Source organism: Prionailurus bengalensis, chromosome B3, assembly GCF_016509475.1.
Source record: "Prionailurus bengalensis isolate Pbe53 chromosome B3, Fcat_Pben_1.1_paternal_pri, whole genome shotgun sequence".
Classification (NCBI taxonomy): Eukaryota; Metazoa; Chordata; class Mammalia; order Carnivora; family Felidae; genus Prionailurus; species Prionailurus bengalensis.
In genome coordinates, this window is record NC_057355.1 from 104417724 (window position 1) to 104561902 (window position 144179).

At 41.4% G+C, this 144179-nt stretch overlaps 1 protein-coding gene across 6 annotated transcripts; it reads left to right on the plus strand.

Annotated features, from left to right (window-relative positions):
- The first annotated feature begins 45087 nt into the window (after positions 1–45087).
- Positions 45088–117778, plus strand: TMEM260 (transmembrane protein 260). Of its 6 annotated transcripts, none has more exons than XM_043556234.1 (16): positions 45088–45379; positions 51178–51209; positions 51933–52084; positions 70096–70273; positions 71812–71925; positions 81396–81575; positions 83227–83267; positions 86988–87071; positions 88262–88376; positions 89359–89528; positions 92394–92565; positions 95547–95695; positions 102985–103161; positions 105359–105412; positions 106937–107027; positions 107372–109383. In XM_043556234.1, the coding sequence occupies exons 1-16, from the start codon at positions 45220–45222 to the stop codon at positions 107657–107659; spliced, it is 2157 nt and encodes a 718-aa protein (XP_043412169.1). In that variant the 5' UTR covers positions 45088–45219; the 3' UTR covers positions 107660–109383. The 6 variants fall into 6 exon arrangements, with proteins under 6 accessions (XP_043412169.1, XP_043412170.1, XP_043412173.1 ...); XM_043556235.1 differs by having other exon boundaries at positions 107375–109383; XM_043556237.1 differs by lacking the exon at positions 107372–109383 and adding an exon at positions 117599–117778 and having other exon boundaries at positions 45089–45379.
- The last annotated feature ends 26401 nt before the right edge of the window (positions 117779–144179 follow it).

Below are 144179 nucleotides of genomic sequence, written 5' to 3' on the forward strand. Positions count from 1 at the left end.
CACGTGTTTAATGATATAAATCTGTACTATAGTCCAGGCTGAAAGGAGCTACATAATTGAGTCAGTCAACACAGGAAGATGAGACTTTGTGGTGACTTATTATACATCCTTACCAATATAATTTTAAGTATACTCCATCCAAGAAAATCCTATATTTTAGAAAAGCTTTGAGCTTCCCTATCTTCCCTTCCCCCTTCCAATTAAAAAAAAAAAAAATCTGTGCTAAGGTATACCCATTTCCTTGGTATTAAAAAATAATAAAAAGAAAAAACAGCCATAGGTTTCTAGGTATCTTTTCCAATTTGAAACCATTTTTCCCTCTAACTTAACTCTAAATGAAATGCATGTTGTTAGAATCCCATGTCAGCAGAATGATGTCTGTGGTTGAAGATTTGGGGAAGATGATGAACAAGTGTGAATGAGCCTGAATGATTTTTCTAGTTGGTATTTTTAATTATTAATTTAAGGAGTACCTAATGTCCAATGCTGTGAATCTGCTCATTTTTTAACCTGGACATCGTGGCACACAGCAATTGTCACATTTAGTCCCTGCTTTAAGAACCCAGATTCTGTTCAGGTAACAGGCACAGATTCTTTGATTTCAAGAAAGGTAGACTCTTCCCCCCAGATCTCTGGTAATCCCATTATCCTTTGTGGTGATTAGTGATCCAGTTCTGGACGATGAGATATAAGCAGAAGAGTAAAGCTTTTGAACCCCAGTGTCAAACACAGTAGGTGGCACTCAATAACTATTTGTTGCACTAATGAGGTATATTCCATCTGTAAGATCTTAATGGGCATTTAACAAAAATATTCTGTATACCTATACTTCATTTTTTTAATAGTTGGGTTTTTTTTTTAAGTTTATTTATTTTTGAGAGAGAAAGTGCAAGCAAGGGAGTGAGTGAGAGAGAGAGAGAGAGAGACAGAGAATCCAAAGTGGGCTCATGCTATCAGTGCAGAGATCATGACCCAAGTGGAAGCCGGACACTTAACCACCTGAGCCCCGCATGCACCCCTATATACTCATACCTTTAATCAGTTTTACAGACTTTTTCCTAAAATGTACATATATGTGCTCAGGTGGCCATATCATTCCCTTCCTGGATTCCTTTATCTTCTCATTTAAAATTTCCACCATTTTCCACTTTATTAAAGTCTTTTGCCAACATTCGAGAGAGGTGCTGTCCCATAGAAATATGATGCAAACCACATACATAGTTTTAAATTCACTGGTAGCCACATTTAAAAAGTAAAAAGAGGGGTGCCTGGGTGGCTCAATTGGTTAAGCATCCAACTTCTGCTCGGATCATCATCTTGAGGTTCCTGGGTTCAAGCCCGCATCAGGCTCTGTGCTGACAGCTCAGAGCCTGGAGCCTGCTTCGGATTCTGTGTCTCCCTCTCTCTGTTCCTCTGCCACTCACACTCTGTCTCTGTCTCTCTCTCTCAAAAATAAATAAAGATTAAAAAATTTTTAATAAAAAATATATATAGATGACTTACTAATTTGTGAGTAAAAATCTTCAGAGGGTATATGTCTTATCCTTTGAAGGATATTTTAACACCACAGACCTAATATTTTAGATATCAGGACAGATATCAGGACATAATATCAGGACAGAAAAGGATTTCTGAAGGAATTTTTTTAGGAGGCAAGGCTCTCAGGGTAAATTTTCTAAATATACACGGAGCTGTTGTGAACGGAGAAATACACAAGGGTTTCATTAATAGGCAGTCCCTTATGTACAGTTTGCATTAGTCATTGTCCAGTGACAGAGCGTAGTCTAGGCGGACTTGAGATCAGAATTCCAGCTCCAGGTTTGGCCACCACCTAGATCTGTGATCTTGGTTGTCTCCTTGCTTCCTAGTTTTCAGTATTTGAAGGGAGCTGTTTAGTTCAACTAATTTCCTTGTGGGTATAATGGCAAAGACATGGGCGGGGCCTCCCTAGAGGGCTCAGTTCCGGGGCCACACCCCCCCAGTGCGGACGACCCAAGGCGACCGCACCTGAAAGGACGCCTCACTCTTGGCACCTTTCACAAGCTCCGTGGGATGTATTGTTCAAGGTGGAAATTTCAAAGTTGTATCAACATAATGTTGAGAAAAGGACAGAAGGATGAGTGTCCCTTTCCCTCTCCCCAGCTCTGAGCACAAGATCCAGGAGAAGCTGCCCCCTACCCAGTAGAGTCTAAAGGACCACCCTCCAAAGCTCATGTTTTCCTCAGAGTGTAATGGAAAGGCTACTACAGTCTCTGTGACTATTTGCCTCAGAAGCAGGGCTTTCAGAAATGATTCTCAAATGTTGCTAGATCCTAGCAGAGCTGCCATTACACATGTATTTTGATTCACGTGGCCCTTGAGGAGGCTACTTTAGATTCCATCTGGTCCTTTCCCAAAAATTCAATTTAATTCAGATCTGTCCAGTCCAATATAATCTGTCTCTGGGTGTGCCTTAATTCAGGTCTGGTCCCAACTCTCCCACTCAGCTCTAGACCTGTGATCTTGGACAAACCCCATTCCCTGTACTCCATCCTAGCACTTCCCAGTAATGCTCCAGCCCAATTCTTAAGCTACTCTTCCCATGTTTTTATAGTTGGAGAAGTGAGTTAACTCCTCTATTAAAAAAAAAAAAAAACATTCCACAGATAAATAGAGAATACTCTCCCTGTCCATGGCGTGTGTGTGTGTTTGTGTGTTTCCCAAAACTTCTCTCAAACTTGAGGTTTGTAATCCTGAAACACCTTTTTGGTTCTTCTCTGGAGACTCCTGAGTGTTCTTTTTTTTAACCAGTATATTTTGTACCACACCTACCAGTCCCCAAGCAGGCACTAATCCCCCACAGTGATTAGCCCTAACCAATATTTAAGCGATTAATTTTTTTCTAGTTGTTTGTTTTTCCCATGACACTAATTCATGGGTAGGTTATAACAATAGCCACAACAAATATTTAAATTGCTAGAAACCTTATTTTGGGAAGAAAAAAACCCTCTAGAGTGTCATTTGTTTGTATCATTATTTTTGTTTTAAAATTCTGCCAGGATTTTCACCCCACACCTTTCTTCATTCTAAGTATTTTAGGAATAACTAACAGTGAACTTGTCTGTGTAAAACTGCCCTGAGCTATTCTTTAAGTTAATTATCACTTCTTTTGGTTCTGTGAATGGCTGTTCAATGACACTGTCAGCAAGTGGAATGAACCAAATTACTTTAATTATGGAGTAATTGCACAGAGTGATGGTAATTAAATCTTGATCAGTTTAAGTGAGTGAATTAATTGCTTTAACTTGGAATGCACACCACAGCAAGAGGAGTTGTTTTGTAGTTTAATTAACACCATCCACTAAAGTCTTATCGTATCTAAAATGTAGACAATTAATGAGTTTGATATTATTCTCACCTTCACAAGAACTAGGACAGAATACACACTGAGAAAGGTAGTATACTATGGGAATGAAAGAAAACTTAATATTCTTGTCACTTGTATAGATATATTGGTTGCAATCTCTGCTTTGCCTTCTGGAGAAATGTGCTAATAGAAATATTTCCATATAATTAGCTTCTGGCCCCATTTCATTTCAATATTCCCTGATCTGTGCAATAGTATACATTTGCAAATTTGTTAATGTTTTAAATTTCTGCAGCCCGAATTTCATTGTGAATCTAGCCATCATTTACTTCTTTTTAATTTGTTTGGAGGAGTCTTGGCCTCGTGAAGGTGTGCTTGGGGTCTTCATACAATTTGATCATTGATCAAGCATTACTTAGCAGTTTTGCATTTCCATGCTTGTTCTATTATCCATCCCCCAGTGCTGGGAGATGTTTCTGTGTTTAGAGGAACTTTCCTGCCAAGATCTAAATCAGCGATGCTCAGCCTGGACTGTGAGTTAGACCTACAGAACTTTAAAAAATTACCAATGCCCAGGACCCCTCCAGAATCTAGAGTAGGTGGGACCTCAGCACAAATATGTTTGAAAAGCTCTTTAGGTGATGCTAAAGTGCATCACAGGTTGAGAGCTGCTTCAGAAAGTCTATGCATACCATCCCATTAACCCTGAGAGAAAGATGGTATTATCATAAATTTCCATATAGAGACCCCCTGGCTTGTTCGAGTGGTCCAGGATTGACACCTGGATCCAATCCTCAGACCCTCTGCTGCCATGTCTTAAGAGACCATTCTTCATAAATCTTTTACAACCATACTCTAGAATAAATCAAATTGAGAAGTCCTAGTTTGCAAACTACAGAAGCAAAGAAGTAAAGGAAATGAACGTGATTTATTTAGCAGTCTTGGACATTGTCTTATTAAGCTCCATATAAGGAAAAGAGATATTGTTCTATGCCTCAGGACTGTTAATTTGTGCACAGTTGGCTTCAGGGTCATTTCTTAAGTGTCAATGGGTAGTAATGATTAAATAGAGTTTGTCAAGGGAATGACATCTGCCTGTTAGGCCCTGACTCGAGTCATAAGTAAACTTCTCAAGGTTATCCATTGCCAAAACCAGAACTTGAATCTGGTCTTCTCTCGGAGTCCACAAATGTGGACATAGGATCTGGCTCAGAGTTAACACAACACAGTGGGAACTTGGCCCAGGAGAATGTGTGGGTTTTTGGAAGTGTTCACACATGAGTTGACATGTGATTTTGATTCTAAAAGTAAGGTAGTTCTCTCTGTGGCAAAAGAGAAAAGGTCCCAAAAGCCAAGGAACAGCAAGTGCTAAAGGACAGGTGTTGGAAACCACATGTGGTCTTGCTGTGACTACACGACATACCGTGGAGGAGAGCAATATGTTAAAGCCAATGGCCCCAAACCATCAATAACCTCTCCCAGGCCTAAAAGGTGAATTCATTTAGCTTGTGGTAGCAAGAAAGAATCATCAGCAGGAGGTCTGAGGGGCAACCTGGTAATAGAGAGTCAGGAGGGAGGGGCTCATTACAGGATTCAGGCTCTTTCTGGGTGGTTCCAAGGAGGGTATGAGAAAGTGGGGGCCTGTTCTGTATTGAGAGCCATATGAAGAGCAGGGGTGATTCCATAATTGGGTGTTTAATCATTTTATCCAGGAGATGGAAGGATCGAAGTGGGGCTAGCATCAACTTTCATGTCAGCTGGGAAAGGGCGATAGTTAATTATTGTGTGGAGAGTCTCCTTGTCCCCATTTGTCTCAGACACAGTCGCAGAGCAAAGCTGTCTCATCATTGTTCTGTGAGCGCAGGTTGTGTTCAGTTGGGAACATCACAGGCTAGTTGCCAGGGATGCTTTCTACTTTCCATTGTAGAATGGATTGCCATTTAAGGAGCTAGGACTTAAATGTTGAAGAGTTTTACAAAGTGGAATGACATAGCACAATTTCTGTACGAGGGAGACCCCTCAGGTAGCTATGTGGAAGATGGCTTTGAACGTGGCAAGACTGGAAACAGATGGCCCAATAACAGCAGAGGCAAGAAAATGCCCCAGAAATGGGAATAGAGACGAAGGAATAGCTAAGAGATGCCACAGGGGCAGAACAGGAAAACTTGTTCTAAATAACAACTCAGTGACAGTGACGATCCCAAGCTACTTGGATAAATCAAGCATATCTCATTGTTTCATTGGGGAAAGCTCCTTTGAAATTTTAAAGGGATTCCTTTTCTTTGAAAACTAAAACCCACTGGTTACTACTTCCTGCTGGGCAAATATAATTTCTTAGGCACCTGAAACTTGTCACAGCTCTGGTAATGTTTCCACAGTAGCCTTTTCTTACTCGGGATGCTAAGTTTGCAATATAGTCATCCTGGTACAAGTCAGAGCAAATATACCAAACAAAGAGACTGCTGGTCCCAGGGTTTCTTGGGAGATGGACTCTGTCTGTGGTCTAAGGCTGTGAGTCCTGAATCAGCAGCCAGGAGCCTGAGCAGCAAATAGGAAGGACAGGTGGTGAAACAGGGTCAGGTCACCTGGCTCAGACAGTCTCCCCATGTCTTCATCCCATTCTACCCCAATGGGCAAAAAAGAGTAAAGGGGCTATTCTGGAAAAGCACAAAATCAGTAGAATGCAGTAGAAGCCTGGAAACTAGGACAAAAAGAAAAAAAGAGAAAATTCTCTTTGGCATGAGGCAGAAGGTTGTCAATAACTGAACATAAAGGAGAGGAGACCATCTTATTTTTTAGAAACCGGGTGCTAATTATATTGTTGTCCCGCTTTTTTTTTAATCCATAAAATTGTCATTTACTGATGCAAAAATAGATGCCTAAAGAAGACTCACATGATAGAGGGGAAAATGAACCAAACAACAAAACCCTGTCACAATAAATCATAGAGCATTACAACTATTAATGACCATAAGGAAAGAGGGAGAGAGGATATGAAGAGACCCAAAAGTCTTCCCTTTTAGTCTTTTTCTTTGTTTTTGGGGGGGAGATTGCTACAAATCACTTAATTTTAATCTTTGAGAGCACATTTATATGAATAGCTTTTAGCAGAGTGCTTCTTAACATTTACTTCTACGCCATTTAACATAAACGTTTTCAAGAGCAGACTTGGTCTGAGAGCAACATTTCACAAAACTCAAATGTCTTATTTACCCAGTACTTGTAGAAGCCTATTCTGTGGATTAATCTTTTCTAAAACCATTTTTTTAAGCCACATGAAACCCTCAGAAAGTGAGGATTCTATTAGTTCATGACCTTATGTTTTAGTGGAGAAAAAATGGCTTTGCAACACATAAAATGTATTAATGTAGGGATAGAAATCTTTATCCTTCCACTTACATCAGGTCCAGTCAACAGGATGGATTAGGCCCTAAATAATCTGACATTAGTATTAAAACAAATATTTAAAAACATATGTATCCATTACCAGAACATTAGGTATGGGGCTCTATTTCTTGGTTTTAAGATATATCTTGACCCCAAAAATATTTGGTAGAAATCGTGACTATATGTGATGTTGGGTAGGGAAGGCAGATTACAACTTACATCACTTCTTCGATTAGTAACAGAGGAAAGATTGATGGCCATTTAAGAACTGATTAGTGAGACAGCAGATTAAAAAGAAGGTACACTTGTGACATATTTTGCTTCTCTGCCTTTGGCTGTGTCCAACTGCAGTGCTGAAGGACATGTCTGCCACGTGCAAACAGCGCATCAGTGTTCAGATCCCACAACTGAACTGTGCTGTAATTAGCACAAAAAGCATGTCGACGTCTCCAAAAACCATAAGCAGTTCAATTATCAACAAATTGGAAGTGGCATTACATACAGCTACATACATGGTTAATTTAAATTATTTTCTGAAGATATAATTTTACATATTTCAAAATGTTATGTCATTCCTATCCAATTGCCTAGGATTTTCTGACACCCAGTTATCACTCATGTCTTCAACCCATTTCATTTTGAGCTCCCGCCATTGGTTTCCATTCTGACAAAACCCATGGCATACCTACTATGCATGCATAGTACTTCGTTCCTGCTCTCATGGAACTTACAACCTACATGAAGAATATTAAAGGGTAAATGGTGGCATCTTAAAATAACACAAAATCGACAATCTAAGCCACAACATATTGCTTAAAGTGTCAAATAAGTAGAACAGGTCATATAAATGCTCTCTGCTTGTGGTAAGCAGGAAATCATTGTTAGGTTGGAGTAGTCGTTTGAAGCTTTATGAAGAAATGGGTATTAAGCTGGCTCACGAAAGATGGATAGGGGCCGTGGTGTGCTGGTAAAACAAAACAAAAACAGAAAACAAAAAAACAAACAGTTCTGGGGCTGGGAGAGCTTGATCTGTAGTTTTTGCAATTCCCAAAAATATCCCCACTGTGACTAATTTAAAGCTACCAAACTAACATCATAGATTATGAAATGGGAGAGAGATGCTCACAATTGGCTCTTGTGAGCCAGTACGCGCTGACTCCAACACCACTGAATGGCAGATTTACAAGTGGTAAAGATTCATTCAGTTCAACAAGCGCTTTGAAAAAAAGAAAGGATGGTGTGGTTTTAGTATTTTGCCTGATCTCTCCCCACCTCCCATTCCAAATTCAAGCTCAGCCCTAATTATAAGTCAATTAGCTTTGGAAACTACATTAAGAACGCCTGGGACGTTTCCTGGGACGCCTGGGTGGCTCAGACAATTAAGCCTCTGACTCTTGACTTTGGCTCAGGTCAGGATCTCACAGTCGGTGGGATCAAGCTCCCCAATCAGACTCTGCCCTGATAGTGCAGAGCCTGCTTGGGATTCTCTATCTCCCTCTCTCTCTGCCCCTCCCACTCTCTGTCTCTCCCTCTCCCTTTCAAAATAAATAAATAAACTTAAAAAAAAAAAAAAGAAAGAAAGAAACTTTCCTATTAAAGGTGACAATAGCGATCTAACATCAGCAGTGCCTTTGAGGTACTGTCCCCAGGGGCAATGATAGTCTCCCCCTGACCTATTTACAACACCTTCTTTCTCAGCGTCTCTTAAGAACAGGACACACATTTCCAAGATGATGCGCTCAGATTAGAAGCGCAGGCTGCGTTCCCAGAACAGATCAAAGTTACATACAAGCACAGGATGGCTGGATTCAAAACTTGGTAGAACTTGGCTGATTTGCTCTCGCTCAGCTATACGTTTGAAGTGTTCAGTGGGGATCCCAAGTCCTGATCTCATCGCTCAAGAAATGTTAAAATGCCTCTGGTGAATCTGACTTTAATTCACCATGACTGCTAAAACAGAAGCTTTGGAAACTAACGCAGTAAGCAAATCTCCTGTGTGAGATCAGAGCTCGTAGGGGGATGTTCTGCAGCAACTTCTTTGGATATGTGTGTGTATCCAAAAAAATTAACATGACTTAAGTATTTCTAGCAATTTTCCAAGGGCAGATGTAAGACTGAGTGGGGAGAAAAGGTAATTTACCCACTCACTCATTCAACTATAAAAAGATGAAAATAGACCTCATTCTCTTTGCTTCAATCCTTGCCTCCTTTCTCTTTCTTTTTCCCTTTTATTTTCTCTCCCCAATCCCGCTCCCCCACATTTTTTTTTTTACCTCACCTCCCACGAACCTTGATTAACAGACAACCTCAAAGCTTACAGATATGGTGTTTGGAAGAACTGTTCTGACATTTCCTGGGATGAGATTGATCCAGTGATCTCTAGCAAGAGTCACGAAAACCCAGAGCAACCTCCAACTATTTGCTGCAAGGCAAATATTGCAGCAGTTAGAGACAAAGAAAATTGCAACCTGGGTCAGACCAGAAGGTTGTGTACCCCTCCCTTCCCAAACTGCATCATCTTCGAGAGTTAATGTGTCTTCAGATCCAGATTTGCATCAGCTGAATAAAGCCTTTAACCTCTATTAGAAATACTTGAACTATTTCTTTTTCTCTGACACAACAAATATTTATTGAGCATTTCCTCTGGCTCAGCACTAATCCTGTTGCTTTGGGAGTGTGAGTGAACAGTACAAAGAAAAGATCCCTGCCTTCATGGGGTCAACATTCCAACTCTCCACCAAACCACGAGCTGACTGATTGTGGATATGGAACAACAGGTTTACATAGGGAAGTCATAAACATAAAGGCTGAAGGCAGACGTCTAGGACTTTAGACCCACTGCCCATTCCCCAAATAATATTTATGTCCATAATCTCCTCTCTCATGTTCCATTTTCATTCTAAATTGGATAATGAGGGGCTCCTGGGTGGCTCACTCGGTGAAGCATCCAACTCTTGGTTTCAGCTCAGGTCATGATTTCACAGTTGTGAGATTGAACCCCACATTGGGATCCACACTGAGCATGGAGCCTGTTTGAGATTCTCTTTCTCTTTCTCTTTCTCTTTCTCTCTCTCTCTCTCTCTCTCCCCCTCTCCCCACCTCCCTCCCTCCCTGTCCTCTGCCACTTATGTGTGTGCACACTCTGTCTCAAAAATAAATTAGTAAATTTTTTTTTAATTTTGAAAAATAAATTGGATAATGACCCAGCTTTTATCAAAACACTGCACTTTCCAGAAAGGACCCCCAAAGTACCAGACTCGTAGGGATGATATGAAGTGGGAGATTTAAAATACAAGTCTTAATTTATTTGACAGAAGAAATGGAAGGTCAAATGCTTAAGACAAAAGACTACTGATTTCTCTGAGAAACATACAGCACCTGGCTCAATGTTGTGCAAGAATTTCTAAGGCAGGGGCGCCTGGGTGGCGCAGTCGGTTAAGCGGCCGACTTCAGCCAGGTCACAATCTCGTGGTCCGTGGGTTCGAGCCCCGCGTCGGGCTCTGGGCTGATGGCTCAGAGCCTGGAGCCTGTTTCCGATTCTGTGTCTCTCTCTCTCTCTGCCCCTCCCCCGTTCATGCTCTGTCTCTCTCTGTCCCAAAAATAAATAAACGTTGAAAAAAAAAATTAAAAAAAAAAAAAGAAAAAAAAAAAAGAATTTCTAAGGCAATAAAGGACTACTACCAGAATAGTCGTTTAGTGTCCAGAACTCCTCATGCACCATGATAATAAAAAGTGGAGTCACTTTTAGATTTTATTGTTTTTAGACTCTCTGCAGACAATGCACCTTCATTTTGCCTGTACCATGGGCCGACCATCCTGATCAGCCCCCTCTTGGTACACCACTGTTCTTTCTTCAAACATTTTCTTAGATTCATCTCATCTATAGAGTCATTTTGACTAGCCTATGTCAAGCTGACTCCTAGTATCTGTTTCCTCTATGATCTTCTATAGCCATTATAATCTGTTTCTCTTAATTAGCCCTTATTTAAATGCAACCAGGAGTGTGTGAATTACTCCTTCCTGCAGATCCTGTATCTTCTCAAACTTAACATCATGAGAGCAGGACTGGGTCTGGTGTCCACCACCCACTGAATGATAGGTGCACAGCAACTGTTCATCATTTAGGAGCAAACAGGATGTGGATGGCTCTGTGCAAACAAGTATCCCCTGAAAGGCCTGCTTCCTCTCATGGTAGGTAAGCACATCAGTGTCCCATCTTGGGCCCAAACTGGGTTTCCTGCAGAAACTCAGCTATGTCTAATGACCCAGTGCAGCTGGCCCACTGTGGAAAGAGATACGAAGCCAGAGAGTGACCTAGGAGCAACATTCCAGGAACAAAGGCCAGAACGCTGCTGAGTACAAGGTAAGAACTTATGTCGAAGTCAGGAAAAGAAAAGGAAGAAAGGCAAATCTTAGTGAGACCTCGAGGCCCAAGCAATACAGCCTGGAACCTGCGGAACAGAATGTGTCTCCCATAAGGGTAGGACTCTGCCCAACTTTGCCGCAAATCCCCGTGCCGTCTCAGACAATGGTAGGACCACCGTGAGGGAGCAATATGATGGGGAAAAAATAGTAGCATCAGAAAAAAGCAGTGGTGCCTAGGAAAGGCAATAGTACCTGACAAGGGTCCACCTACTAATTACAAAAATCCTAACATTTATTGAAAACACACCTTGCTCCAAACAGTAGGCTAAGGTAACTTATGCATATTGTTTATTTACTATTCACTATCCTTTGAGGTAGTTTGATTTCATGGCTATGATGTGACAGAACCAGGATGGTAGTTGACTGGTTTTGTTCAAGAACAAACATGGGAGGCACCCCCCCCACCCCGCCCAGGACCCATAAGACATGCTTGGGGGTGAGGTCTCCAGGGGCTGAATATTGGGGTGAGTTTTTCTGGTGGCTATTTTATTCATGTGACCCCATTTGATGTCACTGTTGGTGAAACCCCAGAGAACGTGAGTGACAATAATAAAATAATCATACTGGCTTAAGGAGAAGGTAGATAACCACAAATTACAAATAAACAAAGTAGTCCAGGCTCAAATATCCAGAGGGGTGGGATGGGATAGAGGGAGGGCACCGTGCTGCGATATTGTCCCCAGGGCAGATCACTAACTAGGAAGAAACTGATTAGCACAGAGGGCTGGCAGATTGTTGTCCTGGCAGGAGCCTGAAGGGTGTGCACAGGAGAGAGGTGGGAAGTCTGTTGCCCTCCCCCTTCCTTCCCCACCACCCCTGGAGGAGGCTAATTAGCTGGTGCCAGTTACTAGGCCAAAAGAAATGACTGCTCCTTACACTTAGACCAGTGGTTCCCAACCCATGCTGAATGCCGGACCCACCTGGGGGCTTTAAAAATAGCCCCACTCACTGGCTCAGAGATTATCATTCACTGGGTTGGGCTGTGGCCTGGAGGGGCAGATCAGGATTTTTTTTTTTTTAAGTTCCCCCAGATGATTTTAATGTGCAGCTGTCTTGGTTGAAAATCCCTGGGTTAGGCCAAGCCCAGATGAAGGAGAGTTGATTGCACCCAATATTTATTGAGCAACTACTATTCTCAGGCACTGTGCTGGGTGTTTTATGTGGATCCTTTCTAATCCTTAAAATTAACTTGCAGGTAGACATGCTCCTCTCTTTTTGAGGAGTAAACTAAACCTCATGGCTAAATCAAGGTCACAGAGGATCCATCCTATCTGCCGGCCCCCAAACCCAATCCTTTCCTGCTATATGTCCTGGAAGGACAGTACCATCATTTCAACCTCTGAAAAGAGAGGTGGAAAGAGACCAGAGATTATCTTCTCAAACAGTCTTCATGAGAGATTATAAAGACATGAAGGGAGACCCCGCCAATGTCACGTAATTGCCTTGGAACCTGCAGTTACCTCTGAAAAATGTTTGCCTCTCTTACTGTTTGTTAGTAGTTCATGTCTCTTATTCTGATAATGGTGCCATGCTAGGTTCTAAGGGATATACCAGGGAGAGAGAGAACGCAATGCCTGTCTTTAGGAAATCTTTTGTTGAGTTGAGTAGTAAATATTAAATGAAGCCGCTTTGGGATCATAGTATGAGGTTGGGGGAGGTTATTTGAAAGGCAGAGAATTGCTCTAACCCCTTTTTATTTAAAAGGTGGTCTTCTGGGCGCCTGGGTGGCTCAGTGGATTAAGCATCCGACTTCGATTCAGGTCATGATCTGACGGTCATGGGTTGGAGCCCTGCATTAGGCCCTGTGCTGACAACTCAGAACCTGGAACCTGCTTTGGATTAAGGTGTCACTCAGTATAAGGGCTTGTGAGTCAAATGTTAGAACCTGCTGTCTCCCTCTCTCTCTGCCCCTCCCTCGCTCACGCTCTGCCTCTCTCTCTCAAAAATAAACATTAAAAATATATATAAAAAAAATAAATAAGTAAATAAAAGGTGGTTCTTGGGGTACCTGGGTGGCTTAGTTGGTTAAGCATCCAACTCTTGATTTTGGCTCAGGGCATGTTCCAGCAGTTTGTAAGCTCGAGCCCTGCATCAGGCTCTGCACTGACAGCACAGAGCCTGCTTGGGATTCTCTCTGCCCTTCCAGAGTGTGCATGCACATGAGCGTGTCCTCACCCTCTCTCAAAATAAATAAATAAACATGAAAAAAATAATTCTTAAGGTGATCCTGAGACCATCTGCACCAACATCCTGTGGGAGCATTCCAGAAATGCAGAATCTCAGTCCCCCCTCCCCCGGACTTAGTGGTTCAGAATCTGGGAAGTGATATATTGATATATTAAAGTTCGGAGGCAGTGGTCATGAGCAATCTTGGCTACTTATGCCCCATAAGTTGTTGCTTTAGGAACATCTGTTTTATTCTCTTTTTCCTCAGAATTTCCCCCATCGGCACACACTTTTTTTTTTTTTTTAAGAGCATAGTTGCAATTCTCCCTGCCCTTCTTAAAGGACATGAAACCAGGACGAAAAGAGAACCAGGATGTCGTTCACAACTAAGTCTTTTGTCAGGTTTCCCGCCAGGTGCCCTGGCACAGCTGTTGATATTTAGTTACGTTCTGCACCAGCAATTCTAGCATTTGGGAAGTGAAATTCATTTTTCTCTCTCTGGCTTATGAAAGCCTGGGGCAAAGGAGGTGAAGAAAGGGGGAGCTCGGAGGAAATCAGTATTGGAAGTATCAGGTGTGGCAGCGAGGTCAGACCGTTTCGGTTTAGGTCCCGGCGTTTTATTTAGGCCTTGGCAATCTATCCCTTTAAACGGAGAAGAGAGAATTTCTTTAATAAGGCCACAGACAAAGGTTTGTAGTTCGAAGGGGCTCAACATTTGACTCACAAGCCCTTATATTGAGTTACACCTTAAACGGGGGTTGTGTTATGCCCTATGTTTGGAATAATTACTCTCAGAAATGTTCAGGGGAGTCCTCTCAAGCATGATCTTCAGACACTTGTAATATTATTTGTCCCATTTAATAAGAAAACCATAGCCCCATGTAACCTTGCATGAATGTATGATTTTCATTCAAGTGAGTCTCTTTCTTAGGTCCTAGATCTCCTCTTTTACAAACCTGTTCTGCTTTTTGTTTTAGGCATGAAGAATAAAGACCTGCCTTTACTCCTGAACAGATTCAAAAACAAAATCCACTCAAGGAGAGGAATGAATTTGCAGATATTGGGAAACTCTGGAGTTTAAGGATTGTGGGTGACTTTGAAACAAATTGTATCATTCCTGAAAAGTTGCAGATTTACGCTACATAATGTTTGCATTTGGGAAAATTAATTATGATCCTAAGTCATGGGTCAGAAATATAATTAAAATGATTAGTGTCATAGGATAAAAATAAAAAGCAAGGCCTGTGACAGCTTCCCGCATCCCCCCACCCCCCCCCCCCCAGCTCCCCAGAAAGGCTCTTAAAGGAACATTTAAAACACAAGTCTTTGTTCCCTCAATCTATGGTGCTCAGGTCAGGTGGACCCTGCGGCGTGGCTGAAATATTTCAAACAGTCACTCACAAATGTGTCATTTGACCTGCTGTTCTTCCAAAGAGGTATGAAAAATGTGTTTCTTGCTGAGATAACTTGAAATCAAATAAACATAATCTCTTTAATTCTTTCTAAATAGTTCCATATTTTAAGTCTAAACACAATAGAACACAAAGCTTCTAGCTTTAAAAAAAAAAAGTTTTATTTTTTTACGTGTGTGTTGTTGGGTGTTTTTTTTCTTCCAGTTTGTGTTAGTTAGATTTTAAGAGTATAATTTACATTTCAAACCAAGTGGATATATTTCCTTCAGTTTGGAGACACATACACAAAAGATGGTAACATTTTTACTTGGTTAAATGTGTACGTGTGCTTTCATAGGAGTGCCATCTTTAAGCAAAGACAAGCATTCTTATTTATGTTAACCATCACTTGATAAACCAGAGGGATGTCTAAACCAAGGCTTGCAAAAAATTGAATGATGTTTCCCTATGTAAAATTGGTTCTGGTCCATTGTTTTTATTTAGATGCAATAATGGCACTCACTCAAGTTTGTAATAACACTGTCATGGCTGAAGGGAGTTTGTTTTAGGTATTATATCTATCATCTGCTTCCTCTCCCTTCTTTAAACAGAATCTCCAAGGAGAAAGTCTGGATGTGGTGTGGATTTAAGAAGAAACGAAAAATCAAAAGCTTTCCTAAAACCTTATCGGCCGGGTAGGATGTTATTTTAGATTGTTTGAAGATTTTTAATGATTCTTGTTTGTTTGCCCTTGACATTGAACATCGAGTAAAACAGAACTTGACTTATTCTTAGTGGAGAATTATAAGGCTCAGAGTCCTTGTATGATGTTATATTAATTTCCTTTGCTGTTTTGAGGCAAGGCTAGCTAACCTTTTGCCCAGACAAGGAATATTTATTTATCTGGTGCTCCCTGGCCACGGAGAAATTGAGCCATTCGGAAGCGTCCACTTTCCTTCACCACCACTAGAGTGTGCTCTACTGCTATAAGATTCAGAATGTTTTCTTCAGAAGGTTGGCAAGGTAAATGGATGAAATGCCTAGAAAAATTCTTTCCATCTAAATTGCGTAAGTGTCCCTTTAAGTGTCTTGGTAAGACTGGATTATGTTCATGGATTTGATTAAGGTGGAACTGAAGAATTTACCTTCAATATTAACACATGCCAGTATTTGGCAAGAGTTCTTTTGTTTGTTTGTTTGTACTTCAATTAGCTCTAAGCACTGAGTTCCAGTGGGGTGGTAAGAAATATTATTTCCTCCTCCGTCCACAAACTATATTTCCAGGCAATAACTCTTTCACCTTATTTATAAAATAGTGTGGCTGTGGCCCCAGCGCCTGGAGGCACAGTGGGGTGACCTGGGCTGAATGAACTCCTGGGTGTTGAATGCCCTTGGTCTCAAGTCCCTGGCAGAAGCCTCTGGCCTCGGGGCCGGCTCGGTGAGGGTCTGCATTGGAGGCTGCTCGTGCTGGAGGACAGCACGTGCTTCTTGTGCTTCTCGGTGTGGATCTAGCACCTTCTAGCAGCATCTCCTCATCCTTCAGCTCTCTGCTGGAACAGAGCTCTGTCTTTTGCTTTACTTCTCCCCGGGAAAGAGCAGATCATGGAGACTCTCTCTAGACGCTGTGGTCCCACAGTCCCCTTGTGCTTCCAGTGACGCACAGTCCTTTTGCCCTTGGGCATCTAAATAACTGCCGACCCGATGTAATTTCCTTCTCCAGGCACCTGTCACTGTTGCTCCAGATAAGTCTGACAGGTTTTTGTCACTGGGACCACTTGTCTCCCTGAGATGTCTAAGACTCCCTGCTCAGGGTTCAGTGACCACAGTCTCTGCGGCTCACATTTTCCTTCTGACCAGAAGGCAGCCCAAGACCACTTTCACCAAAGTATGCCACTGGGTCTGCCTGGACACATGGAGGCTCAGCTCAGGTCCAGCTCTGGGGGCCACTCTGAAGCAGATTGGCCTGAGACGGACCAATCTGAGGTGGCCCAGGGTGCCAGGCTTCCTGTGCCCCGGTTGGGCCCGGAGGGCCCCCCCGGCACCTGTGTGGGACTCCGTGCTCCCCTCTCCACATGAACCTTAGTTAGCTATGGAATAGAGAGCATCCCAACCCCCTTTTCAACTTGGCAGTGATGGTGAATCTCTTCAGTTGATGGTTTCTCTTGTACAATAGGGACACAAGCAGGTAGTTTGGGAGATTTCAGGGATACCTCCCATCCCTGTGCATAATAATCCCCACCTAGCCCCTTTCAAAGCCACTCCAAATAAAAGCGGAACCTAAATAAAAGTAGTGTTGTGGGCGCTGTGGTGGAGTTGGTTGAGTGTCTACTTCTTGATCTCAACTAAGATCTTGATCTTATGGTCTGAGTTCAAGCCCTGCGTTGGGCTTCATGCTGGGTGTGGAGCTAAATAAACAAATAAATAAATAAATAAATAAAGTGCACTTGCTATGTGAGCACAACTTTAAGCCTAGTCATATCATGAGAGGCCTCTCCAGCTTCCAACAGAGTCCTATCCACATGGACATCCATAAGCCATCTTTCCTCTGATGTGGGTCTGGGCAATCAGTCCTAGAGACTCCCCTCCCACAATCCCTGGGCAGCCAGCCCCTACTGGATCTAGGCCTCCTGGAAGAAATGAGCACCATCCGTCTTGTTGCTGATCCCAAGATTCTACCAGGACCAGGAACCCCCCCCCCCCAAATGCCACTTTTGGACACCCCACAGGCTCCTAAGAACATTCATGGAGATAGTTTGTGTGATAACAAAGCCTCCAAGCTGATCCTGACTCTTCTCTTGAAGTTCCTTCAGCCTCTGTGCTTGGATGACTTACAGACAGTCTTTGGTCAGAAAAAAACGACAGAAACCCAGGAATCTACTTCTCCCTTGAGCAGCAGCATGATCCTGTGTATGGAAATAACACAGGCCCCCAATTCTTCATCTTGTCAGTTGTAATTGTGTGATCAAGGGAGTTTCCCCAACTTTCTAGGTCTCAGTCTCCGTTTTGTTTGTTTGTTTGTTTGTTTGTTTAAATAAAGGAGAGGTGTTATGGGAAGCAGGCTCAGCATGGTATACCACTACTCCAAAAGTGACAATCAGTGTTACTAACTCAGGCAGAGATGTGGGCAAGCTGGATGCCTAACTGATCTGCTCATGGTTTACTCAATCACATTTGTCAAAACTACCTTTAAAAAGGAAGTCGTGGGCACGTGGGTGGCTCCATCGATTAAGCATCCAACTTCGGTTCAGGTCACGATCTCACAGTTTGTGAGTTCAAGTCCTGTATCGGGACTTGCTGATACAGCTCTGCAGACAGCTCAGAGCCTGGAGCCTGCTTCAGATTCTGTGTCTCCCTCTCCCTCTGCCCCTCCCCTGCTTGTGCTCTGTCTCTGTCTCTCAAAAATAAATAAATGTTAAAAAAAAAAAAAGGAAGTCATTGTGTTATTCCTTCTTGGGTTTCTCTTACTTGCTGACCAAGCTGTAATTTCAAAGCAACAGAGGTCTGACAGACTTGAAAAGAGAAAGAGAATATTGAGAGTTGCACAAAAATAAGTATTTTCCTACCACGATATTGACTTGCACCACTGAACATGCCATAATATGTCGGCTTTTAAAAATCATTGCAATTCTTTGACTGACATTTATTAAACGTACGACGGGAGAAGTTGGAGATATAAAAATGAAAAACAAAACAAAACAGTGGTTCCAATTTCTGAGCCTCTCCCATTCCACCTGGGCATAGAACCACACACCCAGGAATTGTAAAGAGAGATTGTTAAATAGAATTTATTCTTCATAACTATAGTTACAGCTTATGATGACAAAAACTATTGGACAATCTCATACCAAAACAAATGCACTTATGTTTGGGAGTATTTCCCCTGAAAGCATTTTACTCTTTAAGCATAGTGGCAGGAATGTAAAAGGTCGTGGGAGAACACTGGACTAGAGGGCCAGGTTCCAGCTCTGCCATCAGCCAGCTGTGTGGCTCAGGTGAGACACTTAACCTTCCTGGTGTCTGCCTCTCTATCAGGAAATGGAAGAGTTATGACTTTGTAACTTTAGGTCTGTGAGCCCCACATCACGCTAATCAACAGCATCATCTGCGAAGCTTTGAAAACGTGCAGATATCCAGACTCTACCTAGAACTGCTAACTAGAATCTCCAGGGGTGGGCCCAGGAATCCACATTTTTTAAAAGTTCTGCCACATGTTGCTGAGGATCAACTGGTTTAAGGAATGCCTGGTAGAAAACTGGCCACATCTGGTCTTTCTTTAACCCGCCTCTTTTCTCACCCTACTTAAAAAGATGTCTCTCAAATTTATTCCATTGCCTTCCCACTCCCTGTTCAGGGATTTCATGACCCCACTCCTTTGCATCCGTGGCCTTAAACATACACCCCTGCTCCTCCTGTTTGCTCAGGTTCCTCCTCCACTGGGAACCCACGCCGTTCTTACTGTTTGGGTTCCTGTCCCTGCAGCTTCCCCATGGGTGGAGTCTCCTCTCAGGATGAGCCCGGCCCTTCTCACCCCACCGCCACCCCTCACACATCCACACACCTAAGCTCTGGGGCCAACCCTAGCCCAGGACCAAGGCATTTCAAAAACTAACTCAAGGATTCAGTGTCAAATCAAGGAGTCCAAACAAGATAGCTGTCCATCATGGGGGGCCTTGGGATGAAATGTGGGGGTATGAACTCTTGGTCTACCATTTGCTGGTTGTGTGGCTTGGGCAAGTTACCTAACCTCTCCATAACTCCCTTAATTCATCTGTAAAATGGGAATAAAAATGGTTTCTAGCTCACAAGTTGCTGGGAGTGTAAAATGAGATCATGTGTTAACAGCTGACATTTTTGAGTGCTTATTATGCCGCAGGCAGAGTTTTTATTCATTCATTTATTTTTTAATTTAAATCCAAGTTAGTTAACGTATAGTGTAATGATGATTTCAGGAATAGAATTTAGTGATGCATCACTTACATATGACACCCAGTGCTCATCCCAACAAGTGTCCTCCTTAATGCCCATCCCCCATTTAGCCCATCCCCCCCCAACACCCCACCCGCACCCTCAGTTTGTTCTCTGTATTTAAGAGTCTCTTATGGTTTGTCTCCCTCTCTGTTTTTATCTTATGTTTGCTTCCTTTCCCATATGTTCATCTGTTCTGTTTCTTAAAGCCACAATGAGATATCGCTTCACACCTGTCAGAATGGCTAAAATTAAAGCCACAGCTGAGTGAAATCACGTGATATTTGTCTTTCTCTGAGTGATTTTTTTAATGTAGCATCATACACTCTAGTTCCATCCACGTTGTTGCAAATGGGAAGATTTCATTCTTTTTGATAGCTAAGTAATATTCCATTGTATATAGATGACACATCTTCCTCATCCATTCATTTGTGGATGGACATTTGGACTCCTTCTATAATTTGGCTATTGTTGATAGTGCTGCTGTAAACATTGGGGTGCATGGGCCCCTTCGAATCAGCATTTTTGTATCCTTTGGATAAATACCTATTAGTGCAATTGCTGGGTCGCAGGGTAGTTCTATTTTTAATTTTTTGAGGAAGCTCCATACTGTTTTCCAGAGCGGCTACATCAGTTTGCGTTCCCACCAGCAGTGCAAAAGAGATCCTCTCTCTCCGCATCCTTGCCAACATCTGTTGCTGCCTGAGTTGTTAATTTTAGGCATTCTTACAGGTGTAAGATGATATCTCATTGTGGTTTTGATTTGTATTTCCCCGCAACAGGCAGTGTTCTAAGAATTGTACATACATTAATACATTTCTCTGGTGGAGGACAGTCTCAACCCAGGCAGTTAAGCTCAAAATCCACAGTTTCAGTGACTACTCTATAATTTACCCAATGTACTTGCTGAAGCATCCAGCATACGCTAAGAATTGAATACATATTTCAAGAAAATCCAGAATCTGGGCCCTTGCTTTGCAGGTGGTGACTATTCCTTTATCTTGTGGTCCAATTTCCGCCAACTTCTGCATTATTCTCTATCCGAGACTCCATCTTACTGCCTTGTCTACTTACCCAGTTCCCCTAGAACTCAGCCACCTCCTAAGAGCTTCCTCTTATTAGGCCTTCCTTCCTGACCCCTTTGTCTTTAACCCCACATGATCTCTCTGCTCTTCTGCTGTTACCATGAGAAGGACAAGACTGTGCTAGCCTGATGGAAGATGGGAGACACGAAGAAGAGACATGTCAGACTAGTCCTCCCAGCCAAGGCCATCCTAGACCAGCTAACATCCAATGGATCCTCAGACCTGTGAGGAAACTCAGCCAAGATCAGCAGTTACCACACTGACTTCCCCATGGACAAACATAAACCCTTTTTGTTGTCTATTGCTGAGGTTTTATAGTGTTTTCTTACATAGCACTATTTATTGAAGCAATAGATGACTGCTATATAAAATTTTTTTAACGTTTATATATTTTTAAGAGACAGAGCATGAGTGGGGGAGGACCAGAGAGAGAGAGAGGGAGACCCAGAATCTGAAGCAGGCTCCGAGCTGTCAGCACAGAGCCCGATGCGGGGCTTGAACTCATGAACCGTAAGATCATGACCTGAGCCGAAGTCGGACACTTAACCAACTGAGTCACCCAGGAGCCCCTAGATGACTGGCACATAATGTGAAGTGATATCACATGGATGCAATAAGATAAGCCAGAATGTGGGGAATTGTACAAGATAAATAATCCAGTTTCTTCTCTTGTCCTTTGGAATTCCCCACATTCCAAAGGGAGAGATGTTACAGATTCAAGGAGACTTAAGAAACGTATGAGCCAAAGGCAATATCTGGATCTTCTATGAACCTCATTCAAACAAAGCCAGTATTAAAACAAAAACAAACAACAAAAAAAAACACATTTATGAGACAACCAGGGACATTTAACACTAATAGGACAGTTGATATTAAGAAATTATTGTTAAACTCCAGGTTTTACAATGGTAATATAGTTAGGCTTTAAAAAAAAAAAAAGAAACCATATCTCTGAGAAACACATAATGAAACATTTATGGATGACATGATATAATGTCTGGAATTTTCTTTAAAATAACCCAGTGAGGCAAAAAATAAGGGAGGGTTATTGATGAAACACGATTAGCCACGTATTGGTACGTGTTGAAGCTGGGTGATGGGTACTAGAGATTCAGTATACTATTCTCCATAGTTCTGTGTATGTTTGAAATTTTCCATAATAAAAATTAAGAAGAAGAGGAGGAGCCAAGATGGCGGAACAGCATGGAAATTTTTTGTGTGTCTCGTGTCCACGAAATACAGCCAGACCCACACTAAACCATCCTGCACACCTAGAAAACTGATCTGAGGATTAACGCAACAACCTACACAACCTGAACCACAGAACTCAGCAGGTACACGGCACGGAGAAGTGAACTGGGGGAGAGAGAAGCCACGGAGGGCAGGAAACCGCTTTTGCATGGGGAGACAGGACAGAGACAGGGGGAGAATATGGGAAAAGCACCTCCCCCCCTTTTGGGTGCTTTGCAGCTGGAGAGAAAATGGAAAAGTGGAAACAGCCGCAGGGACTGAACTAAAAAGGGAGAAAGGAGAGAGTTTAAATTCCATTAACATTATAAACAAGGGGAGCGCAGAGTCTGAAACTCTGCAGCTCAATACCTGGCGGCGCTCTGGTGAGAAAGGTGAATCCCCAGGAGCAGAGTGGGGTCCGGGGTTCTTCAGGCCACACGGGGAGAGGCGGTTTCCCTGCTTCCCAGCAGGGGACACCTGGTGGGGGCTGTGTGGGTGCCCCAAAGGCAAGGCCCCAGTGGACCCTGGAGAACAACCACATTCGCTGGGGCTGGAACAAGGTCGTTGGGGTTGAAGTCTGATGCCAGATGTGTGTTGTGATTTTCCATAATCCCTGAAACGCTGCTGCTACACTATCTCGTGAACTTTTTCTGGGGCGGGATGGCACCTGGTGGCAAGTCTCTGGTCGTCGGCAGCAGCATGGTCCCGCAAACGTTCCTGGGTGCGGCAGGCACCCGTCCATTGCTCGGTGAGACCCTCCTGCAGAGGGGTGGAACGGGTCAAAGCCGCAGTCCCTCAGAAGTAAGGGGTCGGGAAAAACAGCCGCATCTGAGACAAAACTCTGGAGGGAGGTGCTGCCTGGGGCTTGGTTACAGACTTTGTAAAGGCGGGGAGTGGACGAAAGCCGAAAACAAAAGACAGGTGCGCAACTGCTGATCAGGGTTCAGGACAGAGTTCGATACTAGAGGCTGGGTAACTGGTTGACGCCATTTCCACCTCTCCCGCGCATGCGCATACGCACCTACAAGCGCCACAACACCCCCCCCCCCCAATAAGCTAAGTAGCACCATCTAGTGGAGAACAGAGCCATTACACTAAACCCTGCCCAACTGGACCAACCTCGCTCTTCAGAACGCAAGTCTCTCCACCTGCTTAGTTTATGGACTATAAACTGCTTCATAGTTTGACTTCTAAGAGAAAACGAAGTAATTTCGGTCGTATTTCAGTCTGTTCGTGGGTCCATCTATCCAATTTTCTTTTTTTTTATTTTTTCTCTTTTTCATTTCTTTTCTTTTCCTTGAATACAGAAAGAGAAAAAATTCATTTTTATTTTTAATTTTTATTCAAAATATTTTTCTTTAATTTTTTTTGCTATATTTTTTACTTTTGTGTAAATTTTTTCAAATTTTATTTTACTTCCGTCATTTCATTTTAGTCTACTCCAGTGTATTCATTTTTTCAAATTTTTAAACGATTTCCTTTTTATTTCCTTTCCCCTTGTTTTCTCTAATCTGTCAAGCCCCTTTCAACACCCAGACCAAAACACACCTAGGATCTAGCATCATTTATTCGATTTGTGTGTGTGTGTGTGTGTGTGTGTGTTTAATTTTTTAATTTTAGTTTTTTAATTTTAATTTTTTTACCTCATTAATTCCTTTTTTCCCTTCAAAATGATGAAACAAAGCAATTCACCCCAAAAGAAAGAGCAGGAAGAAACGGAAGCCAGGGACTTAACCAATACAGATAGAAGCAAGATGTCTAAACCAGAATTTAGAATCACAATAATGAGAATACTAGCTGGAGTCAAAAATAGATTAGACTCCCTTTCTGTGGAGATAAGAGAACTAAAAGCTAGTCAGGATAAAATAAAAAATGCTATAACTGAGCTGCAATCTTGAATAAATGCCACAGCAGCAAGGATGGATGAGGCAGAACAGAGAAACAGCGATATAGAGGACAAACTTATGGAGAATAATGAAGCAGAAAAAAAGAGGGAGATTAAGGCAAAAGAGCATGATTTAAGAATTAGAGAAATCAGTGACTCATTAAAAAGCAACAACATCGAAATCATAGGGGTCCCAGAAGAGGAAGAGAGAGAAATAGAAGGGTTATGTGAGCAAATCATAGCGGAAAACTTTCCTAACCTGGGGAAAGATACAGACATCAAAATCCGGGAAGCACATAGGACTCCCATTAGATTCAACCATCAACAAGGCATATTATAGTCAAATTCACAAAATACTCAGGCAAGGAGAGAATCATGAAAGCAGCAAGGGAAAAAAAAAAATCCTTACCCTACAAGGGAAGACAGATCAGGTTTGCAGCCGACCTATCCACAGAAACTTGGCAGGCCAGAAAGGAGTGGCAGGATATATTCAACGTGCTGAACCAGAAAAATATGCAGCCAAGAATTCTTTATCCAGCAAGGCTGTCATTCAAAGTAGAAGGAGAGATAAAAAGTTTCCCAGATAAACAAAAATTAAAGGAGTTTGTGACCACTAAACCAGCCCTGCAAGAAATTTTAAGGGGGACTCTCTGAGGGGAGAAAAGATGAAAAAATAAATAAATAAAGACCAAAAGCAATAAAGATTAGAAAGGACCAGAGGACACCATCAGAAACTCCAACTCTGCAAGTATCATAATGGCAATAAATTCATATCTTTCAGTATTCACTCTAAATGTCAATGGACTCAATGCTGCAATCAAAAGACATAGGGTAACAGAATGGATAAGAAAACAAGATCCATCTATATGCTTTTTACCAGAGACTCAGTTTAGACCTAAAGACACCATCAGATTGAAAATAAGGGGATGGAGAACCATCTATCATGCTAATGGTCAACAAAAGAAAGCCAGAATAGCCATACTTATATCAGACAATCTAGAGTTTAAAATAAAGACTGTATCAAGAGATGCAGAAGGGCATTATATCTAAATTAAGGGGTCTATCCACCAAGAAGACCTAACAATTGTAAACATTTATGTGCCAAATGTGGTAGCACCCAAATATATAAATCAATTAATCACAAACACAAAGAAACTCATTGATATTAATACCATAATAGTAGGGGACTTAAACACCCCACTCACAGCAATGGACAGATCATCTAATCAAAAAATCAACAAGGAAAAAATGGGTTTGAATAACACACTGAACCAGATGGACTTAACAGATATATTCAGAACATTTCATCCTAAAGCAGCAGAATATACATTCTTCAGTGTACATGGAATGTTCTCCAGAATAGGCCACTGGGACACAAATCAGCCCTCAGCAAGTACAAAAAGATCAAGATCACACCGTGCATATTTTCAGACCACAACGCTATGAAACTCGAAATTAACCACAAGAAAAAATTTGGAAAGGTAACAAAGACTTGGAGACTAAAGAACATCCTACTAATGAATGAATAGGCCAACCAAGAAGTTAAAGGGGAAATTAAAAAGCTCATGGAAGCCAATGAAAATGATAACACCACAACCCAAAACCGTAGCAAAAGTGGTCATAAGAGGAAAGTATATAGCAATCCAGGCCTTCCTAAAGAAGGAAGATCTCAGATCCACAACCTAACGTTATGCCTTAAAGAGCTGAAAAAAGACAAGCAAATAAAACTCAAAACCAGCAGAAGACAGGAAATAAAAAAGATTAGAGCAGAAATTAATGCTATCAAAACCAAAAAAACCAGTAGAACAGATCAATGAAACCAGAAGCTCGTTCTTTGAAAGAATTAACAAAATTGATAAATCACTAGCCAGTTTGATCAAAAAGAAAAAGGAAAAGACCCATATAAATAAAATCAAGAATGAAAGAGGAGAGATCACAACCAACACAGTAGAAATAAAAACAATAATAAGAGAATATTATGAGCAATTATATGCCACTAAAATGGGCAATCTGGAATAAATGGACAAATTCCTAGAAATATATACACTACCAAAACTGAAACATGAAGAAAAAGAAAATTTGGACAGACCCATAACCAGTAAAGAAATCGAACTAGTAATCAAAATCTCCCAAAAAACAAGAGTCCAGGGCCAGATGGCTTTCCAAGGGAATTCTACCAATCATTTAAGGAAGAGTTAACACCTATTCTCTTGAAGCTGTTCCAAAAAATAGAAGTGGAAGAAAAACTTCCAAACTCTTTCTAGGAAGCCAGCATTACCTTGATTCCAAAACCAGACAGAGACCCCACTAAAAAGGAGAACTATTGACCAATTTCCCTGATGAACATGGATGCAAAAATCCTCAACAAGATGATAGCCAACCGGATACAACAATACATTAAAAAAATTATTCACCACGACCAAGTGGGATTTATACCTGGGATGCAGGGCTGGTTCAATATCCGCAAAACAATCGATGTGATTCATCACATCAATAAAAGAAAAGACAAGAACCATATGATCCTCTCAATAGATGCAGAGAACGCATTTGACAAAATACAGCATCCTTTCTTGATAAAAATCCTCAAGAAAGTAGGGATAGAAGGATCATGCCTCAAGGTCATAAAAGCCATATATGAAAGACCCAATGCTAATATCATCCTCAATGGGGAAAACTAAGAGCTTTCCCCCTAAGGTCAGGACAAGACAGGGATGTCCACTCTCAACACTCTTATTCAACATAGCATTGGAAGTCTTAGCCTCTGCAATCACAACACAAAGAAATAAAAGGCATCCAAATTGGCCAGGAGGAGGTGAAACGTACACTCTTAGCGGATGACATGATACTCTATATGGAAAATCTAAAAGATTCCACCAAAAAACTGCTAGAATTGATTCATGAATTCAGCAAAGTTGCATGATATAAAATCAATGCTCAGAAATCAGTTGCATTCCTATACACCAACAATGAAGCAATGGAAAGAGAAATCAAGGAATCGATCCCATATACAATTGCACCAAAAACCATAAAAGACCTAGGAATAAATCTAACCAAAGAGGTGAAAAATCTATACACTGAAAACTATAGAAAGCTTATGAAAGAAATTGAAGAAGACACACACAAAAAAATGGAAAAACATTCCATGCTCCTGGATAGGAAGAACAAATATTGCTAAAATGTCAATACCAACCAAAGCAATCTACATATTCAATGAAATCCCTATCAAAATAACACCAGCATTCTTCACAGAGCTAGAACAATCCTAAAATTTGTATGGAACCAGAAAAGACCCCGAATAGCCAAAGAAATCTTGAAAAAGAAAACCAAAGCAGGAGGTATCACAATCCTGGACTTCAGGCTATACTACAAAGCTGTAATCCTCAAGACAGTATGATACTGGCACAAAAACAGACACTCAGATCAATGGAACAGAATAGAGAACCCAGAAATGGACCCACAAACGTATGGCCAACTAATCTTTGACAAAGCAGGAAAGAATATCCAATGGAAGAAAGACAGTCTCTTCAGCAAGTGGTGCTGGGAAAACAGGACAGCAACATGCAGAAGAATGAACCTGGACCACTTTCTTACACCATACACAAAAATAAACTCAAAATGGGTGAAAGACCTCAATATAAGACAGGAAGCCATCAAAATCCTCGAGGAGAGGGCCGCCTGGGTGGCTAGGTTGGTTAAGCATCCGACTTTGGCTCAGGTCACGATCTCGCACTCCGTGAGTTCGAGCCCCGCATCGGGCTCTGTACTGACTGCTCAGAGCGTGGAGCCTATTTCAGATTCTGTGTCTCCCTCTCTCTCTGACCCTCCCCCGTTCATGTTCTGTCTCTCTCTGTCTCAAAAATAAATAAACGTTAAAAAAAAATTCTTTAAAAAAAATTCCTCAAGGAGAAAGCAGGCAAAAACCTCTTTGATTTTGGCCGCAGCAACTTCTTACTCAACACATCTCCAGAGGCAAGGGAAACAAAAGCAAAAATGAACTATTGGGACCTCATCAAAATAAAAAGCTTCTGCACAGCGAAGGAAACAATCAGCAAAACTAAAAGGCAAACCGACAGAATGGGAGAAGATATTTGCAAATGATGTATCAGATAAAGGGTTAGTATCCAAAATCTATAAAGAACTTATCAAACTCAACACCCAAAAAACAAATAATCCAGTGAAGAAATGGGCAGAAGACACTTCTTCTCCAAAGAAGGCGTCCTGATAGCCAACCGACACATGAAAAAATGCATCACATCACTCATCATCAGAGAAATACAAATCAAAACCACAATGAGATACCACCTCACACCTGTCAGAATGACTAACATTGACAACTCAGGCAACAACAGATGTTGGCGAGGATGCGGAGAAAGAGGATCTCTTTTGCGTTGTTGATGGGAACGCAAGCTGGTGCAGCCACTCTGGAAAACAGTATGGAGGTTCCTCAAAAAATTAAAAATAGAACAACCCTACAACCCAGCAATTGCACTACTAGGTATTTATCCAAGGGATACAGGTGTGCTATTTTGAAGGGACATATGTACCCCAATGTTTATAGCAGCACTATCAATAATAGCCAAAGTATGGAAAGAGCCCAAATGTCCATAGGTGGATGAATGGATAAAGAAGATGTGGTATATATATACAATGGAGTATTACTCGGCAATCAAAAAGAATGAAATCTTGCCATTTGTAACTACGTGGATGGAACTAGAGGGTATTATGCTAAGTGAAATTAGTCAGTCAGAGAAAGACAAATATCATATGACTTCACTCATATGAGTACTTTAAGACACAGAACAGATGAACGTAAGGGGAGGGAAGCAAAAATAATATAAAAACAAGGTGGGGCGCCTGGGTGGCTCAGTCGGTTAAGCGTCTGACTTCGGCTCAGGTCATGATCTCACGGTCTGTGAGTTCGAGCCCCGCGTCGGGCTCTGTGCTGACTGCTCAGAGCCTGGAGCCTGTTTCAGATTCTGTGTCTCCCTCTCTCTCTGCCCCTCCCCTGTTCACGCTCTGTCTCTCTCTGTCTCAAAAATAAATAAACGTTAAAAAAAATTAAAAAAAATATATATATATAAACAAGGAGAGGGACAAAACATAAGAGACTCTTAAATATGGAGAACAAACAGAGGGTTACTGGAGGGGTTGTGGGAGGGGAGATGGTCTAAACGGGTAAGGGCCATTAAGGAATCTACTCCTGAAATCATTGTTGCACTATATGCTAATAATTTGGATGTAAATTAGAAAAATAAAATAAAAATAAAAACTAAAAAAAATAATAAGAAAAGGAAAGGAGGAAGAGAGAGAGAAAGGAAGAGAATAGAATGAACAAACTGCTATAGACAAATGATGAGTCACAAAATAAGATCAGAACCGAATACTTGACATCAGTGCCACTTATGGTAGAACTCCAAGCTAAGCTATTAAGATAAGACCTAATTTGAAGCTGTGGATCTTTCCATGTTAAAGGGGAAGTAACTATAAGACAGTCTTAGAATATACATGAGGAAAAACTCACAATAGAAAAATGCATGCAAACTATAATCTCAAGACCAATGAGGGTCTAAATGGCATGAAATAAAGTCAACAAATCGAAGAAATGGGAAAATGCACACCTGGGGAAATAAATACAATAGAGCAAGTCTCAGGGCATTAAGAAGAAACTAGCAAGCATAAAACAAAAACTGGAAGTTATGAGAAAAACTTGTAATTATGAAAAACATATAGGGGTGCCTGGGTGGCTCAGGAGGTTGAGCACCTGACTTGGGCTCAGGTCATGATCTCGCAGTTCATGAGTTCGAGCCCCACGTCGGGCTCAGTGCTGACAGCTCAGAGCTGGAGACTGCTTTGGATTCTGCATCTTCCTCTCTCGCTGCTCCTCCCCAACTCACATTCTGTCTCTGTCTCTCTCTCAAAAATAAATAAAACGTTAAAAAAAGAAAAATTTATAATTATGAAAACTTATAATTATGAAATTATGAATAGGACAATAAAGGATAAGAATTAATTAGAAATCATGAAGTGAAAAATATAGCTGATTATATATACTGTTAAAAAAATTCATTAGATGAGCTTGCTAGTAGCCTATTTATGACTGAAAAGATATTTAGTAAATTGGAAGAAAGAATTAAGTAAATCTCTCAAAATGTATCTCAGAGAAATTAGAAATGGAAAATGTGAAAGAGATGTAGAAACAAAGGGAAATTCAACTTGCATTCCAGGAGGAAAGATAACATGATAAAGAAACAATATTTGAAAATATAATAGCTAATAATTTTCCAAAACCAAAAGCACAAATGAGTACCAAGCAGAATAAAAAAGTTCTGTGTAGAAAGTTCTATGCCCAGATACATCACAGAAAATGCAAAAATAATGAAGGTGAGGAAAAAAAAATCCCAAGGCAAAGTAGGTGAAAGAATGACAGATTGGTAGTGGATTTCTTAGCAGTAGATGGCAGAGGGGGGGAAATACAGTAATGAAAGAACTGAGGGGAAAATGATGAATCTCAAATTCTATACCCAGCTAAACATGATTTAGAATCATGGTGAAACAAGTGACAAATATAGATACACAGAGATTCAGAAGCTACTAAAAGATTACATTAAAAAAAAAAAGAAAAGAAAAGATGAACCCAGAAGGAAATGGCATGATGAAAGAAGAAATAATGGGGAAAAAAATGAAAAACATGTTGGCAAATCTAAATATTGCCTGAGAAAGCACTTTATTTAAATATAAATACTATCACGTATTTACATTTTTCTCATCTCCACTATCGTTAGTCCATAGGACTGATGTCGGCTCTCACCTAGATTACCAGTTTGGTTACTGCTAACCAATTTCCCTGCCTCTACTCTTACTTACCTTTCTTCTCCACTACACAACCAGAGTGAAATCCCTACAACATAAATCATACAACCTTTTGACAATTTCCGAATATTTTTTTAGGAAAGAGGTGTTAGAATTACATGTATGAGCAGATAAAATACGACACTAGCTTGAGTTTTGTTTTTGCTGCTCTAGATACTTTTTCTTTCTCCATTCCAAAAAGGAAGTCAGATCTTTGAGCTCATGTGGCTCTGCATTGGGGAACTAAAAGGAAAGGTTACCAGGAAGAAGACAACTCCAGACCCAGATTTACCTGTGACAGTTGGGCTCATGGATGTTATCCTATCCCAAAGAGAGAGAGGAAAGGCAGGGAATCTGAGGATTTAAGACACAGAAGTAACCAAACTAGAGAGGTGAGACAGATTTCCAGAGATAAGAGATCAGATTCTCAAAGGTTTTCAATCAGGTAGAGACCAAGGTTCATTTGCTAGCAACACTTGAGACTAAGCAATGATGGAGAATGCTGGAGTGGGGTAAAGGGAACAAGGATGGGGCTGTATAGACACAGAAATATCTCTTTCATATCTGGGGGGATATTTCTGCAGGCCCAAACCTGGCATTGGCATTGATGACATCTGCCTTCAAGGGAGAATGTGGATTTGGACAATGGGCACATCAGTAGAGGCCACCATACAGATTAAGCCCAGAATGTTGTGGCCCTGTAAGCCCCAAGACTCTCATAAGACCGGGAGAGAGAGGAAAGAAGCCCCACTAATGACTTGGGTAAATTTCCTAACAACCGAATGGGATAGAGACTCAAAACAGATTAAGTTTGAACTACTGAAATAAAATCAATGTACACTTATGGCGTGAATTAAAATTCCTCTCTGCTCCACTCTCCATGATGTAGCCTCCCTGGACCTACCTTAGCCTCATCCTTTACAGCCTACCCTGTGCTCTGCATTCTAGGCCCACAGATCTGTTTGCTTGAGTACACCATGACTTCCTCAACTCCAGGTGTTCGCACACAAACCCCAACCCACCCACCCACCCAGGCAGCCCTTTTCCAGCAAACTCCAAACTCACTTTCTCCCAGAAAGTGAGGCCTCAGCATCTTTAAAGCCACCTGTGTGATCCCATAACACCCTGCACGTCCCCGTCATAGCCCTCATCACATGGTATTTTGATTGCCAGATTATTTATTGTCCTTCATAATAAGGTCTGTAAACTCTGGGAGGACAGAAATAATGCCTGCCATACTTTTAATTGCTTACCAGTGCACAAGGTTTGGCACACAATAGATAGATACCCAATTGATGTTTCTGAGGTGAATAATAATAACAACAAACATTTGTTGGAGGCTTTACTTTGTTCCAGGCTGGCTGCTAAGGACTTAACCTAGATTGTTTCATTAAATTCGCATCATATTCCCATTTTATAAATGGGAAAAATAAGGTAAGATAAATTAAGCAACTTGCCCAGTTCATAGGTGATTGTGGTGGGATTGAACTCAGGCAGTCTAACACCAAAGCCCATGGAGTTAACCATTGCCCTCTAGTCCTGAGAGGAGCATACATCCTGGTAGGCCAGGTACCACATATTCCTGGACTCCAGCAAGACTACCATTCTGCTGAGAGGCCCATCTCATCATTCATGACCATTTCCTACAGTCCAAACATACTGTCTACTCACTCCATGCCCCAACCCCTACTGCTTTTGCTACCTTCCTTCATTTCTACAAACATGTATGCTTATGTACTACCCTCATATCTAGGATGTTGCCTTCTAAGGTGAAAGCCTACTAAACCTATCTTCTTTCATATACATGGGGAGGAAGTCCTCGTTTGTCCCTCAGATATGATATTTTAATCTAAATAACACTTGATGGGTGGCACCTCACCTAATGCCACTCATTTACAGTCAGCTTATTGCCAACGTCCTGAACCCAACTATCATGATTCAACCAAATGATGCACTCAACATGGTGTATTCCCACAAGAAAACAAAGCCCTTTTTTGCATTTGTGGAAAAATAAAACACTAGGAATGGCATCAACTGCCTTGTCTGCCATATTCCTTCTCTTGCCTGAAAGAAGGCTCATGTGTTCAGCTATTCTTCATCATGGCTTATGTTTGACTTCACTTGGACTTGCTGTTACTATCCTTCCGAGGTGAGCATTCAACTCTCAGCATCCTCACTTTTCCCATCTCAGAGAGACAAGAGGGAGGGATAGATCTAGGGCATCGTCTAACAGGATGCAAAGCCAGGCCCAGAATCTGTGTGGGGCTCAGATTCCAGAAGTGCCCCCCTCTTCCCACTCTATGCAAGCTCCCATCCTTATTGGAGCCCCCATCCTTCAGAGAAGAGCCAGTTTCCCACTGGGCTCTACTAACCAAGAGGTAAGGGGCTTCTCCCTCCCTCATTCTATTTTCTCCCTAAGGTCCAAACAGACGAAAGATGATCCATCTTGTCTTACTTAAGTAGAGAAATGTAACGAGACACTCTTCTGATGGGTCATGAAGCACTACCCTGTCACTGACTCTCAGAACATTTTGAGCCAAGGTTTGCCTTCTCCTAAACCCCAACTATTCTAAACACCCTATTTTCTAACAAGAAAGAAAAGTGTCAGTCTCAGAAAATCATTAAGATACAGTCTGACACCTATTTGACATTTTTTCTCCCTAACTTCCAATATTAGATCACCACAAGCAAACTGACACTTTTAGAGGCAAAAACCCCTGAGTTGTGTGTTTAGTGTGGCTAATGACTCATCATAGAATTTCAGGTCAGGGGGAAGTAAAGAGTTGGGTCATGGCCTGAGTGGCCTATGGGGTATGGGTTATTGATCCTCAACAAAGAGCACCATCCAGGGACTCTATAACTACAGTCAGAGAGACCACTGCATAGTTCATGGTAGGTAGACTTTACGTATTCATTTTTTTAATTTTTAAAGTTTTTGTTCAAATTCCAGTTAGTTAACATACAGTGTAATATTAGTTTCGGGTGTACAATTTAGTGATTCAACACTTACATACGATGCCCGGTGCTCATCACAAGTGCACCACCTGCCAATACCCATCACCTATTTAATCCATCCCCCTACCCACCTCCCCTCTGGTAACCCTCTGTTCTCTACAGTTAAGAGTTTGTTTTTTTGATTTGTCTCCACCCCACCCTCTTTGTTTATTTGTTGTGGTTCTTAAATCCCACATATGAGTGAAATCATATGGTATTTGTCTTTCTCAGACTGACTTATTTTGCTTCACATAATACTCTCTAGCTCCATCCACATCATTGCAAGTTGCAAGATTTCATTCTTTTTGATGGTTGAATAAATACCATTGTATATATGTAGCAGGATTCTAGCACAGAGAGCCGTGACACCGAGGCTTTTCTTTCCAGGAAGCAACTTTATTCCTGCTGGCACCGCTCAGTTGGTTTCGTACCCAAAGACCTGAGCCCCGAACGCCACAAAGCGTAGTTTTTTAAAATATATTTTGTACAGATATGGTAACACACAAACACGTAGTCTGATTAAGTAGTCTCATGTTACAAGGTCGTGAGGGATGTTGCCAAGCACGCAAATAGCAAAGTTGCCTTGGGGTTTTGTTTTGGTTTTTCTTTCCTTAAGGAGGGGACCCTACCACATATATACCACATCTTCTTTATCCAGTCATTAGTCAACGGACGTTTGGGCTCTTTTCATGATTTGACTATTGTAGACAATGCTTCTATAAATATTGAGATGCATGTATATTTGGGTAAATACCTTGTGGTGCTATTGCTGGATTGTAGGGTTCTATTTTGAAATTTTTGAGGAACCTCCATACCGTTTTCCAGAGTGGCTGCACCAGTTTGCATTCCCACCAGCAGTGCAAGAGAGTTCTCCTTTCTCTATGCCCTCACCAGCACCTGCTGTTTCTCCTGCTGTTAATTTTAGCCCTTCTGACAGGTGTGAGGTGATATGTCATTACAGTTTTAACTGTATGTGGAATCACTACTCGTATGCATATATATGAAAATATTTAATTCAATTTATCAACTGTTATAAACTCATCAAGATGTTGCGTATCTATACTTCAGTAATTTTTCTATAGATGTTGGAAGCCTCAATGCAGAAAACCTGAGAGAAAAGAAAAGAAACTAGACTGAGAGTCAAGTACTAGATCACTATTCCTGTGATTTGGAGCTTATAAACCCTGTCATAAGGAAGGTCCTTTCTTCTACTAACTAAATGCCTTTGATGACTTCGGGTACCCTGGTTTGGGCAACCTAATATGCTGTACGTAAAAAGGGGGAAGAACTTGAGTTTGCACAGGCATCTTTGGGAGAGAGGAGGATGAGGAGGAGAGCGCGAGTAGGAAGCTGAGATGATGGTTGTTGGTGGAACACTTCTTTCCATTCTACTAGAACTCAGCTCATTTGGCACAAGTGGATTTCCATGAAAACTGTAAAAAGGGCTGCGTTTGGGCTGATGCAGCATGACCAAAGAGCTAGAGGCAGAGGGAACATGGCGGCAAGGTTTCCCACCCCCAAATATTGGGAAGGGATTTAGAGTTCCACAGACCATGGAATTAGGTGTTTATCCAAGTTAGACTACCTCTCCAGGGAGGAAGGAGCTTCCCAGATCACAGCTAGGCTGCAAATGGATGCTTTGTTTCTTTCATACATTCTCATTTCTAACAAATTAACTTTGAAATGGAAGTAGAAAAGTATGACTTTTATTTACCCTATTTTAAAATCGTATCCTCGGCTCTTGCTTCTAAATGTTAAATAATAGTAATAAAAGCAAATATTTATTGTAACTCACAATGAGCCAGTCTTTGTTCTTTTCATTATTTTACTTACTGTTCAGACCAAACTTACAAAGATTGTGCTATTGTCATTCTCATTTTTTAAATGAGCAATCTGAGGGCCAGAGAAGCTAAGAAACTTGTTCAAGATCACAAGGATAATTAGTAGGGCCAGGAGTTAACACAAGCTGCTCCCTGAACTACTATGAAAATATTTAATGTCACGTATATGCTATAGTTACTTTTAAAATTACTGTATAGTTACACGTCTCTTAAATTTCTTTTGTCATTTGATTTATATCTTAAGTCTGCTTTAGGAAAGATCTCCCTTAGAGTGGGTGGTTTAGATATAATCTCTTTTGAAAATAATTGGTAAAGTTATATATCCCCTCTACAACCTTTCTACTGCCAATCACCAAATATGTTATGAGTGCTTATCTAGGTACTATGATAGGCACTAAGATAAATCCACCGCTATAGTAGTCAATATCCATATTCAATCTAACAGGTACATTTTATTTATTTATTTATTTATTTATTTATTTATGGTTTATTTATTTTCTTTATTTTTAAATTTTTTTAAATATTTATTTATTTTTGAGAGAGAGAGAGAGAGTGAGCGGGGGGCGGAGGGAGACACAGAATCTGAAGCAGACTCCAGGCTCTGAGCTGTCACCACAAAGCCCGAAGTGGGGCTTGAACTCACGAACTGTGAGATCATGACCTGAGCCGAAGTTGAACACAGCCAACTGAGCCACCCAGGTGCCCCTAAAATTTATTTATTTATTTTGAGAGAGAGAGAGAGAGAGAGAGAGAGAGAGAGAGAGAGAGAGAGAGGTCATGTGTGTGAGCAGGGAAGGGGCAGTGAGTGAGAAAGAGAGAATCCCAAGCAGCAATTAAACTCAAGAATGTGTGATCATGACCTGAGCCGAAAGCAAGTCAGACTCTTAATAGACTGAGCCACGCAGGCACCCCAATAGGTACATTTTAATATCATCTTTACGTTTTTTACATCTGAGTGTAAAAAAAACTTCATTATTTGACCCTGAATTAGAACAAAAACATTTTGAAAATGGCACAAATCATTAAAAACTCTAGTTGAATTATTCAGGTGTAAACTCACCAGATTTTGAAACAGAAATACATGTTACAAGACTTTTCTGTGTTGGGATGAGACATTTCCTTTCTTAAATGCATATTGTGTTAATGGTTTGAATTTTCCAGCTATATTATTTGAAATGTGTTTTCTTTCCTAGGCAGAAAAAATATGTAACATTTGGCCCACACATTTTCTTTATTGTTGTATCAAGGGCCTGATTGGAGGGAATATGAAAGATGGCTGTAACTCCTTTCCTATTCCCTTTGCTATGTGGAGTGTAACTCCACTTCCCCTGAATCTGAGCTGGCCTTCGTAATTTGTCTGACCCATGGAATACAGCAAAAGTGACATTCTGGCCTTCTAAGGGCACAATATTAAACAAAACAGAACAAAATAAAAACCCTTGCAGCTTCCATCCTGGCCTCTCTTAATTCTTTAGGAAACTTGAGCAGGTAATAAGGTCAAGTGCCCTGAGACTGCAGGGCTGGAGAAGCTACACGTGCCCCTTAGATCAAAAGTTTCAGCTGAGCTCAGCATTCCGGCCATCCCCACCCAGGCATCAGACACGTAAGGAAGGTGTCTTGGGCCTTGCAGACCATCTATCGGCTGAATACCCCCAAGTGACCTGACTCCGTGCCACACAAAACAGGAGAAACTTACAGCTGAGCCCTATCCACATTTCTGACTTACAAAACTGATTTATAATAAATGGTTGCTGTGATATGCCACTAAGTTTTAGGGTAGTTTTTAAACACAAAAGCAGGTAACTGGAACACAGATTTTCAAAACACTTTATGAACAATTAATTTCTCGAATCTGGATGAAATTATATTTACAAATCAAAGTAGAATGGCTAAATGCGAGACTTGTAAAAATGTAACTGAAACAGGAAACAACCGATTTAGGGCAAACATTTATATGGCTCCTATGTTTCATGTTCTTCATATGCATATAATCTGCAATTCCGAACGGCTGTGGTTTCGGCTTTTTTATCATTCTCATTTTTACAAATACTTTCTTTTTCTTTATCAAAGTAATACAATGTACATGGCAAAATGTATAATAGAACAGTGCAACGTATGGGGCGCCTGGGTGGCTCAGTGGGTTAAGCCCCGACTTCAGCTGAGGTTATGATCGCGTGATTCATGAGTTCAAGCCCCACGTCAGGCTCTGACAGCTCAGAGCTTGGAGCCTGCTTTAGATTCTGTGTCTCCCTCTCTCTGCCCCTGCCCAGCTTGTGCTCTTTCTCTCTCTCAAAAATAAACATTAGAAAAAGAAAAGAAAAGAAAAAGAACAGTGCAACTTGTAACGAAAGCAAAATATATAATACACAGGACAACTTCTAATGAAAGAAATATCTCACATCCTGCTTCTTCCCCTCCCACAAGACTCCGTTTTCAGAGGCAATCACTTTTAACCTTTTCTGGTTTTGGTCCTTCTCATGACTACTTCCCTAAATAATAGGCCTGAAAAGCTACCTGTTGATTTATCAATTTAAGACATTGTCTCTTGATGAATGAGCATAGACAGAATGAGGGTTTGGTTCATTGCTACAATCCTCGCCTCCTTATCTGACTGCTGCCTTTTTTCCTTTAAATAACATTCTTTTTTTAGTGACATTCTTAGAGTTTTGTTTAAAGAAGTTGGTTCATTGGAAGTTTGAAGAACACTGATAGACATCACGCTATAAAACCAAGTATTTATTTTTGCCCAAGGTCTGGAGCATAATTCACAAAATTTATGTTCAAAAGTAAATTGGTTTCAAGAGAGAGTTTACTATGCCATTACATTAGACTACCAGAAGGGATTTTGAAAGAAAATTTACTTTCATGCTGAAATCTATTTTCCTTGAGTATAAAACACCTCCGTGGAATCCCTTATATTACACACAACTAAAAAGATGCAGGAAAAGTCATGAGTTACCACATGCCGACTCAGAGTAATATTCTGGTTAGCATTCATTACAAAACTGTCTGCTAGGTAACTGCTCCACAATCTCCCTTCCTTCCTGTTTTTTCATTGTGAGATGTATCACCTATCGGAGAGTGTGTAAAACATTTGTAAACAATTTAAAGAATAATTAAAAAGAAGATGCCTAGGGCGCCTGGGTGGCTCAGTCATTTAAGCGTTTGACTCTTGATCTCAGCTCAGGTCGCCATCTGACAGTTCATGAGTTCGAGCCCTCCATTGGGCTTCCTGCTCACAGCACAGATGCTGCTTGGGATTCTCTTTTTCCCTCTCTCTGCCCCTCCCCTGCTCGTGCTCCCTCTCTCTCAAAATAAATAAATAAACTTTAAAAAAATTAAGTAAAGAAAATACCCAGGAAGCCACTACTCAAGCCTAGAACAGAAGCACTGACAGACAGTAAAGCCCATATGTACCCCCCAGTCACGGCCCCCACCAACCCCCTAGAGGTAACTACCATTATCCCAACATTGGTGACAATGATTTTTTATTTCCTTTATAGTTGAAAGCTTTACAGGTAGATCTCCAAACAATTTTGTTTAGTTTCACTATCTTTCAACTTTAAATAGCTAGAAACGTTGTATCTGTACCATTTTATAACTGTCTTCTTTCGGTACTTTTTATGAGAGGCACCCATACTTTTCATGGTGGTTAACTGTAGTTTGTTCATTCTCTTTAATGTATAGCATCTTATGGTATAAATATACCAGGATTTATTTCTCTATGCCATTGTTGAGGGGCGTTTGGGATTGTTCCTATTTGGGGGCTTTTATGAACAATAATGCTAAGAACGTTTTTCGTATCTGTCTCTGGCTTCTCTAGGTATAAGTGTGGCATGGGATTGCTAGGATTTACAAGCTCTGCATATCTTTGTCTTTACTAGAAAAACGTGTGTTCTCCAAGGTGGTTGTACCAATTCACATTCCTGTTAGCATGTCCACTGTTCTACACAGTTGCTGGCATTAGATGCAGTCAGATTTTTGTTTTTGCTATCCTGGTAGGAGTGTAGTATCCCACTGTGGTTTTATTTTGCATTCCTCTGTTTACTAATGAAGTTGAACACATTTTGGGACATTCACTGGCAATTCTAGGTCAAATTATATGAATTTTGTATAGATTTTTGACACATGTAGCTCAGTTGCCCTCAAAAATGTTGTACCAAATTACTTTACCACTAATGCTCTATAGATACTAAATATCTTCAACAATTGGAAAGATTGAAAATGGCTTTCTTGTTTTTATTTCAAATATGTGTGGCTACTAGTACATTTCAGTGTTTAAAATTATTTTTCTAAGGCCCTTTACAGAGACGTTTGTGCCTTCCTATACTGTCCTATTGTATATGATGTATTGGGTGGTTTTCCAGGTATCTAATTTCTAATCTAAGGTTCTGAATCTAAAATTTCATGGGTATTAAAAGAGTAAGACACATTTGACTTTATTTTAAGTGGGGCTTATTTGGGATAATGACTTTTTTTTTTTAAGATTTTATTTTTAAGTAATCTCTACAGCCAACATGGGGCTTGAACTCACAACCCTGACTGAGTTCAAGAGTCACATATTCCACTGACTGAGCCAGCCAGGTGCCCCAGAGATCATGACTTCTAAATGACAATTTTTGAAGGAGGATTTCAGTGCATTAATGTCTATGAGGCTGCTATAAATATTCAGAAAGAATACAACAAAGGGGAGTGACTCCTCCTTCCAGTGAGATGGGAGTAGACACGCTTTTCCCTATTTCTCCTGCTAAGTACAACTAAACATTGTGTGTAAGACAAAGATAAGAAGACTGAAATGGCACACCCGCGTGGCTCAGCCGGTTAGGTGTTCGACTCGATTTGGGTTCAGGTCATGATCCCACAGTTCCTGAGATGGAACCCCATATCAGGCTGTGCACTGACAGCATGGAGCCTGCTTGGGATTCTCTCTCTCCCTCTCTCTGCCCCTCCCCTGCTCATGCTCGCTCTCTCTCTCAAAATAAATAAACTTAAAAAAAAAAAAAAAGACTGAAAGGTAGAAAGAAGAAGGCAGACCAGATAGGAGCCTCAAAAGTTGAATCCACGGTAGCGGATTCCCTGGGTTTTCTTTTTGCCTTGTGGACCCTGATTGGATGCTAGAAAAGCAGGCAACCAGAGACAGCAATGGGCACAGAACAAAAAAGGCCCCAACAAAATCCTGCTCTCTCTGGTCCAAAGACAGGGAAGGGGTCAGGACAGATACATTTAGAAAGTGACATCTCTGCTGTAGCCAAAAGCCAAAGAAAAAACTGTGGCCCCGGCCCCTGACCATTCTAGCGAAGGCTGAGTGGGGACCTAAACTTCTACCCTCTCCAGGTGCCCCAAAACACCCACCAGGGTGATGTTGGAGAAGGTCGAGGAAGGAGCCAGAGCCTTCATCCTGGTATCAATATAGATGTTCCTACTCCCCGTCCAGCTAGGGAAGTTTTCAATGGAGACATAATGGGGAGTTGGAAAGCCCACGTCTGCTCAACTGTATGGACGAGCCACTCCCTTAGGTGTCAATAGAGGCTAGATGCTGGCCCTAAGTGCCAGGAAGACTTTGCTTTCCCCGGGGACACGAATGATCTTATTTCCCTTTTGTTTTGTTTTCAAGACTCCCAGAGGCAAATGTGGTATACCAAAGGCCCACACATCCATGCATTTACTTTTCTTCAGTCTGATGTTCTAACTCATATGTTCCCTGTCCTTGAATTTGCATTACGCATACTGTGATGTTCTTTGGATGAGTCAGTTTGGCCTGGCTGCATTCTTCAGTGTTTCAATCAAACACTAATCTAGGTGTTCTTGTGAAGGTATTTTGTGGCTATGATTAAAGTCTGTGATCAGTTGACTTTAAGACAGGGAGATTATCCTAAATAATCTGGGTAGACACGATTCAATCAGTTGAAAGTCCTTAAGAGCAGAGCTGAGGATTCCCTGATGAAGAAATTCCACCTGTGGACAGCAGCACCCACAACCTCCCTCCCCCCTCAACTCTCATCCCCATGCCCAAGGCTTCCAGCCTGCCCTTTCTGGGAAAGGGATTTCCTTTCCAGCCTGCCCTTTCTGCTCTGGGGATTTCATACTTGCCTAGCCAGCCTCCATAATCATGAGAGATCATTTCTTGCAATATATCTCTAACACTCATATATCGCCTACTACTTTTGTTTCTCTCGCCGAGTCTTAAGTGGTACACATGTTTTTTTCATTTACACTATTTATTACAGTAGCTGTCTCTAACTCTTTGTGGAGTGAACCAGAGCATACATCATAGGTATGGGTTCCTTATATATTTTACTAGTCTCCCCCAAGGATCAAGCTCAATTGTCATGTGTTCTCTTAACTTCCCTCCTAACTCTAATATTTTCTGTCTTCATCCCTTCTCTTCTTTCATCCTTGGTTCCATCTCCTTCTGCCTCCTGTACATCTTTTCTTCATCACTATCTCTCTCCAAATACTCCCTTGGATTACACAAAACTCATTTGACATTTCAATCCCTATGAATTCGGATATTACTTCTCTCTTTCCCTTCACTGTCAAACTTCTTACAAATGTATTCTATTTTCTCTTCTTCCGTTTCCTCATTTCTTACCCCCTACAGCCTGATTTTCATACCTACTACTCTACGGAAACTGACCCCTTGAACTTTCAAAGTTCAAATACTTCCAATTCACCAAATCCAACTATAGCAGGACCTGCTAGTTGCTTTCCAATATCCATTCTCCCTTTTCTTCCTTGGCAGTAGAATCCTGAAAAGCCATCTAGGCGAAAAGGTACATTACTCAACTGCCTTTGGCCCTAGGAGTGGCCTGTTACTCAGCTGTGGCCAATGAGATGTAGGATAATTGTGGAATGGCATTTCCATAACATTCTTTAAAAGGATGGGGTATTGCCGTCTCTTGCCATGTTTTCTCTTTCTTCCTGAAATACAGATGAAATGTCTGGAGCGTTAGCATCCATCATGGGTCAAGAGATGACTTTGAGGACATATGTTGAGTAGGATGTGGCAGAGAGATATAAGGACCTCAATTTTTCCCTTAATGACCCGAGAGAATTGCCAAATGAATGTTGGACTGACTTCCTTCAGACCTCTATATAAGAAAATAGATGTTTGCATGTTTAAGACACTGTATCAGAGTCTCTGTTATCAGCAGCTAAATGCAATCCCTAATGGATACACCAGTGGCCCATCATTGTTCATTTCTCCATCCATTACACAGATATTTGTTAAGTACTATTTTGTGCCAGGCACCATTTTAGGCAAATAAGAAAAGCAAAGTCTGCCAGGTTTGAAATGTTTAGATATATAGAGAAACCACAGTGCAGCTTTTTTTTTTTTTAATAAGCAGTAGATTAAAGGAAAGGAGGGTGGTATGTAGTTTTGGGATTTATTAGCCTATAGTTTAGGCTAATAATTTGAAGTCACTACTTAACATTTCAATACAGTTATTTTGGGAAAGAAGGCAGAGAGAAAAGAAGTCTACAGCTAAGCCCTGGCACACTCTAGTATTTGGAGGTCTGACAGAAGCCAAGCGGGGGGGGGGGGGGGGGGGGGGGGGGGGGGGAGGCCAGTGGTAAAAGGAGAGCCAAAGCAGTGTGCTATCAGGGAAGCCTGGAGGAGAAAGTGCTGGAGGGGGCGGGGGAGGCAAGAGTCAGCAGCACTCTTCCTGAAAGCAGGGTCAGGTCCAGACGGAGAACTAGCTGTACCTCATCCTCATAAGAGATTAACTGTGAAGCTAACGAAACTTAAGTTTCACGGCGTGTCACTAGCACAGGCTCCTTCCGATGCCTGTACCTAATTTCGTATCTGCAGTTTTGTATTCCTTTGCTTAGACGATTCTCCAAATTGTATGTCCTCAAGCCCCATAAAACCTAGATGTGGTCCTCTTCAGCATCCTTCACCTCTCTGTGATTACCTGACCACATATCCTTCACGGACATCATTTCTTCCTTAGCTTCTCAGGACAGGTTACCCTCTGCCACTGTTCTCTCCTCCTCTCCTGCTAATTATTAGGCTAAATAATTGAAGACGTGGGCTAATGCTTGACCTTAACCTTGTCCTCACTGCACTGTGCCTCTGTGAGCTGATTCATCCTTCTCATCCCTGCTTGAGAACTCCTTCCAGCACGGATCTCTCCTTCCCAAACATGGGCAAAGAATTAGGCCCTTTTGAAAGTAATGTGCCGTGATAAAAATGTATCTCTTTATAAAGCTCACGAGCAAAAGATGAAATGGACATGCTGAGTTCGGTCAGTATTAATTGTTGGCATGCTCTTTCAGAAAAGAAGCAGAAAGCAACCTGTGTCAGATAGACGGAGGTCAGACTTTTGTAACCAAATCTGCAAAGGCTCATCCATCACTTCTTGCCTTTTTCTGCTGATAGATCTGGCCCCCACACAAGGGACAGGGTTGCACCAGGGAGTGAATACCAGCAGCCGGGGATCCCTGGGAGCTATTTTAGGAGCTGCCTACCACAGGGCCACTGTCCCCCAGCAACCCCCAACATGGCTGAGAAAGCATTATGTAAGTACGTGAGAAAGACTAAGGTATTGCTGGTACAATTGCCAATTCATGTAGGTGTATGTTACTCTACAGTCCAGACGCTGTGTTCCTGGCAGGTTACCCGTGACACGTTTTAGATCGTCGCTAATCTTTGGCGTACTTTGAGATGCATTCCACAGAGGATGCCCTCCCCTCCTCCCACTCCAGAATAATTGCTATAATAATGTAAAATGTAAGCTTAAAAATCTCACTAAGAGCCGTGCTATGTGGGTTGTTCAATAGCCCCGTTTTTTTTTTGTTGTTTTTTTTTGTTTTTTTTTTTTTTTTGCAGTGCAGCTAATCGTGAAGCACCGTGTCTCCATTTCATTTGCAATGCTGTGGTCAAACTCCACCAAAATACCCCTCTTCGTTAAAGAAGGAGGCAACTTTAGCAGGATAGGAGTTATTGGGATTAACGCAGAAACTCAAGTTTCTCAACTCATCGTTGAGTTTTCCTCATGCTGTATAAGAAAAAAAAAAAAAAAGACCAACTAGCTTATTTTAATCTCTCTGAAACTAACTCAACGATTCAACAATTCGCACACGGGCTCGGAATTAATCGCCGCCAACACGCGACCGACGTCCGTATTGGCCCGCGTGGCGCCCACCGTACGCACCCCTCCCCTGGTTCCCGCCCAGTTGAAGGCTGAGGCTGGCGATCACGGCCCCGGCGTGTAGTTCCACCGCCACACCAGCGGGGGCAGAGGCGGTCCCGGCGCCGCCCGGTTTGCGACCCTGCTCCGTCTCCGTCAGACCCGACCAAGTCAGCGTCAGCGGGGGGAGGCCGTGGACACGGCAGCCCCACGCCCGGGCTTGCTTTCTCGAGAGTAGGCTCGTGCTTGTGGTGGGCGTCGGTAAAGCACCAGATAACCCCGCGGATTCCCACCGCCTGGCGCGCTACCGCAAAACCCCCGAGCCGCTCGCGCCAGGCCGGCCGCGTTCTCCCCCCCCACCCCCACCCCCCGCTGCCGGGCCAAGGAAGGTGCGCTCCGGCCGGCCCGGGGCCCGACCCGGAAGCCGCCGCGCGGGCTGCGCTCGCCTCTCGCGGGGAAAACTCCGGGCCACCCGAGTCCTTGGGCCCGCCGCGGCCTCCTTCCCCGGGCCCCACGGGCCCATGGGTCTCCATGACGACGGCAGGGGCCCGGCCGGGGGGCGGGCAGCCCGGGTGGGGCCGCGGCGCTCCGGGGGCCTCCGCGGCGGCCTGGCCGTGTTCGCCTCCGTGGCCGCCGTGTTCACCCTCACGCTGCCCCCCTCGGTGCCGGGGGGAGACTCGGGTAAAGTATCTCAGGGCCGCCCTCCTGCCCCTCTCCTTCGTCGGTCGGCTCGCGCCCTCCATCGCCCCGCTCCCCGTCCCCCCCTGGCCCAGTGCAGCGTTTTGCGTTCCAGAACCGGCTTGTGATTCCATTCCTGTAACCGGGTTCTGTAGTTCTCAGGCTTTGGAGAAGGGGCTTGTTGGTTTCACCCGGTGGGACTTAGCGACTTCTCCGCTTGCCCGGGGTCCATTTTTCGGGACCCGAGTTTTCGTTGTCCACTCCTTTTCAGCCCCCCCAAATACTACTTACTGAGTCCTTACCGTGTTCCAGACAAAGGAATAACAGTGGTAGGGACCAAGTATCGTGGAGAATATTCCAGTGCGGGTCGAGACCGTACACCAACTACTGCATAAAAGTGATAAGTTGAGTAGTGATGAGCGGAGGGAGACGGGATGGAGAGTGGGGCTCCACCAGAAAGGCTAGCCAGGAAAGGCCTCTGAGCAGCATATTGTAGTTGAAACCTGGGTGTTGAAAAGGAACCGGCCATGCAGGAAATTTGAGGGCGAACACTTGAAAAAGTGGAAGCTAGGTGTGGCTTAAAACAAGCTGATTTATTAAAAAGAAAAGCAGGGACCATTTAAATGACACGAGCAATTGTTGTGTTTGTTATAGGATTGTCCTATATTTGGGATGAGGAACAAGACCCAGGTTCCGTTTTTGATTTTGTCTTGTTGCCAAATTAAATGACCATCCAGTAATGCCTAATTTTGTCAGAATGGTGTTGTAACTTCAGGTAGTGAATCTATAGGTCGAAAACATGGAGTGTACTAGTTATCTTTTGCTGCCTGACAAGATAGCCCCAAATTTAGTGGCTTAAAACAAATGTTTACGATCTCACTTTTTCTGTGGATCAGGAAGCCGGGGGCAGTTTAGCTGGGTGCTCTTACTCAGGACGGGGTTGTTGTCATGGTGTGGACGGGAGCTGTCGTCTTCTCGAGGGTCATCTTGGGGAGAGGAACCGCTTGTAACCTCAATCTAGTTCTTTGCCAAGTGGGTCTCTCGGGAAGCCGACTCTTGTGACCAGAAAAGATGGCACCTTCCTCGGACACGTCGGTCATTTTGTAAACCTAGTCTTGGAAGTGATTGATGCAGGACTGCCCTATTTTATTCCTGGAAGTTAGTTGATAAATCCAACCCACACTCAAGGGGGAGAGGATTATATAGTGAGAACCCCAGGAGTTGGGGATCACTGGGGGCTGTCTTCAGGGCTGTCTGCCACATTGAAGATCCTTTTTTTTTATTTTTTACAAATCATTACCTTTAATCTTTCTTTCAAGTCCTGTTGAACAAATAGGAGCAGTATCCAAGGTTTACATTAAATAATAGAAATAACTATAGTTGTGAGAGGTGGTTTTTTTTAAGGTGTGAGAGGTTTTTTTTTATTTTTAAAATTTAAATCCCAGTTAATTAACATAATAATGATGGCAGGAATAGAATTTAGTGATTCATCACTTATATATGACACCCAGTGCTCATCCCAACAAGTGCCCTCCTTAATGCCCATCAGCCATTTAGTCAAACCCCCCACCAGCAACCCTCAGTTCTCTGTATTTGTCTCCTATGGTTTGTATCCCTCTCTCTCTTTTTTTTTTTTATCTTATTTTTGCTTCCCTTCCCCTTTGTTCACATATTTTGTTTCTTAAATTCCACATATGAGTGAAATCATATGGCATTTGTCTTTCTCTGACTTATTTCACTTAACATAATACACTCTAGTTCCATCCACGTTGTTGCAAAGGGCAAGGTTTCATTCTTTTTCATCGCTGAGTAGATTCCATTGTGTGTGCGCATGTGTGTATCACATCTTCCTTATCCATTCATCAGTAGATGGACATTGGGCCCTTTCCATGATTTGGCTAGTGTCGATAATGCCGCTATAAACTTTGGGGTGCATGTGCCCCTTTGAATTAGCATTTTTGTATCCTTTGGATAAATACCTGGTAGTGCCATTGCTGGGTTGTAGGGTAGTTCTATTTGTAGTTTTTTGAGGAACCTCCATACTGTTTTCCTGAGTGGCTCTACCAGTTTGCATTCCCACCAGCAGTGCAAGTGAGAGTTTGACAATGGAGAGAGCATTACTCAAAGATTGAGTAGTTCTGTACCTTAAAAAAAAAGAAAAAAACATTGCAGGTTACCATGGTTCTTTGAGCCTGCAGTATTGGGATGAATAAAAACAACTCACACTTACTGAGATCTTACTGTATGCCAGGCACTGTTCCAAGTGCTTTACATGGATTGTCATTTTAATTCAGTTACTCTCCCTATGAGGTAGGCACTACCAATATCTTTCTTTGATAGCTGACAAAACTGAGGCCAACCTGTGTCCAGAATCACACAGCTAGAAAGTAGGGGCAGTCGAGGAGAGAACTCCAGTAGATTGACTTAGAACATGCTCTCTTAACTTCTGCTCTAAGTTCGTAGTTAAACCCGTCATTACATATATACTGATATTTAAAATCTGTGATTGGTATCTTTATTAATATTGTCTTTTACTTTTTCCCCAGTAGAATAAAGTTATTTATTCAGATTGAGTTACCAGACTTTTTAGGTGTTCTGATTTAATTTGATGCTAAATAGTGGTTGCTTCTAATATTTTGGGGTTCATTGTTGGAAATGATAAATAAACTTTTCCAGGTATTGCCAGTGAATTTGTATAATCATGTCTTTGACAATTTTGTTTATATGATGGAAGTACTGTCCTCCTTGAATGTTTCTGTTTATGAAATATATTTTTTATCAATAAATGGAACACATCTCAAAACCAGTATAAAGTATGTATTTTTCTTCCTGATAAGTCTTAAATTATACTCCATAAATCTATCACATTGTGTGGCCTTGCCAAAATTATTTTTTGCACTACTTGATACACATAGTTGATTTATGGGCAGGAAATACTCATCCTTTGGAGGAGAGTGTGGGAATCTAGCCTTCACTTCTCTTGTTATTCTTGGGAAAAATAAATCAGCTTATTTATGTGTTTATATATTTTAAGGATGCTGTCTTTAATAGACTTGATAGATGAAAATATAACTAATTAATACAAAAAGTATAATACAGAGGGAGCTAGTTTTTGTAAAGGTTAAGCATCTGCTAACAGTTCTGAGCTTGCCACCCATTTGTGTCTCAGACAGAAAAGCTGTAATTCTCAAACTTGAATGCACCTCAGCATTGCCTAGGAAACCTGGGCCCCAATGCCAGAGGGTCTTAATGTAGGTAGGTTTGGTCAAGGAATCTTCATTTTAAAAAAGCATTCTGGTGCAGGTTGTAGTAGGACTTAAATTTGAGGAAGCCCTAGGGTAAAGGTTTGGGAGAAAGCAAGTATTCAAGAGGTTCTTCCTTCACCCGCCCCCTCCCCCCAAGTCACATTCTCTTTTCTCTTAATCATAACTTTAAGAGTAACGTTTCCCTTTAGCTTTTTCCAAGGATACATTTATAGGCTTTAATAATTTAATAATAGCTATGGTTTCTATTTAGATACTAGTTTACCATTTGATAAGAGTTGGTGATGGAAGTTTGTCACATTCCTGATTTTTATACCAAAGAGCTCCAGCAAAGAATAACAGCATTATAGGACTCCTGGGTGATGCAGTTGGTTAAGAGTCCAACTCTTGACTTTGGCTTGGGTCATGATCTCCCAGTTCATGAATTGAAGCTCCACATCTGCCTCTGTGCTATCCGTGCAGAACCTGCTTGGGATTCTCTCTCCCTCTCTCTCTCTGCCCCTCCCTCACGTGCATGGGCTCTCAAAATAAATGAACTTCAAGAAAAAAATAACAGCATTATGACTTTTTAATGGTAAAAAGAAGTTAGAGAAAGTAGGCTATTTTTCTTCATGTTAAATGCAATTCTAAAGGTATTTTACATGGAGAATAGTGACTTTGAAAATTTGAATGTAACTGTGTTTCATCATAACTATAGAAATATCAAAAGCTGATGAAAACAGTTTGGGACTGAAGACAGCATGCTAATCCATTCTGGAGTAAAATTATCCAACATTCTTGATGGTGGTTATAAAGGGAATGGTTTCTTTAAATTTTTTTAGGCCGTAAACAATTTCTTTAAAAAGTCTTTAAGATACAAAAAATTGCCTTTGTTTCCAAGGTGCTCTTAAATATCTCCAGAATTAAAAGATGTCCCTACGTCATTGACTTAGGTGAGCAGTGTCTAGTATCTCTTTTGGTGCCCTTGTGGGGCTTCCATGATGCAACCATTCACTGGCCCTTGGATGCTACTAAGGGCATCTTAGTAGCAAGGATGACAATATGATTCGTCTTATTGTCAACCTCTGTGTGCAGGGCTTGAATTAGTCTCTTTGTGTGACCAGAGGAGGGAGAGGTGGTGGTGTCTTGACAGACTCCTGAAGTGGCTAGGATAATATTTTCAACTTCATAGGAATGACAGAAATGAAAACAACTAACCAGAATATCCGGCAATCTAACTAAGTGCTGCGTAGAGAGGTTAGAGCAGGTTCTATGGAGGAGGAAGAGGTGATTAATCTTGACGGGGGAGGCTGGGGAAGGATATGTATAAGGAAAGGTGTCACTGAGAAGGTGGCAATTGAATTAGGCCTTGAAGGATTTAGGAGAGAATACTGGGTGAGGAAATGAGTGATAAGAGGTGCAAAAGAGAACCATTCCAGAGGAACGGTGAGTAGTAAGATTTGACTGAGGTGAGCATAGGTTTCGTAGGATGTAAGCGTTGTAAAGGGCCCTCGAAGCCAGAGAGGGCTAGCCTGTTGTGCTGAGGAATCTGAACTTCATTTAGTAAACTGAGAGCAGCAACTGAGAAATTTTGGATTAGTGATCTAGTCCAACATTTTTGGGGGGGTGGTATGGTGATAAGTGATTTCAGTATGAAGATGAATTGAAGTAGAAAACTGGTCAAAGCTTTTGCTGTAGTCCAGGCCAGAGGGTGAAGATCTACATCGTAGCTGGGACAGTAGAAATTAAGAGTATTCAAATTAACATCCATCGAAGGGTAGAAAATGGCCATTAATAGATTTCTTAATAGATAATAGTAACTCATAAATCATCAACATTGATTTCTTACATTGTACTGTACGTATTACAAACCCTGTGCTCTGGATACTTAAAATATTAACAAATAGGCATTGAATTACTGTATCGTAATTTTAGAAATAATCACTGATGGCAAAGAATTACAAAGGGCTATGTAAGTAATATAATGATTTAGTGGTTTGAAGAAATGTATTATGGTAGTCGGAACTTCCCAAAATAACCCGGAGCAAGAAGTATTTAGCAGTCATTTAAAGATCTCCAACGTAATTAATGTAGAGAAGGTATTCAAACGCCAGTTTAGGGCAGAATGGTACATGTAATGGAGTGTCCAAGCCTCAGATGTCTGCACTTGTTATGTATCATAAAGTTGCATCTTTGTAGACATTTTAATACTAAAATCTTGAGGGACAATACAGCATATTACACTATCATTTCACAAGAGTTTTTATATATTTGTAAGTGTGTACAACTTTTAGGAAGGACAATAGGCACTTTTTAGAAACAAGAATTCACCTATATTTCCACTGACCAGTTATTAAAAGCTATCAAAGATCATTTGTTCAGTAAGACCTAAGGGAGAAAATATCCTTAGACTATTTCATGCTGTTAAATCTCTACAGATTTACAGTTTTATCCAGTCAAATTAATGCAAAACCCCAGTGCAAGCATTTGGATTTTGAAAACTTTGGAGGAGTGTCATTTTCTAATAGTAATTATTGGTTTTACATTATTTTTTCACAGGGGAACTGATCACAGCCGCACATGAGCTTGGAGTAAGTATTAGTTTTATTGTTTAATCAATGCTCTCATTAACAGTTTTAGGAATTAAGAAAGTTTAATTAAGCATGGAGTAAAGTAGATTAATTTATTTTCAAACCCCAGTTTTTAGTAACTTATAAGTACAGTACGTGACAATTTACTTTAAGTTTTAAATCCAATTAAACTAAATTATAAAGCAAAGCCTTTACTATATATACAGTAGCTGGCTTATTATCACCCCAAATTTTGTATAAGCTATGGAGAATAAAATAAATCGGGTTAACAGTTTTAATAAGTTTATTATTTAATAAACTTTATTATGGTGCATGATCCCTTTAGGCAAGACCTTAGGACTGTCAGCATGGTGGTAATCCGATAGCAGTGTGGTCTTTCAACTTTCTCACCAATACGGTATTTCAGAACCTGCTTTTTTCTCAATAGCCTTTTAAATGACCCTAATGCACTGTGAACCCAGAGAACAGGCTGCTTAAGAACTGACAATGAAATATGTCACCCTTTCTGTAGGTGACACACCATGTGGTAGACACTGCCAAATCCACGAAAGAAAATATTTATTTGTATTGGCACAAAAGGATTACAATAGAAAACCACCATTCAAACATTGAGTCATTGCCTCTTAATCTCGCTACTTGCCCGAGAAAAAGGCTCCTGTCCAATTAAAGCCAGTGTGACTCTTCAGTGGGTGAAAACCTCCTAACCTGCTGATTTTTCCATAGGTTGCCCATCCTCCTGGCTATCCTTTGTTCACTCTGGTGGCTAAACTGGCAATTATACTATTTCCTTTCGGTTCAGTTGCCTACCGAGTCAATCTTCTGTGTGGCTTATTTGGAGCAGTAGCTGCAGCATTACTTTTTTTCACCGTTTTCAGGTAAAGTAGTTGATCAGTTAAAGTTAATCTTGGCTAATTGGAGATGTAGCTGTCTTATGGTCTAAGTGCTTACGTTAAAAAAAAAAAAAGCTTTTGTTGCTTGAATGGTTTTCCTAATCACTCATGTGATTTCACTTTCTTAATTTCCGGTAATTTCATATGCATTTGACCCCTCAGATTACACAGTTGGTCGTGCTTCGTACAATGGAGTAAAGGTGTCACTAGTTCATTATCGCAGTTCTCTGGTTAGGCAGAACTAATAAGGTTTGTCATTTTATGAAGATGCAGATGGGCCAGTTTAATTCAACAATATGAAGTTCATCTTTTGGTAAATGGTAAATATCATTTAATTACTCACAGTGTTGCTGATGGGCAGCTGCCTGTCAGGGCCAGAGCTACTACCTAATTATGTTGTATTCTAAATACGCACATGTTGTCTACGTTTTGAAATGAGGCTGTTAACTAAGGAAATAAATTTGGGATAAGGATTTAGTAAGGTTTCACTTTGTTCCATTATAGCGGTAGGGAAGGGAGGCAAATTAGACCCCACTTACTTCATGGATGGAAGGCTTTCTTAGTTTGGAAGGCTACCTTGCTTTTAAAAAATGGGTCATTAGTTTAGGGTGTTGGTAAACTTATTTGTCTTTGCTGTTCCTGTCTCCTTCATTCTTAACTCAGTCTAACCTATACCTCAGGAGATTATAGTAAAAAATACAATGACACTTCCTGCAAAGGGAGAGCCAAATTAAAATACTTCTTTCAAAAACTACTGTAGTTTTTAGTATAACAATAAATTTTTGTCTGTAAATATAGTGTAATTTGAATAGACAGTTTCAAATGCCATTTTTGGAGACTAATGTTTTTATTTGCATTAGTCATAATATTGCCCTTTGGCTAAATTCTTCCTAAGTTTCCTTTTTCATTATTTACAGAAAGGTAAAAGTTAACATAATTATGACTCTAAAGCTTACTTTTAAATTTATTTGTGGAAAGATTTCAGATTCAAATGTTGTGACTATTGATCATTTACTAAATTTTTATCTATATTATTTAATTCATTTTTATTTCAGTCTTACAGGTTCTCGGTGATAGCCAAATCTTTAAGTATGAAATGTTGAAAATAACATCTCTGCTTGAATTGATTAGTATTACGAATACTTTCTTTTTCTAAATGATTAGAATAATCTTCTTTAGAATTCTTTCTCCTGAGTCTTTTATAATTAAGAATCTGTCATTATGTCTATTCAGACAAAAAAACTGATCTTTTTAATTTTTAAATATCTAGGTTGAAATACAGAACTTACTTGTACTGTATTGAGTGTACAAATTAATAATTTTCATAAGATATTTAAGACAAAAGCACATAAAGAAAATTAATAGTTGTATTTATTTTGTTAGTTCATCTGTATTTTATTTATTTTATTTTATTTTTCATTCTTTACCTGTATTTTAGAAGGTATTTCTATAACATGTGTATTTAAATGCTATGTGGCTATAAAAAGCTCTTAGGCAAATAAAGTGATTTGGTTTCTAAAACTTTTTCATGCTGTTCACTATATTAATTGGTGATACCATTCCCCATGAAAACCACTGTAAAAATCATACATAGAAGTCTTTATCTTTACTGAATCCAAATAGCTTTGGACAATAATTTTCCTTTGAGTTGTCCACATTTTAAAATACCTTTTATTATTATGCTTGATTATAATGGGTTTTAGATTAGCACACTTAACCTGTGACCCTTTTCTTTTAATACAGTCTTAATGATAAATTTGTATATTTGCTGACAGATACTTTAAATCAAAAACTCTTAATATGACTAAACTGGATATTTGAGTGGTTTTAGTAATGTTTTAGTAATACTGTACTTGGGAAAGTTGCTTTCTTTCAGAAAAGGGATCTAACGATATTATCTCTTACATACATTTTAATATGAAAATACTTCATTATTTTGAATACAAATAATTGACAAGGTACACGTCCTTTGGGAACAACCTAGTTCAAGTGGCAAATCTGTTTTGTCAAACAATAGACACCCTTCAGGAAAGAGCAAGCCATCTCTATGGTAATAGGACTAACAGTAGCCTATTGATTGAGTGGAAGAAGACATTATACAATGTCAGCTGGCTTGTTACAATTTCATTTGTTGTATGACCTGAACTTAACCTTTAAAACCTTTCTTCTGTGAATATAAACCCAACAGCAGGACACAGTTTTTGTACAGCCATTACAGTGACAGCTTTTTTCCCAGTATCAGCGTATAGTAAATGTATTCCTTTACAGGTTGACTCCTTTTATCAGAATTTGTTGAGGGGACATTTTACTACTTTATTCATTTACAGGCCAAATCATCATTCCGTTTCGTTGTTGAATATTGAAGGGTTTTGATCTAGGAAACAGTTTTATTCTTTCTTTCCCCCATCACTTAAGAGAACATTACTGTACATGTAGGATTAGTGCTGACTGGTGTGCAGTAAATTAATTCTTTTAACAGGTTTAGATTTTTTTCAGGTAATTGTTCACATAGCATTCACTATATTTAGCTCTTGGGGTGGACATAAAGACCTTCTGTACCTTTTAAACAAAGATTGCATTTTAAAAGCAAATTTCTGTTTAAATGTGTTGATGTAAAAAGCTGTGTTTTTTTCAGTAAACACGACTTAGGTTGAAAGAACAATTTATTCGTTGTTTCCAATTACGATGTAATTTTTGCTTTCCTTGTGTCTTTCTCTTGCTTTTAAAAGCCATAAGATGTCATTAACACTGCATTTTTTGTCAATCTTTCCTAATGGTTGGCAAGAACTCATGTCTGTGTGCTTTGCCTTAATGTAGAAAGCATATGAGGAAAACAGCACGTGAAAAGCTGTATGTGTCATTGTAGTTTATTGAATTAAAAATAGTAAGATTGTGGCAGTTGTTTCTGTATGTATTTATTTATGTATTGTCCCCTTCAGGGGTATTTTTAAGCATTCATTATGTTAAGAGAGTTTAATGCATTTCATTTATATGAAATAGTATTCATTTTATTAATATGTACATCTGTGTTTTTAAGACTACGGAACGCAGTCAGTGATTCGTAGAAACTGGGATTTTCTCTTTTAAGGCCATTAAAGCAAATGATTTTTAAGTTTAATGGCACAATATTTAAAGTGTCATATTCGAAATTCACAAATCCTATTAATACAAAATTTAAGAAGTTATAGGTCTTGTAAATCATGAATATGAACATGCCTTAGCATTGCTTACTACTTGAATTCCAAACTTATTTCCTAAGAAGTGTCACACTCGGTCCTATGTACTTAGTAAGGAAGGAGCGCTGAAATCACGGTGACTAAACGTCAACATGCTTACGTCTCATATGTTCTGCTATCCGTAAAAGAAGATGGAGTATGTTGATAGCATTGTTAAAAATTCTTTACCTCAGGGAAGATTTAAATTGCCTGTGATCTCAGATCAGGGTGTATCCTGTATCGTTTATTTTGGGAGTTACAGGGCAGGGAATATATTCTCAATAGGTTTGAGAGTCAGCATATCCTTTCCAAACTATTATGGACCAAGTGGAACTCTAGAAGAATTCATCCAACAGTGTTTGTTGAGGACGAATGTGGCTCGAAAGTAAAACTATTTTAGTTTTTATAATCAAAATTCAGTGCTTATTTCAAAGGAATTAAGACAAAGTCGCTAACCATTAAACAGGTTTTCAATTTTTTTTTTTTCTAGGAACTACTGTTTTAGGACACTTGCATAAAAAAAACTTTCTAACACTGTTAACACTGCACAGTAAGAAATCAGATCTCTTGATGTCAACCACGTTAGCTAGAATATATGAGTACAAATAATAAAGGTGTATTGAAACTCTGCCTACCTGCTGCAAAGAACTTAATCAGTTTCAGTGATACTTAAATATCTTCCGGCAGGTTGTTTTGTGCCAGTATTTTATTTGTGGGGTATCTTGTTTTGTATAAGCAATATAATTCTAAACATTATGCTGCTGCTAAAAATTAATTTGCTTAAACTTTTAGAAGAGGAATACTTGATTCTGAGCCCTGTGTCTGCGACTCTTGCAGCTTCAGCTAAGACTCCATTCAATAAAGAATAGAAAATTAAAATGCCATACCTTAGAGAATGTAGAATCTCCTGCTTAAGGGACATTTGGATTTTCCAGCTCAGAGAGTATTTTAGATTATTGCCATAGAGAATAATGTGAAGCTCTTCCTAATTTCAGAGGTAACTATGCATAAGTAACAAATAGGCCCCAAGTTTTTGTAGTTGAAGAAGAATGGAAAGTACTGGAGCATTAATTTCCATTCAGGAGAATATCTGTCTTGATCCCTGGTTAATTGATCATATATTTCTCTCATACTTGTATTAAAATTGCATTGACTCAGACTGGTTAAGCATATTAAGAGCTTGGTTCATTTGCATTTTCTTATAAGTAGAGGGACATATTAGGCTCAAATAGCAGCACTTCATTTTGAAGGGGAAAAAAGCAGGGCAAAAACTCTTTTTTAAGACTGTAGAGTCTTTTCTGACAGCTAGTCAGAGTTAGAATTAGTTCAAGGAAATGTTAATAATGCACTGGCTGGCCTAATCCCTTTGATATCACCAGGTATCCTCCTGTTCATGGGTTAATTGCTTTAAAAGCGAAGGCAATATTCTGAGCGGTGGGCCGCTTCACCTTTTCACAGCTGTTACCATTGAGTGACAACTAAATCCCATGTGTAAGATGAGGAAGAGCTCAATCTCCAATTGGGAGAAAATTTATGTAAACCACAATCCCTTCAGAATGTGCGGAAGTCATAGACTTTCTTGATTTACTCTGCTTTTCCCAGAAAGCTCTATTGTTCACTTTCCTAAGTCCCATCAACCCTTTGTAGCAGAATATCACAGCGGCAGCAGATAGCTTGAAATATATAAATGCTATCATAGCTCTGATTAATAGCAGTGCTTATGAGTCAAGTCTGATAACAGTGCAGCTCTCCACTCAATTTCAGATACTGCTAATGGAATCTGTCTTCTCCAATTGTAATATGAGAAGGCCTAATTTGCCATGGAGCTTGGAGCTGTCACCAGTAGGGGATTGTGGGGTCAGATGGGAGCTGCCAGGTTTTTGCCCTGCAGCTTGTATCTCTCACTTTGAATAGAGCAGCCCCCTGCCTGCCAGTTAGCTGATAGGCCGCTGTGGGGTTTATGCCACTATATACAATAGGAAAGGGCTACATAGGCTGACTTTATAATTGTGAAGCTAGCTCATATTTCCACAGCTACTGTGCTGCATAATTTCTAATAAGTGGTTTTAACAAATGTCAGATTATGAAAAGTTTCCTCAATTACAAAAACTTATAAAACATTCAAATTGCTAAATCTGTTTCCTGCCGAGATTTTGCCACTGGAACTAGTCATCAGTCATTAGGGCTGTAATCATAAATGCATATATTTCTTAAAATTACAAATAAAATTATAGATCATAACTCGTATAGATTTGCTACTTCTCAAAGCCATAAAAACAAAGCGGTCTGAAGGAATGGAAGTATTAAGATATGCTTCATAACTTTGCATAATGAAACTACTTAACATTAAATCTCTATTGTTTATTGAGTTGGTTAGTGTTGCTGGTGAAAACAGTTTAATACGCTCATTCTGCTGAGTTGAGTTATTTGGATCTTTTAAGTTTCCTTCGTACACGTTTCGTATCTTAATTGTTTAAAAAAGTATGCAGCATCTTCTAAGTTTTGGGTTTAAAGGGACTTAGCGTGATGCCGTGTCATGGCCAAGGCCTCTGAGAACAATTGGCTGGAGTACACTTTTTAACCATCCAGGTTTGCTACTGAACACAAAATACGCCATCGAGCTTGGGTAATAGGCTGTTTGGGGGTCTTCTGTGTTTTTAAACATTTCAGACAAAATGTGATGAAAATTTGTAATTTGGGGGTTATTTTGAAGTTGGTTGCTTTCAAGAAATCGTGCCTCCCACTGTGCAAATTATTTGGCATACCATGAAAACTTAGTTAAAAAGTGAAGCGTACGATGGTGATTCCTAGAAAGCCCAGTTCAGTGTTTTTTCCTTCAGACATTTAGGTGTAAGTTGATGAGCTATAATAAAAGGAATTGTTCTAAACCTTGAGTAACTTTATTATTTAGTGGTTAATGTATAAATCTGAATTTTAATGGGAATTGTGTGATTATACTTTATGGAAGATATTCATAATCTTACTCCTTCCATTTCAGTTGGGTGTTTTTGAGGACTTTACAGTTTTCCCCCCAATGTTATTTAGTGGCTTAAAATCAGGAGTAATACTTCATACTTTTCCTTTTAGCATACTTTTAGTAGTTGATACTTATGTAACTGAAAATTCAGGCTAGAACCAGTTTTCCTCTTGATTGAATCTCATGAAATGGAACAAACCTTGGTAGGATTTTATCTGGAGTGAAAGTAAATTTTTATCAAATGTGGAAAAAGGGATTGTTTGCGAAGTTATTAAAGGTGGAAGTATTTTACATTTTTTTAGAGGCCGTGGTGGTGGCTTCCAACATGTAACTTTATTTTTTAATTAATTAATTTATCTTCCATGACGTAACTTTCATATACCCTGCCCTCAATGATTGGTTTATGTTAATTAGGTCCAGACTGGCCACTGACTGTAATTTGCCCACAGAGTATTGGAGCATATGAGATGCTCAGTGTGTGTTTGTTATAGCTGGGGGTGAGTGAACGACCATGGAAAGAGAGGTTCAGCAGTAGCTGGCTTCCCAGTTTGACCTTTTTCCAGGTGCACTGAAGAGATACATAGATAAGTGTTGATTATGTGATTGAGCCAGAAGTAACATTTATATAGTTTTCGTGAACAAGAAGGATAAGAACTTGGGAGGGTAGGGTGGTAGATTTGCTGTTCGTTGTGTCCTGCTTTACCTTACTTCTTCCCTGTAAGCCATTACATGTTTTTAGTTGTCAGTAAGAGTCAACGCTAATAGTAAATACTTAACAATAATTCTCAAATGCTGCATTGTGGCCTGCCTGCTCGGCCCTGCTTACTTCAAGCAGGAGTTTGCAGTGTAGAAGGGAGCATCGGGTACCTTCCATGTTGGGTCCTTTGCATGCAAGTAACACTGAAGACAAATACATTCATGAATTTTATGAGGCACGTCAAATGTGTGTTCTGAAAGAATCTCAGGTTTCTGTTATTTGCCTTTTGATTGTGGGTTAGACAAACATGTGACTACACATGAAAATCAAATACCACGTAGTAGAAAGAAAAATATACCTTATCATCAATAGCAAACCTGTGTCAATGGTGTAAATTGTAACCTCCTGATTTATCCATTGTGTCAACAGATGAAGAGTATTCCATCAGTGAGAAAACTCCTGCACAATCAGTACCTTTCCTAGGAATCTTATCTAGGTCTCATGGATTTTGTGGACCAAAAAGAAGGCACTTGTGTATTAACCATAGAATTCTGAGCTTCACATTTGTTAGGACGATCTTAATCCTTACCCCATATTCCGTACCCCAGTGGAGAATTCTTGTTATTTGCATTATCTGGATGAAATTTTAAATACTTGACCACCCTTCCCATACTGTCTATCATACTCTTGGCATATCTTTCTTTATTGACTAACCACTGTACTTTACTAGAATGTGAACTGCGTGACATTTAGTGTTAATCCAAGCACACGGCAATTTGGAAGATTTATTTACTGCAAATATACTGGAAAATATATTTCACATGTAACATAAAAATATGTTTATATAAAATAAAACATACTTCAGTGACTTTTAGATTATTGGATGTTTTGAATCATCTATATCATTGCTTTACTCTATTAGTATGAGCCCTTAAATTCAGCATCCCTCTCACAAAGTGTAACAACTTGGATTTTGATTGTTAGTACTGACATGTGACTATCTTTTACAATATAGTGGTTGTGTTATTAAAATGATCACAGTAATGGTGTTTTACGTAAGCGATTATTTCTTCATACGGCTTCATAACATGTTATCTTTCTATAAGTCAGGTTAGATTCTAAAAATACGTATTTCAGTTGAAGAAATGTGTTTTCTGACCTCCTTCTATGAGGCTCTGTGAGAATCTAAATGAGAATGGAAAACATTCTTTCTCATATCATAAGGTGTCCTTAAATTAAAATGGAAAATAGTTTAGACTGTTTTGCAATTTATTCTTGAGTTCTGGTGAAGAGACTTCTTATTTTATTCACCACCTCATTTGAATTTCTCTTTTTCTTTTTTATTGAAGCAGTTTCATCAATGTCAGTAGATAAACGTGCCTCTTTTTAGTGAGCTCATTTTAAGATGCCACTTTAACGCATTAAGTATATATAAATAAATTTACTAACTCCTTAGTTGCTTTGTAAAAAAAATGGTTAAGCATATTTATTCAAAAGAATAAAATGAAAATGGAAAGTAGGACTCTGGGATTGCTGAGTGAAAACAAAATAGTGTTTTTAATTATGTTATTTTAATTTGAAAAAAAAAATCCTCAGACTACGTCTATGGGTAGATGACCATTGTTTTACCTTATTTTGGATTTACATCTATTTATAGTCCATCTGTACATTTGACTTTATGGATTGATACCAAACAGCTCATTTTGTGGACCCAGAACAACAATTTTACTTAAATCTCATGCTTAAGTAATAATGTCAGATTGGAAATTTCTTCCATATATTTTTTTTTCTATTTTTTTTTTTTTATTTTAGAGAGGGGAGGGGGGATGAGTGGGGGAGATGACAGAGGGAGAGAGGGAGAGAATCCCAAGCAGGCTATCTGTGCTCAGCACTGAGCCATGGCAGGGCTCAATCCCATGATTCTGGATCATGACCTGAGCCAAAATCAGGAGTCCTACACTTCGGCTGACTGAGCCACTCAGGCAGCCCTCCTTCTGTATATTTTTAAAAGAAAGATTACTTAGCCAGGAGTTTAGACTACTAATTCACTTAACAGTATTGTATTCCGTAAGGTGTATGAATAGTGTTTCCTTCTACTTACATAATTTAATTCTGCCCTCCCACCCCAAACTATAAATATATATATGTAGCCTTTTGAGGGAAAAAAAAAATTGCGGAATATGTGTTCTGGTTAGAATTATTCCCCAAGGGGTGCCTGGGTGGCCCAGTCAGTTGAGCATTGGACTCTTGATTTCAGCCCAGGTCGATCCTGGGGTCGTGGGATCCAGCCCCGCGTTGGGGCTCCATGCTGAGCAGGGAGCTAAGATTCTCTTTTTCTCTCTCCCTCTGCCCCTCTCTCCAACGTGTTCTCTCTCCCCCTGTCTAAAAAAATCATTTTTAATGAACAAATAAATAGATAAAAAATAGTTATTCCCCAAAAGAGATTACAGCTAACTTGCCTAATCATTTACTCCGGGCACCCTTCGTTCAGAGGGATCATCTTTGTCCAGGCTCATAAAATAACAAAGACCCCAGGAATCAGAATAGATGATGGCTTAGTTGGAGGCTGTAGGTATTCTGTACACTCATACAAAAATACTTTTTTATTTATTTTATTTTATTTTTTAATTTTTTAAATGTTTATTCATTCTTGAGAGACAGAACATGAGGGGCAGAGAGAGAGAGGAGACACAGAATCCAAAGCAGGCTCCAGGCTCTGAGCTGTCAGCACAGAGCCCAACGCAGAGCTTGAACCACAAACTATGAGATCACGACCTGAGCTGAAGTCGGATGCTTAACCGACTGAGCCACCCAGGCGCCTTCAAAAATACCTTTTTAAAGATTCATACATAAACAGATAATAAAAGGGTTTGCTTAGTCATCTTGTTTTCTTAAACAAGATTCACCTTCAGACGTATTCATCTGTGTGATTTTTGCATCATCACTTAAGTAAATCTTTTGCACATTTAATGTCTTCTATCAGACTTAATAAGCAGTGGCTTATTGATATGGATGGTTCATTGATATTTGGCTCAATAAGACATAAGGTGAAAACCTATTGTGTTTGAAATTTCTGAAAAATGTGAGAAAATTTAAGGGACTTTATTTATACATTAGTATGTGAAAGGCAATGTGAGTAACTGTAAATCTCTACTTTCTTATCTCCTTTGAAATATTCACTTTAGACAAGGAACAAAGTAATATAAAATTCTTTTAGGTAAAATTATGATTTCTATACTCTTGCCAAGAGAATATTGAAACACTTGAATTAAAGTACAGGGTGGAAAAATGGATTATTCCCTAGTTTCTGTAAGATACATCCATATGGACATCGCTTTATTTTTTAAAAATAAAATTTGGTTACTAATGTAACAAAAACTCGTGTAATAAAAGTTAATATAGCAAAAGCAAACATGAATCCTTCAATATTTCCCTCAATTTCATTTGTTACTAAGGTACCACTTTTATAATAGTAAAGCACAACATGAAAGACAGCATGATTCGTAAACAAAATTTACCCCAATACCAAAACATCTTTCCTTTCAGTTTTTTTGCAATAAAAAAAAAAAGATCAACTTCTAAATAGTGGCATATGTAACTTTATAAAAGCTTTATTTAGAAATACTTGGACTTATGTTGAGATAATTAGAAACCATTGTTATTCAGAGAGCATCAAAAACTAAAGAATGTCTGAAACACATAGGTGAAAAAACCTTTAGTTTCCCAAAAATCAAAAGGCTTTTTTAGGGACAAGCACACATACGTAAAGTGAGATATGCTTTTAATTTTTAAAATATACAGATATGCTGAAATGGCCATACAGTGGTTTCAGTAGTCCAAAAATAATTCTGTTGGCTTTGTAATACATTATTTAGAGGATTTTAAGTTCCCCATATCTGGCTTCCTTAACTGTGTTTTGATTAGGTTGCAGTTAAAAATTTCTATTCCTCAGGATTGTACAGTTTTAGAAATACAGAAAAACATGTCTATTCAGTACCCACTTAATACATTTGACTTAATAGAATCTGGAGAAGGAGCAAACTACCCTAGTCTTAGTGAAAGTACTTTAGGAAAAACTTGTTGGAAAAATGTACCTAGCAGCACTCCTCATCGGCAAAGAAACCCAGAGATGGAGTAGAAACAGCCTGTAAGTACTGGAACTTAAAACTCATCTAGTGTTGCTAGAACACAAACTATGAGATGGGTTATGTCAAAAAATGAAGCTGCACGTAGGCTGAGACCAGATCACGAAAGGCCTTGCCTGTCGTAATGAGGACATTGTAAAATGTTTTATAATCAAAGAGGAGTCATTACAGGGTTGGAGGCAGAAATGTGCAAGAGCAAGTGTGTTTTGGATCCTTCGTTCTGGTGGCAATGGTGAGCCGAGGGCTGGAGGCACACAACATGCAAAGCCGCCGAGTTGATGTGAGCCTAACGGCTGAGATAGGGCAGTAGCAGTATGGACGGAGAGGCGAATGAGTTTTTACAACGTTGATGAAGTAAAACTGGCAGGAAATGGTATGTTCGACGTGGAGTTAGGGACAGGAGCTTTGACAACTACTTTAGGCTTCTTAGGTAACTAAACTAGGTAGATACTGAAAACCACTAAGACAGAATACAGGAGCAGGAATCATTTAGGGAAGAGGATGAGAAATTAACTTTGCCCATGGTGATATTCAGGTTCTGTGGGACACCCAGAGCTGGAGTGGCTTTGTTGTGAGGTGTACAGCAGTCAGTTGGAGACACGTCAGTCTGCAACTAAGGGGGAGGCAGTACTAGAGACAGATTTGGTTACTTCAGTTTGCAGTCGGTAGCTGAAGTCAAGACAGTGAGTGGATAAGGCCACCCATGTGGAGTATGTACGCGTGAGAAGAGTTGGCTGAGAATGAGATCTTGGCAACATCAGCTTTGAAGGACATAACGGATGAAGGGGAGCCATTCAGAGAAAACACAGAAGGGAGATCGAGGGCCACAGAAGGAACACCAGAGGGAGGCGGAGCCCGGGTCAACTCAGTAGAGTGGGTCTGGGTCTGGGATCAGTACAGCAGAGAGGTCCTGGGGGCCTGTTGTATTTAGCAGTTGGATAACTGGGTGCTATTTCAAGAGAATGCTAAGGTGAGAACAGAGAATAGAGGCTACGGATGTCGACAAAAGGAAGCTAATGATCCTGAAATGTCTTCATGAAATCACCGTTGACTTCAACTTGCTCTCTAGTCAGTTAGCTCTGTCCATTCGGGTGAAACGAAGCAAGCTCAGATAATGAAATATGCCTTGGACAATATACCGAGATTGCCTGGCTGCACAGTCAGTGAGCGAACTGAAGACCGCCAGAGTCTTCAGAAAGTCCTCATGCTTCCCATTGCAGACATCATCCTTTGACTTGTCAGCAGAACCTAGACTCAGCTTGCAGTGTGCTGATGTGGGGCATCACATGTCCTTGTTTAGCATGGGATTTCCCATCCCCTGCTTTCAATAATAGAATCGAGTTCTTGTTTAACAGGCCTGTTCCACCCTTTACCAGTTCGATGTCCCCTTCCCCAGCTGACTTTCCACTACCTGGAGTGACTTCAGCTTTCAGTTTACTCATTTCCTTGATGCCTCTACACTTGTCTTCCATTTAACTGAGACCTAGAGCCCTTTGCTCATCCTTTTTATTGCCTTCATCAGCCTTCTGCTGCTTTGCTTCCTTCCCTACCCAGTCTAGGCCCCATGGTTCAGTACAGACTCCCTTCCCTCCTGCCCTTCTGTCCTACCCACATAGTAAAGCCGCTAACCCTGGCTCTATCCAGCCTTTCCAGGTCAGCTCAGGTTGCTTCAGACCTTTCCACAGCCACGCTCATGGATCCTGCCACTCCACACCCACCATCTCTGCGGCCTCCCTGAGCATTTATTGCAACTTGCAAATCCTTGTATGTGTCCCTCCTCGACTTGTGGAGGTGCCCCCCAACAGATGTTTTGAATTGTCTCCTTTTTAATTTTTCTTTTTGGGGGGTCGGGGGGGTTCTCCTTTATTTTTTTTAAATTTACATCCAAATTAGTGAGCATATAGTACAAGAATGATTTCAGGAGTAGATTCCTTAGTGCCCCTTACCCATTTAGCCATCCCCCCTCCCACAACCCCTCCAGCAACCCTCTGTTTGTTCTCCATATTTAAGAGTCTCTTATCTTTTGTCCCTCTCTTGTTTTAATATTGTTTTTGTTTCCCTTCCTTATGTTCATCTGTTCTGTATCTTAAAGTACTCATATGAGTGAAGTCATATGATATTTGTCTTTCTCTGACTAATTTCACTTAGCATAATGCCCTCTAGTTCCATCCACGTAGTTGCAAATGGCAAGATTTCATTCTTTTTGATTGCCAAGTAATACTCCATTGTATACATATTCCACATCTTCTTTATCCATTCATCCATCGATGGACATTTGGGCTGTTTCCATACTTTGGCTATTGTTGATAGTGCTGCTATAAACATTGGGGTGCATATGTCCCTTCGAAATAGCACACCTGTATCCCTTGGATAAATACCTAGTAGTGCAATTGCTGGGTCATAGGGTAGTTCTATTTTTAATTTTTTGAGGAACCTCCATACTGTTTTCCAGAGTGGCTGCACCAGCTTGCATTCCCACCAACAATGCAAAAGAGATCCGCTTTCTCTGCATCCTCGCCAATATCTGTTGTTGCGTGAATTGTCAATGTTAGCCATTCTGACAGGTGTGAGGTGGTATCTCATTGTGGTTTTGATTTGTATTTCTCTGATGATGAGTGATGTGGAGCATTTTTTCATGCGTCGGTTGGCCATCTGGATGCCTTCTTTGGAGAAGTGTCTATTCATGTCTTCTGCCCATTTCTTCACTGGATTATTTGTTTTTTGGGTGTTGAGTTTGATAAGTTCTTTATAGATTTTGGATACTAACCCTGTATCTGATACATCATTTGCAAATATCTTCTCCCATTCTGTCGGTTTGCCTTTTAGTTTTGCTGGTTGTTTCCTTCACTGTGCAGAAGCTTTTTATTTTGATGAGGTCCCACTAGTTCATTTTTGCTTTTGTTTCCCTTGCCTCTGGAGATGTGTTGAGTAAGAAGTTGCTGCAGCCAAGATAAAAGAGGTTTTTGCCTGCTTTCTCCTTGAGGATTTTGATGGCTTCCTGTCATACATTTAGGTCTTTCATCCATTTTAAGTTTATTTTTGTGTATGGTGTAAGAAAGTGGTCCAGGTTCATTCTTCTGCATGTCACTATCCAATTTTCCCAGCACCACTTGCTGAAGAGACTGTCTTTATTCCATTGAATATTCTTTCCTGCTTTGTCAAAGATTAGTTGACCATACGTTTGTGGGTCCATTTCTGGGTTCTCTATTCTGTTCCACTGATCTGAGTGTCTGTTCTTGTGCCATGTCTCTGTTTTTTTAACCCACTCATTTATACATGTTACATGGTCGGGAAAATGGTGATTGATTCTGAATCTTAGCATAAAGCAGATTTAAAGGCAGTTTGTTGAAATACATGTGTTTTAATGGATATCCACTGTTTACAAAAGGCTGCTGAAATCAATGAAATTTGTATAAGCCTAGCTTATATACATTGCTAGGAGAACCGCAAATCAAATAGTAAAATGATGAGGCCTCCAAAATGTTTTGTATTCTTCATATCTTATGTATGTATGCATGCATTCTGTTCTTAGACATACTGCTGTCTCTTCTGCTTTTCACAAAGCTATGGCATCTTCAGCATTTATTTTCAGAATTCGCTCACGTAGTTTCCCTTGAAAACGTAATAGAAATAACAAAGAGAGAAGGCAGCGTGTTTCAGTCAGGGCTCTTGGATGCAGGCAATGGACTCTGGCTGTGTTTCACAGAAAAGAAATGTATCAATAGGAAGTTGAGAAGAACTGTACGGTAATACAAAGGACAACCTGATTTTTAAATGGGCAATGGGTCTGAATAAACATCTCCAAGGAAGACATACAGACAGCCAATAAGCACTTGAAAAGATGCCCAATATCATTAGCCACAAGCCATATGTGTGTATTGTTTTGTTTTTAACCATTTAAGAGTAAGCTGCATAGATGGTACCCTTTTACCCTTAAATGCTTCAAGGGGTGTTTCTTAAAAACAAGCACATTTTCCTACATATCCACAGTGCATTTCTCAAAGTCAGGAAATTATCACTGATACAACACTGTTATCTATCAAGGTGATTCAGATTTTGCCAATTATTCCAATAATATCCTATTTCACAGAAGAAAATTCGAGATCATACCTTTTATTCTATTGTTGTATCCCTTTAGTCTTCATATGGACCTATGGTTTTTTTTGGTTTTGTTTTTTTTTTTTTTTTTTTTGCTTTTTGTTTTTGTCTTTCAAGACCTTGACATTTTTGGGGGTATATATTGGCCAGTTATTTTATAGAATGTTCTTCAGTTTGAATTTGTCTGTAGCTTCAGGTAATACATTTTGGCAAGATTACCATAGAAATGATGCTCTATTCTTTTGATGGGACTAGATCAGGAAGTATATGATGTTTGTCCCATTTCTGGGCATTAACTTTGATCATGTGGTTAAGATTGTGTCTGCCTGGTTTGCCACTGTAACATTAGCTTTTTTTCCTTTTGTAGTTAATCTATTTCTAGACAGATACGTTTCGACTTATGTACATATTTCTGTTACTGCAAAACTTTTACCCACTAATTTTGGTATCCATTATTCTGATGGTGATCGCTGCCAAATTCCATCATTTCTTCTACAGTTATTAGTTGTTGACTTTCTATGGACTTTCTCCTCTCCCGTTTATTTGTTTATATCACTATAGGTTATTTATTCATTGGGTTGCAATCTATTACTATAATTATTGATATTTAAATTATCCCTGATTTGGCCCCTTTAAGCTGACTCCTTGTCCTTTTGTCATGTCCCCTTTTGAACACTTCCTTACGTTCTGGCACAAGATAGTTCAGATTCATTTTATACTTGAGCTACCACAGACCTGGAATCAGCCAGTTTTCCAAGGAAGCTAATTTGTGTGTGTGTTTTTTTTTAATGCTTATTCATTTTTTTGACAGAGAGAGACAGAGCGTGAGCGGGGAGGGGCAGAGAGAGGAAGACACAGAATCTGAAGCAGGTTCCAGGCTCTGAGCTGTCAGCACAGAGCCTGACGCGGGGCTTGAACTCACAAACCATGGGATCATGACCTGAGCCAAAATAGGACGCTTAACCAAGTGAGCCACCCAGGCACCCTGAATTTATGTTTTAAGTAGAGGAAGGAATCTTATATCTTATGCTGACTTTCCAAAATAACATTGACAGATGAAACATGGAAATTCCTTTAAAAATGTTACCATTCTTTAAGATTAATTCATTCTCTCATTCACTGAGTTTCCTTTCTGTGCTCGGAGCTAAAGACTTCCAATATAAATGAAGTTTAACTCCGGTTCACATTTCAAAAATAATGTCAGAATAATTATTGCAGGCAGTTAACATGCCATAAATATTCCAAGATGAGCTAGAAACCTGGGAATTGAAGAGAAATTTGAGAAAAGAGTAGAGGTTGAATAAATAGAAGCTGAGATGACATTCAGTTCGTGGGTACAGCATGAGCAGAGGTATGGCACTGGGAATAAGCATGTCTTATTAGGGAATTTTGAGGAGCCTAACTGGTTGGTAGAGATAATAATGCTGGTAATTAGCGGCTAGGTACTATTCGCTGGGAGCGTGGATTCCAACCTGGCTCGTTTCCTACAGGCAATGAAGAGTCCTTAAATTGGGGGGCTAGGTAGTCATAAAGAGCATGTTTTAAGAAGTTTAATGTGATGTTATATTGCAGAATTGATTGGAAAACAGAAGACAACTTAGGAAACTATTAAAATAATTGAGTCTAGGGTAGTATGAGGACAAGTTGAAAGGAATTTGGAATGTAATTTAGAAGGAAGAAATGCTTTAATGTGTTGAATCAGGGTCATTGGAAGAATGGGGAACCCTGAAAGAAATAGGAAACTGGTGACCTTTATAAGGGAAAGAAAAGAAATAAATTGCAAAGAGCACCTCAAAAACAGGTTCAGTGATATCAAAATTGTATTTTAACTTTTTTTCTAAAATGCTTGATTAAAAGCCACAACTACTTCACAAAATTACTCCACTTTTTACACAAAACAATATAGTTTAAAAGCAATGACTTAGGGCTATATAATACTGTAACTATTAGACATGGTAATGCTTATTGAATCACAACACGTGTTAGAGATATTTGGTAACAGCTCTTTCATCATTTTAGACTTCTAGTGAAATAGGACATTGCTGTGCTAACATATTCCATCACGTTGCCAGTCTCAAATCAGATCTCTGGATTGAGATCCAGCTTCCTGATCTATTTGAGACGTCTTCCTCTCGTTGGCACTGGGGCTGAGAAATTTGTTTCCAAGTGTAGCATTTGGTTCTCTTTGTGTTAATGAAGTTCACATTCCCATCCCTGTCTTTAAAAGAAGATACTCCGTTTTCAACTTCAACTTTGTGTTGAGAAGAAATCACTAGAAACTAAGACCTTAACTTTCAAGATCTTCAAATCACCAAATACTGTGACGAAGACGTCTTTGCCATATGTTGAGAGATACACTCTAGTGTGGTCGTGTGGAAGGTGCCTAGGTCCATACATGCCACAAGAAGTGGGAAAGGGTGTTCCTGAATACATCTTCTGCCATTTCATTAATTTTTATAATTCAGCATAGCTCCGTGTTAACCAGACCACCCTTCTTTGCGGCTATAGCAAGAAAAGTGACTCAGTATCTCTCCAGCTACTACTTGTTATCTCTCCAGCTACTATCACTTCAGGCTTTCTGCACTGGCTCGAATCCTAGAGGTTCCATCTGAGAACTAAACCTCATTCAGTGCATGGGAGACCCAGCCGGCTCGTTCCCTCATTTGTTGATAAGTTAATATATGGACTTGCTAATTAAAACGTGTGGGAAGAAATTATTACATGAAAGTAATGTATTAACCATATAATGTGTTGGGATAGGGCTGGGTGACTGTCATAATTTCTGCCGCTACAGTTTCTAAAAAGGAAAATAAAGTCGGTTCTTTTTGTTGGGAAAGAAGATTTCATGTTATCTGTATTTGCAGGCTTTCTGGCTCCCATGCTGGAGGAATCCTTGCTGCGGGGGTGTTTTCATTCTCTCGTCTAACATGGCACTGGTCCATTGCAGCAGAGGTTTTCAGCTTAAACAATCTGTTTGTGGGGCTGCTTATGGCTCTTACTGTACATTTTGAGGAGGCAGCAACCGCCAAAGAAAGATCAAAGGTAACCTATTTTGATCAAAGTGAAATCACTTTTTGTTTTAATTTTTAGACAGTTGCTATATTTCCTTTTAACTTTGGTTTGGGCGCTGTGTATCTGATCTGATTACTGTCAAGGTAATCTAGGCATGTCGAGAGAGAAAATATTCTGAGTTCTTTTACGGTGACCCGTGATAGCCTTTATACAACATGGGACTTTTTTTCCTCTCAGAGTTCAGAAGCTTTCTGGAGAATGAGAGGAATGGAACCCCCTCCGAGTCCTGTGAGAGAGATAGGCTTGGTGGTTAGCCCCACCGTCACGTGTGTGTGCATGTGTGCATGTGTGGTCGTAAGAGGCCAAGCTCCAGACTCACCACCTTAGGTTATATGCCAATATGGTACATTGACCATATTGCCAAAAAGATCCAATTTGTACTGTTGGGGTGGGGTGCACCTGGGTGGCTTAGTCAGTTAAGCACCCGACTCTTGATTTCGGTTCAGGCCATGATCTCACAGTCATGAGATCAAGCCCCGCATCAGGCTCCATGCTGGGCGAGAAGCCTGCTTAAGATTCTCTCTCCCTCAAAAAAAAACCAAAATATTGTACTATTTTTTAACTATAAGAAGAGTGTCAAATGTATAAACAAAGTAGTTCAGAAGAGGTTACAATAAATTATAAGGCAAATGCTAATATCAGAATCATTTGAAGTGTGAAGGAACCCGGTCTTCTAGGAGCTTACAGTCTACACATTGGAAAGTACCAAACCATCTTAGTATAGGCAACTTTTTGTTGCTAAAGAATATATGAACAGAAGAATACCCTGGTTTATCTGGGGTTTCCATAAACAGTTCTGTGCTGCTTTAGAGTTTACTTTTTGTTCAAAATAACTTTTTCTGATTATGAAAATTGCACATGTTCAAAAAAAGCAAAAACAGCACCCATGGCTTGGTTTCTAAATAAAAAAGTGTTATACTTTATTTTACTTATTATTAAAAATTTTTTTTGACATTTATTTATTTTTGAGAGAGAGGGAGAGGCAGAAAGAGGGAGACAAAGGATCCGAAGCAGGCTCCAAGCTGTGAGCACAGCTCACAAACTCCACACTCCCAAACTCCCAAACCATGAGATCATGACCTGAGCTGAAATCAGAGTCGACCACTTAACCAACTGAGTCACCCAGGCGTCCCTATTGTACTTTATTTAATAGGAGAAAAAATGAAACGGAAAGAATGACTGAGCTTTAGTTACAGGTTTTACTTCAATGACACAGTATCCTATTATTGTTAGGACTTATCTAGTCATCACACAGAACTTTCGGAAACTTAATTTGAAGGCAGTCGTGTAAGGTCAAACTGCAGTGATTGGATGAGAATGGGCAATATTATAAAAAATAATGGTGATAAATATTAGTGTCTGTTGAAGTGTGACTGCTTGTGTCTAAGAGGTTGACTTCAGCCTGACCTATGGTACAAGTGCTTGGTTTGAATATAAAGAATAGTTTTTTACCATCGTACTTACTTATGAGTTTTAGATAAATTTTTAACTTAGATTTTTTTTTTCAGATAGCTAAAATTGGTGCTTTCTGCTGTGGCCTTAGCTTATGTAATCAGCACACAATAGTACTCTATATTTTGTGCATAATACCATGGATTCTCTTCCGACTTTTAAAAGAGAAGGTAGGTTTTTGAGTGTTTTTAATGAAAATTCATAGTATTTTATTAAGGCCCGATATAACATTTATGGCATCAGAAAATGTGTAGCTTTAAATTTTTTTTAGTTTTCTATAATGTGTAAGTGACCTTAGGCTCTAACAACATTGACTGGAAAAAAAAAAGGATTTACAAAAATGCAGTATTGATTGCAGTGGCATCTCGCCTGTTTCATCATTTTCTTAGTGATTCTGAACAGCACCTTGATAAAAATAGGAGTTACAACACTAATAACAGATTTCCTTGATTGTTTTATTATATGTTCTAAGACAAAGGATAGTGCATTCATAATAGTTTATTCATTCATCCAGCTGTTTGTCAAGCCCCTGCTCGCTGCCAGATGTTACCCTAGGTGTTAGGGATGCAGCGCCCAACAAAACAAGACACTGTCACTGCTATTGTGACCCAAAAAATAAAATCTCTGGTAAATAACAATCCTGTTTTCTCAGAACAGATTTCTGTAGAATTCAAGATGATTTCTTTCAGCTTTTCCTTTCTCTCAAAGGAAAAATTATTATTAATTTAAATAGCGGTATAAAGCGACATGAGAAAATTACTATACTCTGTAAGGCGTTAGGAGATGTACGTAAGAAGGCAGGGAGCTGAGTTAGGTGTGAGTTTTTGGAAAGACGGAAGCCCTTTATTCTGTCAGTCTTCCTCCCAGAGGTTGAAGCAATCTAAATACAAAGCCAACACTGGAGTCATTTTACTTATTGTTTATTAGTTTGTTAATTATTATTTGTCAGCTACATTTATTTATCATTTCATTGTTTGTTGCTATAGCCAGAATTATATTAGAAAATACATGTTTAATAAAATTATTATACAGAAATAGGGAAATTGTTCCAAAACTTTAGGTAATTGTATTTACTGTACTTGAACATATTTTGTCCTTAGCTTCTGGCAACAAAGCAGAAAGGATAACATGGAGGTTATAAAATTCTTATGCGATCAAAAATAGATAAAAACGGAACATAAAAATTGACAGGAGAGATCAACTTTTTCTTGGAACTGGATTCTGTGAAGTCAGTCACGTCCATTATGTAAGGAATATTAGCGTAGCAGGCAGTGTCTAATAGTGGTATTATAGAATATACAGAAAGTTCTTTATCTGGTCTTTTATTATATAAACGCTTGATTTTTTAAAGTTGGAGATATAACATAAAAAATATAATTCAGTGAAGGCTTTTCTATAGAGCACAAACCTGAGGAGGCGCAAATATTTTCCTTGCAGATTGACGGATATGACGGATACACAGATGGGGGTGCCCTCACACCCTGCTGTCCGTGATCTTAGCCAGCGTCTTTTTTATTTTTCCAGTCTTCATTTTTTTCCTTTTTCTTTTTCCAGCTTATTGAGATACAATTGACATATAATACTGTGTAAGTTTAAGGTATATAGGATGATGATTTGATATATGAGGTTACCACAATGCGGTTCTTAACACATCCATCACCTCATGTAGTTAAAATTGTGTGTGCGTATGTGTTGAGAACTCTTAAGATCTATTCTCATAGCATCTTTCAAATGTACAGTACAATACTATAATGACCGTCCCCCAGACTTACTCATTTTATAACTTTCTCATTTTATAATTATTTGCACACTTTGACCACATTCACTCATTTCCCTCAATCCCTAAACCCCACCTCTAGTGATCACCAATCTACTCTGTGTTTCTGGGAGTTCAGTTTTTTAAGATCCCACGTATAGGTTAGGTCATTCAGTATTTGCCTTTCTCAGTCTGACTTATTTCATTTAGCATAATACTGTCAAGTTTTATCCATGTTGTTGCAAATGGCAGAATTTCCTTCTTTTTTGTGGCTGAATAATACTCCATATTATGTATGTATGTATATATGTTTTCTCAGGAATTTTATAGTTTCAGGTCTTTCGATCAAGTCTGTAATCCATTTTGAGTTAATTTTGTCTGTGGTGTAAGATAGTGATCCAGTTTTATTCTTTTGCATGTGACTGTCTGGTTTTCCTAACACCATTTTTTGAAAAGACTGGTCTTTTCCCCTTGTGTATTTTTGCCTCTCTGTCATAAATTAATTAACCATGTGTGCCTGGGTTTATTTCTGGGCTCTGTATTCTGTTCCATTGATCTGTGTCCGTTTTTACCCCAGTGCCATACTGTTTTAAATACTGTAGCTTTATAGTATAGTTTGAAAAGCCTGCAGCTTTGTTGTTTTTTTTCAAGATGGCTTTGGCTATTTGGGATCTTTTGTGGTTTCATACAAGTGGATTGTTCTATTTCTGTGAAAAATGACTGGAATTTTGTTAGAGATTGCATTGAATCTGTAGACTGCTTTGCATGTTTTAACAGTCCTAACTCTTCCAATCCATGAACATAGAATGTCTTCCCATTTATTTGTGTCTTCTTTAGTGTCTTTAATCAGTGTCTTATTGTTTTCAGTGTATGGGTCTTTCACCTCCTTAGTTAAATTTATTTGTAGGTAGGGGCGCCTGGGTGACTCATTTGGTTGAGTGTCCGACTCTTGATTTCCGCTCAGGTCATGATCCCAGGGTTGTGGGATCGAGCCCACATCAGGCTCCATGCTGAGCATGGAGCCTGCTTAAGATTCTCTTTCTCTCTTCCTCTTGCCTGCTCACTCTCTAAATAAATAAATAAATAAATAAATAAATAAATAAATAAATAAATAAAATTATTTAAAAAATTATTTGTAGGTATTTTATTCTTTTTTGATGCAATTGTAAACAGAATTGGTTTCTTAATTTCTCTTCCTGATAGTTCATCGTTACTGTATAAAAAGAAAGCAACATATTTTTTTGTATTGATTTTGTACCCTGCAACTCTACTGAATTCGGTTAGTAGTTCTGACAGCTTTTTGGTGGAGTCCTTAGGGTTTTCATTATATAAAATCGTGTCATTTACAAATAGTGACAGTTTTAGTTTTTCCTTTCCAATTGTATGCTTTTTATATTTTTTCCTGCCTAATTGCACTGGCTAGGACTTCCAATACTATGTTGATTAAGAATGGTAAGAGTGGGCATCCTTGTCTTATTCCTGATAATAGTGGGAAAGCTTTTAGCTTCTCACTGTTGAGTATGATGTTAGCTGTGGGCTTGTCACACATGGCCTTTCGGTGACCATATACCTACTTTGTTGGGAGTTTTTATGGTAAATGAATTTTATAAGTGGTTTTTCTGCATCTGTTGAGATGATCATATGATTTTTATCTTTCACTCCATTAATGTGGTGTACCATGTTGATTGATGTGCAGATGTTGAATCATCCTTGTATCCCTGGAATAATTCCCACTTGATCACGGTATATGATCCTTTAAATGTATTGTCAAATTGAGTTTACTAATATTTTGTTGAGGATTTTTGTATTGATGTTCATCAGGGATATCTGATATGGCCTATAATTTTCTTTTTTCTTTTCCCTTCCTTCCTCCCCACCTTCCTTCCTTCCTTCCTTCCTTCCTTCTTTCCTTCCTTAACTTTTGACATTTTAATTATAATGTGTGTTGGTGTGGGTCTCTTTGGGGTCATCTTCTTTGGAACTCTCTGGGCTTCTTGGATCCAGATGTCTCTTTCCTTTCCCAGGTAAGGGAAGTTCTCAGCAATTATTTCTTCAAATAAGCTTTTTGCCCCTTTCTCTCTTCTCCTTCTGGGACCCCTATAATACACATGATTTTCTACTTGATGTTGTCCTGTGAATCTCTTAAGCTATATTCACTTTTACAACTTTTTTCTTGTTGCTCCTTGGTTTGGGTGAGTGCCACTCCCCCTATTTCAGCTCACTGATTCTATCTGCTTCATCCAGCCTGCTCTCGAACTCCTATAGTGTATCTTTCAGTTCAGTGATTGTATTCTTCGGTTTTGTGACTTTGGTACTGCCTTATGTTTATGTCTTTGTTGAACTTCTCACTGTGTACGTCCATTCTTCTCCCAAGTTTGGTGAGCATCTGTATGACCGGTACTTTTAACTCTTTGTCAGGCAAGTTACTTATCTCTGTTGGATTAAGATTTTTTTTTCCCCAGGGTTTTATCTTGTTCTTTCATTTGAAATGTATTCCTCTGTCTCCTCATTTTACTTGACTCTCTGAGGTTGATTCTTTATACTAGGCAAAATGGCTGCCTCTCCTAGTCTTGCAGGAGTCGCATCGTGTAGGGGATGTACCTCATTGTTTAACCTTGCTCTAGTTGTCTCTCAAACCTTTATGATTGTCTGAGCAGCCTGGGTTTTCCTTGGTCGGTTCCAGTTATTGTGTCAAGGCCTGTGAGTGTTCCAGACGGAGGGATCTCAGCACCTAGTTTCAGGCTGATTGGAAACTAGAACTTCAGTTAGCATCTTTAATGTATGCAAATATATATATATATGGTCCCATGGGACTGTAATCATAGGCCTTGCTGGCCTCCAGACCAAGCAATCTGGAGGCCTCCGCTTAGGGACTGATGCAAATTTGGGGCTCTAGACGAGTATATGAGCTTCTTTCTGGGAGATGCCAGCAAGCTGTAGTGAGGCCAGGTGAGAGCTCAAAGATGGTATCCTTCAGCCAGCGTTCCCTGAGAGCACTTCTGTAGCCTTTAGATGTGTGGTAAATCTGAATCTTCCCCACCCCTCAGGCTGAAGTTTTTTCACAGGAAGACCAAGGGTGTGTTTTAGTCTGTTGTCGGTGCAGCCCCTTGGGGATGGTAGCTTGTTAAGAACCGTCTTTCCAATGGTTTCAGACCCATAGGACTCCTAAACGCAATCCCCCTTGATCACCAGATCCACGCACTGAAGGGGCATCCCCTGTGTGGGCTGTGCACACTGGCTGGCTTTCGTAGACCCACGATGGAGTGGCACACAGGAGTGGGACGCACTCACTGGCAATAACAGGGTCAAGAAAGAACACCAGAAATGGTACCCTCCAGCGTCTCTGTCCCCAGAGAGAGTTCTACCAGGCTTCTGCGCCTACAGCAGACATTTTAAGATTAACAAATGAGGGGCGCCTGGGTGGCTCAGTCGGTTGAGCGTCCGACTTTGGCTCAGGTCATGATCTCGCGGTCCCTGAGTTCGAGCCCTGCGTCGGGCTCTGTGCTGACTGCTCAGAGCCCAGAGCCTGTTTCAGATTCTGTGTCTCCCTCTCTCTCTGCCCCTCCCCCATTCATGCTCTGTCTCTCTCTGTCTCAAAAATAAATAAACGTTAAAAAAAGATTAACAAATGAATCTTCTTCACTTACAATCTAGCACTTTCTAGACTGCTGCTTGTGTACCAGGTTTTGGGGCGAGTGAGTCTATACGTTGAGCCCTTAAGAACAGAGTCTCTGTTTCCTACAGCACCGTGAATTTCCTGAATGTTTGCCCCTTTGGCTTTCAAAACCAGACATTTGGTGAGGGGTTGTTACTCTGGTGCAGGTTCCAAAGGTTGGGGTGCCTTATGTGGGGCACAAACCCCATACCCCTCAGGGAGAAGTCCTGTATTTACGAGATCCCTCCTGACTGTGGGTTGCAGCATTGGGGTGAGGTTTTCTGTAAGACCATGTCTCTGCCTCTTCTACCCGTTTTCAGGTGGCCCTTTTGTTCTTTGTTGTGGAGGCGCTTGTTCAGGTGTTTTTCAGGTCTTTGTAAATTTGTGTCCGTGGGAGGAGGTGAGTTCAGAATCTTCTTACCCTGCCATCTTGAACTGCCTCCTGATTACTAAAGCTTTGTAATGTAGTTTGAAATCAGGAAGTGTGATGCCTCCAGCTTCATTCCTCTTTTGCAAGATTGTTTTGGCTATTTGGGGGTCTTTTGTGGTTCCATACAAATTTTAGGGTTCATTTTTCTATTTCTGTTAAAAATGCCATTGGAATCTTTTTTTTTTTTTAATTTTTTTTTTCAACGTTTATTTATTTTTTTGGGACAGAGAGAGACAGAGCATGAACGGGGGAGGGGCAGAGAGAGAGGGAGACACAGAATCGGAAACAGGCTCCAGGCTCTGAGCCATCAGCCCAGAGCCTGACGCGGGGCTCGAACTCACGGACCGTGAGATCGTGACCTGGCTGAAGTCGGACGCTTAACCGACTGCGCCACCCAGGCGCCCCGAAAATGCCATTGGAATCTTAACAGGGATTTCACTGAATCTATAGACGGCTTTGTATTATGGACACTTAAAAATTTTTAATTCTTCCAATCTGTGAACGAGGGATATCTTTCCATTTATTTGTGCCCTCTTCAATTTCTTTCATCAATGCCTTCTAGTTTTTAGTGTATCGATTTTTCACCTCCTTGGTTAAATTTATTGCTAGATATTTTATTGGTTTTGATGCTATTGTAAATGAGATAATTTTCTTTTTTTTCAGGCAATTTATTTTTAGTATATAGAAACACAACTAATGTTATGCATTAATTTTGTATCCTGCAACCTTACTGAATTCATTTATTAGTCCAACAGATTTTTGGTGGCGTCTTCAGGATTTTCTCTATATAAGATCATGTCATCTGCAAACAGAGACAGTTTTCCTTCTTCCTTTCTGATTTGGATGCCTTTTATTTCTTTTTCTTGCCTGAATACTCTGTAGTACTTCCAGGACTATGTTTAACAGGAGTTGGTTGGGGCTCCTGGGTGGCGCAGTCGGTTAAGCGTCCGACTTCAGCCAGGTCACGATCTCGCGGTCCGGGAGTTCGAGCCCCGCGTCAGGCTCTGGGCTGATGGCTCGGAGCCTGGAGCCTGTTTCCGATTCTGTGTCTCCCTCTCTCTCTGCCCTTCCCCCGTTCATGCTCTGTCTCTCTCTGTCCCAAAAATAAATAAACGTTGAAAAAAAAAAAAATTTTAACAGGAGTTGGTAAGAGTGGGTGCCCTTGTCTTATTCCTGATCTCAGAGGAAAATCTTTCCTTCTTTCACCATTGAGTATGATGTTAGCTATGGACTTGTCATATGCGGACTTTGTTATGTTAAAGTAGACCCCGGATCAATTAAACCAGAATTATTTTAGGGTGGGATCAGCTACTGGCTCAGCCCTGCAGGTGGGTGAACCCTGGCTGGGATCTCTGTTTGGGCATCGCTGCCAGGAGGGACACCATCTGCAAAATCTGAGCACTGGTTGCTGAAAACCCTGCTCCCCGTCTCCTGTCTGTGTGATCCCAGTGGTTGAGCCCAGCCAACCCCTTTCCCCCACCGTGGTCCTCATGAGGTGAGAACTGAATGAGCCTCCTGGGAAGTGTCCTGCATGTTGGGGGAGCTGGATGTCCATCTGGGACTGTCTTTTCCCACTGGAAAAACTAGCCCCAGGGATGCTCTGCCAGTGCAGTGCGGTGCTGGCCTGGGGGTGGGGTGATGCAGTCAGAGTGCTCCTGCTTCTTCCTAACACGGCCCTTCTTAGTCCTTGTGGTGCTCAGTGTGCTTCAGCCTCACCCCTAAATCCTGGGATTCTTCACAATGATGTCTTGTCTATGGATAGTTGCTAGCTGGTGTTTTTGTGAGGAAGACTGAAGTCAGGAATGATCTATGTTGCCATCTTGGTGGCCTTACTCATAGATAGGCTTCTGACATCAGAGAAGGCGCTTTCAGATACCAGAGCGGTGCATTGACAGTCAGGAACTTAAAAAGTAAATGTCTTCAGGCGCCTGGGTGGCTTAGGCGTCCGACTTCAGCTCAGGTCATGATCTCACCGTTTGTGGGTTTGAGCCCCACATTGGGCTCTGTGCTGACAGCTCGGAGCCTGGAGCCTGCTTCAGATTCTGTGTCTCCCTCTCTCTCTGCCTCTCCCCCACCCACGCTCTGTGTCTCACTTTCAAAAATAAATAAATATAATAACAAAAAAAGGAAATGTCTTGTGTCAGTTAATTGAAAGAAGAGCCATATTCTTTCTATGAAACATGCAGGACTCAGAGTTGATAAGGTGGGAGCCTTGTCTGAGAGCCTGTTTTTCCCATACTTAGGTCAGCTACTGATGCATGATGACATTTTGGGAAGTATGACTCTTCAAAGGGCATTTCATTTTCACTAGTTAAATAGCAGAGGCTAGAATAAGGTCTACCAGTAAAGTGACAGGGTACTTGGATCTCACTGGTCAGGTGATTTGAGGCAGAGTACGAAGTCCTGAGTCCGTTGGTTGCAACCCTCGCTACTCAGATTACCTAGGAAGCTTTTAAAAAGCATGTATATGTGTGTACATATATGTATACATCCATGTATATATATATATATATATATATATATATATATATATAGTGTGTGTGTGTGTGTGTGTGTATTTATGCTAATCCCACCCTAAAATAATTCTGTTTGAATTGGTCTGGGGTGAAGCCCAGGCATTAATAATTTTCAAAAAGCTCTGCAGATGATTCTAATGTCTGCGCAGCTAGAACTCTGAGCCACTCTCCAGTGCTCTCTGAAAACGCTCTCATGTAATTGCCTCCCTGTGTATTTCCCCCACAAAAGGAAAATTGTGCATCGTGCCACTTTAAATCAAACTTTATAACATGCAGGAACTGTCAAAATATAAACATTTGCTTTATTTAAAATTACTTTTAAGAATAGCAAAGACGTGTTATCCGATTAGCTATTTCTTATACTCTTTTCATGCATCATTTTTGTGCATCTCATTACCTCTTTAGAAATATCTAATGAAATCAGTACTATAATAAAAACACTCCATTTTCAATTAAGAGTGTTTATTTGAAAATGTTAATATAAGTCAACTGCTTGTTCTACTTCTGGTGAATGTGAACCTTGGTTCTTGTATTCATTGTCACATGAATTTTCCTTTTTTGTAAAGGAAAAGTTGGCAATTTCCAATTATGATATTTGTAAGAGACTCCCTTTCCCGATTACTAAAGCAACCACTCTTTGAGTCTTTAGCATATCAGAATTCTTTTGGATATAATCTTTATGAGACTTTGTCAGTACTGTCCTTTATTTTAGAAGTGTGCAGATGAAAAAATACATTCTCATACGAACGTAACAGCATTGTTACATACAACAAATTTCCATCAGTACTCCTTCCTATATGTAAACTGAGGAGAAAGCATTTGGATGAGCTGGGAGGTCATTTAAAAGCTGGCTTCATTTGTGCCCAATATTTCCACAAAATATCCAAAACCCTTGTAGAGAGAATCATATCATCAGTGTGTAATCACAAGAGAGAATATAGTTGAAGCCTACTCCCGATGATGGTGGTGAAGTGAATTGGTATTAGAGTAATACATGTCATGACATGGTTTTAAATATAAAACATGCAATCCACATGATACTCAGGAGTCTTCACTAATATTATTTGCTTCACCTGCCATGCAAAGGAATTCAGGCTGATGCAATTCTCTAGTAATCCACAGGACTCAGAAGGTTTAACATAGGATTCTGGGGTAACTTAACTATAAATTGAGAGATCAGCTCTGAGTAAACATTTTGGTGTTTTCCTCGCTGTGTTCTGGAAGTTCGGGGATGAAGGGACTAAAATAAACGTTGTTATACAACCCAATGTGCTCTGATGCAGGAACTCTCCCTGGGCTCTTTGTTGAAGCTGAGTCTGTGCTTCGGTGCTGGCTTGTTGCCCTATGTCTACCTTCCTGTCTCGTCCTACCTCAGTCAAGCCCGTTGGACCTGGGGAGACCAGACAACATTGCTAGGATTTTTGACGCATTTTCTCAGGGAAGAATATGGAACATTCAATCTGGTAAATTTATATTTAAAACCCTTTTGGGGGCACTGGGCTGGCTCAGCTGGTAGAGCATGCGACTCTTGATCTCCGGGTTGTAAGTTCAAGTCCCATGTAGGGGATGTAGTAGGATCTTAAAAATAAGTAAAACACTTTTAAGGAAGTAAATGGCAAAACTTCAGTGTTCTGCCTGGGCTTTGACTGAAAAAAACAATATTTATCAGTGACAGTACAGAGAATTTTCATTTCAGTTATTTACATAGCAGACTTGCTCCTTGGAATATGGTCTTTAACAGACATTAGAAAAAAATCGGAATCCCCAAACCTGACATCATAATGTCGTATATCCCGAATATATTTCTCAGCATGACAAAGTTAAAAAGATTCTGCCGCCAGCACTTGAAACACTTCATTCTTAGCATCGGGTATCACTTTGGTCCCTCAGTCTGTGATTTAAAAATATTTGGAAAGATTAAAGAAAAAAAAAAAACCTCAAAATTTTTAATCTACCTCGACCAAAACACTTCCTTTTTTCACATTTGACAAATAGTGTTCGTGGTACTATTTACTGTCATACCTATGTGTAAATACTTTATAAAATATAATTTCACTAAAATCGCGTTATAAAAGTTCAAAAGGCCCTACTGTCCCTAAAACATAAATCAGGGCAAAACACTGAGTGTGGTTATGGTAAAGGTTATCTGAAGAATAGGAGGACAAACTCATGGGTTTTTTGTTTTTTTGTTTTTTGTTTTTAAGAGAGACAGTTGTCTCGGATTTTTCTTTCATGGTTTGTGTTTTTTGTGCCTTCTACGAAGGCAAATCTCCGAACACTACATGTTATTTGACACCATTGATAGAAAATTCTAAACCATACAAAAACTAAACAGTCTATTACTCAAGGAGACATACAAAAGAAGTAGAACTATATATTATTAGAAAGTAGGGGAATAATTAACACCAAATTCAAGGTAATAGTTACCACTGGGGGGTAAGAAAAGCGAGGCTTGTGAGTGCTTTGTGAGATACCCTATGGAATTGGTGCAGTTCTGTTTCTTAAGTGAATGGTGGCTCTGTAGACTTTAAAAAAAAACTGTTTATCCCTTAAATACACATTATATATGTTATTTGTATGGAGGAGATATTTCATAATAAAATAGGTTAATGAAAGGATAATTATTAATTACTTCTTGACTTAGAAAGTTTGATACTTTAAATTTATACTCTGGCTTACTTATATTGGTTATTCCATTACAATATTGCTTGAGGGCCATTCCAGATTTGAAATTTGTATAATTCACATGTAATTGTGAAATCATAGACTAACATGTGATAATGAGCTCTAATCAAAGTGCCTTAAAGAGACTCCGTAACAAAAGTGTAAAGTCTGTTAATTCATTAATGTGTTAATCATTCCTGCTGGAAATATTTTAACTGATTTTTAGCCAATCATTATTTCTGCATTAATTCTTCCTAAAGAAAGTGTTTAGTTTTCATTGACTTCTCTGCAAAAACTCAGTAAGGCTCTGAAGTAAAGATTGAATAAAGAGAGATGTTGCTTTGTCTATTTAAAGCACGCATATTTTAAATCAAGGTAGTTAAAATACAGTAGCCTAACAAAGCTTCAGTTTAATGCTTGCACAAGTAAATTTTTCTCTTTTATGTTTAGGCCAAATCTGAAATAGGATCCAGTATGTCTGAAATTTTGCTGTGAGTATGAAATATTTGAAACTGTGTTTTGTTTTGTTTTTAAGTTTATTTATTTATTTTTTGAGAGAGAGAGGGAGAGCGTGCATATGCAGGGGAGGGGCGGAGAGAGAGAGGGAGAGAGAGAATCCCAAGCAGGCTCTGGCTGTCAACACAGAGCCCCATTTGGGGTCGATCTCACAAACCCTGAGATATGACCTGAGCCAAAATTGAGAGTCAGATGCTTAGCTGACTGAGCCACCCAGGCGCCCCTGAAACTGATTTTAAGTAAATTCTCTATTCATTCCTTTAAGTGAATTTTGGGATTTCTGGGTTTATCTCTTTGTGAAGCAGTATGTCTGAGAAGTAGCTTTAGCCTGTACAGGTAACAGTTGTGTGTGTATACTGTCAAACATTCTAGCATTTCCTTCAATAAGGTAAAGATTGAAGTGAGTAATAAATACAGCGGTTATTAAGAGACTACGTAGAACCTACGCAACTAAAATGTTTCAACTTTCATTTGGATACGAAATTATCCAATGCACTGTTTCTTTATACATAATTTATTCTTTGTTCTGGTTTTATATATGCTTTTTTTTTCAGAGATATTTTATAACATTGTATTTAGCAATTTGATTATTTTATTTTTATTTAGAATTGAGCTATGTTCTTTAATTCTTGAGAGCTTTATTTACTTGATGTCTCTTAAGACTTTTTCTTTAGCTGTCCTTAAGCTCTATTTTGGACTTAAATATTTTTAATATCCAGCCTTTTTTAGAGCCAGGTTAAGCAAATAAATTTCATCTGCGTTACCCACTAGGGTTCTTGGAAAAATGGGTTAATATTTGCTTTAAAACCCACACAGATTAAGACAACTTGAAAAATACCCATACTGGGGCGCCTGGGTGGCGCAGTCGGTTAAGCGTCCGACTTCAGCCAGGTCACGATCTCGCGGTCCGTGAGTTCGAGCCCCGCGTCGGGCTCTGGGCTGATAGCTCAGAGCCTGGAGCCTGTTTCCGATTCTGTGTCTCCCTCTCTCTCTGCCCCTCCCCCGTTCATGCTCTGTCTCTCTCTGTCCCAAAAATGGATAAACGTTGAAAAAAAAATTTTTTTTTAAATAAGAAAAAAAGAAAAATACCCATACCAATCCTTTACTATTTTTATAATATTTTCAATATAAAATTATGGCAAATAGTCTTCTATCACAGGTGATCTCCTAAGTAATTATTAATGTGGGATTCCCAGGACTATTTGAAAACCATTTTTAAAATATGGGGAGAATATTTTAACTCTGTATACAAGGCAGTTCATAGGTTCTCACAGTTTCTGTCTTGTTAACTTGCTAGCTTGTTTGCTTCCTGCCATCCTTCCTTCTTTTCTTTTTAAATGACCTTTTTCCCTACTCCCAAAATATGATGCATAATCGTTATAAGAAGTTTAGAAAATCCAGGTAAGCAAAAGTAAGAAAATTAAAATTATTATAACTCCAACATACAGAGATAACCACCAGTAACATTTTTGTCTGTGTCCTTCCAATATTTCTTCTATTTTTGTTTTTAAAAATGGCATCGTGATATGCATACTGTTTTATTAGCCTGCTGGTTTTCATTTTATACTGTAATTTGAAAACACTTTCCTGGTACCAATTATTCTTATGTAACCTTTTGTTGGTTCTCACAACTAATTTTGAATATCTTTTTTTATGTCTGACTGAACCTTTGTGGGTCCTTTTTCTTTTTCGTTTGGAGAGAAGGTCGCCAGAAGCTCAGTTATAAAGACAGCTTTACCAGTGGCCGTGGACTTTCATTTTATTCTGCTTTGCTCCATGCCAGAATACTCACTGCTGCTCTCTTTTACCCACCTCCCAGGGTTGTTATCACACTGAAGATTGCTAGTATATTTTACCTTCACAAATCCCACCTGAACTCCAAAGAGCTCTCAAGAGTAAGGCACCTTTGTGAAGGCGCCTGGGTGGCTCAGTTCGCTGAGCATTAGACTTCAGCTCAGGTCATGATCTCACAGTTTGTGATTTGAGCCCTGCGTTGGGCTCTGTGCCGACAGCTCGGAGCCTTTCGGATTCTCTCCCCCTCTCTCTGTGCCCCTCTCCTCCCTCTCTCTTTCCCAAAAATAAAGAAACATTAAAAAAAAAAAAAAGAGTAATGCTGGACTTTACATCTAACTTTTATTAGGTGCACATAAAAGTCATCTATTGGGGAACACAAAAGCTTCCTTTATAGTGAAGGAATAGCAGTTAGGTAATATGCCCAGAAAAAAGACATGACAAAAGTAATGACCACTCACACCCACGCTATTTGTTCAAACCAAATCATACTGTAGAATGGAGGCTTAATCCTAGCACTCTCTGACTGAGGGAGAGAATTTCTAGCCTTTAATTGTTTCAGGTGGACAGGAGTGTTGAGAGAAGCAACTCATAATTAACCTACTAGAAAATCCTTCAAAATGATGGGACCTAATCATCTATCCTTTTCCAGTCAAGCAAATTAAATTCTTTCCCCATGCATATCTCTAAATTGCAATCCTGTACAAGGAAATTATTGAATCTAACCCTAGGCAGTGACCATGTTTTAGAGCTAACACTTAAGCAACAGATCTCCAAGAATTAATTTTGAGACTGACTTCATTCCTTTTGAAGAATGGCTTGAAATGGGCCGCATGCTGGAATCAATTTTTCAAGTGTATTTGAAAGTGGGTAAGAATATCTTCTCATAGTAGATGAGTCTCCATTAGTAAAAGACACATTGTGTGGTTTCCATAATTATGGCATCGCATTTTCTCCAGCAAAATTGCCGGTAGGGAGAAGAAAGTTCTTTGAGATGGTGTATAGAGTCGTTTCTTTTTTGAAAAGTGGAGACTGCTAGAGCTATTTTAGAACTCAGAAAGCAGTTGGAAAATCCTTATTAGTTAATGGAAGAATTTAGTTTAATTATAGGAAAAAGAATACATTTCTCAGAGATGGCTTCAACATTTTTGAACCACATAATATAGAAAACAAGGAAGCCTTTTAAGGGAGATCACCTCTCTTGTTCTTGTTTCCTTTTTTATGATTGGATCTCCAGAAAATTATTTGAATTAATTTTGTTTTCAATTAGGAAATCACAGGAGGCCATGTGTACAATGCTGACAGAAGTTCAAAAACCCATTTCTGATGACTTCTTACCAAACCAATCAGAGGATACAAATTGGTTTATGATATCGATACACCATACCAATATTACAAATACAGAAGAATTACTTGCTCTGATCCTAAGCCAAATATAAAATTGGTAACCCAGTGTTACAATTGGAAAACATCTTGGAACTATTTAACCCTTGGGGTGCCTGGGTGGCTCAGTGATTAAGCATCAGACTTCAGCTCAGGTCATGATCTCGCAGTTCGTGAGTTCAAGCCCCACATTGAGCTCTGTGCTGCCAGCTCAGACCTGGAGTCTGCTTTGGATTCTGTGTCTCCCTCTCTCTCTGTCCCTCCCCTGCTCACATTCTGTCTCTCTCTCTCTCAAAAATAAACAAACGTTAAAAAAGAAATTTTAAAAAAGAACTGTTTAACTCTTTTCTTGTGGTACCTTTTCTCCCAAATTTAAAATGAGAAGACAAAGTAATTTTAAAATCTGACTCCAGCCCTTAAAACTATTCAGTGCGTTATCAGGTGTGTCTTACAAATAATGTTTTATTTGGAACTAACCAAGTTTGTTTTCTACCAACAATAAGTTAGATTGTCTTTTACAGTTCTCAAGTAGCAAGTATGAGGACCCAACTCTCATTCAACATTCAAGCCCTCGCAGTTTGGGCAAATATATCTTTAGCAAGAAAGTGAGTAATATAATTTTTCCCTGTTCTCTTCCCCATATTCACTAATTCCATTCATATTTTAATATGTCATTGTAGAACATTGCAAGTATTATTTTATATTAAATATAAATGACTCTGACACTTCTGTTTACAGCAAATTTGTATTGCTTTCTTGCTAGTTTTTTTTTCCTGATTATAAATTAATGATTTTGGAAGATTGAGCATTCCTTACATTACAATCTAAGTAAGCAAGTCATTTGATGTCTTAAACTTCTGGTTTGATCCCGTACTCTGCCCATAGCTACTTATTGTTGCATTGCAAAAGAAGTAAGCCATAATTTGAATTCCTCTGAAGAAAAAAGTAACCTCTGATGATAAAAGAAAACCTGAAAAATGCAACACTCCCTTAATTTTTTGTTCACTTACTTTCTAGTCTAAGTGTTTTATGTAAATTTATACATGTACATACATTTGTAGTTGTGTTTCCTTGGCACTTACCGTTATATTGTGAACATTTTCCCGTATCATAAAAACACTTAAAATCATTTAAACGTCTGTGTAAAACTCCATTCTGTGACCTAGGAGAATTAACTTTTAACTATTTGAGACTTTGCAGATTGCTTCCACTCTTTCTGCTACAAGTAATATTAAAGCATTTTTATGGATTAACCTTTATCCACATTTCTGGTTTTTCTTAAAGTTTTACACTTACATGTCAAATTGCTAGGTCAATGAGTGTGATTATTTTTAAGGCTCTTCATATATATTATCAAAGTATCTTTTCTTGAAGATTATAATAACACATGCTTTCGCAGTATTACGCCCTCACCAATATTGAGATTTGTCATTGTAAAATCTTTTTATTTTGATGCATGACATTATTCCTTTGTTTTGCGTATGTTTAATTGCATCTCCGATTTAACAAGATTAATAATCTGTATTTCTTCTGCAAATCTTAACTTTCTATCTGTTGCCGTATAGTTCCAAGTGAAGTCGTCTGTGATATGTATTACAATGTGTAGTGAATGACTATGTTTCGGTTGTATGTTCCCACTCAGATTTCTTTCAACTGAGATCTTTCTTTGTCCCTAGTTAAAAATGGAAAGTTTTATGGATCTAATTTTTTTTTCCCGTAGTTTAAACCTATGTGATATTGTCATTAGTATTCATGCACGTAAATAATTTTGGACATATTTAAATTTTTTTTATAGGGACAGACAGAACCCATCATCAGTATGGCTTTTTACTGGAATGTTTTGCATTTATTCATTGTTCTTCGCTTGGAGGGCGAATTTAGATATTTCAAAACCACTTTTCTTGGGTGTGGTAAGTTTGACTTGGATATGGCCCTTTGACCCAAAAGGTGATTAGGAATGTACAATCTTGTCTTCACGAATCTTGTAGAAGAGTGACTTATCTTAGAATAGTTAAAGTTGTGTGTAATTTATTATAGATCAAAAATTATTAGCGTATTCTCTTTGTAGTAGAAATTATAAATGTAGATACCTCTTCTCTAATGGCAGAAACCAATGCAGTGTGTGTGTGTATGTTCGAGAGGCCTAATAAATAATACCCTATTTGATCATCTGAGTGCTGAATCAACTGAGAAATGAGATAAACCAGGGTGAATCACCTTTATCACTGATCACTCTGAGATTGGAGAGTGTGGTTTATGTCTGTGGGCAAGGGGGCTTCCTCATAGCACATCCTGGAATGGACAGACCCACCCACCAGTCACAGGCAGCGCTGTCCAGGGCAAGACCCTCCCCACCCCACACCCACCCCACTGGCTCCACAGGGACAGAGTCTGCCCCTGGACAGGTGCATCCTGTAGGCAGATCACTTCCAAGAGAAAGAGGAAAGGGGAAGGCTCTGCAGACCCACCCTCAGCTCCCAGACTCCCCCCACCCCCCGTCAGCTCAGTGCCTGCACCCCTCGGGAAAGGAGTGAGGGGTGTTACATTGGTGGAGCTTCCCCACGTGGGAGGAGACATCAGGAGCAAAGCAAAAGCATTTCTCCACCCCCTCCACCTTACAAGTGGCAGGAGTTCAAGGCTCAGGCCACGGGATTGAAAAGAATGTGTAGATCCAAAAAGGGAGATTCGTGTGTCAAACGGGAAAGGGGAAATATTTGAAAATTGAAAGCTAGAGGGACGTGGAGTCGGATTGGGGAAAGTCAGTTAACAAGACCTGCGTGACAGCAGGCCTAAGCAGCTAGGCCTACGCGGTGTATTTTTTAAGTCGACAGGTGCCTGATCGGTTGCATAAAGCAGCCAGCCGGACGTGCTGCTCTTGTGTCTCTTGCACAGGTAGAAAGATTCTGGATGCAGAGCAACGCTGTGGTGGCCGTGCTCGCCGGCGTCGGCTTGGCCGCGCTAGTTTCTGAGAGCAACCGAGTGCTGAACACCAGTGGGCTTCAGTGTCTGGAGTGGCTTTCAGCAACGCTTTTTATAATGTACCAAATATATTCTAATTTCAGGTAACACATGCTTAATTTTATGAAAAGTCTCACCCAAACAAGAGACGTTTGGATGTTTAGATCCTCGGACTTTGTTGCACCTGTAACCTCCACTGGTTTTCAGAGTGAGACGGCTTGGTCTGGATGCGGTGCTTCTGCCTGAACAGAATCTCAGCCTGACTGATGCGTAGTTTCAGGGCGTTGCCAGCAAGGCTTTGGGTGGCACATATCAACCAGTTGTATATTTTCCCCCAAGGAGCCCTAGAGAGACTTTGTAGGATCTGGAGGATGTGTCCGTGATGTGTCCATGATCTAAAATACCACTTGGGGGCGCCTGGGTGGCTCAGTCGGTTAAGCGTCCGACTTCAGCTCAGGTCACGATCTCGCGGTCCGTGGGTTCAAGCCCCGCGTCGGGCTCTGGGCTAATGGCTCAGAGCCTGGAGCCTGCTTCCGATTCTGTGTCTCCCTCTCTCTCTGCCCCTCCCCGTTCATGCTCTGTCTCTCTCTGTCTCAAAAATAAATAAACGTTAAAAAAAAATTTTTTTTTTAAATACCACTTGGATGGAGAGTAAAGGCATTTGGGCCTTTGTGTATGCCCTGAAATAATTCCCTTTATCCTTCAAAGATTTCATCTTTTGAGTAACACCTGGCCCTTTTCTAGTTCACTCCATAGCAGTGAATATTAATTATTTTGAAATCATTGAAGTTCTAAAAGTTTCTTCATTCTTATGCATTATATGTACTTTTAAAAACCTGTTTGATAACCATGCCAATGAAAACCTCAGTCTAACATAAGAGACGTCCACGTTTTAGATGATAGTTCATTTATTTCCATCAGCGTTGAGTAAACGTTACAGAGGTGGAAAGAGTCCACTGGAGTTTCATGATAGTGAGATTTGATTGGTATTGAAAAAAGTTTTTTTATTAATGTTTATTTATTTCTGAGAGAGAGACAGAGACAGAGCATGAGCTGGGGAGGCCTGAGAGAGAGGGAGACACAGAATCTGAAGCAGGCTCCAGGCTCTGAGCTGTCTGCACAGAGCCTGACATGGGGCTCAAACCCACGAACCACGAGATCATGACCTGAGCTGAAGTCAGACGCTTAACCGACTGAGCCACCCAGGTGCACTGATTGGTATTTTAAAAGGTTAAATTTCTGGGGCACCTGGTGGCTCAGGTACAACTCTTGATTTCGGCTCAGGTTGTGAGATCGAGCCCTGCGTGGGATTCTGTGCTGGGGGGGGGGGGGGGGGGAGGGTGGTGCCTGCATAAGATTCTTTCTCCCTCTCCCCCTGCTACTCATGTGCCTGCTCTCTCATAAATACATACATACATATATACATGCATATATACTTAAAGCCTTTAAAAAATAATGATTAAAAGGTTAGATGTCCCCTTTCAACTTAACTTTAAAAACTGATGTCTTTATAATACCAGGGTAGAGCCAGTGTTTGGAAGGCTGCTTCACAGGAGGTCTGGTGGGAAGGGGACGTGTGTCCCAGGCACAACGCCATAGCTAGCTTAACAAGGGTCTGCAAAGCCCACATGTTTCCCACGTTTGTTTTATCCCAATCTCCTCCTGACTCGGGTCTTTAGGGCAATCCAGGTTCGACATCAGGGATGCTTGTACAAGGCTGGGTTATTGTATTTTGTTTTGATTCTTGTATTTGTCCCAGGGGAATGGAATAGACAGCAACTTCACTAGGTGGCAAAATGTGAGGCATCACCCTGAGAAGTAGGGAATCATAGCAGGAAGCAGTTGCAGCAGTTTCAAAGGCAAGGGTTAATATTTTGTTCCTAGCAGTGTTCATTTGCTTTGTGACGCTAGCCCAGTGATTCAACTTTAGGCTGTGTGTCTCCAAACCATTAAATGTAACAGACCTGATAATAACAGGCAGGACATTGCTTGTTCCGTGTTTTGATGCGTTTACTCTCTTGTAGTCTATTTCTTTTTTCATGGGAAGCTCTCAGAATTCATGCCAGTTTTCTTTGAAGTTAGAAAGTCCACTCCGTCACTGAAAAGAGTTGTACCGCTGTTGTTGGCAATAGCAAGAAATGCCTGGAGAGAAGTAAACAACTCAACCAGCTGTTCCTTCCCTTCCTTCTTGTTGGTGTCATTCCCTAATGAGTTAGTTCTCAGTCTAGAAAGGAGAGAAGTGGGGGAAGTGGTGAAAAGGATCAACCTTGCACGCAAGAGAGTCAGACCAATGTCATACGAAGTTATGCCAGAAATTGGTAGATTTCCTTTTAATTTCTGAAAAGTCCTTTGGTCTAAATGAACTTGACATGATATTACCTTGAATTCCAAGTGAAATCAGAAGACTTACTTCTTTTTAGTGAAATTGGGTGTGTTTTTAGGGGGGAAAAAGGACTTATTTCTAAGCACTAACTGATTCCCTTTTTATAGAAATGATAAATTCCAGAAGTAAAGCAGTCCACTGATTTTTGTTTAATTGCACAATCAGTTTTCTTTCAGATGATAGTGTTCTTTTTTCAAATATATTTATCTTCTTAAAAGATATAAATTAGGGGCACCTGGGTGGCTCAGTCGGTTGAGCGTCCGACTTCGCTCAGGTCACGATCTCACGGTCTGTGAGTTCGAGCCCCGCATCAGGCTCTGTGCTGACAGCTCAGAGCCGGGAGCCTGCTTCAGATTCTGTGTCTCCCTCTCTCTCTGGCCCTCCCCCTGTTCATGCTCTGTCTCTCTCTGTCTCAAAAGTAAATAAATGTTAAAAAAAATTTTTTTTAAAGATATAAATTAGAGTACTTTGAAACACTACATGTAGAGTGCATGATGGGAAAAGAATGGTGCAGAAAATAAATTCAGTCTTGTTCAAACTGTAGCAGTATGTTGCTATTTTAATGTTTCTTTATTCTTTTGTTTAGCATTTGTGACCAAAGGACCAACTATGTTATTGATAAATTTGCAAAGAACCTTCTAGCCTCTATGCCTCATGATGCAATTATCTTACTCAGAGGAGATTTGCCAGGGAATTCTCTCCGTTACATGCATTATTGCGAGGGACTGAGGCCAGATATTTCACTAGTGGATCAGGAAGTAAGTATGTGAAAAATATACTTAGAATATAGTAACAGTAATCGCTTTAAAGCAAATATTTTTTAAACTTTTTTAACAGTGGATGGGTACAGTTTTCATGAAAACTCTTAGAATATACATCATGTTCTTTTGTTTATTTTAACTAATGTATAAGCCATATGAATTGGTTCCTTCTCATCTAAACAGAATGTTTGGGGGCGCCTGGGTGGCTCAGTCGGTTAAGTGTCCAACTTTGGCTCAGGTCATGATCTCACCGCTTGTGAGTTTGAGCCCCACATCGGGCTCTGTGCTGACAGCTCAGAGCCTGGAGCCTGCTTTGGATTCTGTCTCCCTCTCTCTCTGCCCATCTCCTGCTCACACTCTGTCTCTGTCTCTCTCTCTCAAAAGTAAATAAATATTTTAAAAAACTTTTCTAAACTGAATGTTTTAAGAATTAATGTTTTTCATGGTAGAATCAAATAATATATTTGGCCAACACAGCCATTCAAATTAACACTGCCCACTGGTCCAGAGATTAAAATATTTTAGGTTGAATATAAAATAAGTTATACTGCAGGTAAGTAAACATTTCATTCTAAGTAGAAATTATTAACCCCAATTCTGGTATAGAATTTTGGGTAAACTTTGTTGGTCTTGTGACAAAAATACATTTGGAGAGGACTTGTGAAAATTTCCAGGTCTATTAAAACAATCTTCCGGAACTGAAGAAATATATTTAAACTATAAGATTTCTAATTTAAACCATAAATACCTAAAAGGGAACAAATCTATCTCTGGTGTTTTTAGAGCAGTCATCAGGGAAAGAGAATTCCTAATCTTTATACTAATCTTAATACTATGATTAGTTTGATTGAGCAAATTAGTAGGCACAATACTTAATAAATTTTGTTGAATTAATGAATAATTGGAATTTTTTGGAGAAAACTGGATAAACAGATTTGCAAATATGGGGAAACTTGCAAATTACACATTTTTTTGTAAGCAGTTTGCTTTTATATCAGGTACACAAATTGATTAATTTGATCTTCAGCCTAGCTTCTGACAAAAGCGAGGTTATTAGTTGATAATGTGGTATCCCACCATGATTTTAAAATACTGTTTAGGACGGCAGTCACTATCGTTGAAAAGCGTGGATTTCAAAGTTAATTAGACCTAAATTCAAGTCCTCATTCTGTCACTTCCAGGATGTGTGACATGGGGCTAATGATTTTTCCTCTCAGAGCTTCTGTCTCCTGATCTATAAAATGGAAATGATCATCATTTAAGTTAGGATGCTTTTGAATGCAAGAAACAAAATACCTAAGAGTAGCTTAAACTATAGAGGGTTTAATCTCCCGTAAGAAGTAGTCTGAAGATAGGAGGTTTTAGGATGGATAATACAAGCAGTTCAAGTGATGTCAGTGTTCCAGGCCCACTTTTCTACATCCATCTTGAACTGATGAATGTCCAGTTCCAAGCATCACATCCTAAAAGGAAGCAAAGTGCCTCTCCTCCTCTCTCCTCCCCTCCTCTTTCTCTCTCTCTGTCCCCCGTCCCCTGCCCCCCACCAACCTCCTATCTCTCTTCCCCTCTCTGTTGAGAGTAACATGTGCCCCAGAAGCCCCTAGCAGACCACCCCGAGGGCCCCCCTCTAATCAGTATTGGGTCATATGCTAATTCCTAAACTCCTTGCTGGCAAAAGGGAAAGACTAGACCCAAGCATGGAGCTGCCCTGGACTACCAGGTCAAAGTCAGGATTGTGTCAGTGAGGAAGAAGAGGGTACTAGCTGTTGAGTAGGCACCCAGCAGTGTCTAATGTGATTACTATGCAATAAGGTCACTATGAGAATTAAATGAGAAATATTAAGGTTGTAGCATATAGAAGGTGTTGAATTAATGTTAATATCCCTAAGAACTGAAACTATTGGGTCATAAGATCTAATTCAATCAGTATGTTTGAGTATTTACAATGTACACCTAGATTAAAATTAATTTGTCATCTCTAGTTAAATTACTTATATAAAGCAAGTAACACGTAAGCATAATTGCTCAAAAGGTAATATCTAAACGATAACAAAGCTTTGAAGGTGTAAATGGGAGTCTTTTCTTAAAAAAAAAAAAAAGTAAATCTGTACATATGAAAGTATAGATAAGGATATACTAAGTATAGAATTAAGAAATAATGATTTTTCCTGATATTGATGATTTATTTTAATCAAAAGACCATGTGAGAATATACAATTTGGACATACTGATACATTCAGATAATTTTTCTCTTTGAGGTCTAGATTGTCATACGTTGAGCTTCTCAAGGGCAGGGATTTTATCTTTTTCATTGTAGGTGGGCAGTACTTGTTTCTGGAGTAAATGGATGAACAAAAGAGTCGAGTAATGACACATCTCTGTATCTTGCCCAGGTTGTCTAGCCTGGCCACCAAAGACCTTCCAACTTCAGCAAACATAATCTGAGAACCATTCAATGCCAGGCACTGTGCTAGGTGCAGAGGCACAAAGATGAAAACATACAGTCCCTTCCCTCGAGAAGCTCAGAGTCTAGTGAATGAATAGTGTAAGAGCTGTGACAGAGGTAGGTACAAGGTGCTATAGGAGCCTATCATTCTGCGGTGGAACCTGGGGAGGGCATCATGGATGAAGTGATACTTAAGCTTGGTCTGAAAGTTGGGCACACATTCTCTAGGTGTGAGACGGGGGAAGGTCATTCTGGCCAGTGCATCCGTCAAGTGCATGCAGGTAAGATCAAACTAAGTGCTTAGGTTACCAATAGTAGGCACAGCTTAAGAAATGAAATCCAAGGTTAAAGTCATTTAGAGGAGTAGTCAGTGGCGAATACTTCGGTTGTGCTTGTTCATATTTTTCAATCATGTTAATATTTAATGAGTATAATACCCACATTTTAGAACTTTTTCATTGTACTTGGTCAACTTGATTCTTTTTTAAGAAGTATATCAAAAATGTGACATCACTTATTATTTTTCTGATAGATGATGACTTATGAGTGGTATTTACCCAAGATGGCAAAGCACTTACCAGGTGTCAGCTTTCCTGGAAACCGGTGGAATCCTGTGGAAGGAATGTTACCTAGTGGAATGGTCACATTTAATCTTTATCATTTTCTTGAAATAAATAAACAGTAAGCATTCTTTTCATATAATAGCTTTTCTAAAATCTTAAGCTTTTCTAAAATTGTTTATGTAGCAGCTGTGCCTCATCCAAAAGACCAATTTTCTACACCTATTTCCCTGTCACTGGTGAGATTATCTTTGTAATTAAATTGAATATCTGTGCATAAATGAGGCCAGGCAGAAATAAATGTTATTGTTCTGGGTAAAGGAAAAATAAGGACAGATTAACAAGAATAGCAAATAAGATCTTAGTATAATTCAGAGAAATTGGAGATGTGCCTGTCTACTTGAAATCGTTGCAGGTGGATCTCAAGCAATTATAGTTCCCCCGATCAACACCATGGCCCCCTTTTAAGTGTAAAGCAAATTTTTTCCAGGAATAATCACTATATAAAAATAGCTTAAGGATTTTTCTAATAAAGGATAAGGCATTTTTGTAAATAAGAAAAACACCTACAGTTATGCTGGCTGAGATAACATATGAGAACTGTGAATTCTAGACTTAAGAACGTAAAATTATTCATAGTTAAGGTCAAGAATAAATAACTCCTTCAGTGGTAGAGTGTTGAACATTTTTCCTATCCATGAAATGCTTGAGATTGTCCAGAGTGTGAAGAAGAAAACGTATTTCATCATTTCTATTCTCTTATAAAGGGGATTTAAGAAATTCTTTCTAAATTCCCAAGTTAAATTATCCCTTACTAAGAATTTGAGGGGCGCCTGGGTGGCGCAGTCGGTTAAGCGTCCGACTTCAGCCAGGTCACGATCTCGCGGTCCGTGAGTTCGAGCCCCGCGTCGGGCTCTGGGCTGATGGCTCAGAGCCTGGAGCCTGTTTCCGATTCTGTGTCTCCCTCTCTCTCTGCCCCTCCCCCGTTCATGCTCTGTCTCTCTGTCCCCAAAAAATAAATAAACGTTGAAAAAAAAAATTTAAAAAAAAAAAAAGAATTTGATAACATGGTACTTTTGGTGTTCAGAACCTGAAGTTTACTGTGGCTAATGAAGTGATAAATAATGAGTATAAGTGTTCTGTGAGAGTAATTTTAATTGTTCTATTTTTGAATAAGATATTAAGAGCCATTAACATCCCTAAATGGACATTTTTTTGGTTAATTTTATTTAATTCAACCCCACAAACATTATTGAATCTACTATGCTCCAGCCTATGTTAGGCCTTGGCAATAAAGTGAGACTCAGTTCCAAGTTTAAGTAGACCACAATCTTGTTGTATATACACATAGATATGAGTATAACTGGCTATAATATAATGGGGTAAGCTCTCTACTATGCTAGCCGAGCTTTGTGAAGTGTGAGACCCAGTCAATGTTCAATATGTGTTTACCGAGGATGATTTAACTGGGAGCATGGGTGAAGAAGCAATTAATTCTGCCTGGAGGCATTCATTCAGCATTTATTTAATAAATAATTGACTGTCCAAAATGACCCAACAACTATATAAGCTACAGATGCATGGGCATGACCCCTGCTGTTGCAGTCTTTTGGAGAGGGTTTCAGGTGGTGCTGTAAATATGAAGCAGAAAAATTACATTGTCATCTGGTAAGCATGGAAGTGTCAGTATGGACATAATGTTGGAGATTTAAAGACTAAGTAGGAATTTGCCAAGTGGGTAGGAGAAGGCCAATTCAAGGGAAGTGCACGTGCAAAGTCATGGGAAGGGCCTGCTGAGCCCTGGGGAAACTGGGAGTGGTCCAGTAAGCTTGGAGCACGGGCTTAAAGGGCTAGGTGAAGAGATGAGTGGGGAGGCACGGGGAGGCCCAGATTGTGAAAGGCATTACCCCATTGGCCATTGGCATGAATGAGGCATGTCCCTGTTACAGAAATACTCTATGCTCCATGTGGAAATTCTAAAAAACACAGGCAAATAAATATAAAGAAGATCAATACTATCTGTCTTTAAGATATCCACTGATAACATCTTGGTAAGCTTTTCGGAATTTCATTCATTTTTAACATCAATTATTTACTTCTACAAACACATATACACTCTCACAGACTCCTACAATACTAGCTGAGATAATAGTTTTCTGTTCAGTTTTTTCACCTAATACCATATCATAAGCATTTCCCCATGTACTCAGAAAAATGCTTTTATTACCATCATTTCTTGACTGTTTAATATTCTCATGTAGATGCATGATAACAAATATTCTATTTTTGGACATTTTTGTGAAGTCTAGAAGACTTTGACTATTATAATATAGCATGGTGATAAACTTTCTGGCCCATAAATTTTTGTTAATATTTTTGATTAACCAAGGCCTCAAGATAAATATTGCTTATTGGTATCAGTTTTTAAAATAAAATTTTGGGGGCGTCTGGGTGGCTCAGTCAGTTGAGCATCCGACTTCGGCTCAGGTCATGATCTCGCAGTCTGTGACTTCAACCCCGCGTTGGACTCTGTGCTGACAGCTCAGAGCCTGGAGCCTGCTTCGGATTCTGTGTCTCCCTGTCTCTCTCTGCCCCTCCCCTGCTCATGCTCTGTCTCTCTCTCTCTCTGTCAAAAATAAATAAACATTAAAAAAATTTTTTTAAATAAAATTTTTAGTTTATTGTTAGCCTTGTTCATTATAGAATAGAATAGAATCCGACGTGGGGCTCGAACTCTCAAACTGTGAGGTCATGACCTGAGCCGAAGTCGGACGCCCAACTGACTGAGTCACCCAAGCACCCCAAGAAAAAAATTTTTTAACTAGAAAAAATATGGTTCTATTACACATATACAAATAAATCAAAAATTTTACAAAGTTGAAAGCATAATGTGGAAGAATCCTATCTTTCCATTGAATATCATGAAACCATTTTTTAATGTTTTTACAAACTATTCTTAGTAGGTACATGTACTATATTTTAATAATAAGAGGGGAAAGGAACTATGAGTAGATAGTTAATGGAATATCTTAATGTTTAACTATCATAAAATTATATACTACAACAAATGACTTTGTGTATATAGTTTTCTTTGGAGGGGATAGAAGTTTGAATTCTTAGAATAGATTCTCAGAAGTGAAATTACTAAGTCAAAGTACATGAACAATTGTAAGGCACTTGATAGAGACTTTTTCCCCCAAAGCATTGAGCCATCAGCATCACACGAAAGCTTTCTAAATGGGCACTTTTTAAAAGGAACAAAGCTAATATTATTGAACACTTACTATTTTATTTTTAAGATGCGGTGATATTTTTTTATGTATAGTTCTATGAATTTTAACACATGTATACATTTATATAACTCCCACAACAATTAGGATACAGAACAGCTCCATGTAGGATACATGGATAACCCCCACAACAGTCAGGATAGAGAACAGTTCCCTTTCGTTGCTGAGTAGTATTCCATTCTTCAGATGTTCCTGTTTGTTTATCAGTTCACCTGTTGAAGGACATTTGGGTTGTCAGGTTGGGGACTAAGCTGCTGTAAACATTCATCTACAGGTTTGTGTGTGAACATGAGTGGGATGATTGGATTGTTTGTTTTCTTAACTATTGAGTTTTTAGAATTCTTTCTGTATGGTAGGTACAAAGCTTCAGCAAATATGTGATTCATAAATTTTGTAGCTTGACTTTTATTCTTTTTTGAAGTGGCTTTTGCAGATAAATTTTTTATTTTGATGACATCCAATTATCATTTTTTTTCTTTTATGGATCATACTCTTTGGTGTCGTATCCAAGAACTCTTTGCCCAGTGTCAGGTCACAAAGATTTTCACGTGTTTTCTTCTAGGAGTTTAATAGTTTTCTCTTTTACATTTCATATCAGTGGTCCACTTTGAGTTACTTTTTGTAAGGGGGCAAGGGATTAAGACAAGGTTCTTGGGGATTCTTTGTTGTTGTTTTGTTTTTGTGTATAAATGTCAAGTTGTCCTAATATTTGTTGAAAACATCCTTTCTTCATTAAATGGCATTTTCATCTTTGTATCTACAAAAGAAAAAACTCTTCTGGGTTTTTGATTGGGTTTTAATTTGAGTAGTGTTTTCATGTTCTATCTTTTTTATTCTTTTGTTCTTAACCACCCATATCATAGTTAAAGTGGGTTTCTTGTAGACAGCATATATCTGGGTCTTGTTTTATTTTCCATTTTGACAATGTCTATCTTTTCATTGGTGTATTTAGACCATTTGCATTTCATGAAAATATTGACGTATTTAGATGTATGTCTACCATTTCATTATTTGCTCTCAGTTTGTTCCCTCTGTTTCTCAGTCCACTGCTTCCCTTTTCCTGTCATATTTTGGAAATTTTGATTTTTTTAGTATTCCATTTTAAATTACTGAGTTGTTTGCTATGTCTCTTGCTAATTTTTTTTTTAACAGTTGGTCTTGAGAATCACAGTATACATACTTAACTTTTCACAGTCTACTTAGGATTAATATTTTGCTACTTCGAGTGGCATATAGAAAACTTACTGCCATATAAGTCCCTTTAACCTCCTCACTTTTGTGTTGTCATATATATTAATTATACCAGATACTTGATAATTTTTGTTTTCATCTGTCATACATATATTTTTTAATTTAAGAGAAAAAATAATTTAAGTTATTTATCTAGGTATTTGTCATATCCGTTGCCCTTCTTTTGATCCCAGGATATCATCCTCATTGTTCTCTGTGTGAAATGTGTTGTTTTTCTGTGGCTGCCTTCAAGATTGTGTCTTTGGTTTTTAGCAGTTTGGTTATGGTGTATCTGAGCATGGATTTCTTTAAGTCTAACCTGTTTGGTGTTCGCTGAGCTGCTTAAATCTGTAAGATTGTGTCTTTCACAAAATTTGGGAGCTTTTTTGACATTACTTCTTTAAATACTTCTTCTGCTTCACATTTTTTCTCTTCTCCACCTGGGATTCTGATGACATGAACATTAGACCTTTTGGTACTGTCCCACAGGTGCATGAGACCGTACTTTTTTTTTTTTCAGTCTTTTTGCTTGTGGTTTAAATCTCTTGATCTGTCACCATTCAGTTTACTGTCTGCTTCTCTCTCTCTCTTCCTCCCTCTCTCTCTCTCTCTCCAGACTTACATTAAGCCCATCTAATGAATTTTTAATTTCCATCATATTTTTCAGCTCTGTAATTTCTACTTGGTTCCTTTTTATATCTTCTGTTTCTTTGTTGAGATTTTTCTATTTTTCTATTCATTTCAAGAGTATTTGCCTTTACTTCTTGGGGCATTGTTATAATAGATATTTTAAAGTCTTTGGCAATTCTAACATCTGTACCATTTTGGAATTCACATCTATTGATTATATTTTCCCTTGTGAATTGAGATTTTCCTGCTTCTTTATAAGCCAAAACATTTTTGGATTATATCCTGGACATTTTGGATATTTGGGCCTTATTTAAATCCTAACGAGAATGTTGATTTGTTTGTTTGTTGGTGTAGCAGGCTGTCAGCCAGGTAAATCTCAGGCTGCAAATTCTGACCTGCCTTCTGTGTCCTGTAGTTCCAATGTTGGTTCTGTTTTCCAAGCATTTGCAGTGCGATCTGAATCAATCCCTGTGTGCTGCCCATTACTCAGTCTGGGACTTGGATGGCCATCTGTCCAGTGACTCATTTCTCAGAGTCTATTTAGGGTCAGATCCATGCATGCTGAGCTCAGAGATATGCCAGGAGTTCCTACACAACTTCATGGGATTGCTCTCTTGACCTCCCTCCTTTCTGTCTTCACTCTTGCCCTTTTCCTTCTTTGGAGCCTTCTTTCCTGGTTGTCTGGCCAGAAAGCTAGAGCTTTAATTTCCCTCACCTGCCACGCAAGTCCTGTGACTGTGTCTATGTCTGGAGCCAGGCTGCCAGAGGTCGCACAGAGGTAAAGAGCAGTGAGGATTTGCTCCTGGCTCTTGCAGCCACAGCTCCTCTGATTAGAGAGGTGTTCCTTTCCTTCAGAACTGTAGGGACCTGCTGGTTGCCCCTGCCGTCACTGGGCTGTTGCCTCTGTTGCTGGCACAGTACTTCCTGGTGCCTGGGGAAGGAGAGGAGGGGAGATCCAGGGGATTTCCTCTACTCTCCCCAACCTTCCCTTTCCTCCTTCTTGGGCTTGAAAACAGGGGCTTTTCTTGGAACTCTTTTTGTCCTCACTTGGCATTAGGCTTCCCTTGAGTCCAGGCTAGGCAATATCAGCAGTGGGGAAATGGTAAACTCCCCACAGGTTTGGTAGAACTCAGAATTCCGGTGTCTTTCCCTGTGCTTGTTTCTGCCATTTACTCTTCAGAGTCCTCAGATTCCAGGCGTTCTGTCCAAGAAGTCTAGTATGCAGTGGGGGAGACAGAGTAGAGCGTGCTTCCTCCACCTTCCCCAAAACCAGAACTCTTATTCTGTTTTAAAACCGCACTTTGGTATCAGATCCCCACTTAATCTTGAACAGCTCTGAGAGGGTTTGCCCATTTCACAGCTGAGGAGACTAGACACAGGTAGTTAAGTAATTTCCTCCAAATCACAGAGGTCAGAGATGGTGGGAAAAAACCTAAAATCTAAGCCGGAAGTATCTTGTTTCAAAGTTGATGGCGTCTTTTATTACTTTCAAGTAATTTCTTCTAATATACGTCTTTTTTTCCTATTTCGTAATAGCTACCCAGTCACACACCACAAATTGGAACAGAACTATTCGATTATAGTGAGTTTAAACCAACCTTTTTAAACCATTTCTATTCCTAATTTTTGTAGGATTTGAAGCTTTTTATAGTTTATTCAATCTAACTGATTTTAGTCAGCAAATATTGTGGATTAGCTAAGCATCCTGCTATGTGTGGTTTAGAGTTAATTCGGAGATAGAGAGCCTATCCTCAGGATGCTTCTGGGCTACTTGGGGAGATTTACGAATGCAAACAATAAGTACAATACAGTAACAATAAAAGAGAAGAAGAAAGTGCAATGGGAATTTGAGGAAGGAGAAACTACTTCTAAGCAGGGAAACAAATGAAGACTTGTATTTCCACCTGTAAAATGAAAAAAGAAAGGTGTCAAATAATATTTAAGTTTACATGTGAAACAGGACCACAGAAGCTTTCTTTCATTATAATAATGCTTGTCCCCAAATGATTTCTTATGTTTTGAGCAGGTAGGTTTTATTATTTATGTCTGTTAACTTCTCCCCAGCTCTCCCCAAACAGCTTTTTTTGCACTAATATAAATTCTAAACGGTCTATTTGGGAAAGATTTAAATAAACCGAAAGGTTTACCAATTGTTTATTGCTAACCAAGGTTCAAGGAGTCAAAAATGACCCTTTATGAGTTGTATTTATTAACATTTAGAACTTTGAGTTAAAAATATTTTCTTTTCTGTTTTCAATAGGAAAAAAACATTTGTTTGCATAGGAATTCATGAAGGTGACCCAACCTGGAAAAAGAACTATTCACTTTGGCCTTGGGGTTCTTGTGACAAATTAGTTCCTTCAGAGATTGTATTCAACCCTGAGGAATGGATTAAACTCACAAGAAATATCTATAACTGGACCGAAGAATATGGAAGGTAGGAACAGCAGTTCTGTTTTTCATCAGAGTATGGCAGTTTTGTGTGCTTAAAAAACTAAATTTTGAGATGCCATGAATAGTTTTGATTTTTTTAAATTAGTTATTAGTATTACTCATGCCCACATGAATTGTAACAGAGAACATGTATTTCTTGTTCTCATGTTTGAAGAACAGTAGGGAGGTGGGAGGGGAAGGGGGGGGCTGCGGTTGAGTGGGCATCACAACAGGTTGGTGCCCTGCACCTTCCGCTTCCAGCTCTTGTGACGCCATATTGTCCACCATCCTCTGTCTCGCACCCTAAAGGTGGAAGAGATCCATCAACTGCAGTAGAGCTTTACAAGGTACTCTGTTTCCCATGAGAGTTTTTATGCGCACGAACTTGCCATATTTTCCTCTCTTCAGGAGTAGCACATAACTTGTCTATAGGGGAGACTGGCCCTTGAGTAACTTTTTCCTACTCATTAGGAAAAAGTCATTATCCTGGTTATGTTGTTTGTCATTATCCTGGTTATGTTGTTTGGGGGTGTGATCAGTCTTCCTTGAAGCATCTCTATAGAGCTGACTCTCACCCATATGGAAATTGAGTCACCATCTCTAGAAATGTGCTTCTCTTGCCTATTTCTTAAGTTATGAATTACTAAAAGATTAGATAATTATTGTTGATAGGGGCGCCTGGGTGGCTCAGTCGGTTAAGCATCCGACTTCGGCTCAGGTCATGATCTCACGGTCTGTGAGTTCGAGCCCCGCGTCGGGCTCTGTACTGACAGCTCAGAGCCTGGAGCCTGCTTTAGATTCTGTGTCTCCCTCTCTCTCTGACCCTCCCCTGTTCATGCTCTGTCTCTCTCTGTCTCAAAAATAAATAAACATTAAAAAAAAATTATTGCTTATAATTCAAGGACAGGTGAGATCATATGAAAGATGCTACAAAGGTTTTTTGAATCAATATGTGCAAACAGTCCGCAGTGCACCAACCAGAGATGGATAAGTAGGTTTATATCAAAGCACTCCGTAGGGGCGCCTGGGTGGCTCAGTCAGTTAAGTGTCCAACTCTTGATTTCAGCTCAGGTCATGATCTCATCGTTCGTGAGTTCGAGCCCCATGGTGGGCTTCACACTGACAATGGGGAGCCTGCATGGGAGTCTCTCCCTCTCCCCATCTCTGACCTTCCCCCCGCTCTTACTTGCTCACTCTCTCTCAAAATAAATAAATAAACTTACATATGTATATTTTTAAAAAAGCACTCCATGACCATTGTGAGAAGTTAGAAAATAATCTATTCTGGGCACCTGGCTGGCTCGATCAGTAGAGTGTGCCGTTCTTGATCTTGGGGTTGTGCGTTCGGGCCCCACCTTGGGCATAGAGCTTACTTTAAAAAAAAGAAAGAAAATAACCTTTTCTGCAAACAGTGACCATAGTACAAATACAGGACACCACTCGTTATTTCCATTCCATCAAAATAGACACATAATAAGAAATTTAATTAAGAGAAGTCAAAATCCAGCAGATGGTTTAGCCATTGTTCTTTGAGCAGCATCCTGGCTCCAGCAGTGATTTTTATCAAAGCCAGGAGTCCCCTCTCTCAAGCTTATCCCCTAGCTTCACAGCTGTTTGGCTCTTAGCTGTGTCCGTAGAGTGACTGAGGCCTCGCCCCTGCCCTGTTGCCCATCTTGCAGTTCTTGGGAACAGCTGGTTCCTCAGATGCCTCCAGCCTCTTCCCACTAATCCTTCGTTTGCTCCCATGAGGCACCGGGGCTCATTATGCAGATGAAGAATACATTTACCAAAATTTCAAGTTCCTAAGGATCAGACTTCTCTAGGATAAGTTTATTATTTCCGTCCCTATCAGTACTTCAAGATCCAACCTATTTTATTGCCTTGTAAGATTATTTTTTAAAAAAAAATTTTTTTTAACGTTTATTTATTTTTGAGACAGAGACAGAGCATGAACGGGGAAGGGGCAGAGAGAGAGGGAGACACAGAATCGGAAGCAGGCTCCAGGCTCTGAGCCATCAGCTCAGAGCCCGACGCGGGGCTCGAACTCACAGACCGTGAGATCGTGACCTGAGCTGAAGTCGGAGGCTTAACCGACTGAGCCACCCAGGCGCCCCTCCTTGTTTTATAACAAGGATTCCATACCTGCCTGTAGCAATAAACGTAGCTTGCAGAAAACTCTCACTGCTTTCTTGTAACTGCAGGTTTGACCCATCTTCTTGGGAATCTGTGGCCAACGAAGAGATGTGGCAAGCAAGGTGACTATCCTACACTTACGTGTTTGTGGTTTTTCATATGGCGGGGAAGCAGCCAGTAGGGTAGGGGGTCAGTGGTATGATAAAATAACATTTATGAGCAGTCATTTTGTTTGAGGCGTTGTGCATTGTACATTAATAATCCCATTTCATCCTCACGACAACCTATGAAGAAGTTACTATTATCCCCATCTTACAAAAGAAACACACGTAAGGTAGAGAGGTTACTGGCCAATGCCAGATTGCTGCAAGTGATGGGAGTCTGAAACTCACATCTCCCTGACTCAGGCACAGCGCTGTGCTCCGGTGCTCTCCGCCTCGAGTAAACCAAAGCGAGTGTAATTGTTGAGGGGCAGTTAATACTGCCCTGGATCCATGTGGAATGTGCTAATTTAATTAAGCACCTGCTGAATACTTCCCAGAGGCCAGACACCATGCCAGGCTTGGAAGCTACAAATATGAATACAACATATTTCCTGCCCTCGAGGGGCTTACAGTCTAAGGGAGCAGATTTGAATATCACCGTCCTAGATGCTATACTTTCCTGTTGTGCCTGTATGGAACACGTTGTGGTGATGCTGTTGACTGCCATTATTTTGAAACATTCAAAATCTCTAATGCTAACAGACTTTGGCCTGGATATTAATATGAAAGTCCTAAGTGGTATACAGAGGGTGATACCAAGTACATAGGAAGTACTTCCTTCAGCAAACGAAGGGTGCCCAATCTGAGCCCGGAACTGTGCTCCACACCGAGGATTGAGTTATGATATAAAGGGTTTACATAAGTTTAAAGAGCTTTTAAAAAAAGTGTCCAGAAATACAGCTCCAAAATAGCAATTACAAAAATAGATGTACTGTGGTTTATGCAATAGTGTTTTTTGAAAAGCCAGAAAACAGCATAATTCAAGTTATCAGCCTAGCTATAGGGACAAATACTTGCTTTGAAGAACTGATCAAAGATGCACCGCACCGTATGTTTGTACAACGCTTTACTGTGACTGAATGTAGGAAAGCTGGGGGAGAAATCACCTAAAAGAAGGAAGCAAGTCATTATTCAGGCAGGTATTGATTTAACTGGCGTGCTGAATACAGTTTGGATGAGTGCATGTGGTCAAAGAGTCCAGCTACCTTTGAAGAACTAGTCACACGTGGCATGAGCCGTGGCAATGGGTCCCTTCGGGGGTGTGCTGACAAACTCAGCAAGTCTCCCCCTTCCTGGCTGCTCCTGCATGACAGTAATGTGCATCTGGAGGAAGAATGAAATGACGTATAATAGCAATGATGAATTTAGGCTTTTTTTCTAAAAGTTTGGCAAGCAGTGCGGATGCAGCGTGTTGGCAGTGGGGAAAGAAGGAGTTGCTGTTGGTTCAGAATAAACTTCTGTGAATATGGGAGAGGTACAAACAATGCAGTAAAGGGTTTGGTGTGTTCCTTATCAGTGGAAAAATCTGGTCGATGTAGCTGTACGTGTGAAATTTGACATCATGGTTTTAATGAAGATTCCCACCCACCCCCGCACTCCTAGGATGAAAACCCCGTTCTTCATCTTTAACCTGGCAGAAACAGCAAACGTACCTCCAAATGTGAAGGCTCAACTCTACACTCACGCATATAACGTATGTTCCATTTTTATATATATAAATATATTTGGGAGGAAGGTGGTGGGGATTAGAACGGAGGGAGTGTGTATCCCAGTAGAGTTTTTACTTTTTGTTTCTAGTTTCATTTGGCTTTTATAAAGCAGTATAAATGGAAAACTACTCGTACATCACAAATAATGTCTAAAGTAAACGGTGTGGTTGGCAAATGATGTCCATGTCTTAATCTCTGAAACCTGTGAATATACGGCCTTACGTGACAAAGGGGACTTTGCTCATGTGATTAAGTTAAGGATCTTGAGGTGGGGAGATTATCCTGGATTATCCAGGTGGACCCAGCATAATCACATGGCCCTTTTAAGAAGGAGGCAGGAGGGTCAGAGAGAAGGAGACGTGATGATGCAAGCAGAGGTCAGAGGAAAAGATTCGAAGACGCTACGTGGCTGGCCTGGAAGATGGGAGGAAGGGGCCACCAGGTAGGGAGTGCAGGCAGCCTCTGCAAGCCACCAAGGGCAAAGAAACAGATTCTAGAGCCTCCTCGAAGAACACAGCGCTGCTGCTTTTACAAAATCCTCGATTTTATGCATTTTGACCTCCAGAAGGGTAAGATAATAAATGTATACTGTCTTAAGCCATTATGTCTGTGCTGATTTGTTACAACAGCAGAGGAAACTAATAGGAAGCCATTGGAACAGGAAACAGTCACCACCAGACAAGTTCTGACAGGTTTGCCCTCTAGACAAAAGTCATGACCCTGGCTGCACTCGAAAAGATAGGTTCCTGGCTGGGTGGGATTTCATGAGAAAGATAAAGGGTCTCGGCAAGAGGCTCTGTCTTCTGACTGTGGCCCTGTCTTCTGACTGAAGCCAACCCAACCTTCAGATGGCCCGGCCACACACAGACTCTTGTGTAGGCGGTCCTCACTGACGGGAAAAGGGAGGGTGGAGCACAGGCTTGCTGTTGTTCCGTTTTAACGAGCCCCTTCTTTTCTGTGACTTCTAGCCCTGGGTTCCTCAGACACCTTCAGGGATCATCTTGGAGCCTACTATGTAGGAAACAGATATCCTGGCATGGGCCAGTGAGACCAGAGCCCGGGAGCCATATATGTGAGCACCTGAGGTGTTTCCGCAGCCTCTAGGTGCTGTGGGTCTACTCACCAGGGCAGTGGTTTAGAGCTAAGTCAAAATCACACAGCGTCCAATCCGTAGGACTCATTTTACTCCTAAATTTTGTGATCGTGGGTTCATTGTTCATTTATTCATTTACTCACAGAGTGCTTATTGATCGCCCAGTCTGTGCCAAATATTGTGTTGGAGATGACCAAGTATTGTCCCTGCTACCAAAGAGGTAGCAGGCTAGAGAGGGAGACAGAAGATAGAGTCCTCGGTTACATTCAGTCTTGCAGAGGTGCTGTGGGAACAGCACACTGTACGTGAGTACACCCCCCTGGCGAGGGGTGGTGAGGAAGGAGGGGGAAGTCTTCGGAGATGTCACTGGAGTGTCATCTTGAAAGCTCAGACGAGCTAGCCAGACAGACTGTGGGCAGGGTAGTGAGAGAGTGGGCGAGGAAGGACAGTCGATAGGGACAAAGGCAGAACCCTCCGAGGTGCCCACTCGAGGACAGCAAGGGATCGATTGCAGGAGGCAACAAGCTGGAGTTCTATCTGGCGTTTGGAAGATCCAGGTTCAAGGCCTACTCCACCACTAATTGTCAACTGTAAGTCAGTTAAGCATTCCAGGCCTCGATTTTTTCTAAAAATAGAAGTGGGCTTTAAGCTTTATTAATTATCTGTCACGCCCTGGTCATGTCATATCCTGTTCATCTCTCATACCCTGTGATTCCATGAAAAACAAATAGTATTTAGTTGGGAGAAATCCCTGAGACTTACTGATACTTCATATTCTCATCAGTGACCTGTTCCATGGCCACCGTTGCTAGGGCGCCACTGAAGCTAATTCACGGACTCATTGTCCCTTTGGACCTGGAAACTTTACTCTTTCCAGTGGACACAAGTGCGTGGGTGTCTTCTTTGCATATGCCTCCAGATATGTGACTTTGTTTGCAAGACAAATGAGGTCAAATACTTGATGGGTCAACACAAACCCACCCCCCCAGTACTGGTATTTCAAGAACGTTCTTGTTAGGTGTAAGACATTGTGTATAGTATTCCACTCAATAGCTGATGCAGAACTTTCAGTTCAGGAGACATTAAGTTCAGGTGTAGTGGGGGAGCAGGGACTATCCCCATTAGCTTTAGGAATGCATTCGATAAGTTGGTGTCCCCACTAAATAGAATACAGTCTGCTAAGACTAATGTCACGGTAACATTCACATAGAGGAGGAAATGTAATTCCATGTGATGAGAAATGACCGGCTTCTTTTTTTTTATTTTTTTAAATGTTTTTTTTTTTCTCAACGTTTTTATTTATTTCTGGGACAGAGAGAGACAGAGCATGAACGGGGGAGGGGCAGAGAGAGAGGGAGACACAGAATCGGAAACAGGCTCCAGGCTCCGAGCCATCAGCCCAGAGCCTGACGCGGGGCTCGAACTCACGGACCGCGAGATCATGACCTGGCTGAAGTCGGACGCTTAACCGACTGCGCCACCCAGGCGCCCCTTGACCAGCTTCTTAAGATACAGCACATGTGGCTTAACGGGCCACCTGGTAGAAGTTGACGATGCGTCGGTAACAAAGTGTTCAAGAGACGGGTGGTATGTTCATTCTGTTATCTAATGACTGTAACAGGGAGGTCATGAGTGAGCCTCTCATCCTCTTGAGCCATTGGGGAAATTCTCACTGAAGGGCTGGCCTCTGTGTTGAACTCCAGAACCCAGGTGGGATTCTGAAAGCCGAACCGTTTTCTGAACAGTTCCTGGGTGCCTGCTTTGTGCCTGTCAGCAAGGCTTGGAAAAAGAAACAGCAGACAGAGAAAAAAAAAAAAAAAAAACCTGAGGAAAGACAGGGAGACATTGGATAACTGACCAAGAGAATGGAAGAGTGGAAGATAGCGTCACAGTTTCCACGTACATGCAAGTGCGAGGTGACCGTTTCCTTTGTTACGGAGTGAAAGAAGCGCATGGGCCAACTGCTTTAAAAGCCACCTTGGGGGCACCTGGGTGGCTCAGTCCGTTAAGCGTCCAACTTGATACCAGCTCAGGTCATGACCTCACGGTTGGTGAGTTTGAGCTATGAGCCAGGCTTTGCACTGACGGCACGGAGACTTTAGGCTTCTCTCTCTCCTTCTCTCTGCCCCTCCCTCACTCTCACTCTCTCTCCCTCTCAAAATAATAAACTTAAAAAAAAAAAAAAAAAAAGGCCAGCTTGGAGACTAAAGGTTAGTAAATACCAAGATGACATATGCATTTATCTGCCCTGGAGTAGAAGTCGGGCCAATAGATGATCTGTTGGGTTCCTTTCAGCTGAATGATGTGATGAATACAGTTCTAACTGCAAAAGCCCTTGTCCCTGTAGAAAAGCATCATTGCTTGTTCTGCGCGTTGAGTCTGCTGCTGACCTCAGGTTCCTGTACATCCGAGTCCAATCTGACAGTCCTCAGGAAGGCTGTGAAATTTCCAAATAAGCAAGTCTAATATTCCGTTGTGCAGATTTGTATCTTTCATTTGTTGAATTTTGATGTTTCTCCCTGGAAAACTCAATACCAAAGATTCCAGCTCTGCCCGATTAATGCTATCTCTGATGTTGGAAAAACAAAATTCCTGATTCCTGTGGGCAAAGTGTTAACTATTAAAATTATAATTATAGGGTGCTCCAAAGAGCATCTCGCCGTGAGGACATCTCTTAAATTCTGTTACGCCCAGCCTATTCGATGACGGATTTGTTTGAGCTGTTTTATTGTTGCTATTGTTATTACTGTTGTTTTTAATGTAGAGAGAAATCTGTGTGAAAATGAGGGTCAAAATTTAAATTCCTTCAAGTTCTTTTTCCATGCAGTTTTCTAAAGAAAGCTATTTTTTTTCCTCTAACAGCTAAATTTAGAGTTTCAACCTTTCTGCCTGTTGAGTAAATAGCTTTCCATGAATTAGAACTAAATCCCTTTCCCAGAACATCTTTCTGGAGGAAGAGCATTATGTCCTGACACCGTGTGTCTTAGGTTCCCTCTGCACATCCGAAAACCCCAGAAGCAGTTTTAGATGAAGTACATTTGCCTCCTGCCACTGTCATAATTACAGTAACATTCTTGCATTTTCTGCATGGCCTAGCAATGATTAGATTTTGACTATCGGCCGCTTGGATTTTTTTTCCTTGTGTTATTAACTCCTCTGTGTTTTCTGGTTTTTGAAAAAAAAGTCAAGGGATAACAATGGAATACCAACATTTTTGCCGTTTTTCAGCTCTATAAGGAGATTGTCTATTTACGAAAGGAGCACCCGGTGAACTGGCACAAGAACTATGCCATCGCCTGTGAGCGGATGTTACGCCTTCGGGCAGGAGACTCAGACCCTGAAGTCTTGTTATCGGAAACCATCAGACATTTCCGTCTCTACACTCAGAAAGCACGGAATGATCCACAGCTGCCTGATATTTTAGTTGCTCTAAAGCACCTGAGAAAAGAACTGCAGAGTCTGAGGAATAAGAAAAATGTCTGAGGCAGCAGAAGGTGAAAAACCTGCTCATCCTCCCGCTTCCAAAATTCCAAAGTCCAAAAGTTTTCCCTCCAAGAAAAGAAGTTGTACACAAAACTCGAAGACCGAGTCAGCTCCCAGATATCAGCAACGTGGTAGGGCAGTATACCGTTCAGTATACTGTGCTCCTTACTGCCATGTGCTCCCTATGCAAATTCTGTTTATCCAGTGTTACCAAATTAGCATTTCAGTGAGAATCTTCCAGAAAAACCTTCCTACTTCCTCCGTCTTTCACCTAATGACTTTGCTTGATTGGATGCTAGCAGAGAATGGGTTATTTTCATATACTTTAAATATCGATTGCGGATCTTTTTAAGGGCCCTTTTACTGGGATCCGTTCTGAGGTTAAATTCTTGAAACATTCATACCAGACCAAAGACACATTTTCTGTTTCCCAAAAAGCGATTTTTTTTTTTTGAGAGTGAATCTTGCTCTTCTTCAAGTTAAAATACTTTTTTTTTTTTTGAGTAGCTCTGGTTATTACATAATCTCACACTTCAAGCTAAACACCAACCCAGTAATATTTTGAAAAAAGTTGGGGTTTTATTGTCTTTGATGATTCTCTGAAATCATCAAAAAATAAAGCTAAGCTGTTGTTTGCTTTCTCTCAGTTGCATAAAGTGGCAAATAAAAAGAATTTTGTAGTTCCTTGCTTAATTTTATATTTATGTTTTACTTCTATTTGGATTCATAAATCCGGGCCCAATAATTAGTAAGCTCCTGCGGCCAAAATGCAAAAAAAAAAAAAAAAAAAAGCGGGGATTGGGGGGCGGTGGGGGGGGATGGGGGAAGTTGTTCAATAAATTCATTTCTGTTACAAGCATCTTTTATACATATTACTAAAGAGAACATAGTAAGAAATGCAAATAATAGTTCTTTATTTTATTATGACAGTTAATTAATAGCAACCTGTTTTAATGAATAAAGTCACTCCGAGTCCTTCAGCACTTCCTAAGTAGAGGCCAGAATCTGTAGGGATTCTTTTCCCCCCAATTGTATAGCTCCTAGACTCCAAGCGCTATATAGGCCCCTGTATAGAAATGCTCACTAATGAAGAGGGAGGGCTAGAAGCTTGTCTGCATTCAAAGATCACTGGTGAGTCATTCAGCAAGAAAAGGCCCCTTACCAGGAATAGTCACAGTTCCGTGGCATTGTACTAGCAAAAGGGTCTGATCAAAGGTCTCCTGTGGAGCTTGCATGGTTCCCTTTCATACTACGACCATAATTAAAACCACTAATTCTCTTTTAAAATGCTGCAGGATGCCATGTAGGCATCTGTCTGGAGTGTCCTTTGTGATGTCATAAGCTGTTAAGGACCAGCGCCGAGGGCTTTTGAGTGAAATGCCAGTCATGAAGGTGCTTCAAGACAAGGGTGCCTCTCAAAGCTTGACAGGGCCTTGACTGCACAATTCGAGCTGAATTTGCCCCTTGTCAGCTGCCAGTAAATAAATCTCAAAGGGGGAAAAGCTGAAGTTTCATTACCTGATCCATGGGGCTTTGTTGGTTTTGGCATCACACAGGGGAAGCTCTTGCCCCTCCATTCTCTGGATTTGAAGATGTCCATTGGAGCCTGCAGTGCCTGGACAGGGTTCAGAGCGGAACCTTTTGAAGAGTGTCAATAGTTGTAACAGTTCAGCTGTTAGGAAGACAAATAAACGGAGGAGCTCATTAATCCGCTTTTGGCTCTCAGTGCCTTTTGCCCTTTTATCACAGCCTTATTAGGCTCCTACTCATCTTGAACCAGAAAAAAATGAATTGGAGTTGTTGAGTGCTAATTGGCAAAGACTTTTAATCATGGGCCAAGAACTTTCACTGACTTGAAAGTAACTTCTCCACGGGGAAGAACCGAAAACCTGGTTTACCTTAAAACAAAAACCTGTTGGAGTTCAGTGTGGTGTAAAAATTTAAGGAGGCATTGATAAATTGTCTAAGTTTATCCATTTGAAAGAAATCATGTGAGATTATGATTTCCACTTTGCTTACGAAAGGTACAATAAAATTCGAATAAACATTTCCTGGACGTGCATTGTTTTATTGGTTCAGCAAAGAGATCGCGTGCATGTGTGAGATGATCGTGTTTGTTTCTGAACATCTCTATACAGGTGGATGTGAAAATGCATTTGGGCATCTATATACACGTGGTGTCAGAAGAACCTCATTCAAAGTAGTATTTCCTGTTCGTGGCCTTAAGAACGGCAAATAAAGGTCTCTTCGAGAAGATGTGCTTATTTGTGTCTGTACTGTGGTGCTACATATATACGTGTGAATATGCTTTGTGTGCTGTTGTCAAATGGCGCATAGATTTATTATGGACGGTACTTGGGCAACAATGGCTTTGGACCACTCTCTCTTTGAGAAAGCAATGATATGATGGCCCCAAGTAGATAGGGTGATAATTATTTAAATTGTTAAAAACCAACAGTACATGAAAAAATAGCAAACTGAACCGAGATTTGGGGAGGTTGGGCTTCATTCCCAGATCAACTATTTGAGGTTAAACAAGTTGCTTTCTTTTTCTGTCTCATACTTTTCCCCGGCTGGTGCACAAACACCATAAAACCTGACAGAAGGGGTCTCTTTTAGTCTAACCCCCCGACATGGAAGACAATGTGAAGGAGGTGACTTCTCATGCAATATTTGGCCAGGATTCTCCTAGCAATGTCCCTGGAGTGCCACGGGTTGGCAGGACGACAGGAACCCCACAAGGCCAACTTCTGCCCGGACTTTGGCCTGAAGAGCAAGTGGGAGCCGGCAAAACTGTCGGCCTCTCCTCGCGCTGCAGTGCCCTCCTGCCTGGCGCGGAGGCTGGCGCACACGGGAGGCAAGCAGGGAAGGGGACTGTGGCTCCGAGCCCTCTGACAAAGCCCCCCAGCCGCATTCCCGCTGATGGGAGCTGTGCTTGGTTCTTACTTTTGACTTTCCTCTTTGCTTTCTTCAGAGGTCTCATTTTTTTTTTTTTAAGTGCTTTTGTCCTATTACTCAAAATAAAGCCAAACTGGAAGGGCATCAATTACTAGTATGCTTTCTTGAGATCTTCTAGTAGAAATTGTGAAATGTTATCTCTGGCCATCTTCCTAGGGTAGAACCACTATGTTGACTTAGCCTTTATGATACCTAAACAAAGCCCATTTTGAGTGGTAGGGTTATTTTTTGATACTCTGCTGATTTCTTTAAGTCATCAGGCTAGGATATGAAGACCGGCTTTTTAAATTTGTATTTTAAAAGTTAAACAATGTGAGGCCTTCCTTACAGTTCCCGCCAATAGCCATTGGAATTTAGAAATGTTAATACTTTTAATATTCAGAAGAAATGAGAATTCGCTGTTAGAGCAAGTTCTTCTGCTCTGTTTTAATGCTGGTATGTTTTACAGTTGCACCAATGTAGAGCAGTCCTCTTCTTCTAAGTGGCTCCAAGCCCAGTGCTTAGGTAAAGACAAAATTTCCAGCCCAGTGAAAGATTCATCCTCATATTTTGTTGTGGCTGCAAAAATCACTCTAAAGCTTGTGCTCACAAACAAATAAGTCACGTTTCCAGGGATTCTGGGAACATCTAAAGGCCATATCTTGGCACAGCATTACAGAGCAAACACGGAGCTAAAGCTTTAGCAGCGATCATATTTAATGAAGACGTCATTGTCAGTACCCTCTAAAGGTCTGTTTGATTTGGATCAGCATAGGATGGTATAAAAAAAAAAAGCCTCAGGAATAACACAATGTGCTTACCTGGATATAGGAAAGCAAACTAACAGGAATATATCTTGAGAAAGGGATTTTTCTGAAAAAATTCTGATTGCTCTTCAACAATGTAATGTATATCTGGTGGAAATTATATGTACTGGGAAGGTTAGCTTATGTCATATTGCAAAACGAAAAACGGCAGGGGGAGAGGTGGGGAGAGGTGCTAAAACTATAGACAGGAAGCCTACAATTACTGACCTATACGTGGAGTTATCTGGATCTTTTGTGCAGATCCAAAGCATGAATGGTTGGGGTTAATTTTCAATAACATAGGTACTGTGATGATGTTAGAAAAGTTGAGTTGATAAGGTTGAGAAAGTTTCACAAGATGGATGGAACACAAGAGAATGGTGTCCATCCCAGTGATCCAGCTTCTGGAGTGGCCCGGTATTCTCCAGTCCTGTACTTACTTGCCATTAGGGGAGGACAGTGTTAAATAACATTGTAACAATCAATAGAAATCGAAATCTGAGATTTAACCCTTTCATAATTTCCGTTGTTGATAATTTGTTGTAAATCTGTGTAAGTAGTATCAGGCGAAAGAAGTACAAGAGATGTAGTGTAATCTTTATATCGATCAGTTATTTTTGTATTATGTGCAGATTGTAAGCTAATAAATGGACATTATATCCTGTTTTTAAAAATATGCACACCGTAATCACCTTGTGTTTAGAAGTGTTACCTTAAAAGGGGTTGTTTTGCATGTAACCTTCTAAAAAAGAAGACATTTTGAGATTTTTCTCCCCTCAATGAAATATTCCCTAGGTGGTTGAACCACTGAAAATACCCTTAATACCTGTGGGGGTTGCTCGTATGGGAAAGTGTGAGCGATTAAAGCCAAAAGGGGAACGCTGCTTGGGAAATGAGACCCAGTTTTCTCATCATTGGCTTATGGTGTGATGGGACCTACAGGTGTCACCTGGTACCCTAGATTCATGAGCATCGTAACAGAAATCCCAATGATACCCTGGCATGCCAAGACGTGAACTCAAAAACTCCAACAGAGGGTGATCTAGGATGTGAAGACAGGGTAAAAGACACAAGGACTGGAATCTTCTTAGGGTATCTTCCCTCAAAATAGGTTCCGAAAATAGAAGGGAAGCATTATATTATTGTATTATTATTAACAGTGCTTTTAAAAGTTAATATATAAGAAACAAGGGCTCTTGTAAAATACTCTAGCAAAAGCTATGGAAAACGCTAAAAGGAATTGTTTATAAATGGAAGATGATTCATTGATCAAAGCACTAGGTTTCCTTTAAGAGTTAACCAGTCTAACAGGTGAGAGAAAGTTTCAAGAAGTTTTGTCTATAAAAGAATGAAGGGGCTTTTGGGTGGCTCAGTCAGTTAAGCTGCCGACTCTTGATTCAGCTCAGGTCATGATCTCACTGTTGTTGAGATTGAGCCCCGTGCTGGGCTCCTTGCTGACAGTGCGGAGCCTGCTTGGGATTCTCTCTCACTCTTCCCTCTGCCCCTCTCCCCTGCTTGAGCTCGCTCTCTCTCTTTTTCTCTCTCTCTCAAATAAAAAAATAAATAATTGGGGAAAAAAAGATTGAAAACCGAAAGTTCAATTATGCATCACTTAAAAACAAGAAAGTTCAGGGCGCTCTGGGTGGCTCAGTCGGTTAAGCGTCACACTCTTGTTTTCGGCTCAGGTCATGATCTCACGGTTCGTGAGTTTGAGCTCCACATCCGGCTCTGCGCTGTTAGTGTGGAGCCTGCTTGGGGTCCTCTCTCAATCTCTCTCTCTGACTCTCTCTCTCTCTCTCTCTCTCTCTCTCTCTCACCCCTCCCCCGCATGTACTTGCTCTCTCTCAAAAGAAATAAATAAGTAAACTTAAAAAAAAATACCTAAGGGGTGCCTGGGGTGGCTCAGTAGGTTAAGCGTCCAACTTCAGCTCAGGTCATGATCTCTCAGTCTGTGAGTTCGAGCCCCGCATCGGGCTCTGTGCTGACAGCTCAGAGCCTGGAGCCTGCTTCAGACTGTGTCTCCCTCTCTCTGCCCCTCACCCACCCTCTCAAAAATAAACATAAAAAAAATTTTTTTTTTAATTACTTAAAAAAATGGGAAATTTCACTGATGGGAGAGTACTTGTACTTAGTGGTTGTTTTTATTTAGTGTGTCACAACTTTTTTTACTAAAATTAGAATACATTCCTTTAATATGTGGACTGGTATCTACACTGTTTTTATATTTTCCTTTCAGTGGTCAGCATTCTCACCACTAGCCTACGCGGTCACCTTGCATTCGCCTTGAGGCTGTTCCTCACAGTGCAGGACTGTGCCTAGTCATGGTGATTGTCATCCTGGGTCATGAAGTCAAGTTAGTGGAAATTGACCATCTCTTTCTTCATGAAATAGAATAAAAATATCAAGATGCATCTGAGGGGACAAGGGTATTCTTTGATGAAACTTTCAGTTTCATTTCCTATACATGTGTATGTGGGTACATGTATAACACATATATCATACTATATATCCGTGTGCGTGTGTGTGTAAGACCTTTATATATAAATCTATACATGTATGTGAACTGGGTCATAATAGAAAAGGTACTTCTCGTTGTGGATCACAGTAAAGAATAAATTGGAGAGCCACTGGCCGTGGAGAATTTACCCAACTTTATTGACCGTTAATGCCAAAAAGCTAATAAGGGATCATCTAGTATAACTAGCACAAGTAATCTAGTTTAATGAATGAGAAAAGTGACGCCTGCACTAAGAGACTTGCTTTATGTCACACAGCTAGGTCATGGCAGTGCTGGGACGAGAACATGAGCTTTTGCGCTCAATCTGGTGTACTTTCCCCTTTTTCCATCACAGTCCACTAAAACCGCTGCATTCCGCTGTCAACTGTGTGTCACATTGAAATCCCCAAATGATGTGGCCCTATTAAAATTAGGATAAACTTTTCTAGAGGCAAATGGTATGTAAAACCGAGAACTGTGTTGTAGGACACGGTTTAAAAGCCATCCACTGAGTTCCTTTCTTCCCCTTCTCCAGACCTCTGGGGTGTAATTTCTTTTCTTCCCCTTCCCTTTTAGACAGAGTCAGTTGTATCCCTGGTCTCTGACAGAGGATTTCCTTACCCATTCTGGACTTAGGAACGTACACCGAAATGAAAAGGTTTTCGTGTGTTAAGAAAAAGTCGCTTTAAAATCTTGGAAGTTGTTAGCATAAATTACCTTCCAGCTGAATCAGCTACTGGAAACTCCAATTGAAAAAATGTCGCATTAATCTATATATTCCTTACCCCTCCGAAGCAGGATTCAAAACATAATAGTATTTCTGTGTGTTACAGAAGGAAATATGTCCCAGCTCCCCTGGAATGTTCACTGATTGCGAATCAGACTCTTCTCCCTAGAAACCAAGGCCATCGGGAGCCAGTGTCCGTGATTATCCTGTTTGGTTCAGCCACTCTATTAAATATTTTTAAGTGTCCAGAAAAGCAGATTCCTCTTTGAAGACCTAAAGGTCTCGTTTTCTAATTGTGAACGTTACCAATTCAGTGTTTAGGTAATGGTGATTTCTTCCAAATTTGGCTCTTGACTATATATGATTTGTAAAACTCTATAACAATAGTAATAGTCATATCAGTAACTATGACTGTTGTTGACAAAACAACTAATTCCAATTAGTATCCACTGAATGGCTTCAGTGATCTGAAATCACCTAAATTTCCTGCACTGAGTTGTGAGAGTTGAAAGTAGTTTGGCCCTTCCTCTTTGGGAGGCGAGGAAGTTTGGTGTAACCCATGAGACAGAGACCACCCAAACCATGCTGTGTGCCCCCTGGGCGTTTGACAAAGGCGACCTATTTCACAGGGTTAGCATTTATGTGACCTTACTTTTCTCCTTTTGCGCGTGCGTTCTGAACAGTGAGTTGATCCACAGAACCTAAATCTGTTGAATACTATGAGCTGATACAAGGTAACTTGTGAAAAAAGCAAAATGTGTGACCTATACAAGAATCAAACAAAACCAGAACTTTGCTTTAAAGCAATTTCATGAAATTTTGGTAAGGATGGAGATTCTATCTTCCTTTTTTTATTAGAGTGCAGGATTGTCACAGGATTAGATAAATACCTTCACAAAAACCCTCGTCTCATCCCTGAAGGTCCCCGTAACCGCACTTAGTCTCCTGTAGGAACGCCCCACGGCCTCCCAGTGAGGGAAGGGCGGCTCGGGTCCTGACTGCCCGCGCGAAGAAGCACACGTAAGGATGTGTGCCTGCTGGGCTCATTTTGTCCCTGAAAGAGCAGAGAGTAGAAACGGAGTCCTTCCCAAGTTTTCCATTCACTTTCCCAGGTTACAGGCTGTTCCAGAAAGCACAGGCCTTTTCTGGGTTGCACTAGAAGCACTGGACAGTACCATGTTCAGAGCTGGACTCCCAGCTCTGCCATTCATTAGCTGGATGGCTTGGAGCAAGTGTCTCTGTGCCTTAATTTCCTTTTCCGTACAGTGGGGATATAACCTGGGTATATACAGTGGGTATATACACCCTGTACAGTGGGTGATGTAACAGATTCACCTGATGATATGTCTGCAAGGATGAAGTGGGTCGATATGTATAAAGTGCTTTGAAGAGTACCTGGCACGTAGCAACTATTCACAATGCCAGTTGCTTTCATTAACATGCCGGTAACACCAGCTCTCATCCATTTTCTACACCTGAGTAAAATGAGTAACGAGCCTCCTTCTGCTTTGCTTCTCTCTTGTATGTTTGAAAAAGTCCTCGCTAGGGGCACTGGGCGCCTCAGTCGGTTAAGCATCCAACTTCAGCTCAGGTCATGAGCTTGCAGTTCGTGAGTTCGAGCCCCCATCGGGCTCTGTGCTGACAGCTCAGAGCCTGGAGCCTGCTTCGGATTCTGTCTCTCTCTCTCTCTGTCTCTCTCTCTCTCTCTCTCTCTCTGCCCCTCCCCTGCTCATGCTCTGCCTCTCTCTCAAGAATAAACATTAAAAAGAAATTTTTTAAAAAGTCCTCCCTAAATATGCATCTGGAAAGCATGAAATAGACAATTCAGTTTAAATTGCAACAATAATTATAAATAATGTGCTATTTAACTTATATGGAAGACTGGAAATTAAAAGAAAGTAACCAAGGAACACTGAGCAGATGAAGAAATGAAATCAGTCTCATCGGTAAGGGAAACGTCTCAATGTGAACGTGTGTGTGCGCACACACACAAGTGTGATCCATCCCGTGTGAGCCCAGTGCCACAATGGTCCTTCCCTCTTCCTACTGGCTTCCCCAGAGCATGGTCCACCAGGAAGGAAGCTTCAACTACTACCATTTGCCTTCTGTCTCCAAACTTAGATGTTGCCATCTATACATTTGATGTGTTTCTACCTTCCCCCAAACAGTGTGGAGTCTGTCGGTCCCAGAGACCTCTCAAAGAGTAGTCTCCTCCCAACACAGCTTCTCACAGCACTTAGAGGACTGACATGGGGCAGAAAGCTTGGAGTCCTCATCTCAGGACCTGTGCTAGGCTTTCAAAACCATGCTTGGGACAGTCATAGATTTCCCAGTGGGGATGACCGGAGTGCCTGAGTACTACATTCACTCGCTTATTTTTTTTTTTAATTCATTTGGGGCGCCTGGGTGACACAGTCAGTTAGGCGTCTGACTCTTGATTTTGCCTCAGGTCATGATCCCAGGGTCATGGGATTGAGCCCCAAGTTGGGCTCCTGGCTGAGTGTGGAGCCTGCTTAAGATTCACTCTCTCTGCCCCTCTCCCTGGCTCACACTGCTCTCTCTCTCCTTCGAATGAATGAATGAATGAATTCATTTAATAAAAAAAAAAAACATTTTGGGGGGTGCCTGGGTGGCTCAGTTGGTGAAGCATTTGACTCTTGATCTCAGCTCAGGTCATGACCTCGCAGTCCATAAGTTCAAGCCCCACGTCAGGCTCTGTGCTATCAGCTCAGAGCCTGTTTGGAATTCTTTTCTCCCTCTTTCTGCCCCTACCCCATTCATGCGTTCTCTCTCAAAGTAAATAAACAAATACTTAACAAAAAGGAAAAACATTTTTTGAGTTCCTACAAGGTGCCAGGCCCGTGTACTAGGTTTTCAGAGGGAGAGGGGGACCAGACAGACAAGGGCCTGTCCCCTGTGGAGCTTCCATTTCCAGAGGGGGAGAAAGCCAAAGTGCGAGAGTCTTAAAAATCTGCCCAAAGGTCATTTTTTTGCCACCACTACTACCCTTTAACCCCCGCTGAGGATATCAAACCTGTTTTTTCACTGTTACAAATGCTGATTGGAAACTATACCACCACTCCCTCCATACAAATGAACAAGTTCCCACCCACGGAGATGTCTGCATCTCATTCTCAGGTTATCTAGAGCCCTGCTGAGTCCACAAAAGGGGGCACTGGACCCACCGCCATGTGGTCCTCTTCCCACACCACCTTTTCCCGCTACCACCCACCACACTCTGCCTTCCCTGGCTGCCCCTTGTCCTTCTGCAGATCTCATCGGCACCGGATTAAATGAACACTAGTGCTGGGGTGTCTGGCTGGCTCACAGTCAGTAGAGCATCCGACTCTTTATCTCAGGGTTGTGAGTCAAGGCCCACACTGGGCGTAGAGATTACTTAAAAACACTGGTGCTGCCTTCCTATAGCAAGGAAATGTGCTCACGTCTCCCGTCACCATTCATAGTAACAGAGAAAGGAAGAGGCGGGTAAGAGAAGCCTGTCAGGTGCTCTTAGGCTCGGTGCCTAACTCTCCTGAGACTCACCACTCAGGTTCTAGAGGCGCACCGACTCCTTGAGGCCCTCCACACACTGCCTCCTTGAACTTCCCTGCAGGAAGGGAGCGGGTCCCATTTCTACAGAGCAGTGAGAAGGAATCTCGCCCAGGATTGTGTGACCACAGTTTCACTGTGAGAAAACATCACACAAAACCAGACTGAGGGACACTCCACCAATACTCTTCAAAAGTATCAAAGTCATGAAAGGCAAGGAAGGACAGAGTGTCTCAGATTAAAGGAGACTGAGGAGATATGACAACTAAAGGCAATGTGGGATCCTGGCTCGGGTCCTAGAACCGAAGAAAGATATTAGTGGAAACATCGGTGAAATTCGCATTGAAGTCTGTAATGTAGTTAACAGCATTGTACTAACAGTTTCTAGGTCTTGATCATTGTACTGTGGTCAGTAAGATCTATTAGGTGAAGCTGGGTGAAGGGTATTCAAGAGCTTCCTGCACTATTTTTTTTTAAGTTTATTTATTTTGAGAGAGAGAGCACGGGCACCAGCAGGGGAGGGACAGAGAGAGAAGGACAGACAGAGAATCCCGACTTGGGGCTCAAACTCACAAACTGTGAGATCATGACCTGAACCGAAGTCAAGAGTCAGCTGCCTAACCGACTGAGCCACCCAGGCGCCCCAAGCTCCCTGAACTAGTTTTGCAACTTTTCTGTAATCCTAAAATTATTGCAAAATAAAAAGGTTGTTTGTTTTTCTTTTTTTAACTTCTTTAAAGGCAAAGTACTCCTATTTCCACTTGCTCCTTGTCGTTCTTTGTTGACCGCTTTCAGCCTCAAGATGAGCAGTAGTTAGAACAGTGGTCTACACTTCTTGGGCACACCAATGATCAAGAGACAAGTTCCTTAAGGCCAAAGGCCACAGGCCTGCCCCCAGCCCCGCCATCAGGGTAGGTGGTCCTTGTTGGCGCTGGGCCTCAGCTACCTGCTGGTGCCTATCCAGTGGGACCTGGGTGAGGACTGGGTATCTCCAGGGAGCCTTTGGCTCTGTTTCCAGCATCTTAGGGAGGCTCAGCAGAGGTCTGTGGGATTAAATTCCCCGCAAGCCACTGGACTCACACCCAGTTTAAAGACAGCAGGATCTAGTCTCGGATTATTCCTGTGGTCCCGGTTTCTCTCTTCAGGCAGTCACTACAGGAGAAGAGGGAGTGAAGGAGAAGCCCCCTTAATACCCTAATTCTTTCCGAAGATGATTCAGGTTTTTGTAGCTTCATTAGCATTTGCAGATAGAAATACATTTTAAGTGGCATTATGCTAAGTAATTATTCTTACAGGATGTGAAATTAAACACATTTTACTCAGCATGAAATTATTCCTGCCACGTACTGAGTTTGGTGACAGCTTGAGAGTTTGGACAGTGGGTTGCAAGAAGGGGAGAAGCAATCTATGTATTTAAAAAAAAAAAATCCAACCCCAAATATTCCACCAAAGGTAAGTCCTTGTAGCGAAATAATTTTGGCTGGTTGGAATATTAAACCTGCTACTATAAATTTCACGCCTTGCATTCCTAAAGCAGATGCAGTGTGATCATGCCAAAAATTAATTGGAAATAATGCGACTTGTCTTGTGTACTCTATCCAGTAGAGGGCATAGCAGATAAGCGTTGTGTGCATTGGTGACTTAGCGACTGATAAGGCTTGTTTGTAATTGCTTCTGTAAAGATATGTAGCAACATGCTTGGATGCTTATTTACATTTAGGAATGTGGTTCGGAATAGGAGGTTTAGATTTATAACTTTGTTTTTGTCTGTCAATACATGGGAGACTTTTGGTTGTTACGAGCATTATATTTACCAATGCGCAATGTTAAATTGCTGGATTTAATTGTTACAGTACAGTGAATTATTCTATTATTTCTCACTTTTTTATCCTAAGGAAAATTCAAACTTTCCAGGCTTTAGGGCAGGATAAAATGGCTCTGAGCATGTCAACGTCTCAAGAGCACATTATTTTCTTATTGGATTGTATTAACTTTACAGATGGAAATTTGAAGGAGAATTAGAAGGCTTAGGGATGGGAAATTTGGAGAAGAAAAGAATAATGTCTTAAGATTTCTGGAGGGGTTAACTGGTAAGTCATTCTGAAAGCTGCTGATGCTAATTCTCATAGCAAGAGACAGAGCAGACCCCAAAATTATCAGGAACGAGGCACAGAATGGCTAAGAAGGAACAGAATCTTGTGTCACACTTAGACTCGCCAAAGGATTACTCAGGTTCCCTGTCTCTTCTTGTCTCCCATTCTCAATACCTGCGATAACTGGCACAAATTTGTCGCGTGTAAATGCCGAATAGGGCGACTTTCCACGATCGAGGCAGAGGGTTGTTTGGCAGGCCCACTTAGGTTACAAAGCAGTCTTCGGCCTCAGATGCACGTATTTGGACCCCAAAGAACAACAACATGACATACATAAACAGACACCTGTCACAAGCCCTGTAACCTGAAGGGAAAGCTGGGGGGAGGGGGCGGAGCACAGCGTAATGAAACTAACAGGCAACCACGGCGTTCCCTGTTTGGATAAGAGAAAGGAAAGGAAAGGCGTGTGCCCACCTCCTGCCCGCAAATCAGCCGTCTCCTGAGGGGTGACCGGGACTGGGCAGCCACTGGTGTCCTGCCCACGTGCATGATCTGACCCGTGGCCAGGCACTGCCGGGGGGGCGGGGGTGTCTGGAATCCTGGTTGTTGGGACCCCCGCCCCCCACCGCAGACACCTCGTCCCCCTCTGGAGCGCTTCCCCACCAGTTCGGAGGCTTCCACGCAACCCCCGGAGCAGAGGCACCCCACAGGGAAAATGCGCTGGGGAAGTCACTCACCAGAGAGGTAGCCTCTGGGTGGGGAGCCAGGAGCTCGGGCTCAAGGGGGTCAGGAGACACGGTGTGTCGTTTTGAGCTGTAAGTTGTGCACCTTGAGCAAGTATTGCCTGATATGAAACTTGTAGTGAAATGGAACCCACACTTACAGAAGAGAAGAGACTTGCCCTTTCCTAGACCCGTTCTTGTGGACAGCCTCTCCCCCTGCCACGTGAACCACTTTCCCCTTCTTGTGCTTTTGTTTTTAATGTTTAATTTCTTTAGTGTTAAGGGGGGGGGGGGGGTGTGGACAGAGAATCCCAAGCAGACTCTGTACTATTAGCGCAGAGCCCAAAGCAGGGCTCTAACTCAGGAGCGGTGAGATCACGACCTGAGCCAAAATCAAGAGTTGGAAGCCCAACTGACTGAGCCACCCAGACGCCGCCCCCTGTTTGTGCTTTTCACATAGGGGTAATAGCGCTTTCTCCCCGGCATGTGCTCGACTGCAGATCTTCTTCTCATGTCTCCTTTGAAACTTCTGTGTGTTGTTTGTATCACAAGGTTTCTTTACAAATGGACTCCTCCCCCTGGTGTCTGGGTGTCTCGCAGGCATGTATGTTGTGGGAATAGATGGTGGTGAAGGACTCCTGCAGGAGGGGAGGCAAGGAAAGAGAGACAACAGGGAGAGAATGGGGAGGGGACATTCGTCATTGAAAAGGCTGTGGCAGAAGAATCTGACCTGCAGGCTTATGGATTTAGGGCTGAGTTTTAGGATAGGTTCAAGTTAATGTGAGACTTAGGGTCTCCAGGGCTCTGCCTCACACCCATGCCCCCAGATCCTATAGGTGTTGCTGTCGCAGAAAGTCGCATGCGTGCCCAAAATGGCAAGTGTCCTGATTTGGCTCCTATATAGTTGCAGATGTTAATAAATGCCTAAATTTTCCCTCTCAGCTGCTTCTCTTGCCATCAGATCTTTCTAATCAGAAACTATATTTAATATTGCAAATAAGTACTCCTGTGGTATATCAGTCAGGCCCCTGTTACAAAGGACAGAACCTGTGCCAGCTAGGGAAACTAGAAAGGGACTGTTACAAGGCACTAAATGGCTCTCGGGATCGCAGGAAGGACTGAGGAGACAGGTTCCAAGTTTAACCTTCCAGAATGACCTCAGCACTGCTCTGCAGAACCCGACCACCATCAGAGCTATACCCTTCTATAACAAGGAAGCTCTCTGTTAAAATTGGAAGCTACGGCTCTTGCCTTCCACTCCAGAACCTCAACATCACTGTCATCTTCAGGAAGCCACCGTGGTCAGGAGGTCCTTGCCCCTGCTACAGCCAGAGCCACCCAAGTGCCCCCTGGAAATCATGCCAGCAAGTGGCCATCCCACCAGTGCTTTCGACACTCACAAAGCTAGTGATCAGACACAGGGGAGCTAAATGTGCCTGACTGTGCTTGCCAGCGAAGTGCAGAAACGAGGGCTATCTCTTCCTCCTGCCTTCCAAATCCCATGGAGTGCATCTGAATGGCTGAGCCGTGCTCACATCTGGAACTCCAGCTGCAAGGGCCTCTGGGAAATGACAACTGCATTCTCACTGCATTTCTACAGTACAGAAGGCATTCTAGAAGGTAGTTGGAGTGAGTGTTGAACATTAATACATTGTATTTGCTACAGTCCCAACAATTACAGAGGTGAAAGCGTACTTTTATTTGAAGAAGCTTATTTACAAACTACACACAAGAACAAATAGCTTCTTTTCTTCAATAAAAATAATGTGCATTCAGAAATGGGCAAATCAGTAATGCAGGATTTTTCCAGTAAGAATGTATAGGTACTGAGGTCAACACAAAAAGGGCAGGGGAGGGTGGGAATTATTTTATTTCCTCTGTCCTAGCAATAGAGGAATTAGCAAAGATCAATGTGTTGTGTCTGCTTTCTGCGATGGTAATCAGTACATAACTAGAACACGGAGCGGAAGGGCAAGAGGCAGCTGATTTTACCCACTAATGACATGGAAGCTGGTGGGAAGTTTCCTGCTGTGAAGACTAGAAGTAAGAGAAGGAACAGCTACATCATTAATGGAATGGGTTAAAGATGTAAAGTCACAGCCACCTGCAGGAATTGGGTCTGCGCACAGGAGCAATAGAATCAACATACTTCGAGAAAGATCAGAGGGCCTGCCCATAGGAAAGAAGCACAAAACAGACCCCAGAGCATCGTCCCCTCGGCATGGTCACTTGAGAAGCCATGTTAGGACAACATGGGTGTGAGTGGAAGTCCATCCTTGGGACGCTGCTGGAAAGCAGAGTAGGAAGCGCCCCTCGAGTGTCAGAACTGGGACAATGTACAGGAAAGGAACAGCTTAAAAAAAAATAATTTCTGGGAACTCAAAATCAAGTGACCAAGAGACTACAACAGATACACAATGCCAAGGCTTTCAGAAGCTGGAAGGCCACTTATAAAGAAAAGCATAACCTGCAATGGAATGAAAGAGACCAAGGGTTGCAGAAGAGACAGGAAGTAGATAGGACCAGAAAGACCCAGGAAAACCTCACAAAGCTTTATGCAATTTGAGATGGATGGTCACAAGTCCACCTGAGAATTAGAGCCTGAACAGTCAGCCGAGTCTGAATGGCCGCACAGAGTGTGGTTCCCTGATGTCACCAATATAAAGTACAGGGGCGCCTGGGTGACCCAGTCTGTTGAGTATCAAACTCTGGATTTTGCCTCAGGTCATGATCCCAGGGTCATAGGATTGAGCCCTGCATTAGGCTCCATGCTGAAATATGGAGCCTGCTTGAGATTCTCTCTCTCTCTCTCTCTCTCTCTCTCTCTCTTTCCCTCTTTCTCTCTCTCCCTACCCCTGCTCATGCACACACTCTCTCTCTAAAATCAAAAAAGGGGTACCTGGGTGGCTCAGTCAGTTAAGTGACTGATTCTTTTTTTTAATATGAAATTTATTGTCAAATTGGTTTCCATACAACACCCAGTGCTCATCCCAACAGGTGCCCTCCTCCATGCCCATCACCCACTTTCCCCTCCCTCCCACCCCCTCATCAACCTTCAGTTTATTCTCAGTTTTTAAGAGTCTCTTATGGTTTGCCTCCTTCCCTCTCTCATGCCAGTCAGAGTGGCTAAAATGAGCAAATCAGGAGACTATAGATGCTGGAGATGATGTGGAGAAACGGGAACCCTCTTGCACTGTTGGTGGGAATGCAAACTGGTGCAGCCACTCTGGAAAACAGTGTGGAGGTTCCTCAAAAAATTAAAAATAGATCTACCCTATGACCCAGCAATAGCACTCCTAGGAATTTACCCAAAGGATACAGGAGTGCTGATGCACAGGGGCACTTGTACCCCAATGTTTATAGCAGCACTCTCAACAATAGCCAAATTATGAAAAGAGCCTAAATGTCCATCAACTGATGAATGGATAAAGAAATTGTGGTTTATATATACAATGGAATACTACATGGCAATGAGAAAGAATGAAATATAGCCTTTTGTAGCAACGTGGATGGAACTGGAGAGTGTTATGCTAAGTGAAATAAGTCATACAGAGAAAGACAGATATCATATGTTTTCACTCCTATGTGGATCCTGAGAAACTTAACAGAAGACCATGGGGGAGGGGAAGGGGGAAAAAAAAAGAAAAGTGACTGATTCTTGATTTCAGCTCAGGTCATGATCCCAGGGTCATAGGATCGAGCCAAGCCCCATGTCAAGCTCCACGCTGGGTGTGGTGCCTGCGTAAGATTCTCTATCTCTCCTTGTCTCTGCCCCTTCCCTTCTTGTGCTTTCTCTCTCAAAATAAATAAAGAAGCATTAAAACAATAAAAACAAATAAAAAATAAGTAAATAAAGTGCAGTTGCCTTGTGCCTGGAGGGGAAGCAAGATCAACTGCTCTGAAGCTTTGAGTTACTTGTGACCTTCAGTGTAGACAGAAACTGTTTTAATGATTCCATTAATTTACTTATTTAACCAGGTTTTTTAAATGTTTATTTATTTCTGAGAGAGTGCAAGCTGGTGAGGGGCCAAGAGAGGGAGACAGAGGATCTGAGGCAGGCTCTGCGCTGACAGCAGCCAGCCCGCTGCGGGGCTCGAACTCACCAACCATGAGATCATGACCTGAGCCGAAGTTGGACCCTCAACCGACTGAGCCACCCAGGTGCTTCTAACAGGTTTTTCTGAAGTATCTACTATATGTCAGGTAATATGAAAAACATAGGTATGGTACGTTAGGGGGTTTATAACTTCGTGAGGGCCAAAGATAAGTAAAGAAGCAATTGCATTATAATGTGGTAACGGCCATGGTAAGGGTGGCATAGAGGATTATGCAGAACACTTACCCCCCTCACCTGTACGTGGGAGGATGTCAGGGAGGGCTCCCTGGGGAGGAGGCCAGGCTTCGGGGATGGGAGGAGAATTAGCCGGACAGAGGAGGGGAGGGGGCCAGCACGTCGGGAGGGAGAGTACCGCAGGAAGCAGGAAATGGCGAGTACAAAGCCTTGGAGGGGAGAGAGGGGATGGCATATTTAAGGGACGCAGACGGTGGAGGTGCAGAACTGGAGGCAGACGTGGCAAGAAATGAAGCTGTGGGCCAAAATGGACCAGCTCAGCTCGTAAGGGGTCTTAAGAGCCACATGAAAGAGTTTGGATTGTATCTTGAAGGCAAGGGGACACTGTGGGAAGTGTTTCCAACTGGAGCGTGATGCCCTGTGAGTTTAGAGTGATGAGGGCGGTAGCCCTGGAGGGAATCGCCTGGGAGCAGAGGCAGGGCCGGAGGAAGAGGACTGCAGGTGACCGCGGTCACAGCGAGGTGCTGGTGTGGCCTGAGCTGGGTGGCGGTGGGCACGAAGGAAACGGGCATACCCTGGAGAACCGCAAGCCTGCCAACAATCCTCGGAAGCTTGGTCTCTTACAGTCAACACAACCAGCTGCTTTCTCTCCTCTCACCTCCGGCCCCCTTCCCTCACCTCTTAGCTGTCTCCTATGTCGCTGAGAAAATAGAAGCCACTAGAAAGGATTTCTCTGCCCCTCACCATCACACCCACCTGCGTCTGTGCCCATCTTCCCTTTCTCCACTCCCGAGGCCTCCTCCCATCACAAGCCAACGCCCATGACAGCCTGAAATCCTGGGCTGGCCACCTTCTCAAGGACTCTGCTCCTTTGAGCGTCTTCTCTTCTGCATCACTGGTGTCTCATTCTCCCTCTGTCTCTGTCTCTCTCTCTTTCTCCTCCTTCCCTGATCCGGCTCTGTCTCTCTCTCCAAGCTCCCTCCTCTGAGTCCTTTCACATTTCAGCCTCCCTGGTCCCAAATGGTCCAAGCCCTTTCCTACCTGAGGGCCTGTGTGAAAACTGCTCCATCTGCCTGAAAAAGATCTTGCCATTTGTACCGGGTGGAAGAGTGGCTCCCAAATGATCATGTCCACCCAGAACCTCAGAATGTGACCTTCTTTGGAAATAGGGTCTCTGTAAATGTGACTAAGATGAGGTCGTACTGGATTAAGGCGTCCAATGACTAAATCCAAAGACTGGTATCCTTATAAGAAGAGGAGAGATCACACAAAGATAGACACAGAGGAAAGAAGGCGGTGAGAAGATGGGAGGCAGAAATTGGGCCAACAACCACAGCAGCTAGGAGGAGATGAGGGAAAATTCTTCCCTAGAGACTTCAGAGGGAGCATGGCCCAGCTGATATCTTGATTTCTGACTTCTGGCCTCCAGAACTGTAAGAATACCGTTCTCTTGTTTTCAGCCACCCAGTTTGTGGTCATTTGCTATGGCAGCACTAGGCATAGGGCTCTGACTTTGTTCTTTATTGAAACTAGTTCTCTCAATTTTTTTCTTTGTTGAAACTAACCCATTTCCTCTATAGCCCTTGTCATGAGAGGCGATCATATATTTATTGGCTCATTTTTGTCTCTTTCCCACATTAAATTCTAAGGGGCAAGAGGGCAGAGATCCTATCTGTTTGTTCACCTCTCTAATACTGGTCTGAAACCAGCTCTGTGTTCAGTAATATTCGGTGAATGAGTGAAACAGTGAATGAAAGAATGAATGAGGTATATTTAGACTGTAGAATGGACTGGATTGGTGACTGGCTGGATAACAGGGGAAGGGGCAGGGATTCCAGGTTTTGGCTGGAGTCAGGGATTCGGGTAGCCTTCACTGGTCTGCAGAACACAGGGAAAGAGCAAGTTTGGGGAAAATAATTAGTTCAGTTTTGGAGTTTTGAGTCTGAGGTGCCTCTAAGGGCACTCAAAAATAGAAACCAACTAGTATCCCCATTTCTGCCTGCCCAACCCCCACCCCACCCCTGTTTATTTGTAATACAGCAGCCAGGGTGAGCCTCTATTTTTAAAAAAAATTTTTTAAAGTTTAGAGAGAGAGCATGTGAGTGGGGAAGAGAGGCAGAGGGAGAGAGAGAGAGAGAGAGAGGATCTTAAGCAGGCTCCACACTCAGTGCGGAGGCCGATGTGGGCTCGATCCCATGACCTGGGATCATGACCTGAGCTGAGATCATGAGTCAGACACTCAACCGACTGAGTCACCCAGGCACCCCAGGGTGAGTCTTTAAAAACATGGGCAGATGACATACCTCCTCTGTTCATCGCCTTCCAGTGGCTCTAACATACTATTTATTTTGCTTCTTTGTTTATTGTCTGACTTCCCCTACTCTAGTGAAATAGATGCTCCATGAGGGCAGGGCTTTTTGTCGGGTTTTTTTTCACTACTGTGTATCCAGCACCTACAACAGTGTCTGGCAGATAGGAGTCTTCAGTCAGATGTTTGTTGAATAAAGGAATGAGATTCCATTAGGCATCTGGATTCATGCGTCTGGCACTCAGGAGCGGGTTCTGGGCTGAAGATGAGGATTGGAGGCCACTGACAGATAGAGGGCGCACGAAGCCGCCTCCGGAGTGCCTGTGATCTCCCACTTGCAGGGGGGAGAGTAGCAGAAGAAGAGGAGCCCCAGGGAACATAAAAGAAAAGCAGAGAAAGTGGTGCCCTGGAAGGAGACTGGGAGGCAGCAGTCCGTGTGGCATCAGACGACCAAGGCGGGCGAGCCCGGCAGGGAGGAAGTGGTCCGTGGTCAAGTACGACTGAGAGGAAGCAGTCCAAGGACAGCAGCTTCACGAGACGGTAGAGGCACCCACCCAGTTTCAGTGTGGAGGGGTGGGGCAGGGGGGTTGAGCAGCTGGTACGGACAGGTCTCCAGGAAATCAGGCTGAGAAGGAGAAACAGGCCGATTCCTGGAGGAGGGCCAGGCGTCAATGTAATGATTGGACAGAACAGGGCCGGCTTCAGGGCTGAGGAGAAGGAGCGAGCAAAGAGAAATTTGTGGACACAGCTGAGAGACTGCGGTGCCTGACGTGGCGGGGAGAACAGGTAAAGAAAGTGGAGGAGGGGTGGCCTGGAGATGAGTGGCAGCTCACGACAGCAAGGATGCGGTTCTTGCTTACACATCTGTAATTAGATCGGAGTTCGGCCGGTCTAGGTTGGGTACAGCTGGCCTCGGTTCCGGGCTCTTCAAAATATCTCATCTCTCTGGGCCCAGCAGAGTGTGTTCCTCTCGTGGCAATGGCAGAAGCCAACAGAGAAAGCCCAACCCACAAGCACGTTTCTGGCCTTTGCTGACATCCCATTTGCTAACATCCCACAGGTGAAAGCAAGTCACTTGGCCAAGCTCAAAGTCAAGAGGGGAGGCGGGGACGCTCTGCCCTCATGAGGCCACGGCAAGGCTGTGAATGGGTATTTCTGCTATGGGGGTGGGGAGCAGGTGAAGAATGGAGGCAATAATGCAGCCTACCAGAGGACGCTAGCGTCACCATTTTGATTATCCTCACCTCATCCAAGCCGTATGTGGTATGATTTGCTGTAGCTCCCAACCAGCCTCCTCACCTCCGAGTGATCCTGCAAGACTCCAGACTCAGCCTCCTCACATGACATTGTCATGATGTCCCTCCTCTTTCCAAGCCCTGCCGGTAAGATGAAGCCCAAAGTCCTCAGCCAGGGATCCAGGGGCTCCAAACCCAACGTGTGCAGGGTGTTCCCATCTCTCTCCAGGATGGACTCTCCACTCTGGAGTCTAATTCTACTCCTTCTCCTCAACCCTCCCTTTCTCAACCGCTTCATCACTTACCTAACGTACCCCCCCCCACCCCCCGCCCCATGAAGCTTCCATGTCTTCTTCCCAAACCCGTTTCTGAACTCCTACAATTAAACTTAAATACAGTGACTTGAATTGTGAATATTTTGTTTACATATTTACTGAACAAACAGTGTTTTCTTTCAGCACCCACTTGTCACACAACTAACGTGGGGTTGACCCATTATGGCTGGGCGCTTAGTGGAAACCTGGTAGTCTTGCCCCCGAGGAGTTTCCAGCTGAGGACTAGAAACAGGTGGGTCAACGGGTCAATTGCGACGCGAGAAATGCTACCCTTGGGGTGAGCCTGGGCTGCCATGGAGTCTGTGTGAGAGCACCATCACAGATTTAAAGGAAATGGCAGGCTTTCCAGAGGAGGGCGAGATCCGGATGATAAGGGGCTCACCAAGCCCCTTGGTGAAAGGTTATGGTGTCTCAAGCAGGGAGAACAGCATGGGCAAAGGCATGGAGACTTGAAGGAATGTGGTGTGTTTGGGGAATAAGTAGGTCTGTGTACCTCACAAGTAGGAGTGAGGGCTGAGTAACAGGGAGAAAACGTGGAATGGTAGGTTGAGGCCATCTACTGAAGGCTCTTCTGTTCCACCCTCGGGAATCTGAACTTTAATAGGGGAGGTTAGGGGCTGCATGAGGGCAGAGAAACATATGGGGAGTGGAAGGGCCTCCCCTTTCCGTCTGTTCTCAGGGCCACCCGATAGTATCTGGCCCCCTTGATGACAACCAGGTGCTAAATGTATAGTGAGAGCCCTGTGCCCTCCTACAGCCCACTTCCCCCTTTAGGATGTCTCAGCCCAGACCTGAAGGGGGGTCTTGGAGATGGCGTAGCACTTCCCCATTCGCAGACAGCCCCTGGAGTCTCTGTCCTAACCACCTCCCAGGGTACTGAACAGAGACTCCCCAGCTGCTGTAGGGCTGCAAGGCCCTCTTTACCCCTCCCCTGCCAGCCGGGGCGTGCAGTAGCCTCTGAGGCCCTGTTAACTTAGAACTGATGACGGTTTGTGAGTTCTAGCCCCGCATTGGGCTTTCTGCTGTCAGCGCAGAGCCTGCTCTGGATCCCCTGTCTCCCTCTTTCTCTGCCCCTCCCCCACATGTGCTCGCTCTCTCTCTCTCTCTCTCTCTTAAAAATATATAATAAACATTTAAAAAATACGTCAAGCTCTTTCCTTCCTAAAAAAAAAAAAAAAAAAAAAAAGAATTGATCTTCACTTTCTCCCTAATTCGGAAGCACTCTTTTCTCTCTAAACTGAAGTTTGCTTCCTTATATGTCGGTCTTGAGCACATTGGGTGAATCCATTACTCCTCTTCTGATAGTACTTTCCATGTTTTACCAAACTCATGGCCTCCCCCAGTCTTGTCCGGGTTAGACACAACTAATCTCTTCACACCCCCCGCCCAAAAAAAGTAGTCTCTGCAGGTTCATACCACCCATCATCGTGGTGACCTCTGGGGCCATGGGGTTAAAAGGCAGTGTTCCTCTTGAAAGGCCGGCTTCCAGAAGTGGGTTCAAAGCCACAGGTGTAAGCTGAGCAGCACAAAGCCTGAGCGGGCAGTGAATTGGCCCCTCCCTTTGCCGGCCGCTGCATCAGATCAGCAACCCTCAACTGAACCCACTGAGCCACAGGCATTACCACTACCTCATTCTTATTTAAATAGCAGAGAGCCAGTTTCCGGGTCCAATAACGAACATGGATGAGGTTTGGAGCCCAGTAGAATTTGAATCCAGACTTTGGCACCTATTAATTTTGTGACCTTAGGCAAGTGATGACTTCCAATGAGCCTCAGTTTTCTCATCTCTAAAGTGGAAATACTGATAACTACCTCTACAGGATTGTATGAATGTTAAGTTGCATAATACAATAACAAGTGCTTAGTAAATGTTAGCCTCCGTCCCTTGGCCTTTTCTACTCACTGAGCCTTTGCTTCTTCAAGGGTGGCTCTGAGACACAGGGAACGTGCCCCGTCATGGGCATGAGGAGACTGGGATTCTGGTCCCGACTCCTTCATCATAGCATGAGAGCTGTGAATTCTGTTCAACACTATCCTTGGGGCTAATGCGCACATCAGATACAGTGCAGGTAAAAGCGTCTTTAAAAAGGTAAGTACTTAATAAATATTAGAAAATAAAATATTATTGGGGCCCCTGGGTGGCTCAGTTGGTTGAGTGTCCGACTTTGGCTCAGGTCATAATCTCGCTGTTTGGGAGTTCAAGTCCCACAGTGGGCTCAGCGCAGAGAATGCTTCAGAGTCTCTGCTCGCCCCCCTGTGCCCCTCCCCGGCTTGCACGTGTGTGTGTGTGTGTGTGTGTGTGTCCCCGCATGTTCTCTCTCTCTCTCTGTCTCTCAAAAATAAATAAACATTTAAAAAAATAAAAGAAAATATTATTTATTTTTATTTGGTCAGCAGGTATTTAAAGTGCACCTGTTGTGGGCCAGACACTATACTAGGCAGAGACAATGCAGTAGTGCGAAAACTAACAACGCCCTCCCCTGCCACACTAAGGTTTTGAGGAGACTGGGTCCAGCGGTCCAGTGCCTCCATTTATTCATGGGGTTGGAGAATCTTTTCTATCCTTCTCTTTATGGACAGACCCTAGTAGACTTCAGCTTGGCTTTTCAGGCAGACCAGCCTCCATTCTGAAACGAACTCCCTATCAGGCTACTTTCTGGGCTCTGATGAAGCCACCAGCAGATGTTATGAATTCTGTTCTTCCAAAGACCCAAGTTTGAATAGCGACTCCGCCATTTTCTAGCAACCTTACCCAAATTCCTGAATTTCCCGGAGCATCACTTCCTACCCTGTAGAATGAGCACACGACTCACATGGGACTATTCGCGTGGGCAAGTATCAAGGAGCCCAGGTGCTGAATTATGTAGCAAAACTTTGTTTAGCTTTGTAAGAAATTGCCAAACTGTCTTCCAAAGCGGCTATACCAGTTTGCATTCTCACCAGTAATGAATGAGAGTTTCTGTTGCTCCACATTCTTGCCAGCATTTCATGTTGTCAGTGGTTAGCTATTCTAATAGGTGTGTAGGGTAGCTCGTTTTTTATGTTTTATTATTTTCTTAATGTTTATTTTTGAGAGAGGTGGGGGGAGAGAGACAGAATGCGAGCAGAGGAGGGGCAGAGAGAGAGGCAGAAACAGAATCTGAAATAGGCTCCAGGCTCTGAGCTGTCAGCAGAGAGCCCGATGCGGGGCTCAAACCCACAAACCACAAGATCATGACCTGAGCCGAAGTCAGATGCTTAACGGACTGAACCACCCAGGTGCCCCAGTGGTAGCTTGTTTATTCTGTGATGGCATATGATGTTGATCATCTTTTCATATGTGTGTTTGCCATCTGCACATCTTCTTTGGTGAGGTGTCTATTCAGAACTTTTGCCCATTTTTTAGGCAAACTAGATGTTTTTCTATTGTTGAGTTTTAAGTGTTTTTTTTATGTATTTTGGATACAAATCCTTTACCAGATATGTATTTTACAAATTTATCCCAGTCTATTTAACAATGTGTTTTGTGGAGAAGTTTTAACTTTAATGAAGTTTAACTTATTAATTTTTTCTTTCATAATCACACTTTTGGTGTTGTATCTAAAAAGTCATCACCCAGGGGCGCCTGAGTGGCTCTGTCGGTTGAGCGTCCGACTTCAGCTCAGGTCATGATCTCGCAATTCGTGGGTTCGAGCCCCACATCGGGTTCTGTGCTGATGGTTCAGAGCCTGAAGCCTCTCTCTGCCCCTCCCCCACTCACTCTCTGTCTCCAAAATAAATAAACATTAAAAAAAATTTTTTAAAAAGTCACCACCCAACCCAAGGTCACCTAGATTGTCTCCTATGTTATCTTCTAAAAGTTCCATAGTTTTGCATTTTACACTTAGGACAGTGATCTATTTTCGGTTAATTTTTGTGAATGACATAAAGCTGTGTCTAGATCCATTTTTTCTTTTTTTGCACGTGGATATCTATTTGTTCCAGCACCATTTATTGAAAAGACTGTCCTGTGTTTTGCTTCTGCTCCTTTGTCAAAGATCAGTTGACTATATTTGTATGAGTCTATTTCTGTGGGTCCATTCTGTTCCGTTGATTTATTTGCCTAGCCTCATGCCAATACCACCCCGTCTCAATCTACTATAGCTTTATGGTAAATGTGGAAGTCAGGTAGTATTAGTCCTCCAACTTCATTCTTCAATACTGTGTTGGCTCTTCTGGGTCTTTTGCCTTTCATATAAACTTTATAATAAATCTGTTAGTATTCACAAAATCACTTGCTGGGATTTTGATTGGGATTGCATTAAGTCTATAGATGAAGTTGGGAAGAACTGACAACTTAACAATATGGAGTCTTCCTATCCATGAGCATGGGATAGCTCTCTATTGAAAAATCAAATCGTATTTGATTTCTTGTACCAGAGTGGTTTTAGTTTCTTTCTTATAGATCTTGTATATATATGTTAAATGCATACCTAAATAGTTCAATTTTGTGTGCTAGTGCAAAGAGTGTTATCATTATATTGTTCGTGATAGAAAGTGAAAGAATTTGCTAAGGAGGAGAGTGATATCATACATTTATGTTTAAGAAGATTGTTCCAAGAGTATGGAAGACAGATTCGATTTGAGTAAAATGAAGGTAGGAAAACCAGTTAGGAGGATTTTTTTTTTAAATGTGTATGAGTGGAATAAAGACCTAAACTGAGGAAGTGGCAGAAGATATGGGGAATGGTTAGTCCAGCTCAAGAAATAAGGTAAATGGTAAGGATCTTCTTTTCTGAAGGACGCCAAGCAGACAGACCTTCCAACAGCCTTGTTTACTATTCACCTACACTAATCTTGATATGCTAGGGAAGTAACATTGAAAGACCAAAATGGCAATGTTAACTGCCTGCCTCAGCATCCATTTATCCCCTGCCTGTTTTCCTGCCCCAAACAATCCCCATTTTGTTCAAGTATCCTGCTTTCCCACCTGACTGAGTACTACAAGGAAAGCCAACCCTAGCCCAAACTCGAGGGGTGGCCTGATTGGTCTAAGGGTGACCTCACCTGCCTCACCAGGACTGGGTCAGAAATGGGCACATGGGCCAACTCTGGCCAGTGAGACAAAAGAGAGAGTCTGCTGAATGGGGTGGGTACAGGGGCTGGAAAAAATGTCCTCCATCCTAAGCAAAAGTCACAAGAAGAAATAGTCTCCTGACTTGTTCTGAAGGTTGTCCTATCTCTGTGGCTCCCAGAACTTGAATAGTCATATTGCTGTCAGCCCAAAGATGGGGCCAACAGTGAAGATGGTATAGCATAGACAGAGCATCGCTGAGCTCAAAGAAATCAAAGAAACCACCTCTCTTCATTGTTTAAGGCAGTTTGAGGTGGGATTTCTGACAGTTACATCTGAAAGCATCCCAGCCGTTACAACTGCCCTTATTCGGCAACTAAGCTAAAGGAAGCTTGCCTGCTATCCATCCGCCCCTCTGAGGATACTGAGTTTTTTGTTAGTTATACCTAACTGAAAGGTTAGGTCATACCCTGGGAGTAAGACCTTGCCTGCTTGTTTATTGCTCTGTCCCCCACATTGGAACGTGACATTTAGTAGGTTCTTAAGAAATATCAAGTGAATCAGTAAGTGCATGAAATACTCAGGAGCCAAAATTTGAATGACATTTGTCTAGCTACTCCCCATTTCCACTTTGTTTCCTCCCACCGAGATTTATCATTATTGAGTCGTGATTGAGTCGTAAGGCCTCTGACAAGTGCCAAAGATTATAGCAAGAAATAGCTGTATCAGAATTGCCTCTGCATTTACTGTATGAAAAGATTATCAAACACATGCTATGATGCTTTTAGAGTTCCTATACAAAGTCCCCTAAAATAGACTTAAGGCCAGAAAAAAAAGGCATACCTCCTTCGTTCCGGTAGGTTGTATGGATTATCTAATTGGGTATCCTTTTTTTGCCCTGGCTGCCAGGAAGCTCAGTACCTAATCTGAAGCTAAATCACAGTAACTCTATTACAGTTGACAGTCAATGCTTGCTTCTTTCTCCTTTCTATGGAAAAAAAGCTTTGCTTTTCTAATTTTAGTTGAATGAACTTATTGTGTTTGCCTTTATTGTAAGTTGCTTCAAATCCTTTTCAAAGAGAGGTGTGTATAAAAAAAAAAAAAATTAACAGCTCAATTCTAAAAAGCCATGCAGAGCCCGAGTTGGCACCACTTGCTCTTTGTAATAGCCTGGGAGGGCCCCCAAAGTAGCCTAGTGCTTTATCTTTACAAACACATGTCAGCCAGAGCAGCGGTGCTCACCAGAGATCTCGGGAGACAAGGGCAAAAATCACCCGTCATTTTCTACTGAATGGGTGTCTGGAGGACCATTCAGGCTCCTAGCGGCTGGATTTGGTGGGGCGGATTAACGTGGAGAGCCCTTGGAAAATCAGCATCCACCCTGCCTGCACTAGCTATTGTTCCAGAGGTGAGTTGTTCTGTCTAGTTTGGAAGATAGAATCTCTCTCCTGCCTGGTCCCCAGCCCTGCTGGCTTTGTTCGCTCAGGGTCCTGTGCCCTTTCCCCTACCTCTGGGCCACAGGCCTCTCCAGCCAGCCCTCCGTGCCAACTGGCAGAGGGTGCTCTTGTATAGCAGATCTGACTCCCTCCCCACGAATGAGCTCCTGGTGCCTTCCTGTTCCAGCCAGACTGCCTCCACCAGCTGGGGGCCCTGAAACCCTCACTTGGGGCAAACTGGCCTAGATCGTGCCCCAAAACCACTGCCCAGCCGGCCCCAGTCCCCTTCAAGCTTGTGTGCCTCTCTCTGCACCCCAAATTCCCCGCAGGTAGAACAGAATGAGGCTGTTTATGGGGGACAGAGTTTGGTTTGCTGATATCATATGTGAGTGTTGGCGGGGGTGGCGGAGGGGTGGAAGGCGGGGGGGGGGAGCGAGGAAGCACGCATGCGCAAAGGCACACTGCCCTCTCCGAGCTCTGCAATAATAGATTTCATGATTTAATTGGAAATTTAGTAAATCTGCTAAAACATTTAGTGGTTTAAATTTTTCCTGTTCTGCAAAGAAACAAAGGCTTCTGGTTTACCCTGTGTCTTTCAACAACTTTAATTTCATTTGTAAATTGCGGATGGAAGTAGCATTTCCACTCGATTGCATACTGGGCATTAAGAAGACAAAAACCTTCATTGTTTGCAGCCCTTGGGGTTTTTTTTCAGACATTAAGCTGTAGGTGGCATTCTTTATACTTGACATCAGAGCACTTTTGTCAGGCGTTTAGTTGACAGGATTTACTGCCAGCCCATCCTAGGTGTGGGAAGCAGAGAAAACAAGAAAATACTTCGTTCAGGTGGGCAGAGAGAGGAGTGCACAGGCCCATCAACCCGATCCGGTAACCGCTGCTTTTCAAACTGTGTAATTAAAGATCTTTAGAGTTCTTCGAAGGGAATTAATTAGTAGAGAAAGGCGGTTTTGTTTACAGTCTTCATCATCAACATAATCAAAAGCCAGCCTAGATACTGGTGGCAAATTGGACTGGATTCTTCAAAGCCAAGGGTGCTTCGTGCAGAGCTTGTTTTCAGAGGTCTGTTCCATCCGTGCGTGCGTTAACTTGCCCTTGGGCGGAGGGGAAAAGAGCGGGGGAGCAGCGCGCTGGGGAGGGGAAGGGGAGAGGTACTCTGTATAGTCAAAACATCGGTGGCCCGAGTGGAGTTCCCATCACCAATACCCACCTGTGTGCGGTGTGTTGGCAGGTTGGGATTAGTCTTCAGGCTCACCTGTCCAGATGGTTTGTCCACGGGTGACTGTGTTTTCAGGCCCAGACCAGTGCACCTGGGATGCCCTAAAGAAACCATCTGGTAATGGTAAAGAAACCAGTATACTGGCCTGGTGATATCAGAATACCTGGAATACTTCATAATAAATGCAGATGGCTGGGTTCCACTCAGACCTACTGACCCAGAGCCTCCTGGGGTGGGACTCAGGAATCTATGTTATTAAGTCACTACCCAGGTGCTTCTGTTATGCAGCCAGGTCTGATGTGCAGAAGGACTGGTCTAAGCCATTAGGTGGTCTTTTAGTGAAAGGGCATGAGCATGAAGAGGGGAGAAGGGCAGGGGGACCCAGGAAGATTACCCTGGGCCAGAAAAGGCTCATCACAGGGTGTTAGACCCATGGCCTCTGTATATAGACTGAAGCTTGTGGGAAGCAGGGTCACTCTTGGCAAAGTGCAAACAAACCCTCACCTTGAACGATCATCCTGTAAACTCAGCTTGAGCAATGGAGGCCATTTTCCAAGCCAAGAGAGACTGTAGGGCAGCTACAGCCCTATCGTTCCCCTTCCCTCCCAAATCTCAGTTCATGGTGCCATGGAGTGTTTGCAAGGAACAGCAGACTGAAGGGAGGGGCGGAGTTGGTCAAACGATTATCCAACTTGTGAGAAGTGGGTCTCAGTCGGAACTGGGTTTTATAGGCCCAATTTCACCAGATGACCTTGGTGGTAATGTTCCAGACTCTATCTTGCCCGGGCATGAGAAGAGTTCAGATGTCTCCCTCAGCTGTCCCAGATTGTGCCTTTACTCTGCAATCCATACGTACCATTTAACCCTCATAGGACATCTAGGCCTCGCCTTTTACTTTAGTTTCATTTTCAATGGGAAGTTTATATTGTAGGGGTGCCTGGCTGGCTCATTTGGAAGAGCATGTGACTCTTGATCTCAGGGTCATTGAGTTCAAGCCTCATTTTCTTAAAAAAAAGTTTATATTGTAAAAGTATATATATATATATATATATATATATATATTTTTTTTTTTTTTTTTTTTTTTTTTTAATGACTAGTGGTGTTCAGAGTGAGGAGTGAAAGCTCTCTATGTAATCTTACCCTTCAGAGGTAATCCCTTGTTTTCAAGATGCGGACACTACTGTTGGGAGAGGTGAAACCAATGATTCTGCGGCAGAGCAAGGACAGGGGTCCGTGATCCCTCTGTCCAATGCTCTTTCCACCTACTCCTCTTCGAAGGATGCCTCTACCAGCACCCCAGGTCCTCAGAAACTTTTTGATGCCATCGATAAGGAGGTGACTGACTCATTCCTCACGCGTCAGTAAAGGTGATCGCACACTTTTCTGGAAGCCTGAAGCCATGCCTCCAAACTCGATTCTTCCGGATTGTAGGAAACACACCCCGTGGCCGATTCGTCCTCCACTCCTCTGGCTTTGCATCCATCAGTCTTTCTTCACAAGGCTTCACTTTTCAGAACCAGGTTCCCGGAGGTTATAGATTCGCAACAAAGAAAGCAGAACTGAGCATTCTCGGTAAGGTTGGGTCGGCTGGGGTCTTGTAAGCAGATCAGCCGTGGCCATCTTGGGAAATGCCCCAGGGAGAGAGCAAACCGGAGAAGCAGGCAGTGCTAGGGTCCCCTAGCAGAGCCCACAATGCTGTGCTCTAAGAGTTCCCCTAAAGGCCTTTTCACTTTGTCCCGGTATTCCTGGGGATGGAAGCCTGCCTGTGGTTGTCATATCCTTCTCCCACCACCATCTGGCGATGGGGTAGGGAGGGGGTAGGGTGTAGAATTACATATCCTCAGCTCCCCAGTAACAGGGGCGGGAGGGGAGGGGTGGGCATCCAGAAGCAGTGTGGTTATCTTGAGCGGCTTTCAACAACAGTAGCAAAGTGAAGTTTATGCCTCAGGATGTGTTTGTTTTCTTCAGTAGGGCCCCACGGACAGTCATGCTCGGCCCAGTTGTCCATATGTGCAGAGCCGTCACAGGACAATAACAACTTTCATGACATAACCTGTCAGTTACGAAGCATCAGGCAGGTGCCGGCCACCAGGCTAGGTGCTTTACACAAATCATCTCATCTGATCTACTCTAGCAGAGGGCTCTGTTACCGTCTCGGTTTAGAGATGAAGCAGTCGAGAGTCAGAGAAACTAGCTGCCCAGAGAGTCAGGTTTCCAACCCAAGTTGATTTCGTTGCAAAGGCTGACAATGTACAAAATGTAAATGCAGACCCTATGTCAAATCTTAGCCCATGCCTTCCACAGCCTGAGACAAAGCTGAGGGAAGAAGACAAGGTCAACTCAAGTGAGGACTGGCTCCCCCCCACCTTATGCCAACAAGTGGCCGCTGAGCAAGCCTGCCCTCTTGTTGTCGTGGGTGGAACTTTGGGGGACACCGTGCTACCTGAACACAGGATAACTACACATTCCCCTGGAGCCAGGAATCTGTTATCCTACCTGGCTGATTTATTTATTTTATGTTTAATCCCTTTTTCCCCTAGAAAAATGATCTCCTCCTCTTTCAAAACCCTTTGCCAATAGTTCTGTTGACTGCAGTGACGTGTAAGTGACCACAGCAATTGATAAAGAATGAAGGCTTCCGTCAGATGTCAGAGTGCAGAGGGAAGCCGAGGTGGCACTAATCAGGAGGGATGCCCAAGGTGGCCGAGAGCCCAGAGCGTGTTTTCTTTTCCTTTCACCATTTTAAAATTCATGCCAGTGAAGCCAGGTTCATGGTGCACCCCTCTGAGAAACCCCTTGCTTCTTAAGCTTAGTCTGCATTTGCCATGCCATTGTTGGAAGAGACCTTAATTTTCATTCTTTTCTCTTCTCTGGGCCCCTCCTTCTCTCCCTCCTCCCCAAATGTTTTAGCATCTGTTAATCCCAGTTGGAAACCTTAGCAGATAAAAGTCGTGTTCTGTGTAGATTGCTTCCAGAACAAATAGGGGGTGGTAGATAATTTAGCATTCAGTTTCAGGACAGCTTAGGGTGGGGGCTGTAGAGGCCAGCACCTCTTCCTTCTAAGACATCCAGTAAAAGCAAAAGCAAAGTAATTCCCAAGCTCAGATGGAATGTATGTAGATCAGGTTCATTTCCAGAACGGCCGCTGCCTGCATTTAGGTGATATTAGAAGCCACCATGACAGCAAAGTAGTTTTATGCATAGCGGCTTAGCGAACACTCTGAGAACTAGTTTAGTGAAGCTATCAGGTTGAAAAATACCAAGTCACAAAGTTTTAATGAAACTAAGTGTGGATCAACGTATCATAAAGAGCATCCAGGACGACTTAAAAGATCCATGGGTGGAAATTAGAATG

Excerpts from the sequence above, each read along its gene's own strand:
- TMEM260 (XM_043556234.1), top strand. The coding sequence starts at position 45,220 with ATGGGTCTCCATGACGACGGCAGGGGCCCGGCCGGGGGGCGGGCAGCC. Across the intron at positions 83,268-86,987 it reads AGTATGTCTGAAATTTTGCT|TTCTCAAGTAGCAAGTATGA; the intron begins GTGAGTATGAAA and ends TGTCTTTTACAG. Across the intron at positions 89,529-92,393 it reads CAAATATATTCTAATTTCAG|CATTTGTGACCAAAGGACCA; the intron begins GTAACACATGCT and ends TCTTTTGTTTAG.